At 56.8% G+C, this 139,746-nt stretch overlaps 1 protein-coding gene and 3 long non-coding RNA genes across 9 annotated transcripts; 2 read left to right on the forward strand and 2 right to left on the reverse strand.

Annotated features, from left to right (window-relative positions):
• Nucleotides 1–17,849: 17,849 nt before the first annotated feature.
• IRX4 (iroquois homeobox 4) lies at nucleotides 17,850–26,937 on the reverse strand. Of its 2 annotated transcripts, none has more exons than XM_074355872.1 (6): nucleotides 26,681–26,937; nucleotides 22,448–22,592; nucleotides 21,698–21,949; nucleotides 20,868–20,980; nucleotides 19,697–20,025; nucleotides 17,850–19,246 (listed from the first exon to the last, which is right to left on the reverse strand). In XM_074355872.1, exons 2-6 carry the CDS (start codon nucleotides 22,490–22,492, stop codon nucleotides 18,423–18,425), a joined length of 1,563 nt encoding a protein of 520 aa, XP_074211973.1. In that variant the 5' UTR covers nucleotides 22,493–22,592; nucleotides 26,681–26,937; the 3' UTR covers nucleotides 17,850–18,422. The 2 variants fall into 2 exon arrangements, with proteins under 2 accessions (XP_074211973.1, XP_074211981.1); XM_074355880.1 differs by lacking the exon at nucleotides 26,681–26,937 and adding an exon at nucleotides 26,484–26,601.
• Nucleotides 23,568–24,418, forward strand: LOC141575746 (uncharacterized). Its single transcript, XR_012503522.1, has 2 exons — nucleotides 23,568–23,865; nucleotides 24,224–24,418. It is a non-coding gene; the product is annotated as an uncharacterized LOC141575746 (long non-coding RNA).
• Nucleotides 26,938–45,114: 18,177 nt separating the features above from the next.
• Nucleotides 45,115–74,434, forward strand: LOC123612925 (uncharacterized). Its single transcript, XR_012502593.1, has 3 exons — nucleotides 45,115–45,170; nucleotides 60,531–60,655; nucleotides 73,827–74,434. It is a non-coding gene; the product is annotated as an uncharacterized LOC123612925 (long non-coding RNA).
• Nucleotides 74,435–79,235: 4,801 nt separating this feature from the next.
• On the reverse strand, nucleotides 79,236–107,267 carry LOC141575747 (uncharacterized). 5 transcript variants are annotated; one of them, XR_012503526.1, is made up of 5 exons: nucleotides 106,982–107,267; nucleotides 104,601–104,823; nucleotides 103,414–103,661; nucleotides 94,647–102,911; nucleotides 79,236–86,352 (listed from the first exon to the last, which is right to left on the reverse strand). It is a non-coding gene; the product is annotated as an uncharacterized LOC141575747 (long non-coding RNA). The 5 variants fall into 5 exon arrangements; XR_012503527.1 differs by having other exon boundaries at nucleotides 94,647–99,449; nucleotides 99,575–102,911; nucleotides 103,414–104,823; XR_012503525.1 differs by having other exon boundaries at nucleotides 94,647–98,971; nucleotides 99,339–102,911; nucleotides 103,414–104,823.
• Between the last annotated feature and the right edge of the window lie 32,479 nt (nucleotides 107,268–139,746).

Consider the following 139,746-nt stretch of genomic DNA (forward strand, 5'->3'; position numbering starts at 1 on the left):
GGGACATGCCCTCCTGGTGGTGGACGACAGAGACCAGGGCTGTGGCAGGATGTGGCAGAGCCCATCTGGGAGGTGGGGGCTCATGTCCCTGCTGCTGATGTGGTGGGTCATGGGGAGCGGGCTTCTTCCAGGAGGTGGATGGTGTGGTGGGTGGCTCTCCTGTCACGTCATCACAGGGCTCCCTGAGGGCAAGTGTGGGCCTCCACGAGTCGCTCAGAGGGCAGGGCCAGCAGTGCGGCTCTCACGCCAGCCATGGGGCAGCGTAGGACAGGTGGCCACGTGAAGGCAGCATTTTGTGGGGGGTGAGGACCACTTACATCACGTTCTCTTCATAAGCAAGGAGATTTATGTGGCCTAGACATGGTGCTTGTCGCCAGGACTGACACTGAATCTTTGTTTACAGGCACCTGCACGTGAATATCAAGGCAAGGTTAAATGGATTGATTTATAGAAGCAACTGGTGTATGTTCAACTGAGCCAAACATTTTAAGTTGAATTATTGGCTGAAATTGGATTTCAGAACTCAGCCAGTGGAGCCATGGGACCAAAGGTGGTTCCCGCAGCCGTTTAGTGGGAAGGCCGGTGGTCACCCCTGGGACCTTCCTGCCTGCAGAGAGAGGGCAGTGAGGAACGGAGGCTGGATGTGCTCCTGCAGCGGCTGGTGGGCGGGCAGCGTCTCAGGCGGGTCTGAACCTGGGCCACCCGGCCTCCTGCTGGCCTGGACCCAGAGCTGACCTGTCCATGGTGGTCTGCCCAGAGGCAGGCGCTGCTCGGACCCTGCCCACCTGGGTCTGCCCCAAACTTGTTGGATGCATTTTGATTACACCGAGGAGGGGAATGATCAGGAATCTCTTTTTCGAAGAACAATTGGAGGAAAGTGAAGCTTTGTGGTGGCAAGGGTGACCTGGTCACCCTCCAGGGTGCAGAGAACATTTCCCAGATGGATGGGCAGCCTCAGTGCGACCTGGACACACTTGCCACAGCTCCACGTAATCTCCTCCCAGAAATGCTTAGCAGTCTGCCTTTTTCCTATGGAAGTGGAGGCCCGGGGCTCAGGAACGGGCCATGGAGAGGACTGACGTCCTGCCGAGGGATGTGGGGCCTGCAGTGCTGATCTGCCCAGCGGGCGGGGCCTCTGAGAGCCTGGGGTCCCGCGAGACTGCGGAGACCGGGTTTGGCCTGAGGGGGACAAGCAGCCACATGCAGACTTCTTCTCAGAAACTGCCCTCGGAGTGTCCGACGGGATGCAATTGATCATTGCCCTGTGGACAGATGGACAGACCGTTCCTGCGCTGCCTGTAAAGCTGTGGGTCTGACTTCTCTGCCCCTGGAGCAGTTTTCCTTGTTATTTACTTAGAGTTGCGTCTGCGGGAGGCTCGTGGGTTCACCTGGTCAGAACGTCGTCCCTGGTCACTGCTTCTCCTATTTCCACGGTTTCTCTGCCTGTTTCCCCAACCTCTGCTCATCTGTCCTGTGAGCTGGTCCAGGGCGTGCCCGGGAGGTGAAGGAGTCCGGGGCTGGTTGGCGCTGGGAGGATGTGGACATTCTCTGCCCCCAGGAGATGCACTCAAGAGGGGCCAAGGGGGATGGAGGGACAGGCAGCCCCCCTGCCCTCCCTGGGACGTGCTGGCAACCACCCTGATGAGCTGCTCCAGTGAAAGGGGCCCTCTCCGCAGAGCCTGTGGGTCGGGTCACCCTCCTTCGGGGAAACCGAGGCTGGCTGCCCCTGCCTTGCATACTTACTCCCCACCCCACAAAGCTCTTCAGAGGGGACCCTCAGGGCGGCTATGTCAGGTCGGTCTGTGAGGTCACGTTTGTGGCGCGCCCACTGTCAGGTGAGGCCATGTGCCACCAGCCCTTCTGCACGGAGCCCGTAAACGCCTGCGGGGCCCGCCGCCCCGACTCACAGCCCTCGTGGCCAGACGGCAGCAGCTGTTCCTGCAGAGGAAGCGACGGCCACGTCAGCCTGCAGATCACGTGCAGTCGTGCCCGGCCTGCGTCAGCCTCAGCTCTGCTGGTGCGCAGGCTGCGAGGCGTGCAGTGCGGGCGTGAAGCTTATTTACGCAGTAAAATTGACCATAACCAAGAGAGGAAAAATAAAGGGAAAATAATATGTTTCACACTGTAATTACATAACGAAGTTTGCGCTAGAAATATTGCTTGGCCCATGAACTTCCTCTGGGCCCACCAGGAATGCTGGACGGCAAAGCCAGCTTCTCAGGTCTCGGCTGGAGTCTTGGGAGAACACAGTTCTGAGGCGGGGCGCCCACGGACAGCTGGGGTGGTTCTTGGACTGGAACCACCTGGAAGGACTGGCCTGCACCAAGAGGAAGGGAGGGGGTCAGGTCAGGGTGCCAAGGAGAGATGAGAAGCTGGGCGTCGAGGAAGATGAATTCACTTTCTTCTCACGTAAACATGAATCCTGTGAAACAGCTCTTGGAAAGGAAGGCTGCTTACTCAGAAAGTGAAAAAAAAAGACAGATGATTCTCTGTGCCTCCGTGTTTACTCTGACGGTGCAGCGTTCAGCTGGAATTCTGACAACAATCCACAAAATGAATGCTAAACCCCGGAGGTCTGGCTCACACGTGACCCTCCTGCGCAGAGGGGCTCAGAGGTGTTACCACGTGCAGCACCCTTTAAAGGGGCCCCGCGCGGCCCCGGTGGGGCCTCTGCGGACCCCAGACACAGGAAGGTGGTGGGACCACAGCAGCTGGGGGCACCTCGGCTCTTCCCATGGCCCCGGGGGTGTTGTCCTGCAGGAGGTCGCCCACCCAGTCCTCGTGGGCTCACAGCACAGCCCAGGGACTCCCCGCACTGCCGCCCGGTGACCTTGTCCTCGGGGCTGAGGCTGCCACTGTGTCTGTGCTGGGGGCTGAGCAGTGCCTGGGGCCCCGGGACGGGCAGGGCTGAGGCCCCTGGCCCCCCTGGAGGGAGGAGTCCAGATCCCTCAGGGGGCAGCCGAGGGAACTTCAAACCCCGGCTGCAGTCGGGCCCAGAGGTCTCTGAGGGCTGGCCTCTCGCGGCAGCCCGGCCCTGATCTACCGACTCTGTTCTGACCCACTGGGAGGGTAGTCGGGTCTCACGCTTTCTGTGAAGTCACTGCACCTGCTGAGAATGCGGTGCTCTGGATGTCCTGTCCGACCCCGCCCTCCGGGAGGTGTCACCACGCACCGTGGCCCCTGTAGGTCTCCACTCTGCAGGTCAGTTTCCGCTGAGCTCATGGCCAGTAACATGTGACAGCTGCCCTGTGGCCTGGGGCCAGGGACCCCGCCCTGGACAGGGTCTGAGTGCCGCCGGCCGGCCCCTGACCCAACGCCAGCGTCCGTCTTACTGCCTGTTCTGGGTGCAGCCCCGAGACAGCTGGCTGTTCGACTCTGTATGGATGAGAGTGTAGCAGGGGGCTGTCGGCCACTGGAGTCTTACCACGGGGACCAGAATGAGCAATGTGGCCCGGAGGGGATGGGACGGGACAGGCGAGAGGGCTGGGTGGAGGCAGGGACCTGGGAGACGGTACTGGCGGTGGTGAGCCCTGGACCTGGTCGCTGGGAAACTCTGCAGGGTCGGTGGTCAGCCCCTTTGAAGCCCACGCCTGGCTTGGTCCCAACGATTTGGGAGCTGGTTTTACCCCACGGTCTACACGGGACGCGGGGTCTGCCAGGCGGAGCCTGCTCCCTGCTCTCCTCGCCGAGTACCCGGGCCTCACGGTCCCACGTAGACGCGGGCCTGGCACGGCCTGGACCCTGAAGACATGCAGAAGGGCCTGCGAAGTGGGCTCACTGGGACCCCGGGGAGCGGGTGGGAAGAGGCCAGGACTGACCGCACCCTCAAGGACACGCTCTGGTGTCTGCCGAGTTCTGACCTCGAGTTCCTAGAAAGCGTCCATCGCCACTGCCTTCCTGGAGCCAGTTTTCTTGACAAGGTTTGTCAGCGTCAAGGAGAACTAATTGCGAAGATGTGTGTAAAGAAACAATTGGAAACCCTGGTCAAGGCTCTGCGCCGAGTGAGGCCCTCACGCGTGACTTCCGTTTTCCTCGGCCTCCTTCGCGCTTCCCCAGTTTTCAGCAGAAGTGTCTGTAGTAACAATTGGGAATAATCTGAAAGGAGAGACGGAGTTGCCGTCACCCCAGGACGCGTTTACGGTGGGACATCTGTCACCGGTGGAGCCGCGCAGAAACCGGGAGGGACCTGGGCGGCAGGGGCGGGTGGGGGTGGGACTTACATGCTCGCCCTTTCAGGCACAGAGAGTAGTGACGAGGTCAGGCGGGCAAGGTCAAAGGACAGTGACGTTTGCAGGATGACCCGGAGCCATCCGTCGAGCTGTCAGTGCGGGTGGGGGTGCGACGAGTGAGGAAGAGGGGGTGGCCGGACTGACGGGAGCCCACTGACCCCATCACCTCCCCAACCGCCCGGGCATCTCCAGGGCGGGCGGCTGGAGGCAGGGGTGACCCAGACGGCCTGGGAGGAGTCTGGCCTGTGGGGGGGACCTGCCTGGGGACCCGCCTGGGAGGAAGCGGCCCCCTCTTCCCCTATGGGGCTTCTGGATCGCCAAAGAGGCGCTGTCTGTCTGCCTGCACTTCCCTCCTCCTCTTCTCCGTTTAGCCGTCCTCCCATTTACATGAATGTCAATGTGGAGAGTGAAATGCACCCGGTGGTGCTGCTTCCTGCTAAACCCTCAAGTTCAGACCGATTACCTGCGTCAGGAAAGGGCCGAGCATCGGGAAGCAGTGGGTCTGACTGTGGGCGTCACCAATGCTGAGAGCGTCAAACGCCGAGGAGTGTGGTGGCTTTTTCCTGGTCACCTGCGGAGAAACCTGTCCCCATGGAGGGTCCCCATGGAGGGTCCCACATCTGGGAGACCCGTCCCAGTACCTGTGCATGGGGGCTGTCGGCCTGGTCACTTCATGGAAAGAGAAGGAGATAGTAGGTTGTTGGGTAAGGTTTTGGGGTGACATCCAGATGTGGGGAGCAGTGTGCAGTGGGAGGTGTCCACCGGGTCACCCAGCCTCCTATGCAGTCCTCGTGCCCAAAACTTCCTGGCCTGCCCGCACCCGCACACCTGCCCATACCCGCAGACCTGCCCTGCCTCTGGCCCCCGCACCACGGCTGCCTGGTGGCAGGCTGCAGCTCTGCGCACCTGCACTTGTGGCCCAGTGGCCTCGCCCACAGGCAGCTTGTGTGGCACAGTCACCGAGGTCCCGTGCTCTCCCTCAGGGACGGGGAGCAGGCTCCGTCAGGGTCCCCAGAGGGCTGTGATTTTTGGCGAGGACGACACGGACCTGCTCACGGGCCACAGGGTGCGGCCTGCGTCCTCCCCCACCCCGTGCTTTCGGGAGGCGGCACGCAGCACCCCTCTCTGCCCCAGGCATGGGGGTTTCTCTGCACCTGCTGGGCTGACGCCCAAGGCAGAGAGCGGCCTGCTCTGTGGCTGAGGGCCCTGGCTCTGCTGGCCACCGGGACGTGAGCTTTGTGGGTCAGAGGGTCAGTTGAGGCTCCCCAGGAGACCCCTGTGGTTAAGACCAAAGGGAGCACTTGGTGGGGACCCTGGTGGGCTGAGCCCGACCCCGCCGGGTTCCCCGAAGCAAACTCTCTCTGTGCAGAGCGCCCGGCCTCCTTGCAAGGTGGGGTGCTGGTGAGCCCCGCGCTGCAGCCAGTTCCCTTCCACCGGGCTGCCTCATCCTCTGCACACTTGACTTTCTGGGTCCTGGCCCCCCCGCCCCCGGCGGGGCCACTGGCTTCGGCCACGTGCCTCTCCAGCGGGCCCAGGGCTGCTCCACACACAGCTGCAAGTGGAGTGGCCGGAAGCAGCCGAGATGTGCCTCCCGGGCCTGGACGCAGGGGGCCTGAGCTCATCAGGGGGCCGCTTCACCCTGAGGCCTCTCTCCGGGCGTGCAGACGCCGCCTCGCCCTGTGTCCCCACACGGCCGGCCCTCTGTGCCTGTCTGTGTCCAGAGCTCCTCTTCTCAGGACTCCAGTCGCATGGGATCAGCCCACCCTGGGGCCTCATTTTAGGACGACTCCCTCTGTAAAGACACAGCTCCAAAGAGGCCACTCTGTCCCTTGGCACAGCCTCCTCTGCCCTCTGGGGCCCAGCCCCGCCCGGGCCCGGTTAGCAGGGCCGCCCCCGCGGGCGGGATTGCAAGCGAGCCAGCGACGTGCAGCAGCCCCTGTGAACCTGGGAGCTTCACCAGGTGCCGGCCTCCCTGGGGACATCTGGTGGGCCTTACCACTGGGCATAGAGAGAAGTGCACTCCCAGATCTCAGGGACATTTTGGTAACAAGGGACGTGTGGATTTTTTTCCACTAAAGGATGTGCTGATTTTCCTCCCGAGTTCACGGTGACCTCATCCTCCTCCCCGCCCCCGCGTTCTCCGTGAGCCACAGGGGAAGTGGGCGGGGGTTCGGTGGGGATCACCACCCCGCGTCTCGCAACATCTTAGCCGTCTGGTCCTGGCAGGCCCTCCCACCGCAGAATGACCTTGGACGACCTCGGTTACATCTTGGTGGGAAATGTTGGGTCTCAGTCACCCCTTGGCCTTTCCTGCGTTCTCACCCTCGCTGCCGAGTCTGGGCAGCACCTGCACCCTGGCCCCCGGGGAGCCCCTGCAGGGTGGACTCGGGGGCAGAGCCCACCAGAGGCAGCCTGGCTGCAGCCCGCACGCTACGTGCCTGCCTCCCTGAGCCCCTGCCCTGGCCGTGTGTCCTGGGTTTCCAGGAATTAGGGTCTGGAATCACCAAGAGGCCTGGGTCTGTCCTCGCACAGGGCACAGTCGCCATGGTAATGGCCCCGAATGGTCCCTTTCGGGACGGCTGGGGAGGAGACTTGCAGCAGAAACTCCTGTCGGCGCAGCAGTGTCTGCTCCGGGGGACCAGCCTCCCCTCCGTGGAAGGGTCCCAGGCCCCCGAGCTGGCTCCAGCGGGTGCTGGTCAAGGCGCCACGATTCAAGTCCACCCTCAGCTTCCCAGGCCTGCAGGCTGCTTTGCATTGTTTTAATCTATTTTTTGTTTTTTGCTTTTGTCCCTTTTATGATACAAATCAAGTAAGACTTGTGTATTTGAGTCGTAGGAACATTGAGTCAAGAGTCAGTGGTGTCGGCAGAGGTCTCTGTGGCCAGGCCATGTTTGGGCCGCCCTGCCACCCACTGGGGTCCCACACCCACCCCATCTCTGGGGCCAAGACCTGCCCTTGCCCGGCCACCCTGGGACCCACATCATGCTGATGGCCACGCCTCTCGTGGTCGCCGGCAGCCTGCAGGGACTGGCTGTGGCAGAGTCGGGGAGAACAGTGTCCTCTCTTCGTTGTGGTTCCTCCCAGCCACGTGGAGGGACGTTCTCTGGACTCTGGAGGGAACGGCACACACAGTAAATGCACCCCTGCACCACCGGTCTCTCCCCAGGCGTTCGGGCCCTTTCCTGCCGGTGTTCTGATCTCATTCAACGCAGGCAACCTCCAGTCCATTTCCTTCGGCCAACTGAGAACTTGGAGTTGCTCTCAGCCGCTCAAACAGATGCCACGAGGCCAGGACACAGCATCCAGCAACCACGCCGTCCATGCGCGTGAAGCCGCACTGCGTGCCTCCCCGCCGGGCACGGGCCCCAGGCGGCCGTCGGTAACTGTAGTCTCGCGCTCTCTGGGTTCAGGTCCGTCCTCCTGGCCGCAGCCTGCACCTGACCCTGGGGACCCTGAAGATTTGAGGCTGGTTCTCGGTTTCACACTGATGAGAGGTTCTTTCAGGCAAGCAGGGTGCAGACGGGAGGGTAGGGAGAGACGCCCGGAGCCGCTGGAGGACGCAGCCTCCTCTTGCTGGACTCTGCCTCCCGGCTGCTCCCCGGGCCCTGCCTTGTCCGTCAGGGGCCCTGCAGGGCTGTTAGTCCAGCCGCATTGTGAGTCGCCTGGCCTGTGGCAGGCCTGGCTCGTGACTCTGGTTTCCAGGAATTATGACCTTTCAGCTACTGACAATAAGGACTTCTTTCGGGCCCACACAGAGGCTCTCCGGAGGGCCCCCAGGAGCTCCAGGGCAGGATTCAGCGCCCGGGGCTGTGAGCGTCCAGTCCCTGTGCTCTGCAAGCCACCCTGGGAGCGCAGCGGCCCCGGGTCACCAGAGCCTCTGGGAAGCCGGCACCAGGCTCCAGATGACCACTGGTGATGGCCAGGAATGATCCTGTCCCCCTGAGCGAGAGCCTTCCCATGGCAACCGAGCCTTTAAGCCTCTCGGTCTCATCAGACTGGGGAACTCACTCTTGTCCTGGAGCTTGTCCGCTGGACGAGCCACTGGGCCAATGATCCTGTGGACCGGGGGCTCCATGAAGGGTCCGTGGAGGAGGGGAGGGGGCTTCTGTCGCCCGGATCCCAGAGGCTGGCACACCCTGAGGTCCGTCGTCACTCGTCAGGGTGTCAGCCTGCTGGGCCCCTCGACGGTCTGGAAGTCGGGGCTCCCCACCTCAGGAGCACCCCAATCTGGACCCTGCCGGGCTGGTGGGTGCACAGGTGATGCCCCGTCCAGCCAGGGCCAGGGTGGGCGGCGCGGCTCCTCCAGTCCGAGGCCGACCTCTTTCCGTCCTGCTTCCGGAGACTTGAGCCCCCAGACCCTCCGATCCTGCATAGCCCTGCGCGGCGTTTGGATGAAGCGCTGATTTGACAGCGACGTGTCCTAAAGCTCCGACACCCTGGGCCAGGCCAGATGGAGCCCGGCTGTCCCACTGGATGAGGGGACGGCTGCTCGGCCGTGCACACAGGCTGGTGGCCCTGAGCGGCAGTGACTTGTGGGGCTGGACGGGTTGCTGAGGTCCGATGGCCATCACTGCCTCCTTGACACCCTGTCTAGTTGAACATGCAGATCCCAGGGAGGCAGCATCTGGTGCTGCGAACGGCTGGTGGCCCTTTACAGCGAGCACATCAATGATGTCCCGTGCAGAGCGCACTTGGTGAGGGGCGGCCCTGCGAAGCTGGGAGGCTCGTGGGCAGTCCTGCTCATTGGCGCTGCCCGGGCCCAGGGGCCACAGTGATGGCAGGTCCGCAGGAACCGCCGTGGGTTCCTCTCCACGTCCGTGACACGGTCACTTCTTGTTTTCTAGAGGGAGAGAGGTCAGACAAACGTGCAAAGTAAAGGCAAAGCTGTGGTGAAGGAGTCCAGCCTTGGCTTTGACACAACCGTCTAGAAAACACCTGCGCCGTTTGCCCTTCTCTGTAGCAGCCCCTGCACTTAAAGGGCGCGTGCTTCTGCGTGCAAGCATCTGTTTACTTCTTTGCACTTCACCCCTCATGAAAGAATGGCATCTCACAACCCTGCAACTGCACTGTCCCCCGAGGTCCACCCTCAGGGTCCCAGAACCGGGCGCAGGCCGGGTCCCGGTGGAAGCGTCGGGCGTGGGTTGTCAGCTTGCAGAGGATGGAAGCCGGCGGGGGAGGATGCAGGGCCCCCATCTCTGTGATCCGCTTCTGGCTCAGCAAAATCTATTTTATAGACAAGGACAGCATTTTAAAGTGGACTTCACGGTGGGTGCAGGTCTGGGGACAAGAGAAGCTGCCTGTCTTCATCCTGTTTCCCAATGTCACAGATTTATCTGTTTCCCCAAGTAGGTCTGCTTATGTCACAGACACTCAAGATGAGGACGTTGCGCTAATTGAGGGAAGGAAATGTTACATGTCAAGGACAATGACTTATTTCGTACTTGAAACGGGAGGAATGAAATGAATGGCGTCTGATTTCCAGCAGCACATGAAGGAAAACAAAATAACACATGGCTTGTGTGGTCGGAGGCGGGGGCTCTGCAGACCCCAGGGTGACAAGTCAGACAGCTCCTGACACACACACATACACACACACATACACACACAGAGCTCCTCTCACACACACACACAATTCCTTACACACACATGCAGACACACATATACACACAGACACACACACAATTCTTACACACACATGCACACACAGCTCCTCACGCACACATACACACACGTACACACACATATACACACACATACAAAATACCACACACACACACACACACACGGCCCCTCCCAGTGCCCCTGAAGCCGCCCCACAGTGGCTGGATGACAGAAACAGGTGAAAAGCTGCAAATCCTCTGATAACCCTGGGCCGGCAGTGGTGGGCGAGGAGCGGTTCAGGAACCAGATAAGAAGGGAGTGCCCGTCCCGCCAGGCCCACGAGGAATGTGGAGCGGAGGGCTGGCTGGCGGTCACCCGAGGCTCTGGGCCCTCAGGGGACACAGCCGGCCTGCAGAGGTGTGGCTCCAACGGCCCACTGGGCAGGCGCATGGTTGTGGTCCTGTCCCCGCGGGCTAGACTGCTCCTCCGCAGGCGAAAATTCTAGGCTAGATTATTCCTGAAAAACGAAGCAAACCGGAGCGAGAGTACTCGTCTCACCGTCTCCTCGCCTTTCACGCTGAGCGGGACGGAGCGACGTCTGCAGCCAGCCTCACTCGGCCTCCACGTCCCCTCCCATCCTCAGCCACCTCCAGCCGCCCCCACCCCAAGAAGGTGGCCAGCTCTGTGGACAGAGGAGAAACGCCCTGAGGCCAAAGGGGAGGAGGAACCCCTAGATCACCGCCACTTCCCACCCCGGCTGCTTTCCTGGGTCCTGTGGGCCGGCCTGCCCTGCACAGAGCCCAGGGGGGCACACAGCGCTCCTGCCCTCCCCCAGGACCCCGCACGGGTAGAGCCCTGGCCTTCCTCAGGGCCCAGTGCCCCTCGCCGACCAGCCGCAGGCACCCTCCTCAAGGCCCGGCATCGTCCCTGGAGCAATCCCCAGGTGCTGCCTGCCCCCACCCCCGCCCCGTGGTACGTCTAACAGCGCACACAACCAATTTTCACTACACAAGTGCCACGTGGGGAGGCCAGGTGTGGCCCCCACATTTTGGAGTTCCCCCGGTCCTGGGTGGTCCATTCCCCTTGCAGGGCCCCATGTTTACAAGGACGAGGCCGCCAGAGGAAGACGCAGGAGCTTCATCTTATCCTACTGGACAGACAGGAGACCCACAGACCCACAGAAGCGGGGGTGACCCCACTGCCCCCTGCAGGGGCTCTGGCCACCTCGAGAGGGGCCTTTGACCTGAGTGTGCATTCTGCCGACCGCCCTGTCCCAAAGGGTCTGTCCCCGGCGCCTGGGCACCATCGCGGATGTCAGGCCCACCTACTCGCCTGAGGTAACTTCCGTCTGCTGCAAAGCTGGGGCTGGTGTTCAGGCTGATGATCTTGAACTTGGGCTGAAGTCCCTTGAAGCAGGTCTCCATCATCAAATTCATGAATTAGGCCCCATTTGCAGCTGGACTGTGAATGGGCATCACCTGTGCAACGGGACAGGCCCTGCTCCCTGCTGGTGAGGCCACCGCGGCGCCTCGGGGTGTCGAGGGTGGGGAGGATGGCAGGAGGCCCCGTGTCTGGCCTCGTGGCGGCAGCGTGTTCTTGAATTCCAGGTGGCGGTCTGAGGGGTGTACTAGAACTCTGGGGTGCTGGCAGGGTGGGGGCCGGGCGGGGCTGGGAGGGCGCTGGTCCCACCACCCCAGTGCACCACCGTCCAGGGCACCACAGGGCTGTGTGGCCAGAGCCCCTGCCCGACTGGAAGAACGTGCTTGGCCCTCGGCCCACAGCTCCTGGGGGACAGGCGGGGGCCACCTCACCTGCTGTCTCCCTGCCACTCGGCGAGGCCACACTGCCTCCTCTTCCCTCCTCCCCCAGCTCAACCACCATCAAGGGGGACGCCCCTCTCCTCCAGATGCCTGCACCCCAGGGGCCAGTGACAGCCCTGGACTCCACAGGCCTCCCCTCTGCCCTCCCCCACACAAAGCCCTCTGCAGGTGCCGGCGTGCCCACCCAGCTCCCCCCTCGGGGATCTCTGAGCCCCCGGGGCCCCGCGTGCCCTCCCGTCTTCACCTCTGCCCCCTCTGTCCTGCTGTGAGGGAGACGCTGCCCTCTGCCCCCGAGCGCCCACACACAGGGCTGGGCCAACTGGCACCAGCAGGAGCTCTCCGCAGCCGCGCGTGTGCATGTGTGTGCGTGCAAAGAAGTGAGCAGGTGTGTGCCTGGGGGGACTCGTGCCTGGACATGCTTGTGAGGTAGGAGGTCGCCTCCTCCGGAGTTGCCCCCTCCCTCCAGCCATTCACACCGCCAAGCCTTCCCCAGAGCTGCTGCTTTTTCCAGGGACAGCTCCGCAGCTGCAGGGGCCGGGACCGTCTCCTCCGGCCCCCTCCACTCACTCTGCACCTCTCCCTGCCTGCCACCTGCCGCGGGGATGGCGCTGAGCCACGGGCACATTACACCTGCCAGAGGCCGACTCCCCTGAGCCTCAAGCAAACTCCCCTCGCATGGGCCATCCTAAGTGGGGCGCCAAGTCTGTGGGGCCGTCAGGAAGGCACCTTGGTGAGGTCAGGGTGCCCATCAGGTGCCTGGGTTGATCCCGGCACGGATGTGACGTGCACAGGAACGCTGCAACCCCTCCACCGACTCAGCGTCGGAGCTTGGTCCGCAGGCAGCATCCAAGTGTGCCCCGTGTCCCACTCCCAGAAGTGCTCTGAATTTGACCAGCTTGTCTAGGAGCCTTCTTGACGCAGGACTCATGTGCCATGTCCAGTTAGGTCCCTAGAGATGTGAAGTCGTCGCATGGAAACCACCTTTCCTCTTGTCCTTTGGTTTCTTTCTGCGGCCTTCATTCTGGTGGGTTACGGGCTATCTTCCCCGACCCCTGAGCACCCCGAGCCAGGGAACCTCACAGATTGAAGTGAGCAGCCCACGTGCCTGCGCCAGCCCTGCCTGAGCAGCGCGGGACCTCCGCCCCAGGGGAGCGGCAAACGGCTTGATGCTACTCCTGTTCACTGGTCCCCCAGGATTTCTCCAGTCAGGCCCTTGGTGACCCTGCCCCTGCTCCCACCCCAGCACATGTCCCTGGTTAAAACGAGCACTGTCCCCTCCAGTACCCTGGCCTCTGGACCAGGCCCTGCCTCCGCCTTGGATACGCTCTCCCCTCGCACTCTGTCTGTCAAGCTCTCACCTCTCTCTGAGACCCAGCTGAGCACCCTCCCTGCTCACCGCAGCCTGTGAGCATCACTGCAGAGGGAACCAGCAAAGCAGGGAGGCGGACAAGACAGGTGTGTGCCAACCGGCAGGTAGGGCCCTCCCTGCTCTCCCCCAGCCCCGGGCTGTGTCGTCTCATCTGCCCTGCACCCTGAGCTGTCTGCAGGGTCCCGGGTGGGCAGCGCTCAGCACCTCTCGTGCCTCGCAGGGCCCCCTTCGAGCCCTGCACCACTGGGAAGTGGGGCTTCCCACAAAGATTGTGCACAGGACTCCATCAGCTCACCCTTCGCTGATCTGACGAGATGAACCTGACTACGATGCATGTAAAATAATGCAAAGATTGGAGAAACCAAGGCGGAAAATGCTAGGCTGATACCCGTCCTCCTGGCCCGCACCTGCCCTTCTGACGGCCACACCTCTGCCTCTTTGTCACTGTCTCCACGAGGCTACAGAGTCGCTGTGCCACGTGTGCAGTCCTGCTGGGTCTGGTCTCCATCTCCACATGAACAACGACGGAAGTCGGGCGTCATCCAGCTCCTTCTCTGGGAGGGCCCCGGAATGACCACGTCTCTGTAATGGACACAGAATCGCGACGCGCCAGGTTCAGGCAAAGATCAGAAACACCCTCTGTCTGACATCTGACGCTCCGGGGACCCAGCGTCACCAAGGCTCTCATCGTACCCGGTGGAGCTCCCGTGGCCCGAAGTCCGTCCTCACCCTCGGTGTGGACGTTGTTGGGGGAACAGCAGGCTGGCCGGGGCGGCCGGGGGAGCCTCCTCTGACCCCGGGATGGTGAGACAGGCCTCTCACTTCTTAAAGCCCAGAGTGGACTTGGCTGACTCCTGAGAGCCTTCAAGGAGCTCATCCTCCTCTGCAGAAAAGTGGAGAACGTTCTGGGCCTGTCTGGTCCTGAGACTCCGCCTTCACCCCAGGAGCCAGAGGCCTTTGGCAAAAGGCATTTTTTTCCACAAGCATTTTTTGGAAAGTTGATGTTGGACGGCAGCCCCTCCCCTCACCAGACTTCTTCCTCCCTCCTGCTGGCCTCCCCCCACCTCCCTTCCTTCCTGCCGGCCTCTCTCCCTGCAGGTCTCTTTGTCTTGGCTCCCTTCCAAGAGGGCCTGAGGCCGGGGTCAGGTGGAAAGGTCACGATGCTTCCTTCCCTGGGCCGCTTTCACCTGGTGCGTCCCTGGGGAGGGGCTTTCCAGCTTCTTCAACTCAGTGGCACCAGTGGAACAAATGCTCTGGCCAGCATCGCCGTGAGGGACACGGCCGACCCCAGACAGGGCTTTCGCAGCACAGCACTCGGGAGGGCGCGTCTCCCAGATGGACTGCAGCGCGCTGGCACCGGTGCAGGGAGCGAGCCGGGACCCCTCCGCAGCCGCACCAGCTCCAAAGACGCTGTGGTTTGAGGGCTGCTCACAGCTTCTCACACCCCCATATTAATGGTGGCCCCCGCCCCTACCCTGGCCCAGGCTGTTGCTTTGCTTGGAGGCCCGTCCACTGTGGGTGCCTGCAACCTGGGCCTCGCACCCACTAGAGAGGCTGCCAACGACGTGGCCAGCTCGACGTAGGCGGGGGAGGGTAGGGGATGGGCAGCCTCAGTTTCCCTTAATCTGCTGTCAGCTGATTTAGGAGCGCCTGCCTCCGCATGGGCAAGCGGAAGAATCCTTCTGCGGGAAGGGATGGAGCCCTGGAAGGTCTTGCTGCTTCTCTTTCTTCTGTTCGCTTTAGGAGAGCTCGGGAGCCACAGAGAGGGGGCAGGAATGGAGCTGCAGGATGCAGAGCGACAGAGAGACCCAGCAGGAGGAGAGAGACTGCGGGCGGAGGGAAGAGGGAGAGAGCGGCGGCCAGGTGTCCGCAGCCCCGGGAAGAGCCGGGGCATGAATCCGTGCACAATCTCCAGAGATGGCCACTTTAAATCTTAATTGGTTGCCTTTTAAATATCATTTAAGGGCTGGCTTCCCTGCCTCTCTCTCTAGTTAAGAAAGTGTCGTGTCAAACTCCATTACCTTGCTGGACGTCGCTCCCTTCGGTTAAAAAGAAAAAAAAAAGGGAAAAAGGGGAAAAAAAAGAAAGAGAAAGAAGAAAGAAAAAAAATGGAGCCATCAGCGGCAGTTGGAGGGTCGATAAAGCTTTTAGATTCGGAGACGGTTTCCGGGAGCCCATTTCCCGCGGCTAAGAGCTGTTAATGGTGCTTAAGGAATTATCTGAGCCGGCCGGCGGGAGAGCCGTATATTTCCCGCGCCTGTTCCCTGTCGGGTCTGGATACGCCGCTGTCAGACTCGCTTAATGAAAAGTAACGCGCCGCTGATTACAGTTTTATTTGGGCCCTATGTAAAGAGCGCCGTTAATTTAGCATCCCCTCCTTGGTGTGTTTGAATTTGCCACGCCTGAACGGCTGAGAGCCTCGGTCCCCAGCGCTCCTCTCTGACAGCCTCCCCGGGAGGGAAGTGGGGCCCCGCTGCACGGACAGCGACCTTTCCCCGCAGCCGCCACTCCTAAAATTCACGCTGTGGTCCCCTCATCCCTGCCGCGTGAGGATCGGCCGGAGGGTGGGTGAGAGTTTCTCCAGGACCCTTTCAGAGGGTGTAAAAGGAGCTGGGTCCAAGTGACAGCCCCACCTTTGGAGGCGTCCTTTGGGGCGATTCGCCCCTGTGGTTTGGCTGAATCCTCCCTCCCCACTTGACATCTTCATTTTACATCATTTTTCAGTTTAATCAAATAAACCCTTTCAGTTGGCCAGTTCCACCAAGATCCAGAGGCTCCGGCAAAGTGGGATTCTGACAGCCCGGTCTGCAGGGACAGGCGGGGCCACCATGCCGCAGCGATGGCTGGAGCCTGAGGTCCCCAGGGCAACACGCTCTGGCAGCGGGAGCCTCTGGGCTGGGGGCCGGCTCCGGGAAGGGCCTGCTCTGGAAGGATCTGGAGTCAGATCCAACCGGGTCCGCAGCGCGAGCCTGGCCACCCTCGGCCCACAGCCTGGGGCCCCGCAGAGGCCCAAGCCTGGAGTTTTCATCTCCACAGCCTCTCCTGTGCTTCGTCAAGCCCCCTGCGTCAGAGAAGCCTTGCTTTTGCTGAAAATGCCTGGCTTTGTCTGGGGCTGGGTGGGGGCGCGCTTGGCGGCTGCCCTCAGCGCATTAAAATTCCTGGCGCCCCAGCCTCGCAGCAGCGTCTCCCCAGAGACTCCACTTCCGCTATTACTGTCAAGTCCCCTTGACTCTTTATTTTTGCCCTTTTATCTATTACAACTAATTCGCGTTCTTTTGCCCTTTTCAGTCTAAGACGCGGGCTTTCTGCAAAGCCTCCCCCTACCAGCAGGCTCTCGGAGCGCGCAGCCTTTAGAAATTGAGGGGTTTACTGTCAAAATGAAAATTTCACTTCAAATTATCTTGCCTGATGCTCGCTCGCCAGGCCGGGGGCTCCCGCCGCAGCCTTTTGACAGACACATCGGCGTCGAGCTCCCGAATCTCGATAATATCATCCAAGAGAGCGAAAGTCAATACGGTGACAGCGCCGGGCGGATACAATCCAATTACTGCGCGGCCGGCGGGGCGCAGGGTCCGCGGCTGCGCCTGGCGCTCCAGGCCTGGGGTTCCAGGCCCCATCACTCAGAGCCGGGTCCGCCGGGGTCCGCCGGCAGGGCCCCACCGCTGGGGGTGTCGCATGCCGTTTCGCTCTCTAGGGCCGTAAACTCTCCCAACGCCAGGCCCGTCAGGCCCACTTCCCAGCGCTCCCGGCCTGCCCTGGTCTCTTCCAGGGGCCCGGGACCCCACAGGCCCCGCCCGGTGCCACCCAGCCCCTCACAGAAGAAAGCTTAAGCCTGGGCTGTCCCCTGACGGCTGCCCACCAGCGCACCCGCAGCTGGCGCCTCTGCGGCTGTTGGTCTGCCTGCCTACTGGCCAAAGGCCACCACTTCCGAGTTCCTGGACCTCCAGGCCGCTGCGGCCCTGCAGGCTCCCGGGATTTCTATGAAGCCCAGCAGGGCCTTAAGCAGAGGGCTTGCAGGCGAGGGGCGAGCCCTGAGTCCAGTGCAAGCTCACCAGCCCCCTGGGGACCAGGCACCCGGCGGGGGATGGGGCGGGGGGCAGCAAGGGAGGAGTGGGGCGGAGCAGGGGGGGAGGGAGGCGCAGCGTCCCCCATGGGGAGGAAGCCAGTGATTTCCTTCCAGACCCTAGCTGCTGGCCACCAGCGAACTGGGCTCTGCTGGGGAGGGTGTGGGGGAACCGGGTTTCTGAGAGAAGCCAGGGGTCTGCAGGGACCAGGGCTCACATCCTCCTGCCCCGCCCCCGGCCATTCCTTCCAGCCCCGCCTCCCTTCCCGCTGAGGGCTTCCTTCTCCAGGAGCCGCAGGCGCAGGCTTTCGGAAAGGTGGAGGCTCACAGCGAAGCAGCAGGTCCCTGGAGGGAGGGGGTGGTTAGGAGGCCAGGAGGGTGACAAACGAGCCTCACTCCCATGAAGCAGGGGCCGAGCAGCGTCTGCGGCAGGCTCCCTGCCCCGACAGGGCACAGTCCCGGGGGATTTAGACGTTTAAAAGTTATTCCAGTTTAACTGAAGAGACTTCTGCTTTCTCAAAGTCCTGGAGCCTGGCCATGGGGGGAGCTGAAAAGTTCAGGGTCTCCCTTCTGCTCCTGTCAGGGGCTCAGCAGAACCCTGAAAGTTCACCATGACTGTTCCCGTGAACACTGGCTTTGCCCTGTAGGCGACTCGAGTGAGGATCTGGGGTGACGGCCCCCCCACTCCTTCCCTTGGGGACCAGCACCTTTCCTCTTCCAAGTTCCCAAATCCCTGGGTTTCAAATGCATTCACTTTGCAATGCAAACACCATCACTCGGTTTTATTGGTTTTGTTATATTAGCCTCTGAAGCAGGCAATGACTAGTGTGAACATACATTAAAAAACAGTTTTATCGCGTGAAGAGTGTGCAGTGGTGCGAACTCGGTGGGAGTGCTGCTGGGGAAAATCACGTGTGCTGAGGACGAACTCGGGGGTCTGCAGGCTGAGGGACGGGAGCAAGGAACAGGGGCATGCCTCAAATCCAAAAGAGACAGCAAGACAAACAGGCCTCAGGACGAAACGCCTTCTGCGCATGAACTTTGGGACATAGACTTTATGCTCCAGGGTGTCTCCCCGCTGCTCTGAGGGCCGCCCTATCCTGCCAGGTCCCCGAGTTTGGAAGTGGCCCAGCCAACTGACTCCTGCCCAGATGCACAGACAGCTGGGGGCTTGTTTGTGACCCTGGGAAACTGAGTTCAGATCCTCCCTCTAGGGTGGTTGGTGGCCTGAGCTCTGCCGCGCCCTTGCCTTGCTTTGGAAACTCGGTAGAAAAGGGGTCGGCCACGTTGGAGCCTGCAGCCTGAGCGCCGGCTTCCTCCTCCCTCAGGGGCCCAGCCAGTCAGGCGCAAAAGGGCTTGCCGCCAGCCTTGGGCACAGCCAGCAACTCCTTGGCGGCACCGGCGGCAGAGGTGTCGTGGGGCGCGGCGGGCGGGAAGGAGCGGGCCATTGATGTCGTCAACACGTTCGCGCCTGTCCCCAGCGAGCGGCCCAGCGGCCCCGGGTCCAGGAGGGTGCCCTTGGCGGTGGCCCAGACCTGGTTCAAAGTGCTGTGCCTGAGGATGGGGTCGTGGAAGACCCCATCCACCCAGTTTCTGAGACTGGTTACCGGGGAGTCCTGGTGCCGGTCCAGGGCGCCGGAGGGGGCCGGGGCTGTGGGTGAGGAGGAGGTGGGCTCCAAGGAGGCGGCCGCAGGGCCAGGGGGGCCTTGGCGCTTGAGCATGCACGAGGGAAACTCAGTCTGGCCGAGAGCAGAGGCAGCGGCCGCAGTGGCCGTGTGTGCCAGGGACCAGATTCTCGGCTTGGCTTCGAGGCCCGCCGGCGCCCCAGCCGGAGCAAAGCCCAGCTTGGCCTCGCAGGCCTGCGGGCCGCCTCCCGCGCCTGGCTGCTGTTCCGGCCCAGCTGCTGAGCTCCGGACGCAGCTCCGCACCCTTTCCAGGTCCTGGTCCAGGATGAGCGCACCCCCGGCAGCCAGGGGCATCCGGAGGGCGCCTGAGGCCTCCTTCCCTGGGGCGCTGGGGCCATCAGGCGTGGTGGGGATGCGCTCCAGGCCTCCATCCAGGGGCTGGAAGGGTGGCTTCAGCTCGCACTCTGAGGGCTCCCCCTCCAGGGGGTCGAAGTCCTCCAAGTCACTGAGCTCCAGATCCTTCTCTTTGCTGATGGACTCTGCGGGGAGGGGAGAGAGTGTGTGACCAGTGAAGGGAGACAGATGATGGGGTAACCAGCACCCCACTCCCCCTTCCTCACTCTGAGCCCCTGGTGTGGGGCTTAACCCTGGAGCTAGGAAAGCACCCACGCCTTCCTACCCATCTCCCACCTCCTCAGAGGCTCCTGGTCCCCAAAACACCACCAGGGCAGAGCTGATTTCTGCCTCCTATCAGTGGGGCTGGGGTCTAATGTTTTAAATGTGATTTTGGATCTTGAAGCACTCTCCTGGCTCACCGCCACAGGCCCACACGTGCACATGGCCTTGCTCACCCGGGGCCAGTTCATTCCTTTGCAGCCTAGACCCCGAGGGTTTGCCCCGGCTCCACGCCTTCAGAGGTCCTAGAACTGCGAGTAGGCACAGGCAGGCGCCGCGGGGCCCCAACCCAGCGTCGCCAGCCTCCCACACACCTTCACTCTTGGTGCTCTTGACCAGCTGCTCCTGAGCTTCCTCCTCGCCCCCCTCGTCCTCGTCGCCCTCCGCGTAGGGCCGCTTCTCCTCCGAGCACTTGTTCCTTGGCGGCCACGTCATCTTGTTCTCCTTCTTGAGGCGCCGGCGCGCGTTGGCGAACCAGGTGGAGACCTGCGTGAGGGTCATCTTGGTGATGATGGCCAGCATGATCTTCTCGCCCTTGGTGGGGTAGGGGTTCTTGCGGTGCTCCTGCAGCCAGGCCTTGAGCGTGCTGGTGGTCTCGCGCGTGGCGTTCTTCCGCCGCGTGCCGCTGTCCATGGTCCCGTACCTGGAGACAGCTGGGCAATGGGGCGCCGGCAGCGGGCCCTGCACCGCCGGCGGCCAGGGCCAGGCCCACGCGGGCCCTCAGTGGGGGTGTGTCTATGGTGGAAAGACTTGGGTCTTACGCAGGAAGGCACCGCCTTCTGTGGCCCCAGGGCAAAGATAATGTTTATGTTTGATTGAACGCATATGGCGCCTGGGCTCCTTCTCCAGCCGAGAGGCCCCGGGTGGAGCTGAGCATGGCACAAGGCCCAGCCAGGTCTCTGTGACTCCACCTAGACATATGTTTCTCTGAGTTCCCTCACCCTGCCTTTCTCCTACCCTTTTGATCCTGAAACTCAGACAGCACTTCACAGAGAGGTGAACCCAACCATCAACACCTGTGGGGAGGAGTGGTCACTAACGCCCATGGGAAGAAAGTGCCCGGAGGGCCTGCGTTGACTTTCCGTGTTACATTTTTCTGACGAGGCATGTTATCTGCTGGTGGGCAAGGACTCCCCTCTCTGGCCCCGCATGGGGCAGTGAGCCAGGCCCAGACACATCACAGGGACTGCCCTTCCCAGGGTGCAAGGAAGCATCCCAGGAAGCCTGGGCAGCAGGACAAGCCTCCTCGGAACGCAATCTGCAGCAAGGTCTCTGGGAGTCGGGACAGACGGCATGGGGGCGGGGAAGGGGGCACCTACTGCATTGGGCCCTGCAGCAAGGCTGGCAAGGGGGTGGGTCTAGGCCTAACCCAGGGCCAGCCGGACTCCCACCCCAGGAGTGGGCTTCCTCCTGCTGCCCGACCTTTCAGAGGGGCTGTGGGAATGGCGGCCCATGGGGAGCAGGGAGGAGGGCCGGACTCCTCACCTGTCATACGGGTACTGGCCCAGCGCCGGCTCGTAGGGGTAGTAGGCGGCGGCGGCAGCAGGAGCGAGGCCCGAGTGAGCAGAGCCCGGAGTGTCCTTGGAGTCGAAGCTGTTCTGTAGGAGCCCATGAGCCTGGGGTCGCAGCTTCTGGGAGTCTACCCAGCTCCAGCCCCTCCCCTAAGCCTCCTGGCTCTTGTCTGCTTCCCACAGACCCAGGGGCAGCTCCCACCCCACCCCCACCTGCACCCCCTTTCCCAGGCTCTGCCTGGGGTCCAGGCAGCCAAGGAGCCCCAAGACGTGGAGGGAGGAGAGCAGAGTTGGGAGGTGTGGGGAACAGGAGACAGGAGAAAGAGAATGGAGGGAGGGAGGAGGGAGAGAAAAGGGTGAGCAACTAGGGACTGGAGGAGGGTGGAGGGAGGGGAGGGGGACTGGACAGGAGAAGGGAGGCGAGAAGTGGGGAGGAGCCGAGCTGGGGCAGGGAGGCTGGGGCAACTGGGAGGAGTGACGGGCAGGGCAGCTAGTGGGGAGCAGGCCAGGGCGAGCTCCCATGGAACCAGACATCTAACCAGAACTTAACAGTGAGCCGAAAACATTAACTACAACGGCCCACCTGCCAGGACACCCCAACCCCGGGGGCTGGTGGTGCTCTGAAGGACCAGGCCAGGTGGTGCAAGTTGAAAGAAGCCAAGGTGTGCTTCTCCCACCCCCAAAAGTCCGGGGTCCAGGTTCCTCAGCCCTTGCCTCCAGAGAACAGGGAAAGTGAGTTCGGCAAATCGAGGGGTGGGGGAGTGGTGAGGTGGCAGGAAGGTTTGAGACACGCCCCCCCCTTACCAGCGAGTAGAAGGCCGATGCCTCGGAGCCGTAGGTCACGTAGTTGCCATAGCCCTGCGCGCCCCCGTAGGGGCCCCCGTAGACGCCCAGCGCCGCGGCCGAGTTGAGCTCGTGGCGCGCGGTGGCCAGCAGCCGGCTCTCGTAGACCGGGCAGTAGACTGGCGCCTGGGCCGAGGCGGCTGGCCGGGAGTCTGCCAGCGTGCGGCCGCCCGATTCGCAGCACGTGCTCAGGGAGTTGGTGGGCATCAAGAACTGAGGGGAAGATGAGCCGCGAGGAAGGGCGAGGCCCCCGGGCACCGGCACCAGCCTGGGGGCCTGCACCTCCTCCGTCCGCCCCACGCGTCGTCCAGAAGTGCGCGCCCCATGTCCACACCGGGCTGCGCGTTCCTTCTTCTGGCGGCGAGACTGTGCACCTGGCCTCTTCCAGCTACGTGGGGCCCAGCCTGCCCTGGCTAGTAATGTTCATACCCTGCTGCTGGGGTTTCCAAAGGCGCAGGGCACGTGGCCTGGTGTGACGCGTCTCTCCCGGGTCCCCAGGCCCCCCGCCCCCCAGGGCGTAGGCTCAGGGCCCTGCTCGGGGTGGACGACAAACAAAGCGGGAAATGAGGGTCCTGCCCGTCGCAATTTCTCAGCGCCTCAGCTCTCCCCGGGACATGACACGAGGGGCGCGTGGCACAGGCCCTGTTTGCTGGAGAACGAGAGCGGGTCGCTGGATAGCCTGCCTCCAAGCGGCTCGCGGGGCCCCCTTACCTGGGGTGCTGAGGAGTAGGGGTACCCAAACTGCGGGTAGGACATGGCGGGCGCGGCCCGGGGCCGGCTGGCCCGGCCGGCGGGGTCCTACGCGCTGGGGTCGGCGTGCCGCGGCCACTGCTCCGGGGCTGCCGGCTTCTAGGCGCTGGGAGGACGAAGCAGAAGAGCGGGTTAATTCAGCCACACGCTCCGCAAACTTTTCTAACTGGGTAGGAAAGTGCGTCTCGGCGGCCGCGGCGATCCTTTTAGCGCCACAATCCGGAGCCTCGAGGGGGCTCTGGGACCGAACGGCCTCGCAGCGGCGACACAAATACATATTTTGCAAAAAAGGAAAAAAAATGAGTCGTTCGAATCCGTCAAGTCAGCGGTGCGCGGCTTTAAGCGGCGGAGGCTCTGACGTCAGCCCCACGCCGCGCAGCCAGGTCTGGCAGCAGACGCATGGGTCACTCGGCCGCGGCCGGGCCGGGCGGGGCGGGGACGGGACAGGCGGGCCGCGCCGCCGGGCGGAGGGCGCACGGCTGGAACAAATGAATTTCCTTCGAGGAGTCAATATCGCCCCGACGAACGGTGTTTCTCCTTAGTCACCGAGGACGGAAGGCACTTTTAATTAGAAATTAATTAATGAGCAGCTGCTCCTTCCCACCCCACTGTAATCATTAGTCTCAATTACAAATGAGACATATGAGGGACAGACGAGTGAGTCTTCACCGAAGATGTAATCAACAGTTAAAATTAGCCCGGCGCTGGCGCTGGCGCAGGCGGCCGGCCGTCCGGCCTCGGCTCTCCGCGCGCCCCTCCAGGTGGAAGGCAGGCGGCTCCGCGGGCCGGCGCGACGGCGGGGGGCGGCGCGGGCCGACCATTGTTTAACCGGGGCTCAGCAGAGCCTCCCGCCAGTTCGAACCCTGCACGGAAATGGAGTTCCAGACCCAGCGCGGCTGCCAGCGCGGCGACATCTGGAGGTCGTAATACCCTCCGTGTGTGGGTCGGGCTTCCCCAGAGCCCGCGCCCCGGGGCTCGGTGGGCAAGAGGCTTTGCCACTCTCATCCCCGTGTCCCCGGGGAGCCACTCCCCCGCCCAGTAAGTTCCTGCTCACCCCACCCCTTCCGCGGACCGCCCTCCCTCAGCCGCCTCCCCCTGCCCCTCGCGGCTAAACCCGGGACTGCCAGACAGCCCTGCGCGCTAGGACGAGCCGGTTTCCCGACTCGGCTCCGGGGCCCCTCCCGCTGCGCTCGCGCCTCCCGGCGACCTTCAGGGCTCGTTCCGGGGGAAGGGACGCTGGGCGCCGGGCCGAGACGCCCTTCCCTGCTTAGAGTGCAGGCAGCGGTCCGGGGGCAGTCGAGTGCCCACCCCAGCGTTTCACCAGCCGGGCCGGCCCTGGGACCTTGCCCGAGTCCTACGCGGAGGCCAGCGCGCTGGCGGTAAGGGGACTCCCGGGCCCCTCCGAGCCCGCTCCCGCCTCGCGCCGCCGCCCTCCGGGGGTCCGGGCTCGTCCCAGCCGCTCTCGCCCGGCCTGGCCTCCCGCGGTCGCCGGGAGGGAGCCGCGCACGGCGCGCTGCGCAGACTTGCTGGGAAAGATTCCTGGGTTCAGACCTGTGAATCGCCCCAGGGTCACCCTCTAATTAATGGTGGCGTCCTCGCCCTCTCCCCAGCTGCAAACCTGCCTCCCAGAAACGAAATCTGCCCGCTCTGACAGCTCGGTTGAAGGTGATTGATGACTATCTGGAGACCACAGTACACATCATATAATATCTGCTGCGTAATTGCTTTAATTTACAGATGAAAATACGAGTTCTCCGATCGCGTTGGACCGCAGCCGGCCACGTCCGAGCTGCTTGCAACGGAGAATCATCGGAAGTAATGAATAGCCGCTCCATGCAAATTATTCAGACAGTTTAGCGTCTGTAGCCGGGAGAGATATATAAAGAACACGAGTCAAATGACATTAATAATTGTTTTTGAATTCTGTATTGATTTCGTGGTGGCCGTGTTTATTTCTTTCTCACCTGAATTGCTAATATCACCTTCCTGTAAATAATAAGAAACTAGCCACTGGGGCTTCTGGGCAGAAATGAATCTCTCAAGTCTCTCGCCCTCCTCCTCCTCCCCTCCCCCATCCCCCCTCCTCCCTTCTCCTTCCAGTTTTCTGGCTTCTGCTGAGGCTTTTGCCGAACATCCTGCTACTTTCCATTATTTATTGTTTACAAACAACTCACTCTCTCCTGGTAATGAGGGCAGGGGTGCGGGTGGAGGGAGGTGCACAAGCCCAGGGTGGCCGGGGACTCTGGGAGCAGCGGTCTCTACGGGAGGGTGGCACTGAGCATCCTTTCCTCACCCCCTTCCCCTGGCCATGGTCCCGGCCTCAGAGATTGAGCGCTCAGCTGGCGGAGAGGAAGCTACCACCCAGGTCCCAGCAGCCAGTGCCTCGGGGCTCCGGGGCTAAGCCCAGACCTGCGTTTCGGTCCCCAGAGACCCTGACCATAGCTCTGGGGACCAGAACATGCGACCATTCATTTTCTGAGCAGAACTGTTCACCCTTGGAGGGCGGTAGGCACAGCTGGTCCCTGGGGGCTTCTGGGGGAGGGGTTTCCGGAGCTTTCTTTGACCGTCACTGCTATGTTCTGTTTTCCTTTCCAGCCTGAGTGCGTGAATATATGCTCTGGTCCCCACCCACCCGCCTGCCAGGTTCTCTCAGGCCAGCCTCTTTCACTGATCCTGAAATCCCACACCCGCTGCACTTTGCCAGACTGCTGCACAGCGATCTAGCCACCCTGTTTGGGGAAGCTGGCTACATTAAGGGCTGCTCACCCAGCCCCCACTATCCAATCCCGGAGGCAGGGTTAGCCCCATCTGTCTCCAGCCGGGTACACACCCCCACATCCCACTGACAACTTGTGCCTTGGCTGAGACAGGTCTGCCAGAGCCTGGGTACTTTGGGGGTCATCTTTGTCCTGAAAGGCCCAGCCTCAAGCTGAGGCACCCTGGTTTCCCTCCAGAAGGAGACAGACAGAGTGTCAGAATCTCAGGCATCATCAGCTAAATGCACTTGTGTAGACTCGGCTTACTGAGCCCACGACCCTCGAGGGAACCCTGGTTCTAAATACACCCGCGGACAGGACCCACCAGGAACCACGCAGTTCCCCATGGGCAGGGCAGCAGCTGGGCTTCCGTGAGGTGCCCCCACTGGTCTGCTGAGTTCGAGAGACACCCAGGACGAGGGGGCCTGAGGATGGTTGGCCCCAAAGGGTAGGGGCCTGTGGGTCCCTTTCTTGGCTGTGGGGTGATGTCGGCCGGCCATCGAAACCACGTAGGGCCTCTAGAGAGAGGCCATGTCCTGACCTTCCTCTGCTCCCGGTGGGGTTTCACACCTCAGACTAGCCGAGCCCCCAGAGTCTGGCCGTCCTCGGAGTCCACAGGCCACCCCACTCCCCCTCAATCCCGCACCCAGAGCCACCACGGAGGCGGGGGCCTCTCTCCAGCCCAGCGAAGTTGACCCCAGCCAGAGGGCGGGGGCAGGAGCGCGCAGCACCAGACTGGGGCCTTCTTTTCTGAGGCATAGGGCCGAGCCCCTGGGGAGCCCGTGCTGCCCGCTGCTCGCGGACGCCCGGGCGGGCGGGGTGCGGGGCTCAGAGGCGTTCTAGATGTCCGGGCGCCACACTCGCCAACCCCGAGGCTGGCAGGTTGCGCCTTCGCAGCCGCTTCTCTGGGGTCTCCCGCGAAGCCAGTGGGCGAGCTGCAGGCGCACGGGTTGAATCCTCCCGAAAGGCCCCGCATTCCGGCCGGCTCCCTCCGGCTCTCGCGCCTCGGCCCCACCGCTCGCCCGCTCGCTCGCAGGGCGCCGCCCGAGAGGGGCGTCGGAATGCAGGTCCCAGCCCCGCGTCGCCCCCCGCGCCCCGCGCCCGCCTGCGACCCCCGTTCCCGAAACTTGCCGCGAACGCGGCGGCGGCCTCCAGAGACCCCACCGGCGGGCAGCAAACTTTGTGCCCTGCAGCGCAGGACCCATCCTCGCAAAGTTTGCGCGGCCGAGCCCACTCCCTACCTGCGCCGGGGACGCGCCCGCCGCGCCGCTCGGGCGCCGGGGCCGCGGGGAGCAGCGCGCAGCCCGGGACGCACCGGGGAGTCGCCGCCGTCGCCGGCACCCGCGCCCCTCGGCGGCCGCGCGGAGCCTCCGCCTCCCCGGCGGGGGGAGGGGTCTCGGCACCCCGGGGCGGGGGCGGGTGCGGGGACCTCGCCTACCTGCGGTGGCGCCGGGCCGCTACCGGCCGCCAGCGAGGGCTCTGCGCGGCCACTCGGCGCGCGCGCTCGGGCAGGGAGCGGGCGACAACTAATGGAGACATTTCCAGGCGGAGCACCTGGCGAGCGGAGCGCGCCGGCGTCCCCAGGCGCCGCGGTCGTCAGCCGAGCCCGCACCGGCGTGACGTGGGCGAGCGAGCGCGCTGCTCCCACCCGGCCGCCCATTAACGCTTTCCCCCGCGGGCGCCGCGCACTCGCCAACTTTCCCCTCCGCCCGGCCCGCGCGGGGTGCACGGGACGGAGGCGCCCGGGGTGGGGGGTGAGGGGTGGGGGCAGGGACACCGAGGGCTGGTCGGGCGGGTACGCTCTGGTTTGAGAGGACACTCAAGCCAGAACAGGAGAGCCTGATTTGGCTCCTCATGGGCCCTCAGGGCCCTCCTGCGCCCAGGCCGTTGCGCCTGGGGGCCTCCTGAGCCTAAGGAGAGGAGCCAGGAGACAGTTCCCCGAGTCCCTCCCTCCCCCCACAAAGCCCCAAGTCCCCGCTTGGCCGGTTCTCCTCGGAATAGGCTGGGGTCCTGCTCCCAGGCTCCGCTTTCTTCCTTGCCCCTCCCCTGATGCTGTCCCTTCACCCCAAGGGAGAACACTTTTCCCGCTGGGTCCACACTGGTTCCCACCTGGCCGGCTCTCAGGGCAGTGGGCGCTGGGCAGTGTGGGAGCCTGGGTGTGGGCACAGGGGCTTGGGCAGGTGGAAGTGGGTGTATCAAGGTGACAGAAACTGCTTGGGGGCCAGCAAGCCTGTGACTTGCCCAGGACTGGGCCCTGACAGGGGAACTTTTTCAGTCCTTTCCAGGGCCCTCCTCAGCTGGGCCTCTGGCCTGGGAACACACTCCCATGGGGAACGCACTGTAGCTTCTGCAGCCTGAGGCTGGGCGGGAGGCAGTGCGCGGGCCTAGGTCCCGGCCTCCCTGACCCCTGACCCTCAGTCCGTCAGCCTGGAACCCTGTGCCCTGGGGTCCTCCCCCAGCCCCATCATTTTCACTTCAGAAAACCAAGAACTGGTTTCTCCTGTGATTTGTGGCAGTGACACTTGAGGTTTGTTGACTTGGATGATGTCTGAAAAAGTTATTTGCTGTTTCCCCACTTTTTTCCTTCCAAGCGCTCTGCGGCAGCTGGGCAGGCAGTGTGCATCTGCTTGCGTCGCCGGTGGCACTGCCAGGCTGGCAGGGCCTTTGTCTCCAGGCCTGGCCCATCTTCTCACTTCCCCCGGAGCAGGGCTTCCTGGGAGAGAAGAGAGCCAGAACCCCCCTTCCTGGCCCTGCTGCTGGGCCAGAGCTTCCAGGGGCTTCTAGGGGAAGGACCCAGATTTGGCCTCTGGGCCCTCTCGGTAACATGAAGGGGGGCTCATTTGGACCGCAGACCTGTCGGCATCCACCTAGACGGCACATCACTGTGGCCCACTCCCTGGGCTGTTGGAAGGGTGTTCTGGGAGGAGCATGGGGTGGAGGATTCATTTGGTTCCAGCCAGAAGGAAGTGGAGGGAAGGCTTCCTGCACCCTGGGGAGGAGAGGCCAGCAGCTGGCTTCTGTCTCATCTCCTGTCCATCTCCTCCTCCACGCTGTGCTGGATGCTCTGGGCAGTGCCCTGGGCCCAACAGGGACAGGCAGCCACCCCTCCCTGCAGAGCTTCCCTGGACTAAGATTCTTTTCATAACTGAGGATGTGCAAGGCAGGTTTGTGTTTACAACCTCGATTGGGTGATAAACTCATCTCACATTCACTGAGGCCTCTTCAACAACAACAACCTGCTGCCCAAGGGGGCGCAGGCGGCTGGCTGCCCGAGAGGACCCTGCCCTGTTGGATTTCCATAGCCCCAAACACCAGACACCTGGAGGAACACCACCCCCAGGAGTGTGCCCTTCCCTGGGAGGGGGGGCTCCCTTCACTTGAGTCCCCCAAGGCCCATCTTCAGCGCCTGATGATTTGGGTGCTATCAGGCTGGACCTTGCCCCGGGCCCCTGACCAAGTGACTGGCGGCATCAGTAGCCACGCCCTGCCTCTCATGCTTCGTGGACCTCTCGGGCAGGGAGCCGCCCCAGCCCTCGCGCCCTGTGCTGGGGCTCTGAGGAAATGATGGAATACCCTAGGTCTGGCCATGGGGCCTCAGAGTGAGCAGTTAATCCAGAAAGCAGGTCTGCAGCCTCGGCCCCTCGAAGGGCAGCGGTCCTCCCGGGCTGGCACGGGCTGCCCCAGTGTGCCATGCGGCCCACTCTGGTCAGTCCTGGCTCCCCAAGGAGCAGCTCTCAATCCCTCTTTGTCTTTCCTGTTGGCAGAGCCAGGAGTGCGATCTGAAACAGTCTCTGAGCCCCCAGGGCTTGGCTGGGCCTGCGTCCTCCCCCTCGCCTGAACATTGCTGCAACTTGCAGAGGCATCTGGGGGCTGAGAACAGAAGAGAAGGCTACACGGCAGCTGACGGGGTGGCTCTGGTGCTGCCCGTGGTGCCTGCCGTTGCCCAGGGCCTGGGGTCTGTGGCCCCTCCCCTGCGCCCCGGGGCCCAGGAAAGCTGAGGGGCTCTTGCCTGGGCCGGCCTCAGGGAGGTCACTGGGCCCTGGTGTCCCGGAGATGCTGCTGTCCTTGGAGGCACCCTGTCCTCAGTGATGCTCCTGGCCTGACCCAGCAGTGGAGCTGTGCTTTGGGGCCAGGTCCCCAGGCTGCAGTGCAAAATCTTTCATCTTTGCAAAGCCAGCGGTGGAGCTGGGAGCCTGTTCCGCACTGGCCCTGGGCTCCAGGAGAAGTCTTTCTCCCTTTCTTTACCCGCTTTGAGGCAATGCCAAACTCAGAATTACTTACAGCAGAATGTCGGAGTGGTTCTTTCTTAAAGCAGTCCAGTTAGAGATGGTGATGTGTGGTCTGGACACAGGTCAGAGGCGCTCACGGTCCCTGCAGAGTGACCGCGAGTGGACTGGTGCCAGTGGATCTCGTGCCTCCCCAGTCTGGCCCCTTTCCTCACGGGGTTGGAAGGAGGCTGAGGCAGCAAAGATTGGAGGTTTTTTAATTTCCCCCTCACTTCAGGAATATGATGTGTGTCTGTAATGTTGAAACGCACCAGCAGACTTGAGGAAGATTTCTGTTATTAAAAGTGAAAGGCTATTAATCCAAACTGTATCTGTAGCTTGTATGTTTAAACTTGAAATGTTTACCATGCACACCCTGGAATCACCAACACCCCAGCCCAGAAAGACACCCAAGGGAAATGAAGTGATTTTAAACCATAGAGAAAGGTAGCAGCTCACGTCACTGCCTGGAATTTGAATATCACTTTGAATTCCTTGACAGAGTATTCAGAGTCTTTAGCAGGGAGAAGAAAAACATAAACATTTATCCTCAGTGCGTAGCTGGTGCTCACGCAAGGGACCTCACCACACAGAAACCTCCTGCGGGGGAGGGGCCTCCCGCTGACAGCCTACGAAGCCTCACGGGGCAGGCGGGCATCCACCTGGAGTTTGCACAAAGGAAGCGTGTATTCCGTCGGTGGGAAGAGGGGGCGTGGCTGCTCCCCCAGGGCACTCATTTATGTGGGCTGTTCTCTTGCAACTGTTTGCCAAAAATTCACAAACAGAAGGTGACAAGGTACCAAATGGCGTTTGCACAGGTCATTTGAAAAGAAGACAGTGTGGCGGGGGTGTAGCGCACCGAGGCTGTGGGCCTGTGGTCGCCCAGATGCAAAGAGCACCCCTTATGCCCCCCACCTGCTCCCCTGGGCACTGCTCCCAGTCAAGCTGCCCTCTGACCTCTCCTCCACCCTCCCACCGGGGCTGGGGGCTCCGGAGGTCTGTGTGAAAATGCTCCCCGTGTCCCCAGACAGAGCACGTGCAGAAAGGAGCGTTTGCTGGGCATGCACGGAGCTGGCATTTTGTTGTCCTGGGAGTGTCCTGTGTCCCTTCTGGGGTGACTTGGGTGTGCGCTGCTGTCCCAAGCCGTCCTGAAGGTGGCATTTCCCCGTCCCCCGCATTGCATCCAGGGGACACTGCAGACCCCACGTTAAACGCCCCCTTGCCCGCGGCGCCCCAGCAGTGACCAGCGTAATGCACCGGCTTTTAATTTCTGTGGTGGCAAGTCACACGGGAATGTCCTCCAGGAGTTAGCTGATTTTTATATGAAAACACACCATTTCAGAGTATTTTTGAAATTCAATTAATTGAAGGCCCAGATAAAAGGAACACATTCTTAATGGCTATAAAATCACCCGGAGGGAGGTGAGGGAGCGGGGCCGACTTCAAAGCGCAACAGAAATCCTCACTGTTTCACTTTAAAAGTCTTCAGATCAATGACTCAGTTAAAGTTACTTAGACAGTGAGCAACCATTTCATTTTCTGTCTGAAAATGACAGAGTGTTCTTCTTGCCCGGGATACAGGCGCTCCAGGGGGACTGCTGGCCATGACACTGGGTCGGAAGCGGGTCAGCTTTGCTCAGGACCAACTCTGCCTGGGGCTCAGGGCAGCCCCAGTGTCTCGCTCTCTCCCTGGAGGGGTCCTGATCGGTGGCTGAGACCGCAGTCAGTTACTGCCTCAGTGCTGGAGGTGAGAAGTCCGGGACCAGGCTGTGGGCAGCTTTCTCCAGCCATGAGGGGATTCCGTGAGACTCTGGTGGCCACTGGCAGTCCCTGCTGTCCCGGTGGACACACCACCTGACCTCTGCCTCCGTCGTCACCAGGCAGTCTCCCTGTGGGTGTCTCGGTCTCTGTGTCCAAATGTCTCCTATTTATAAGGACATCAGCAGACCGGGTTGGGGCCCACCCTCATGACCTCATCTTAACTAATTACATGTGCAGTGACACTGTGTCCACATAAGAGCGTCAACATGTGAATTCTGGGGGACACAACTCAGCCCCTAACAGAGGGGCACCCTGATGTGCCACGCCGTGGCCCCAGGTTGTTTCCGGCCCTGCTGCCCATCACCACATTTGGGAGGGAGACCTGTGCTGGTCACCGTGCCAGCATCACGGGGGACTCAGCTTGGTAGGTGAGCCAGCCTTTTGGGGCCCAACAGCCCCCTCCCTGTTTCCTTTCTGTCCCTCCAGTCTGAGCCGGCAGCATCACTGCTGGAACGACTTTCTCCGGAACTTCGGGGCCTTCCGTGGATCTCACTGGGGCTCCATCCATCACACAAGATCTGTCCCCAGTAATTCCTTCTCTGACCTGGCCTCCTGCCGAGAAGCCCGAAAAACAGCGGACCCTCAGTGACTGAATTCTCTCACCTTTGATGGTTCTGAGGACTTAGCGCCAGGTTGTGGGGGCATGACTGGACCCCCGTCGTGACCTCGCTAGATTTTTCTGGTTCCCAGCCCACTCCATCTCGGTGGTCTCTGGCCAGGGAACGGTGTTGAGTGGGCGCCGTGCTGTGGGGGGGTCAGTGCTGCTTGCCAAATTTGGGGGCCGCGTGTGGCTGCTCACAGGGCTGGATTGCACTGCCTGGCCACCTCGGGGCAGATGTGGCCTTGTGACTGCCTTTGGCCAGCGAAACCAAGCAGAAGTGACCTGTGTCATGGCGTCACAGAGGCCGGTGAGCGAGGCCCCCTACGGCAACAGCACAGCCCCAGGCCGAGGCTCAGGCCGTCTGGCTCGGGAAGGAGCCCCCGCTGGCCGGCAGGACAGACCATGGGGGCGGGAACCCAGCGCCGTGTGAAGCCGCGGATTTGTTGGGATTGTTTGTCACAGCGGCACAACTCATCCCAGCTGCCCGCTGCAGGTACTCCTCAGCAATAAGATTAATAACGTTATGCTGTAATTGTATACTATTATGTGATTACACTGTAATCACAGGTATAATTATAAAATGGTGATTGTATATTATTATGTAATTATATATTATAATTTTCAATACAGAGAAAGCAACTAGGCAGAGAGATTACCTTAAAGGGAAGGTATAAAGCGAGGGCAAAATAAACAATGCCTTTAAAGGCCGGAAGTGAAAATGAAGCACCCTTTCATCACTTTCATAGACATGAAAAACAAGAGGTTTGCAAGAAAGTTCCTTAACTTAGAAGCAAATAGCTTCTGCTTGTGAACATTTCTAGCCTCTCTGTCCTGTCTCCAGGAGGAGGACCATCTGGAGGACTCCTCGCCCTGCGGGGAACCCCCCGGGGCTGCCTGAGCATGCGCACCGTGAGAGGGCTGCTCCACAGAGCCCTGGGGCCAGCACTTGGCGTGGCCCTGGCTCCTGTGCTGACTGCCAGGCACAAGAATTACGGGGCCGTGGGGGAGAGAGGGCTGTTTTGCCAGCCCTGAAGAGCTTATAGAAAAACCGTGATGAAACACAGCGTCTTAAACCAGCAGCCCAAATGCACAAAGAGCCAGCGAAGTTCCAGGGTGACCCTAAAAAAGCCCAAATATTTTTTCTTGTAGTTGAAGGGAGATAGGAATATTTATTCTTGCAACACTCATAGTAAATAATACTACTAAATATTACTTATTTTCCATATTTTATCTAATATTTAATAATTCAATAAATACTTTTAATATTAATATTAAATCATATTTGGTATTATCTTTTATGTCTTTCGTCTAGCAAATATTTTACCTTGACACAGTCAAATCCATCATTACCCTTTATTAATTTACCTCCTCGTTCACGTTTATAGTTGTGACCCCGACTATTCTTCCAGCTTTACAATTTCAGCACTTACATCTAGGCCTCGGTCCACCAGGAACGTGTGTTTTGTTACACGCTGTGACGCGGGTCAGTGTTTATTTCTGTGTGCCTGTAGCCACTTTCCCTACGATCACTCATTAAAACGATTTTTTTAGTGCGTAGACTTAAACTCATTTTTTTGTTCTGTTTGCAAGATAAGTAATTAGGTTTGTGTATTTATTTTGTTTACTTTTAACAGAGGCACTGGGGATTGAACCAGGACCTCATGTGTGCCGAGCACACACTCTACCACTGAGCTACGCCCTCCCCCTCAGACTCACCCTTTGTCCTTTGAACACAGCTCTTTCACAATGAAAGCCTGTCGGGAGGAAACGGTGGTGGCTGCCCTGCACGGCTGTCAGCAGCGTCATCAAGGGCCACGTTGTAACCCATCTTAATGGCGGGTGTGACGAGGTTCCTCGCAGGGTGGGGACGTGGTGACTGGTTGGGGGTCATGACGGCTGCTGGCAGAAGGCTTTCCGGAGACTTCCATCAGCCCAGGGGCGGCGCCGCCGAGGGCCCGCGAGCACCCGCGCTCTCCTCTCTCCTTCTAGGAACAGGCGTCCCCTGGACCTTGGAGCCGCCGCTGAGAAGTGACTGCTGCCGCCCCCCTCGCAGCCACGTGGGAGGGGGTGCCCGGGGCTTCCGCAAGACCAGTTTAAGAGGAAACCACTTACCCTTCTCTGCCTGCCTCCCGTCCCCACTGGCTGGGAAGTGTGAGAGCTGGCGTGGCTGCCCTGGGCCCAGAAGTCGAAGCCGCCCCTGCTGGGCCCCCGACGCGCGAGCCGGAGGTCTGCGTCTTATTGGAGCCGCGGGGTGTTTGCTCCGAGACAGCGTCCCAGCCCGCTCCCCTCGCATGGCGGGGCCGGACCGGCGGCACCAGCGAGGCGGGGGGGGGGGGACTCCACCACTGGCTGAGGGTGCAGACCCGGGGAAGAAGCACCAGGGAGGGGGCTCGGGTCTGGCTGTGTGGTGCGGGATGTCTGTGGCCACTTGTGAAACAGCTGGGGAGAAGCAGCTGGTTTGCGGCAGGACGTGGCGGAGGCCTGGGCTGCTGGGAGGGAGTTCGGCGCAGCTTCCGCGTGGCTGCCGCTACCTGTTACCCGCTGTGCACGCTGAGGCTCCGCCCGCTGGGTTTGTACTGAGAGGTGATGGGTGGGGGGCTCTGCAGAAAGCGGGAAAAAGTGATAAAAGAAATCTAATAAAGTAAATACCAGCTTTTTCTAAGCGGTTAGTTTTGTGTTTTTTTTTAACATCTGATAAAATGAGATGAAATGGTTATAATGGCAGGCCTTCCGGAAATTGGATTCCTAGTCTCCACCTACTTCCCTTGAGCCTGGTGGTCCCTGGGCCTGCAGACATGGGGCTGGTACCCACCCCACCCCCACAAACACCGAAGGATCAGTGCGTCGTCTCCTGGACACAGAAGGGCACACACACCCAGAGGCACACGCGCTGGGCTGGGTTGTGGGTTGGGGGCCTTGCCTGCCAGTGGGGGCTCCTCGGAGAACACACGCCTGCTTCTTCAGGGCCTCGGCTTGGCAGCCTGGCATCGTGAGACCTTGGAGTGAAGGTCTGCCCCGGCCGGGGGGCCACCTGCGTCCTCGTGAGCTGTCAGAAGCTCGCGGCTACCTGGATGTACCCAGAGTTGGCACAGTCTTCTGGGTCCGCCCTCCAGAGGGGTGGCCATCTGCTTCCGTCCCGTGTGAAATGGGCTTCCGTGTGCACAGGCATCCTCTTCAGAAGTTCCCTCAGAGCCTGTGTAGCCTGAGGCCTGGGGTGACCACTCCCTGCACCCTCAGGGAAGAGCCCAGCCTCAGGCCGGCTCTTCTGCCCGGTGTGACCTTCCAGCTGGCGCCATGTCCATGGCTTGCGGCTCCCTGTCTTGGCCAGAAAGCGTGGCTCAGGCGGCCCCCTTTCCAGACTGGGCTTTCTTGCTGTCTGGTGTCCTGTCTGTGGGACAGTCTGTTGCTGGGAGGTGTCATCACAGACATCACCTCCCAGGCAACCTGATGTCTCACGATGCCGTGTGTTCTCTGAATTTTGAAATACTGACCAAAGTCCTGGCCCCAGAGCAGCAGCTCCCGGCCTGGCTGGGGTCCTGCCCACACTCTTGGATGCTGGGTGGGAGAGGACACCTGCGCCGGGTCCACAGCCTGGGGGCCTTGGTGGCCCTTCCGCTGACCTCAGACCCCCAGACCCCTCCGACCCCTCGCCCTCCTCGTGGTGACACTGACTCGGTGCCCTGGTCATGTCTCTCTGAGGGGAGGGGAGGTGGAGTGGTTGTCATTGTGGTCGAACAGACGCAGCTGAAATGAGCACGAGGCGCCTGTGACCATCAGTGTCGCGCACCGTCTGGCAGAGGAAGCGTCCCACTTTGGATCCCTGGTCTTCATGGTCGAGGCGAGCACCCCACAGCGCTGGGAAAGGTTGACAGTTTTCGCTTCAATTCCTCAGAGTTTTTCAGGACTGGAGGTCAGACCGCGTGGCCTGAAGGGTCGCAAGCTCTGAGAAATTTTCTATGGACTAAAATTAAAAAAAGAACAACACAGAACTGGGAGTTTGCAACCTTACATTTTACCCAAATCTGGCTTTGCAGCAACCGTGACACAGAGGGGCACTCGGAGGAGGTAGAAATGCCCGCCTTCGTCCCGGCCGAACGTGCTGTGAGGGCGGCCGGGCGGCTAGTGCGGGAGGGAAGTTTTCACAGGAAACCCAGAGCCAGAGCGTTTGTGTCCAGCGGACCGTGGTTTTCCACGCCTCCTGCGGCCCCCGGTGAGGCTCAGCCCGGGCGCCCAGGTGGCGAGCAGCGGGCGCGCTGTGGCGACTGTGGGGCTCTGGCGCGCGCCCGACTGGGAGCGCGTGAGCACCTTCCCGGCCTCGCCGCCGCCGGGGCCTCGCTCTCCGGTTGTGCGTGCTTGCCTCTGACTTGCTTGCAGGCTGGATGTCGCCGTTTTGGGGCCTGCCTTCCACCACAGACGACAACTTTGTTAAAACCCCCAAATCACATTCCTCCGGGTCAGCTTGGCGCGCACAACACGCCAGACGCCGTCCGCGGCCGCTCCTGGGTGGCTGCCTGCGGGGTGAACGCCACTCTCCAGGCTGCGGGGGACCTGAGGAAACTCCGTGCTCCCCCGTGATTCCAGCTTCGTCTGGGCGCCCCCTCATCTTTAGCCTCTTGTCCACAACAGGCTTGCCCTGCGGGATCGATGGAGTCGGGCTGGGACAGGCAGGCGTGTGAAGCCACACTGGTGGTCTGGGACTGCATCCTGCTCCCAGGGGTGTAAAGCTGGAGCCACATGAATCCAGGCCCATTCCTGCTTCCACAGGGCCCGGGGACCCCATCCCTGAGTTGCAGCCCACCCAGGAGAGGGGCAGGCCACGCAGAGCGGATGTGGCTGCACATGGCTGTGCCACGGGCAGGGGAAACTTGTGGACGATGGTGTGCAGGGCTCTCCTCTTATCCCAGCCTTGGGGACAGTCTAGAAAATAGAAGTGTGGACCATGAAGATGCTAGCTTTCCCTGCTCCCAACTCCACATTTTAAAACCGTTTCTCATGGAAAATTCCAAACATTTACAAAGATAAAAAGAATCCTGGAATGGAGAGAAGCTGCTTCAGCAAGGACAGAACTCACGGGCTGTGGGACCACTGTCCACAACCTATTCCATGGCCTGAGGCCAGTCTGACCGCTGTCCCCAGCTGTTTGCTCTGGAGCACATGCAGGCACCATATCTATAAGTGTCTCAGTAAGTGTCCCTGAAAGACGGGGACGTGAAAAACTCTCCGGACAAACACCACACCTGGAAAGTCATCAAATCTTTGATAGCCTCAGATATGCCACCCGTGTCCCACTTCCCTGTTTTGTCCAGGTTGTTCCAGCCTCAGGATCTGAGGAAGGTCAGACACGGAGCACAGCTGACCTCTCACCTGTTTCTCCAGGTGCTCAGTTCCCATCCGACTTTTGCCTTTCTGCTGCCGCGCTGCTGATGAAGAAGAAGTGAGGTCTTGTCCTGGGGAGGTTCCCACGTTCCTCGTGGAATTAGTTACAGCCCTCCGTCCGTCGGCAGTTAGAGCTGGAAACCCGGTCGGGTTTAGGTTCAGCATGGGCAGGACTGCACCTCGGGTGGTATGCGTTTCCAGGAGCAGTGCCCCTCGGGGGGCATCTTTCCTCCTGTGACGGCGGTCACCACTGCTGGTGGCGGCGAGGACCTGGACACGGCGCTGTCTGAACTTCGGCAGCCTTCCCTCGCCCGTCAGCGGGGACCCTGCCCTGATCAGCCCTGGCTTACAGCACAGAGAGGGGGGCGGGCTGCGAGCTGATGTCTCAGGGCCCTCCAAAGGGGAGAAGGGAGGGGTTGTTGGAGCTGCAGCATCACCTGCTGGACTTGAACTTAGCTCCTGTGTTTGATCCACGGGGCTCGAGCTGCCCGTTTTGGTGGCTGGAGCCTCTTCTTGGTGCTGTGATCTGGATGGCTCCCTGCTTTGCGACCCCATGATGGTTCTGGGCTCCCCACGTGTATTTCCTGTCCCAGTCCTGGGAGGAGCGACTTCTGCCACGACCCTGGCTACTTTCCAGACAAGTGCTCTTTGTGGGTCACAGCCTGGGCACGGCGTCACCACGTGTGAACGACGGAGGCTGGGGCTGTAGGCTGGTGCACGGGGCGCGGCCAGAAGCTGGGCTAGCCTGTCGGTCTCGCTGGGGGCGTGGGGCCCACTCGGGGCCCCACCTGCGGTTCTAGCTGTCACCATGATAAAGCGGGCACTCTAGTTTTCCGTCCACATTTCGGTTTCCACCTGTTTACCCTTGGAATAATGTTTTGAGCCACCAAAGGAAACACTGCTTTAGAAGACGGGATAACATTTCATGGCAGCTGCCGAGGAAACGTGTTTTTCTATCTCAGAATGAATTTTGTTGCCTCTGTCTGAGAGATGCTAGTTGATCTTTGTCCCCCCAACCCCTTTGCAACAGTGACGCGATTTTCATTGAAGTGACGCAACTCGTGGCTGTCACCTACGAGCCGTGTGAGGAGCATTGGAGTCCACAATGGCAGGTCAGTCAGACGGTTTGCGGGGGTGGGAGGCTGAAGCCGACCATGGAGGGGGCCCCGGGCTCCTGTGCCTCTTCAAGAGGTGCGAAGTGGAGGGACCTTAGATACACGGAGGTTAAACCCTTTTTCTGCTAGAACACAAAATCCCCAAACTGGAAACCTGCCAGGAGGGGATGCCATGTCCCTGGGACGTACCCCGGGGGATCAGGGCCAGTCAGAGCTGCTGCCGCCACCAAGCCCTTCCTGCCGGACCAGATGGTCGTCCCGTCTCTGTCCTCCAGGGGCCACGCTCCCCGGAGAACGGTCCCAGCGGCGGCGGTGACTGACCCGCACACTGACAGCAGCAAACCGCTGCGGGCCTGGATGTCGCAGGCCAGGCAGCTGTCAGACTACAGCCCTGTGGAGAGGGAGGGTGGGCACATCTCCTTGACTCAGCTTTTCTGGACGCTGGAGACCCCACTCGTGTAGCAGGACACACCCCGATGTCTGTCACTCATTTGCTGTTTCACCAGAAATCGCCATTTGATTGAGGAGGAAGGCTGGTTGGTGTGGCTGGTTGGCATGTCTGACACACGAGTGTGCAATAGAGCGGGGGGGGGGGGGGCGTGGCCTGGTCCGGCCTGGCGACCCGGACGCGAGGCTGAAGGGCCCTCTGCCGGCCTGCTCTTCCCTCCTTTGCTGGTTCCTCGCGTCCCTCTAGCCTGAGTTTCTGACAAAGCTTCCTGGCACAATAGCTTTCTCTTACAAACACAGTTGGTTTTACGGCTCTCAGAGATATTTTCCATAAACGCCTCATCAGAAAAGCATTCTGCAGTAGCGCCTGCCAGCAAGCTGGCGGAGAAGGAGTCAGACTCTCTCGCCCACTTTCCACGGTTTAATCCACCACCGCATTTCTGAGACTTCAGGAGGCCCGGCCAATAACAGGAATGCGAGCGCACGGCTGAAAAGACTCTCGTGACAGCACACCCTCAGCAGCAGTGCACCAGAGCCCAGCTCGGCCCGGGGCCGCCCGCCAGGAAGCCCCAGCCACTGCCCGCCCCCCGGGCCAGACTCACACAATCCCACAGGGCGCTGTTCACGCTCACTTAAGACGCAGCTTCCTTCCGGAAGAGAAGTAGGTGCTCAGAAAAAAGGTCTGAATGCAGGAGCGGATTGGGGCATTCACGGCCACTCTCCCCCAGGCAGTACACCTCCAGCAGCCACCCCAGCTGCCTGACCTCTTCCTTTGCGGGAAACCCCAGCTGGGGCAGCGCCCCCTTCCCCCACAGGCCCCTGGAAAGGGTGACCGGACCTCAGCTCCAAGGACCCATCCTGACTGGCTCTCACCCCCGCCCTGTGAGTGACCCAGCGTTGCACTAGCTATTTATCGCCCCGACAAATCGCCCCAAGACGTCGCATCTTTCAGTGTCTCAGGGTGTCTGCGGGCTGCAGGCCTGGATACAGCGCAGGGGGGCCTCAGGGTCTCATCTGAAGGCTCGACTGGGGAGAGACCCACGTTTTCTGCCAGGATGCAGCCCCTTGAGCAATTCTAGATGGGGGTCTCTGTGCCTGGCATCCCCACCCTCACCCGGTGGGCCTGGCCGGGCGGCTCTCAATCTGGGCATGTGAGGGGAGAGAGAGTGTGGGCAGAATGGGAGTCACAGGGGTGTGTCAGGTAATCTCAGATGTGACAGACCGTCCCCTCTGTCACCAAGTCCAGCCCACACTCAAGGGGAGGGCATGAAACCGGAGGCAAGGCCATCGGGAGCCTCTTCAGAAGCTGCCAGCCACCAGGATGAGCCTGAGACACAGGGCTGGCCCCTGAGAGGCAAGGGGGGTCAGCTCAGGGTTCCGGATAAGATTCCTTTGTGATGAAAAGAAAGAAAAAGAGAGGGCCTCCTTTTTGCTGGTCAAGGTGTATGTGGAAGTGACCTCTGGAATAAGCAGATATTACTGCTGGCCCAAGGATGAAGCCAACACAGGGGTGGGGAGGGGGTGCAGGCAGGCAGGTCAGTGGGTCTTGGGCTGCCTGGCCCGCCCGCCCGCAAGCCTTGAACCGGGGGCGGCAGGCCTACTGCGAGTGAGCTGGGCTGAGGCCAGGCTCCCTGATGCGCGCAGCCAGGAGACCCCTGACGTCTCTCTCCTGTGACCACGTTCGCACGATTTCTTTCTCAGTGCTCCACCAGTGGGCCGTCGCATCCCCTTAACCAACTAAACCTCCTGACCTCACGTGGAGAGGAGCTTCTGGTGGCCTTTGGGGGACCACAAAATCCAGTCAGTCAGGAATCGGTTAAACTAATTTCAATGACAACTAAACAGTAATACTTACGTTTAGTTCTGAGAGTCCACTTTGTTTCTGGGTTTAGTTGATTGCCTTCTGGTAACCAGCTCTGTAGGTTGGTGGGGAGAGCAGGGTAGGTGAAGTCGACAGAGAGCGGTTTGTGTAAGACGGTCAGCCCCCAGGAACCTTGACCGTGGCCTGAGACTGAGCAGCACCTGAGGACGAGGAAGGCATTTGGGAGCGAGCCAGATGTGGAAAAGGTGCCAGCATTTCTGTTAGTGGAAAACAGGCAGGGACCAGCTTGCTCCGCCTGGACTCCCGCAGGGAGCCACGGAGCTGGAGTGCAGACCCGGCGGGGACCCGGCCCCGGGCAGAGGACGCATCTCCACACAGCGCTTCCCCTGACAAGGTGCAGCCGGTGCAGGCGGACGTGGCCCCACCCAGAGCCCTGCTGGCTGCCCGCCCCAGTCCCAGCATCCTGGCCCCCTCTCCACGCTTCTCTTCTCCAAAACGGTACGTGAGCCTGAAAAGCAAAGGTGGACGTTGATCAGTGACCTCGGTCACCCAATCGAATGGAAACACTTTTCAGAAGCTGCGTTCCCGACTCGAACCCTGATGGCAGCTCTCACTGACGCTCACCGTGTCCCCTGCCCTCTGTGCTCCTGGCCCACCTCTGAGGCGCCTGGACAAGCAACCTGATGGCGGTGCCAGCCCCCTCCCGGCTCTGCCCAGGGCCCTCTCTGTGCCGGATGCCAGAGTGAGGGGCCTGTTGGCAGCAGCTGGTCACTTGCTCGTTGTGAACTTGGGACTGCTGACCCATGGAGCAGGAGCTGGGGGATGAATGCGCTTTCCCCTGTCCCGAGAGGGTGGCATGAGCCCACACGTGCTCTTCGGAGGCCCCGAGCTGGACGTGGGCTCAGCCACAGCTCCCCCTGGCCTCTCCTTATGCTGGTATTTGCATTTTGTAAAGAAGGTTGTTCTCACTGCTTTGTGATATAAAGAAGGGAGAGGAGCCACCTTCCTTCAGGATGATGTGGCTTGCACCTGACGGGACACGGAGGAGAACCCGACGCTCAGGTGGGTGAGTCCACCGTCCAGCAGCCTCAGTATCTATGGTCTTCCTGGAGATACAGCTTTAGAAAGACAAGCCACAAACAAGCGTCCTCATGAGGGAGCCTCTTAAGGCACAAAGGAAAGACCTTTTGTCCCCGAGGTGCCTCAACGCAGCTGACACCCGAGGACACTCTGGCCAGGTGTGTGATGCTGCCAGGGTCCCAGGGTCAGCGATGCAGCCCCAGCCTGTCAGGAGCACCGGGGGCTCTTAGCAGGTCATGTCAACGTGGGGGCAAGGGACACAACAAAGCCAGGGACGAGGGGCCAGGGTGCCACTGGGCAGAGCTGTGCTTACCACGTGTGAGTGATGCAACCAGTGCTGGCCGGTATCCAGTCCTCCTCTCCTGCCGGAGTTCCACTCCCACCACCCTGAGGTGGGCAGGGCCAGCAGCCTGGTTTCGGGTGTGCTCTGTGGCACTGCTGGGTGGGGGTCCCAGTGGTTCCTCAGACTTGGAGGTCACGGGGGCTGCAGGTTGAGGTGGGGGAAACTTGAGTGTGAGTCAGTTGAATCTCTGAGTAGCACCATGGAGGACAGCTGTCCCCGTGACTGTGAATATTGACCTCAACCCCTCTGGACTTTGCTTGAATGACGAGTTCCAAACTGGTTGACATAAATCCCTAGATTGGGGGATTGATCACTGCAGCAGTCACTCTGCTTTTCATCACAACTGCACCGTAGATGATGCCCTGCCTTGGAACATCAGCATCACACGGAGACACAGGACGACATGGGGACAGTGTGTAAATGTGTGTGTCCCACAAACCATAGACTCAAATCGCATGTCAGTTTCTGTCAGTCTACAGATTACTGCATCATGTGTGTTATCTTCTTATTTATGTCTCCTTTATCAACTTCCCCCCAAGTTTATTCAAGTCTATTTATTCTGAAGTTAAAGTACTCAAAATTCAAATTACAGATTGTTAATGTACGAGTTCAAAAGCTAGAGTTCTGTGTGGTTTTGTTAATAAGACTCATGTATTTGAAACCATCCTATAAAAATCGCCAGTAATTTAACATCTGTTGGAACAAAACACAACAGAAGTGGAAATTGCAAATATTGGGTAAATGTAAATACTATTTCCTTTAATTTTCTTAAAAATCTATTGAATAAACAAACATAATTCTAAAATGTATTATGAGTTTCATAATGCATATGTAAATAAGATACATGATGACAATAACACACAGGTCTGGAAGTGAGGAAACAGTATTATACATGAAGTGATATAATATTAGTTCAAGGCAGAATGTGATGAGTTAGGGGCACATAGTGTAATTACTAGAGCAACCACTAATAAAATAAGACAATTAGAGCTACTAAACAGATAAGTATTTGATAAAACATGTATGAAAATACAACATGTCACAATCTGTTGATGCAGGTAAAACTGTGCCCAGAGGGAAATTCATAGCATTAGATGGATTCATATATATATGTATTTAAAGTTGAAAATCAATACTGTTTCCTTCTTAAGAAGTTGAAAAAGAAAATAAATCAAGAAAATAACAAAATAAGAAAAAAAAATCAATAAAATATGTTAGATAACCAATAGAGAAAATAAATAAAGCTGAAAGTTGTTTTTTGGGGGAAGTTAATAAAATTGATTTGTCCCCAGAGATTTATCAAGAAAAATAGTAGAAGATACAAATTACTGGTATCAGAATCCAAAAAGGGAATATTCCTACAGATCCTGCAGATGTTACAAAGAATAATAAATAGGTTTATGTCCAGCTTTCAGTGTATACACTTCACACTCTTCATGCTCAAACCAAATCACACTTTCTTCATTTTCTTTTCATGCTGGTCCTACCCCCAGACCTACTGCTTCATTCTCCTAGTCTGTTTCTCCTATATTCACACACAGATTCACTCACATGCATTTATGCACTCTAATATTTAGCAAATATCTAAATAGTGGTTAGAGTAAGGTGTTAGGCACTATGAACACATAAATGATGGTGAGACACAAAGATTCTGGTTTCCTACAAACATCTACTTCCTGCCAAGAAGGTGAAGTTGCATAGCTGCTGGCGCCATCCTTCAAAATGGACCCTAAAATGCTACAGAATGTGGAGGGTCACGTGCCTTCCAGTGTGGTAGACTCGGGGAGATTGGGGACCATTTCTTGAGTTGTTCTAGAAAAACACACATTGCTAAGAATTTGTCCAAAATGTGCACCACATCGGGGAGCTTGTAGCTTGCCATGGACCCCGCTGAGGAGCCTCTGGTTTGGGGCATCTGAGAGCTGTGTGGAGGCCGACTAATCTCGTATCTTGCGCGCACACAGTGCAACAGTTCGTCTGCCCTCGACTGTGGACACTGCCTCAGGCCCTGGAGCTGCAGGGGATGAGGAAGGGCGCTGGGGACACAGCCTTGGGCTGAGCCGTCGCTAGCATGCAGCGGACACGGGGCAGGCCTTGGGGATCCTCTGATGCTGGCAGGGTCAGGCCCACCCCCAGAGCGGCCGTGCCCATCTCGGCGTCCCTTGTAAGTGCAGGGAGGTGGCCAGTCATTGGAGGGTCCTCCTGCTGGAGGCAGCATGCTTCCCAGTGTCTCCCCCTTGGTGGGAAGATGTGGACACCCCGTCCCTGGGCTGCCTGCACTCGGCCTCTTGCTGGCAATCTCTGCTCTGTCCCAGGAAGGGCACGGATCTGCTGCTCGGCTGGAAGAACGCCACCTCCTGACCCATGGGGAGTGGGCCGGATGCTGGGCTGGGATGTGGGGCGGCAGGACAGCTCACCTGTCTGCAGTCCCTTTGTCCTTCGTCCCCCCGCGGGACCTGAAGCAGTCGGGGTGTAACCCCTGAGAATCCGGACGAGCAGCGGCACGGATTCCGGACGGAGACTGTCCTCCTCCCGGACGTGGGTCATGGGGGGAGGGGAGGCTGAGCCTCCTGAGCGGCGGCAAGTCGGGTACAGGCAGCACCGCCTTCCCCCGTTCCCGGGCCGGCCTCTGAGCGGAGCCCTGGGACAATCCCTGCGGCCCTGCTCTGCCTGGGCGGCCTTGCCCCGCAGCTCGGGTCCCTGGAAGGCATGTCTCCTCAGGCCAGGCCGGCAGGGCTGATGACCCAAGAGCTGGGCAAGGCACACAGGCCCTCTCTGGGCCATGCCCTGTGCGTGCCTGGGGGGCCCCCTGGGGTCCCCAGTGCCGTCTCCGGGCGGGAGGTCGTGAGGTAAGAGAGTGAAGCTGTGAGCTGGAGGAGGTGGTGGCCGAGGACGGTGGGGGGGGGTCTCATCCCAGCCCCCCCCGCCCCGCCCCCGCCCCCGCCCCGCCCCCGCCCCGCCCCCCGCGGACTGGCTCTCCTTCCTCCACCCTCCACGCCCACGTCCACGTCGGTGCACGCGCACAGGGCGCCATCTAGACGGGGTCCTCTGCTGAGACGTAAGTAAAACCACGCGTTCAAAGCCGTGGTCAGGGCCCAGCCCAGAGCAGCGCGCACGGACGCTGTGGGTGAGGGTCCAGCCTGCCGGCCCCCGACGCAAGCTCTGCGGCCTGTGCCGGGTGTGGGAGCCCCTCCGCGAGGAGCACCTCCCTGGTTCCAGGGCGCTCCTCGGCGCCTGGAGACGCCCGGGGTGGGGGTGGGGGGGCCGGGACCACCCTGGCCCAGCCCCGGGCGAGGGACCAGCGCTCGCGCCGCAGCGGAGCTGGGGCAGCGCGCCCACCGTCCCCGCCGACGTCTCCCGCGGAGGTCTCTGCTGTTTCTCATTTTTAAGAACCTCGCGTTTCGGTCGGCCGTTCGGGCAGGGCCTGGAGGCGCGTGATTGAACTGATAGTTTCCTTCAAGGAAAGGGATTGAGAGTAAACAGCAGATCCGTGGTTTCAAAGCGCATTTGCTTCAGTCCCCGGGCTTCAGTCACGCCGCAGATCGCTCGGGCCGGGCCCGCGCAGTTGGAAGGCGGGGCGGTGCCTGCGCTGGGCCACGGGGAGCCGGTGCGTCCCCGGGGCCGGCTGCGGAGGGCCTTCCGCGGGGGCGCGCGGGCTCGTCTCCCGCTGCGCTGCTTCCGCGATCTCGATCTCCCCGCAGTCACCTCAGAACGTGAAGATGATACACGCGCAGCATGAGCCGTTTGCATTAAGTACGCGCTTATTTCACTAAAAGGAAAAGCAGACAAATTAGGCTTTCTTCTCTTCAAGTCTCTTTCCCGAGGAAGATTATTTACAGTAGATTTTTTTTTCTATTCCTCTCCCTTCCATTCCTCCAAAGGCAATAAAAAGCAATTCTGAGAGCACGGCAGAAAATCAGTTTTTAATCAAGAAAAAACAATCTGTGGGAAACGTGCTGCTCTAGCTCAGAGAAACCTCCGCGGCTGGGTCCTCGCGCTGCCCGCCCGCGGCCGGGGCCTCTGCCCGTCCTGCCCGGGGCGGGTGGGGGCTGCGAGGCCGCGTCTGTCTGCCTGTCCGGCCACAGCGAGCCCTCCTTCACGCAGCATCACACCTGTGACAGGACTCGGGGACCAGTGCAGGACCCCTCTCGGCCCTGCTCTGTGGCCAGGCTGCTCCCTGTCCCCGTCTTTGTTTGTGTGTCCAGAGGCCAGCAGAGCTGACCGGAGGCTGGGCCGGGATCTTCCTGATCAGGCCCAAAGGGGCCTGCCTCCTGGCGGCTGCCCGGGTAGCAGGTTTGGACCCCCACGCCCCTGTGCTGGGAGGGAGGAAGCCCAGGCTGAGGGGCACCAAATTCGGGGGGTTTTGTTACAGAGCAGCAAATAAGGGAAATAGCACCCACATGGCACACCGTCCCGAAAGCCCTGGAAGGCAGATGGGCGGTTATGGCCCGTCCTCACCACAGAGGTGCAGCTGGCTGGTGTGCGTCTCCTGGGAGTGACCTCCGCACACGCCCGAGTTCCTTCTTCCCGATGCCCAGGCCCTCGGCGCTCAGAGTGACCGTGGTGCCCCTGGCCCTGTTCAGCCCAGAGGGAGAGGGCGGATGGGAGGGGTCCTGATGTGGGTCTGCGGCCGTCTGGCTGTGCCCTGCTCAGCCCTTGGAAATCCTAGCCCCCCTCCCCCAGCCTGTCCCAGGGGCTCTGCCCACACCGGAGTCCACCCCGCGCCCCTGCTGCTCACGACTGCCCTCAGACCACTGGACGCCCCAGAGCAGGTGGAGACCCCGGCCCGCAGTCCTCAATCCAAGTGTGTGCAGGGCCGGAGGGACCGTGTCTGCCCTGCACCAGCCAGGAACGCGAGACACCCCGGCTCTTACCACTGTGCATCTTAGACACCACAGACGCACCCCCTCCCCTCCCCAGCCCCCTCCTCTCTGGGGGTCTTCATTGTCTTCCGTTCTCCCCTGGTCCTCCTGAGCCCTTCCCCGACCACCCCAAGAACGTCCTGTCTTCTGGAGAAAACGCGTAGCCTGGGCTGCTCTGCTCGATGCCAGCTTTTATAAAACAATGTTTTTGTTTTTAATTGAAGTAGAGTTGATTTGCAGTACTGTGCTAGTTTCTGGTATGCAGCATGGTGACTCAGTTATATATATATATTCCTTTTCATATTCTTTTTCGTTGTGAGCTGTTACAGGTTTCGAGTACAGTTCCCTGTGCTCTACAGTAGGACTTTGTTGTCTATTTTATATACACTAGTTAGTATCTACAAATCTTGAAATCCCAGTTTATCCCTTCCCACCCCTTCCCCCATAACCATGAGTTTGTTTTCTGTGTCTGAGTCTCTCTCTATTTTGTAAATTAGCTCATTTGTGTCCTTTTTTTGGATTCCACATACAAGTGGTGATATACGGTATTTTTCTTTCTCTTTCTGGCTTATGTCACTTAGAATGACAAGCTCCAGGTCCATCCATGTTGCTGCAAATGGCGTTATTTTACTCTTTTTCATGGCTGAGTAGTATTCCCTTGCACACATACACCACGTCTTCTTTATCCAGTCAGCTGTCAAGGGACACTTAGGTTGCTTCCCAAAACAATGCTTTTGGTAAGTTATAAAGCTGATTGTGAGAAATTTGGAAAACAGAGGAAAGAGCACAGAAACAATAAAAGCTAACTCAGCATCACACCACCCAGAGAGGACTCGAGAGGAGGACCCTAGGTCTCTGACGCTTTAATTCCATTTCGGCGACTGGGATAAAACTCAGGGTAACACACATTTCTGCAGACACTCGTTTGCGTGGACGCCCCGTCTTCCTCGAGTCAGTCAGGTCAGCGAGCTTTCCTGTCATGGACTGGAGAGTAAACATTCTGGTCTTTGGGAGCCCCGGGGTCTCGGCCTTGGGGACTGTGCTCTGCGTGGCAGTGACAGCCGCCCGGCCACACCGAGCCCATGGGCGTGGGCGTGGCCGTGGTTATGGACTCCAGCCGCCACTCAGGTGTGTTCAATAGAAAGGCACCTTGTAAAGGGACTTTTCCTGTCCTTCCCCAGATTCTGTCTGTGTGTGCACATCAGGAAAGCAGCGGAACGCCACCTGCCCTCCTGCCACCTTGTCCCTCGGGACCTGTTCCCAGTTAGGGATACGTGACCTTTTCAAAGCTCTCTGCGCAGCCGGGCGCCGGGTCAGGCAGAGTTAATGCGCTGCCTGCCAGATCTTCATCTCTGGAAGGGGAATCAGTTTAAAACTGATTACTTTTCATGAGAAAAATAATGAGCCACGGAAACAAGCCCAGCGGGCATCTGTGTTGGGGGGAGGGCATCCCACGGCCACTCAGGGCAGCGGCTCAGGAGGGCGCACCAGGCACGGGGGCTGGGGGTGCAGAGGGGACCCAGCACTGTGCTGCGAGTCCACAGAGGGGTTCTCATGCTCCACAACCCTGGCTGTGGAGAGTCTGCCCCCCCTGGAGGGGCGTGACCCCTGGCAGGGGCTGCCCATCTCGCCCCTGTCTCTGGGGTGCAGACAGGGCAAACTTGGAGCTCCCAGGTGGGGAGCGAGGAGGCTGTGTTGAGCAGCACTGGGGGACTAGAGCCTGGTAGCAGGGGGTCCTGAACATACCCCAAGCAGGGGGACATGAGAAGGGAGTGCTGGTGTCCTGTGGCCATAACCAACACTGCAGACAAGAGGAACTTATCCTTTCCCAGCCCTGGAGCCAGGGGTCCGAGATCCAGGTGTGGTCAGATCGCCCTCCCTCCTTCCTGCCTCTTCCAGGGTCTGAGGTCCCAGACGCCCCTGGGCTCATGATGGCACCCCTCCAGTTTCTGCCTGTGTCTTCAATGTGGCTTCTCCTTGTGTCTCTGTTGCTGGATTCGGGGCCCACCCGGGTAATCCTGGATAAGCTCTTCCTCTCAAAGTCCTTAGGTTACATCTGCAAAGTCTCTTTCCCCAAACAAGGCCCTGTTCCCAGGTCTGGGGATGAAGGTGTGGGTCTGTCTTTTGGGGTCCTCCATGCAACCCACTGTTGCACCCACCTGCCCAGTGCAGGCCCAGGGAGCTGCCCCCTGAGCAGAGGAGCAAGTGGCCGGATGGAACAGAGGCTCTTTAGGTGTGATTCCGCCTCCCGAGAGCCCCCCGGGCAGTCCCCTCCAGCACCCGCGTCTCACCTGCCAGCGGGAAACCGCCACTCTTGTCCAGCCCAGTGACTGCTCTAGGGAGCAGGATCAGATTGGGTCCCTTGGCCTAAGAGCAGAATTAGGATGATGGGTGGGGACTGTGAAAGGTGTTTGCTGATCAGGATTCAGAGAAACTTTTTAATGAAGGTGACCTAAAATCGGGACAGGCTACGATAGAAGGTCATGAATTCTAACTTGTCACTTCTTGCCTGGCTCCCCTGGACACCATGTTTGTTGATGAAATAGATTCATACGTGGAGTGTTCAGAAGGAATGTTAGATGTCCACTGAGCAAAAACACGAAGAGAATGTCTGCGAAGTTCTATTTTACGAGGAGCTGAGCTGAGTGGCTAACAAAAGACACTGGTAGCTGAATAAAACAGAACATGATTTCTCCCGCATCCAAGGGGGCTGCAGGTGGGCAGTGCATGGCTGTTATGGGGGCTCCAACCTCCTCAGGTAGCGCAGCTCCTGCTGTCCTGCCTACCTCATTTGGCTTCCATCCTAAGTTTGCCTCATAGTCCTAAGGTGGCTGCTGATGCTTCAGCCATCATACCTGCATTGCAGGCAAGAGGCAGAAAAAGAGTGAGAAAGGCTAGGAGGGCCTTTCCTGAAAGCCCTACCCAACAATGACCTCCTTCATCTGATTGGCCACTTCCCTAGGTGAGGGTGCTGATTCCAGACTGTGAGGGAATTTCATTCATCTGCAGCAAAATGATACAAATAAGAAAAAAATTGAGTGAATATTTCTTCAAAGTAATTTAATTTTTATTCTTCCAACATTTTTGGCATTAAAATATACATTGGAAACGGTGGCGAAGGAGATTGTACTTATTTTGTTTGATGCCATGGCTTTTCTGAATAGTTTTATTATTTCAAACAATACAGTTTAAAAATCAAACAATATTACAAGGTTTATAAGAAAACACAGTTCTACCCCAGATCACACTCTCATCATCTCGTTTTGTTCCCCAGAAGCACCTCTCTCTTCTATCACCTATTGTTCAACTCTTTGTCTCTATACTTCTGAACAATATAGTTATCTTACTATTGATTTCTCGTTTTTAGACCATATCTATTGACTTCCTCCTGGTAGTTACAGCTTAACTCTCTTGTGCCCTAAACTGTATCTCTTTTCTAGCATGACTTTCCCTGTCTTCCCAGCGTGCTTTTCTCACTAGTTTTGATAAAATCATTTTTATTTCCTGCGGAGCCAAGTTCCACACTGTGATTGTTTTTCCTTTGTTATATAACTTTACATTTTTCCTGGAGTTAATGTGTGCCTGATCGTTTTCACTGCTTACTATTCTAGGAATCTAGTGCAGTGCTTCCCTAATGCTCTCACTGACCCGTTGAACATCTACTGATAATGTTTCAAATGTCCAAACACATCAAACAGTGTGACAGCTCCTCGGCCCCTGCTCTCACCCCCACTGCCTCCCTCGTTTCCTAGCTGCACAATTCCTCCTCTTCTAGGCATTTTACATAAATGGAATAATTCAACATATGCTCTTATGGATCTGATTTTTTTCAGCATAATGTTTTAAAATCTTTAGCGTTTTTTTAAGTTCATCCACGAGGAATATGAATCAGGGGTTTGCTCCTTCTTATTGGGGGTGGATCCCATCACGTAGGTGCAGTACATTTTGTCTATAAATTTGCTACTAGATGGGCATGTGGTTTGTTTCTAGCTTTTGTCTGTTACAACCAATGCTGCATCGCACTATGTATATATTAGGCTACTAATAATAGACATTCACACACCTGTTTTCATGTGTGTCCTAGTAGGGTTCAAGGAGTTTGCCGAAACCTTGAAATTTATAAAAAGGTGAACCCTTGCAGGAGGGCCTGTGGGGCCTCTCGACATGTCTCCTAACACTCTTATTATTTTATTTTGTGGAGAGGAGGTAATTAGGTGTATGCACGTATGTATGCATGCATGCATGTGTTTAGTGGAGGTACTGGGGATGGGGCCCAGGACCTCGTGCATGCTAAGCACGCGCTCTACCTCTGAGCTATCCCTTCCCCCCTCTTAGTATTTTCTAGTGTTTATTTTATGGGCGTTTGGTGGGTCGATGTCACTGAACTATGCTTTGCAGCCTGAGCTGAGATTCCAGTGTAGGAAGGATGTATGATGGCTTGGGAATGAAATAAGAATCAATTGGAAAATATGCTTAGATTTACACTTATAATTTGAAAGAAGCTTTTTTCTTATAAAAGAGAAGCCCAAAGTTGTATCCAAAGGAAGAGCTTTTTCCTAAGGAAGTCAAGACTAAAGTTCCCACCTAGAGGGACTCGCACACGTGGTCTTCCATTAGTGCACCTGGCTCCCTGGGTCGGGTGACGAGAGCCTTGTTCCTTCCGCTTGAACGGGGCCAGGGGCCGGGGACCCCTTGAGGGGCTCACCGCCGCTGCTTGGGGACCCCTCTTCCCTTTCTGGAAGCTGTTAGCAGACTCTCAGTAGACCCTGGGCAATTACTGTGGCCTCCAGTTTCCAGCCATTGCATTCCCAGATTTTCTCTCTGGAGCCAGTGGGAATTTAGCAAACGGCGTGGAGGTGGCTTGACCATCCAGGCATCAGAACGCCCATGGCCTTCCGCCTGGCAGCACAGGGTCTCCCAGTGCAGTGTCCACTGCTTGTCCCATGCTCCCCACCGCAGGTCCGGGTCCCAGGCCCGCCGCCTCCCTTCCTTCTGTCCCTCCTGTGCCCGGTCTGCAGAGACCAACCGATGTGTGAGCCCTTTCTCCGTCGCCCACGCAGAGAAGAGGCAGAAGTGAGCTTTGTCATGATGAACACAAGTGAGTTTAAAGGTGTCCTTCAACCTGGGAGTTTGGATGAGGACTCCTGGGGCACCGCCCCGGGGAGCCTGGCACTCCGGCCGTGTGCAGCAGAGGGACTCCGCCTGGGCCAGGCGCACGTTGAGCAGGAGGCTGCTCCTCTCTGCTTCCCCTGCTTCTGTCCCAGGTCTGAGGGGGCCTTATCCTCATTCTAAGACCCAAGAGAGCCACGCTGTTGTAAGGGCTCTGTGGCACTGAGCTTCACCCCAGCACCCCTGGTGCTTGTCGGACTGGGGGCCCACAGGGCGGGACACCGTCACCCCCCGCGCCCCCTGCCTGGGGCCCGCCCAGGGCCCGGCACGTGGCAGGTCAGTACGTCCTGACTGACTGATTGATTGGATACATTCATGCATCGCATTAGTCAGTGACTAAGAAGAGTAAGGAGGGCCGTGCGGCTTGATGTGAGTGTGACCATGTTTTGCTCCTTTTGTGAGAACGTAGCAATTTGCCCAGCGTTTCCTGTGAGATTTTGAACACGGAGAGAATGTCTGCGGCCTTGCTTTGCCATCTGACCGCCTCTTCCCTCACACCCCGGAGTGAATCCTCTGGGCGGGCGATGACCAAGATGGGCCCCGCCCCCCTCCGAGGGGCTGGAGAGAACTGGACCCTCGCGATGTTAGTGGCCAGGTGGCCCTGGTTACACCACGCACCAGGGGAGGAGTTTCTCTGTGAACTTTTGTGAAAATTCATGTCTGAATTTTCCACTATGGTTTTTACAGGATCTGAAGTTGGAACAGTCCTCCTTCCCTCCCTTCTTCCTTTCCAAGATTTCCTGACCAAGGTCCTCTCCGTGAAGCTGGGGTTTGCTGCTGTTTCCGGGTATCCCTTGGCTCTCTGTCCCGTCAGGGAGCCGGCGCTGTGGGCGCGGGCGAGGCAGGGCCTCAGGCCCTCAGCGGAGCAGAGGGACCCACCTGCACACTGACCGGGGCCTGGGATGTTCGGGGTAAAGGCGCTGATGCGGGTGCCTGGAGTTTCACTCCCAGGCTGCTCGAGAAGCAGGGGAGAGGCGCCCACAGGCCTGCCCCCGGGCCCGGGTCTCAGGCTGAGTCGGCCTCGTGCGGCGCGACCCCTTTGCCCCCGGGACTCGGCGCGCCGCTGGCGGCTGGGGACCACTGGGTGTTCGAGGAACCAGGCACGCTCCGCACAGACCAGGCTTGGAGAGGCCCTGCGTGTTTGGGGGCTTTATGGCGTAACTTACAGGTTTGGGAAAAAGCAAGCTGCCTCCTTTCAAGCTTTTTCACAAAAGAGGAACGGCCGCGTGTCAGGCGTGCAGGACCGGGCCTAAGCCGCTTGCTGCGACGGCGGCGGTGTGAGCCGGGCCGCCCGGCCGGAGGGTCCGGACCTCCTCCTGGGGCTGCGAAGCCTGTCGCGGAGTTTCACAGCAGCACCGCTTTCCCTCGGACGTCACTGCAGTCAACACAGACGGGGACTCACTTCCCGGAGTCTGCGTGCTCCTCCTGCTGAGCCGCGTGCCTCCCCCAGAGGGGCGCTTGTGCAGGGAAGGCCAAGTCTTTGTCCAGGCGTGTGGTTTCCTCACCAGCAGAACCGCAGCGCCCCTGAAGGAGACGGGGAAGGCGCAGGAGGTTTCCAGGTGCGCACCTGTGGAGGGTCGGCTGCTTTATTTGCACAGAAAACAAAGCGAGCGCCTTACATTTTGACTTACTACTAATAAGCGGTTTTGAAACGTGAGATTAAGAAAGACAAAATAATCAGCAAAATAATGATTTTGTTTAAATATAAAGTGTATCTTTTTTTTTTTTGTTATCATCTCGTGCATTCAGCGTGATGCCACTGTTAACCTTTGAAAGCGCGAACGTGACGTGATGTCATTCCCCGGGAGGCCGCCAGCCCTGCAGCTGCCGCGGCCGCAGCTCTCAGGACCGGCACCCTGAGCCCAGACAGACGCCTTACTCCCACGGGGCATCGCGGTTCTGCTCTTCTGTGGAGGCTGGTAAACAATTGAAGACTGAGCTTTGTGGCGTCAGGGCTCAAGCTGGGAGAGTACCCCAGGATCGAGGTCCTGGTTCAACCCATTCAACAAGCAGTGTCCCCAAACGGGATTTGCCGGCTCCCGCGGTCAGGAATGCCAGGGCTTCGAGCAGAAAGGAGAGAAATGTGTCTGAAATGATCCATCCCAAACGCTGCCCACACGGGACGGCTTCTCCCGTTGTGACCGTGCACAGCGTGTGATGTCCTCCACGGCAGGACCGGGGCGCCCTGTGCCACGTGGGCTGCCCGCGTGGCCGTGCCTTCGGACCTGGTGTCGGGGGTCTCACAGGGAGCCTCCCGTGCAGATTCCCGTGCCCTCCAGGCCTGGCTGGGAGCCGCAGGTTCCGCGACTGCGTGTACAGCGTCCACTGAGCCCTCAGCTGGGCTCAGCCTGGTGCCAGAAGGGAGTGGACCATGCCATCGGGCAGCGGGACCTTCTAGGCTGTCGCCCCGGCTCCTTCCAGGGAGCCCCGAGTGTTGCCCTCTTTTGGAAACGGACATGGCTTTGGGGGCAGCTTGTCCCGCGGCTCCCACTGGGTTCCGGGTTGGACGAGCATCGGGGGACTGCTCTGTCCAAGGAATGCCACTCGCCAAGGGGCTCCTCCTTGCCTGTCGTGTCTGGAACCTTGGTCCTGAGACCTGGAAGAGGGGGACAGAGGAGAGTAGAGCATCTAACTGGAGCTGCAGGCCAGGGGCGGCGCGGTGGGGAGGGGCCCCAGGGCTTTCCCGGAGGAATGCTGAAGAGCAGCGCCAGGAGAGGCTGCTGGACTCCTGGCAGCTTCGCGGGGTGGGCAGTGAGCTGGGTCAGGGCAGTGGCGGGTGGTCTGTGGGCCCATGGCGCATGCAGAGGGGCCTGTGGTGACCGCAGCCCAGCGACTGGGCCAGAGTGCGGGGAGGACCGGGCTGGGGGTGGTGCCTCGTCCACCTCCCACCCAGTCTCCTAGTCTCGGTAAAGCAACCCTGGGGGCTCCCATCAACACCCACTCCCCCTCGCCCCCGATCGACAGCAAGTCTGCCAGCTGGGCTCCGAAAGGGACCCACTGGCTCTCCAGCCCCGCCCCCACTGGTGCTACTAGGGCCCGGTCACCTCTTGCCTTGAGTCCCAACCTCACCACGTCCGATCTAGTCTGCCTCCTGGCCGACTGCGGTCACAGTGACCCCTGGAAACAAAACGCACGTCATATCAGTGACCTCGGAAAATGTAACTCAAGTCACGTCATGTCCTGTTAGGACCTCAGGTTAACCTCACCTCCTGTGCCCACGTGGCCTTCGTCTGTCTGCTGTGCGTTGGGCTGGCACCTGCCTCAGGCTGTCCCTGGTCCTCACAGGTCGTAGCCCTTCCTGATCAGACCTGACCCACCCCTCCAGCCGCGCCCTCGGGCTCCCCGTCCCTCGCCTGTCCCTGCTTATGCACCTCGTGTCCTGTGCGTGACGGTGGCTGTTTCTGGCCTGTGTTTGACTGTTTGGTTCCCTCCTGCCTGGCCTCCATCCCCCCGCTGGGATGGTGAAGGGGTTGTCTGGTCAGCCTGTCCCACGACTGTCCCGCGGTGCTGAGCACAGACACTGGAGGTTCAGGGTCGGCCTAGACTGCCCGAAGTAACCCCCCCCCCCCCGCCAGCCTGGGGGATTCCACCGTGGGCGTGGGACCTGTGGTCTCCACAGAAAACTGGGACTCCCAGCTTGTTGGCCAGGAGTCCAGCATCCGCCTTGACCCTTCCAGAGGCCTTGGAGGGGGAGAAAGGAGGGAGCAGGGGTGGGGACAGGAGGAGGGAGGAGCTGGGCTCCGAGGGCTGGGAGGAGGGGCGATGCTCACACAGCGTGGTTCCCATCCCAGCTTCAGACCGGCCTTCCCAGACGGAGGGACTGTGGCCACTACCCAGTGGGCTGGCTGCTTGGCCACGGAGCCTGGGAAGGGTGCTGAGCAGCCCGGGTGGGGGCTGGGCAGGGACCCCGCCTGCAGCCGGGTGTCAGCAGCCGAAATGGCAGAGTCTCTGTCTTGCGGGAAATCAATTGCAGGGGAGAGAAAACAGGAAAATTTCTTTTAAATGCCTCAAATCTCCTGGGCTGTGTTGTACAATGAAATGAATACATGAACCGCACAGAAAATATATCTTTCAGCTTCTCAGAATTGCTGTTTCCTAAGAACAAAGCTCTAATCAGCTGGGAGTCCAGGACTCCAGCGGCTCAGGTGAGCTGGAGCTGAAGGTGGCTTTAACTTTTCAAATCTTGCAGCTGAAAGTCAAAGAAATTGAAAATCTGCGCTGCTGCTTTCTAGACAATTTCATCGTCATGGGTTCCACGCTTCACAGTATCAGCCGCGCTGGAAGTTTTTTGCTTTGTTCCAGAATGTTTGTGCTGCTCCGTGAATAAACCTGCCTTCTGCATGGGGTGCGCTTCTGATTGAGGCAATGACCATTTAGTGACTAGAACGACCGGTCTCTGGAAAGGGGCAGGATTTACACGTAGTTCTCCGTTAGCGCGAAAAGCCTGGACGTAGTTTTGGGTTTCAGTGCCTCTCCTCTGCGCTTGGGAGTGATGTGGACAGTGCTGCGAGGATTGTGTGTCTTAGCGATGACGCCGAGCAGGGCAGGCACAGATCCATTCTGTGGGACACTGCTGATCTTGGGTGGCAGGTGTGACATGGAGAAGCAAACCCACAGGTGCTTTTCTGCTCTTCTGGTCAGTTCCCGAGGACACTGGGGGTGAGGAGTGGCACGTGGGGTGATCATCACACGAGACATCAAGCGCAGATGGGAAAGGTCACGACTCAGCCAAGAAAAGAATGAAATGACGACATTTGCAGCCACGTGGGTGGACCTCACGATTGTCATCTTAAGTAAAGAAGTCAGCTGAGAAAGACAAACATCATATGAGATCACTTATTTGTGGGATCGAAAACATGATACAAATGAAACAGACTCACAGAGAACAAACTATGGCTACCACAGGGAAGAGGAAGGAGGGATGAATTAGGAGCTTGGGACTAACAGACACACGCACACTGTGTGTAAATAGGTCCGCAACAAGGGCTGCTGTGCAGCAGCGGGACCTGCGCTCGATGTCCTGTGACAAACCATGATGGAAAGGAATATGAAAAAGTGTGCATGTGTGTGAGTGAATTGCTTTGCTGTGGACTGGAAACTAACACACCATTGGAAATCAACTGCACTTCAATTAAAAAGAAAAAAAAGAAAGTTCACATATCTATTTTCTCAGTTTTTGAAATAATACTTCCTGTGACCCTCTTTGCTGTAAGACTTTGCTGAAATGTAGAGGAGCTTTCAAAATTCATGGGAAACGGACGTTTCAGTCTTGGTTAATCACTGGATGGTCAAACTGCAGAAAACAGTGGGGCGAGTAAATAAAAACTTCAGGAGACGTTAAGTGTCTGCAGTTGAAGGGCATAAAGATCTGACAGGCGCACCTGCGTGTTTCATCATTTCTAGTGTAGCGCGTCCTGACCTGACGAGGCTCAGGAGTGACTGTTCATAGAAGATGTGCCGGAGCCGAGTCTGAAGCCGGCTCCCGGGCGTCCCGCCCCAGACACAGCCTCTGCGGCGAGAAGGGTGCCCGCGACAGGGCGAGTGATAGCGTGGGGAGGCTCTGGGGCGCCCAGAGTCACAACAAGCCAGGGCTGAGGCGGGCTGAGCCGCTCAGCCTTCTGCCCCCAGCAAGGCGGCTGCCCCCTGACCTTGGGCCAGTCACCCAAGTCTTGGTCGCCCCGGTAGACTGGCAGTGACCCTCATTCTCTGGAGCTTGAGGGGAGAAGCGTGAGCTCACGTCAGAGGTTCCTGGAGAAACAAAGACCGTGCGCTGCAGGGATGACATTTCAAACATGGTGTGACAGTGGCTTACGGCCACCATCTTGCTTTGCCCCAGATTTTGTGGCTGGCACCTGAGGAAGGGCTCCGCTGGGTGGCTTGTCCCTGGCCTGTGAGGTGCTGGCCGGGGCCCCTCCACTCACATGTCTGGTGCCTGATGGGCAGCTGTGTCCTTCCCCGGCCCCACACGGTCTCAGGGCCTCACCCTGGGGCCTCCAGAAGGGGAGCTGGACTGCTGGCAGGGTGACCCAGGATTTCCTCCCTTAGCTCTGAGGTCCGTGTCTGGAACCTGGCACCTTTTCTGCCATACCCTGTCGGGTGAAGCCGTCACAAGCCTCATCCCGATTTAAGGAGAGGGGACAGCGGTCCCACACCCCACAGGGGGAGTGTGAACACATTCACGCCATCCTGAGATGGCCGCGGTCTTCTCTCCGGCTGCAGGTTGCTTATATACGGCCCCTACGTGTGAGATGCTCTCATCTTCCCTCACAAGGTCCCCGGAGTTTAATTTCATTATAACGTCAGGTTCCGGCTCAGGGCCAGGATTGCCTCAATAAATCAGCCCATGGGGAAGGATCCCTGGGCGGGATCAAAGGTTCCTTCTGAGCTTAAAACCTCCCAGCTGAGACGGCAGATGCCCTTTCCTGCTCACACCCAGGGTGACATGGTGAGAGTACACAGGCTAAAGCAGACACACCTGCCAGCAAAGGGGCCGTGGAGAGTGGAGGCCATGCCGCAGCCGCCAGTCCTGACAACTCCGATATCCTGCCAGGCGCAGGTGCTGGTGACTCGACTGGGGCCTCCTGCCCTTGGCTCTGTCCTCTAAGACGTCCTTCTTTTCCTTAAGGAACAGCAAATACTTCTAGATCGGAAGATTGCTTCGTGCATGTAAAAATTGTGAAAGGTTGAAGTCCTGTATTTTTCCTGTTTCTGCCTCTTCTGGTCTTAACTGACACGTTTTCTTTAAAGCGCTGTGGACCTCCTGTGTATCAGATTATAAACGTCTTCTGTGTACAGCACGTCACTTTCTGAAACAGGACTGCAAGTCAGGACGCCGCGGGCCCGGCTTGGAAGGGCTTTGGCAGGTGTTCTGTCAGGTCGAAAGGGCCTTTGGGGCACATTCTTAAGATTCTAGAGGTCTTCACGTACGTGTCTTAAACCACGTCTAAGGTGTCAATAAAGGGACTTCCGCTACCCCTGGGAGCCGCGCACTGAGGCCGCTTTCCAGCGGTCCTCGTCCTCGGTTCAGCATTTCCCTGAGGTCCTTTCCAGGTCTGAGGGTCTTTTGCAGACTGGAGAAGAGCCAGTTGAGAGACAGTTTTATTTTTGGACTTAGCAGGTCCTGGCTTATGTTTCCTCTAATTCTGTCTGAAAATGAAATATTTCTTATTTATTTGTTTATTTTTGTAACCACAACTCTCCACAGGCACCTCCCGGGGTCCTGCGCGGAGTAAGCAGCCCGACCCTGTCGCAGTCTCGCGCCCGAGGAGGAGCCGAGGTTCTGGTGCTTGTTACTTATTATCTCAGATTCTCTTTGTATGTCCACATTTTGTACACTTCCAAGTTCATTTTCATAAAGGAATCGATAACCTCTTACTTTGCTGAGACGGCAGGATCCGCATTGATAGCTCCATTTTCACTTCCTTGTGCTGGTAACACGTGCTTTCCCTCTGTTTCTTGGTCGGTCCTGTTAGCGCTAACCCAGTTCTAACTGTCTTTTCTAAAAACCAAGCCGCGGGCATACTGATCCATATTGTGTACTTTACTTCATGGTTTGTTATTATCTGATTCCACGCACATGATGTTCTCTAAGGATGGCGGAATCGAGCTAGAAGCCCACGCCTGAAAGAAAGTATAAGAGTTACCCAATGTTCAGAAAATGAATGACGCTCTCCTCAGTGGCTCATGGTTCCAAGAAGAGATCATGGGGAGGCTGAAGAATAGTTTTAGCTAAATAATGATGAAAACAAAACATACCAAAGTCTGAGATGAAGCTAAAAACATGCTTAGAAGGAACCTGCACTTCTGACTGCAGGCGTCGGTGCTCCTAACTGCAGGAGCAAGAAGAAAGGCTGACAGGAGGCGTGCAGATCGGGAAGTTAGAGACAGAGGAAGAGCAGCAAGTTGCCCTGAAAAGAGGCAGGTGCGAGGTCTCTGTTGCTGCTCATCCAGTCCGATACGTATTTCTCAATCATTAGACTTTATTCTTCAGAGCAGTTGGAGGTTTACAGAAAAACTGAGCAGAGAGTACAGAACGTTCCCCTCGCCCACCCTAGTCTCTGCTCGGTGTGACACACTGACACTCGACGAGCCGGTGTCACCACCTTGTCCTCCGCTAAAGCGCATGTGGACCCAGGGCTCGCCCGCTGTGTCAGCCGCTTGGCTCCACGCAGAGCGGTCCCACGGCCCGGAAGCCCTGTGCTCCGCCCACCCTGCCCTCCCCCGACCCCGGGCGGCTGCTGGCCTTTCCTTTTACCGTCCCCCAGAATGTCACGCAGCTGGAATCGCACTGTGCGGAGCCTTTTCAGATTGGCTCCTCCCACTCACTGATGTGCGTCTGAAGTTCTTTGTTTCCTTCATGGCTGAAGGCTCATTTCTTTTCGGTGCAGGATGATGTTCCATTATCCGGATGTACACCTGCCGTCACCTACTGAAGGACCTCTTGGCTGCTTCCAGGTTCTGGCAACGGTCATTAAAACGGCTGCGAACATCCACGTGCAGGTTTTGTGTGGACGTAAGTTTCCGGCTCCTTTGGGTAAATGTCCCGCAGTGTGGCTGCTGGATCAGACAGTAAGAGCAGGTTTAGTTTTCTAAGAAGCCCCCAGGCTGTCCTCTGGAGGGGCCGCACCGCCCGCCTGGGTTCCCCTGCAGTGATGAGATTCCCCCACTCCACGGCCCGCCAGCGCCCCCGCCGCGGGCCGCCGGCGCCTTGGTCGTAGACGCCGTCACGGGTGCGAGGCGGCCAGCCTCTGCTTTTCAGTGGAAGTGTGGAGCCCACCGCCCGGGTGCTGCTAGTGGTGTCGGAGCTGAGTCGGCAGCGGGTGTTCTGTGCCGCCTCACTGTCTCGGGTTCCCCCTCCCCTCTCCTGCCTCGCTTTGAATCAAACCAGCATTTCCTTTTAGCTTTTCTTTCACTCTCTGTCTTGCTACTTCAGCATTATTTTGGCTTCGTGTGGAGGCTGCACAGGCTTGGAGAATCTCCCCACTGTCAAAGCCGAGGACCCCACGTTACTGTCGCCACCTCCCCGACAGGCCGTGAGCCCCGGGGCGGCTTGTCGTCCGGCGCCTGGGTCTCCGCCCTTTGGCCCCGCGGCCCCTCCTCGGCGTCTGCAGTGAGTGTCCCCGTGTATTTATGTGGCCGCGTCTCTGGGTCCAAGTGAGGCCACCCTCTTCGGCCTGGAGACGGCACCACGGGTTCCCCTGGAGCCGCGACACTTCCACGTGCTTTTTCTAGACACTTCTCCAAAGTCTCTTTATTTTACCTTCACTTTGAAAGAATTTTTTTTTTTTTCTGGGAGTAGAATTGTAGGTTGTCCTTCTTCCTTCTAAGCACATTGAAGACGCTATTTTGTTGTCTCACAGCTTCAGTGTTTTCCTCCCCAGTTTCTTTCCTTCCCGGGTTTTAGACACTCGAGTCCTTTGAGCTGAGATTTTCTCTGATGCTCTCAGCTTATTCCTCCAGCAGCCTTTCTGGTTGTTCTTGGCGTGGGCCCCGGCGCTCTGGGAGCCGGTGGGGGCGGCGGCCCCTCCAGCTCGTGAGCGGCGTGCATGAGGCCAGCGGGGCCGGCGAGGGGCTCTGGAACCGGCCCCACAGACACGTGACCCGGCCAGCTGTCCGCAGATGGACCAGGGTGAGCCTGGAGCCCAGGTCGGGGTGGAAGGCTGGGAGAGAGAGAAGCCTATTTCTTCTTCAAACCAGCCTCTTGCCATGCTTTTATCCTGTTCTCTTCTTCACCTTGGTGTAAAAAGAAGGAAGTTTATTTGAATCCTGGTCCTTCCGGCAGCCCTGAATGGCCCCAGGGCTGAGTGTTTCCATTCCCATGCTGTAGACAGGGAAACCGAGGCAGAAAAGTGCTGCGGCTTGTCCTGACCTTGTACCACGTGGGCCCCGGGCCTGGACTCTCATCTCTTGAATTCCGCACCAAGTCTGCTTCGAAGGAGCCCCAGCACCACCCAGTGCCACACCTCCTGGACCTGCCCTGGCTCCCTGAGCCTCGTCTCCAGTCCCATCCCATCTCTGGAGGATTAGGCTCCAGCAGAGGCCTGTGAACGGCCAGAAAGGTGCGCTGGCTCATTCTTATTTTGATCACGAGGGTGGTTCGCTTTCCTGGTCCTGACCCTCCGCTGTTTTCCCGCAGGGCCTACGCAGGCCGCCCACCGGGGGCGGGGCAACGGTGACATTTCTGTGTGATTTGGCCACAGCCCTTGCTATTGATCAAATATTCACCTGCTCTTCCTGCCAAGGAATTCTGTGGACGTGATTAAAGTTCATAACCAGGTGACCCTAAATGAAGGAGACTGTGCTGGATAATCCGGGCAGGCCTGATCAGATCGACGGAAAAGCCCCCCAAACAGGGCTGAGGCTCCCCTGAAGAAGGAGACGTGTTGTGGATGGACGGCAGCATGGGCTGATCCCCGGGTGTCCCAGGCCTTCCCGACGACCTGCCCTGAGGGCTTCAGACCTTCCTCGCCAGACGCCCAGTCTTGGAGCCGGGGCCTAGAAATCAATGTCACAAAAAGTGAGCACATCTCCTGCCAGCTGAGCCGGCCCGGCCTGTGGACGGAGCGCCTGTCCGGCCAGAAGCACGTGGAGGGGCGGCACTCACAGATGTGGGGTGCCTGGGTGGGACCGGTGAGGTGGAGAGGCCGGGCTGCGGCCGTGGGGACGGTGACGGCAGGGCTGCGGTGGGATTCGGCCCACAAGGCCTGGAACTCCCGTGAGTTTCCCAGGACCATCCCTCCCTCTGGTGTCGGACACACTTGCTGTCTCGGCCGTTGCTTCCAGGGGCGGCCCCTGCACTCCCACCACCTCAGGGGGCTGGGGTCCCGTCCACCCTCCAGACGCCCGGCAGGGATGGGCCAGTGGTGCCGTGGACCACCTTCCGCTCACCGCCCGCCCTGACGCTGCCTGCGCGTTCCCATTGGTGGTTTCCCAGCGGAAGTTTCAACTTTCCAGCCAACGACTTCATTTCATCTCAATCAGTTTCAGAGAAGCACAGGCAAGGCCTTCACGAAGGAGGTGAGGTTTGGACTGGTTTTCGGGGCAGCTTTCGGAGGGGCTGCGGCCTCCAGCCAATGGCAGGTGGCGGGGAGACCATCTGGGCGGAGGAAGGACCACGAGGGCGCGTGGCCCCGAGTCCCGGTGAGGAACCTCGGCTCCTGGACCGGGAGAGGCCCCGCCTGCTTCCTGGTGCTCAGACCCCCGCCCTGGGCCTCCATACCTTCCGCGTTCCGCCCCGGCATCCCCTTCCCAGGCCCTCTTGCCCTCCCAACCCCCCTGGCACATCCGGGACCCGCCAGTCGCGACTGAGTGCCGCCCATGGGAAACGTCTTAAGCAGCCCACGGGCTTCCCCAGCACCCGGTCCACAGCCCTGCATTGTCAGTGCAGACAAAGGAGAGATGGCGTCACAGGTCACCAGCCACTGAGCTACGTCGCAGGAAGAGCAAACAGCTCCTCCTGCTGTCACAGTGCAGCGCTTGAGGGGCCGGGACGCCTTCAGAGCCTCCGCTCTTTTCTCCCGGGTCCCCGGGAGAGCCGGCCTCTTGGCCCAGCGCCGCGGGCGTCTGCGCGGGCGGTCTGCCGAGAGCGGCGTCCCAGCTGCCAGGCTAACGCCGCCTCTCTTGGGTCGGGAGGAGCCGCCCGCCCGGAGCGGGGGAGGCCCGGCCTTTGCTCCCATTCAGCAGACCAGCCCTGCCGCCCGGGCTCTGTTCCTGGGGGTCTTCCCGAGGCCGCCCCGGAAGGAGGCCACATTCACGTGCCTGCCTCCCTGTGTGTCTGGCACCCGGGCCACCCGAGCCTGGGGCCGCCATCGCAGGGCCGGGTGCTCCTGCCTCTGTCTGTCTGTCCACTTACCACGCTCGGGGCCTCCCATCCCCAGTGCCTGCCCCTCCTGTTTGCAGCCCAAATCGACGCACCCTCATCTCCCCTCCCTTCTCAACACTGGACCGAGCGCTGGACACTCCAACAGAGGCCAGGAGGCTCCTTGGTGCAGTTCATTTTCCAAACGAGACGCAGAAACAGGGAACTGGAGCTGTCTTAATAGACCACTGCCTCCCCGAAGGGCTGGACGGTTCACCACTGTCAGCACCTGCGATTGGATGGGACTGGACAGTTCACCACTGTCAGCACCTGCGATTGGACGGGACTCCTTTAGACCCTGGGCAACGGGACTGTCAAGATGGTGGAGCAGAGGCCCTCGCACGAGCTCTCCTTTGCAGGGAGGGCTGTCCGCAGCCCGCAGCGGCGAGCGAAACCGTCCTCACCACGCAGAGGCCGCGGCTTCTCCCCGACCTCCCAGAACAGCATGTGCACAGCGACTGGCCTCCGGGCAGCAACAGGACTGTCAGAAACGTGGTGTTCAGATTACATTGTCTCATAACGGGTTTATTTTGCTGGGAAATTCGGGGTTTCCAAGAGCCCTTGCTTTGGGTCAGACTCTGCTGTGATGGGTTTTTTTTTTTGTTTGTTTTTTGTTTTTTTTTTTTTTGGTACAAGATTCAACTTGAATCACCTCCTCATTGTAATTTGCACCCCCAAACCTCTTTCTAATCAGGATCCTAGCGTTTCTCCTGTGTTCTCATTTATTTTAAGCTTAAACTGTCCTCAGTAAAACTTTTTGTCACTGCAACACTTCAAAATGCTCTCTGGATGGGGACTCCCATCCTTGCGAAATCTGCAGTTGGTTAGGCTTTGGGGAGCACTTCCCTGACCGGCCCCTCTCACCAGGGTCCATACGGATCATGGGTCAGTTTTCCTGGGTTCCGTGTCTCAAATGGAGTTCCTCAGACCTCCACCTGTGATTCCCTCAGTAAATCATGGGTCTTTCAATATAACGACCTCAGCATGCTATTAGAAGAAACAGCATGCTGTTAGATTTAATTATCCCATCACGGGTCATTTTCAGAATATCAATCACTACTATAAAACCGAGTCCAGAATATTATCATTTGTGGGGTGCCTGGAAGGCTGTGAGGACACGTAGCTCAGTGGAGGCGTTAGGTGTTACGGTTCTGAAGGTATTTCTTGATTTCTTACTCTCAGCTTCTGATTCTAAATGTCAGAATTAATTACAGGGCACATGACACTAACACAGATCCTTTACCGCTATTGCAGGAATGTTGCTGCAACGCCCCTGCGAGAGCTAGACTAGCTGTACGTTAACTTTCTACCAGGAAAAGTGTCCCCTTTCTAATTGGTGCAAAAGTGAATTGGGTGCAGTTCCCTGAGCCGGGCCCAAGGGCGTGTGCTCTGAGGGACAGGGTGTTAAGATGCCGGCTATCAGGTGAGTTTAGACAGAGGCAGGGGGTACGTCGTGGAGGAACCTGGGTACGTATTTGCTCAGCGGGTGAGCGGTAAGCCACGCAGCAGGACAGTCGGCCCTGGCAGAGTGCTCTGCTGTCTCTGAACAAGTTGTGCCACGTTGCCAGCTCCCTGCGTGCGCCCCCTCACTGAAATCCCCCCCTGCAGCCCCTCGCCCGGGTTGCCGACCACGGGGAGAGAGGGTGTGGGGAAAGCCAGCGGCAGCTCCCGAGGGGCCGGTCGCCTGGCAGCGGGCAGACGGGCAGACGTCTGCCTGGCTCCGTGTGCCGGCCTCCTCCCTGGTCCTCGGAACGCCCCCAGGCTGGGAGGGCGCCCTGAGCCCAGGTCTGCCCGGCTGAGCGCTCACCCACTGCAGCTTTGTCTGTGGGAATGACTTTGATCTATCTGCGGTGTCTCCTCTTCAGCTAGGGCCCGCTCTGTGTCTCCAGGCTGACTTCTAAGGCCCTGATCATGGGTGCAGGACGGTGCCCTTGGTGGGAGGGGACAGCTCAGTGGTAGAGTGTGTGCTCAGCAGGCGCGAGGTCCTGGGTTCAGTCCCAGGCCCTCCATTAAAATAAATAAGAATCTAATTACTATCCTCCCCCCAAAAAACCCCAAAACTAAAAAAAAAAAATGGTCTCCTTGAGGCCCTGAAACCACGCACGGTGGGGACGTTGCTGGCCGCCCCCACTAAGGGATGGCCGAGGGGCGTCCTGCGGTTCTGCAGGCCGGCTTGGTGTGGTGCAGAGACATGGACTAGAATATCAGTCTGTCACCTGCAAGCTGTGCCCACGTGTGGGGTGGCGTTGACACAACCCGCCTCGCAGGATGGGGTGCAGGCAAAGCGCAGTCTGCCTGGTCCGCCAGCGCCCAGGGCCGCCCCACCCGGTGAAATCAGCTGTCCATTTCCCGGGGTCCTAACTGTGCACAAAAGACACGCCTTCTGACAGGGACTGGGCAGACCTCCCTCCGCACCCGGACCCCGCGGGGCAGGTTCAGCGTCCTGTGCCGCTCGGTACCCACCACGGCGCCCAGTGGGAGACATTTGAGCAGAGCTGTTGGCGTGGTGGCCCTGTGCCTGGACATGGCCGTGAGTCCCTGAATGGTTTCACTGGTTTTGTGAAGTGTGCCTTTGAGAAACGTTTGAGGAGAACCTGACTTGAAGTTCTCACCACGGCGGCTCCTTGAGTTCTTCCCATTGTGGAGAGACACTCCCTGCTTCTCTGCTTTGGCGAGAAATCGATCCTCAAGCCCCAGGCCTGGGCGCCCACCTGTCTTCTGACGTCTCCCTCTGCACGTCTCCCGGGCACCGAAGGCCCCAGCCCGAATTCACTGACTTCCGTGTCAAAACGGCCCCTCGCGCGTGCCCTCTGCTGTCTGGGCCACCCCGGAGCTCACCGCAGCCCAGGCTGCCAGATCTCATGACAATAGTGATGGCTGGGCAACGGCCCTCACCACATCTGGAAGCCTCCTGGGAGGAGACTCGGAGGGAGGACGGCGCTTTGGGTCTGCTCCCACTCTCCCACGTCCTGCGGCCTCGGCTAGTCCTGCGCCAGTTCTGATTCACTATAAATGCGCTTCACAAACCATCCGCGGTGCCGCTGTCTAGGCTTCCGGCCAGGCCCTTCCCGGAAGTCGCTCCTGAACCACCTGCAGGCTTCCTGCCCCCGCAACTGTCCCTCCCACCACCCGAGGGGACACAGACCTGCCCCAGCACCCGGGCGATGGCCATGCAAAGCCCCCCGACGTGCCCCGGACAGCCCTCCCCACACCCTTGTGGCCCTGCCCCTCCCTCAGCATCAGACTCCTGCAGCGGCTGTGACGGCGAACACGGGCCAGAAACACGGCCTGGCTTGGCTTCCAGCCTTGCTCGCACCCGGCTCTGCACGTTCATGGGGTCCGTGCTCCTGAAGGGCCTGCCCGCCAAGGATTCTGAAATGCCCCTCACAGCCCCGCTAGTGCTCCCGTGGGTGCCGGCCTCGCCCGTCTTGGTCCCCATTTGCAGTCTGTGCAGTGACTGGACGAGGTCCCAGACCCCAGCTCAGGCCAGCTCTCCCCACTTTGATGTTAGAATGAGCCACCTTCCTGCCATTAGCGACACAGCACCGCTTTATTACTTGAAGCTGAAGGGGAGGAAATTAATTTTGCAGTCATAATTTCCTGGCACCCCGGGGTGACGGGGGCGCCGGGGGCGTGCTGAGCTACGTGTGCGCGGGGAGCCTTCACCGGGCCGGGCAGACGCTGCTGGCCGACTCTCCGTCTTGAGGGACTGGCCGCCGGGTTCAGACCATAGCCTGGCTGTGCCTTGCGGGAGGGAGCAGCCCGGAGCTTCCAGGGTAACACGAAGGGATCCTAGTCTCTGCTTCCATCGTGGCCCCTCTCGTCCTCGTGGTCCCGTTCCTCTTCCTCCCCTTCCACCCATGAGGACTAAGGTCCCTTGGAAATGTCTGGAGTTGCAGTCGGGCCCTGGGCTGAGTGTCTGCTCCATCCCCGATGGTATCCCAGCCCGGGGCCGGCTGTAGTTGAGGGACGTGGACCGAAAAGGAGCAGAGCAGCCTTGCGGGTGACGTCTGATTGATTTTACGGCCATGCAGCCTTGGAGACCTGAGGCACGTGTTGAGAGAAACGGAGCCTTGTGTGTGGATGTTTGCCATGAGTGGTGGTCCCTCAAGTCCGCGGGGTTCCACGGAAGCCCAGGAACAGCTGCTTTTCCTCGGATACAACTCATCCCTCTGTGGAAGGAAGCGAACGCGGGGCTGACACCTTCCTGAGCCAGTGGACACGCGTGCCGTCCGGGCTCGTTTCCAAGGTGGCGCACCGAGGAGTCCACCTGGGGGGCTGTGATGGAGCACGCGGGGTGCACAGGGAGAGCCCACAGCCCACCAGCCACTGAGTGTGGCGGCCTTCCCGAGTCTGTGACCAGCTGTGGGCCCTGTGTGCGGAGAGGCCCAGGATGAAACACTTCCTGTGAAGTGGGGGTTCGGGCACTTGTCCTGACTGCTGGGATCAATGTTCTTGTGAGGAAGAAGCAAAGCCCCTCCCCCAGTTCACACACGCGGGGTTTCAGGGGCCACTGTGTCAAGGCCACGAGGATCCCACCACCTGCTCAGCAGCAGTTTGTGGGCAGAGTGTGTGACCTGAGTCCACAGAGAACACCAGTGTCCCACTGCCTTCCTACTGGTTAAATTTGCAGCATGATTTTCCTTAATTAAACATGAGCACAGGAAGGTTAAACAGCTTACGAGAGGCTCTGAGAGCTCAGATGGGAGCAAGTTCCAGCCCCGTGGGGTGACTTTTGAAGGTGCCTGAGAAGGTCCTGCCAACCAGCCTCTCCCAACTGTGAAGTCTGCTACCCGCTGGGACTGACCAGGTTTCTGGCAGGAGGCGGTGACCTCTGGCAAGTTCCTTGCAGTGTCCATCTTAAGAAGAAGTTTGATTGTGAAATAACACAAAGACACCTGCAGCGGACATTAGGGAGGGTGACCCTGCAGAGATCCGGCTTAGACGGTCTTCCCGACACGTGAACAGAATTCCCGCGCGTGTGGACGCAGAGGCTGCTTTCCGAAGGTGGCCCCAGCCACTTCGGCGCAGCACTCGGAGCTTTGCTGAAGGTGCTCTAAGTCCTGGGGGTGCAGGCGGGAGACAGCCCTTCCAGAAGCCCCAAGAACCGGGCCTCGCCCACCTGCTCAGGTCAAGGACCAGGTACTGTTGCGGGTCCTCCTCGGGCCCTGGCACCCACGCCTGGCTGTCAGAACAGCATCTCAGCCCCACCATGTCTGGGCCTACCCCAACACCCCTCCCGCTCAGCCCCACCATGGGCTGGGCCCACCCTGCAGCCCTTCCCTTTCAGCCCCTCCCCTCCCCTCAGCCTCGCCCCTCCCCTCAGTCCCGCCTCTCCCCTCAGCCCCTCCCCTCCCCTCAGCCCCGCCCCTCCCCTCAGCCCCGCCCCTCAGCCCCGCCCCTCCTCTCAGCCCCGCCCCTCCCTTCAGCCCCTCCCCTCAGCCCCGCCCCCTCCCGCTCAGAGGCGCTGCCCGACCACTGCAGAAGGCAAGGCCGCCTCCGACAGCGCCCGGGCCCACGAGTCAGTTCTTAGCGCGGCCGCCAATGTTGCCTGCGGAAAATGTAGATCCTCTCGCCTTTACCCAGATAGGAGCCCCGGCACTCAAGCCCGAGGGCTTACTGGCGACCCCGGTCTTCCACGTCGGGCCCTGGCCAGTGAAGCGCGGTTCCCTCCGGCCAGGGCAGCCCCCTCGCTCTGCTGCGGGAGCTCTGGTCTTGCTTCTCTCCGATGCTTTAAAATAAACTCTTGTTAGGATGGGACACATGCCGCCACCTCAAAGGTTTGTCAGCTAGCCCTCCGGGCCTCCGCTGGGTGAAAAGCCCTTTCACAGGGTGGTCTGGGGCCGGGTTTCCTCCCGGTCCTCCGCTGTGCCCACCGCTCATCCCCCGGATGGGGGAGGAGAGGGGATGCCTCCCGTGGGCATGCGCGGGGCATCTTGTCCACCATCTTGTCCTCGCCGGGAGGGTCTCGGAGTGAAGGCACTGGCCTGTCCCACCTGACAGTGCGCCGGGGAGGGAGGCGAGTGGGGAGGGAGGCCGCGGGCTGAGGGCCGCCCTCAGCTCTGCCCCCCCCGCCCCCCCCCCCGCCAGCCTTCTCACTCGCTGCCCCTCGGCCCGCCGTCCCCACGTCCTGTCGCATCACTGAGGTCAGCTCTGTGGTCCGTCTCCACCAGACCTTCACCCCCTCCCTGAGAAGCACCCCGTCCCTGCGTTATCTTACCCCGAGGCACGCCCTGGGCAGCATGGATCACCATCTAAGGGGACCTTTGTCTGAGTGCCCACTCGCTTGTCCGCACGCCCCACGCGTCCTCAGCTTCATCGGCAGGGACTCGGGGTGGACACTGGCTGGGAAGAGAAGTGGGAGGTGCCGGCTTCGCAGGCCGGTCCTTCCCCACAAAGACGCACAGCCCTGGTCGATGGTGTCCTGGGAGGTTAACTCATCATCCCGCCAGGTTACTAATTGGCAGGCAACACAGGGAAACCAGTGCTACATTTTGGCAGTTTGCTCCAACATGCAGTGGAATAAGAATCATTTCTCTGCTGACCATCAGCGGCTTTGTATCGTCCCCAGTTGATGTAGACCCAGGCAGGGCGCTCAGCCAGCCACGGAAACGCGCTCCCAACAACTGCCTCCCTGTTGGGAAGTCTGGTTCCTTTCTTTTCTTTTTAAAAATAAGCACATTTAACTTTTTAGGAATTTTGCCTGGGAACCTTGGATATTTTGGTTCTTAACAAATAAATTTGTGTAATTGGGGAATGGGCTTGTGGATAGAGGTTATTTCAGCCAGAATTTTCCAAGTGGTGTGTTTCAGACTTGTTTTCCTTCAAGCTGAATTCTTAAGCGTGCAGATTTGTCCTAGGAGAACACAGGACATCTGGTCCAATATGAAGGCGCTATAGATGCGTCCTGTCTCACAGAAACGTAATTCAAGTCATATGGGTAATTTAAAATTGTTAAACAGTCACACTAAAAAAAAAGTAAAAAGAAACAGAAGAAATTGATTTTAACGTATCTTTTATTTAACCCAGTACATCCAAAATATTATTAATTTAACATTACCTAATATAAAAATGTTGTAAGGTATTTGACATTCCTTTTCGTACTGATTCTTTGAACAGTGTGTATTCCACACTCCCAGCCCGTCTCAGTCCAGACCGGGCACATTCGAGTGCTCTAAGGCCACGTGGGGCTGGTGGTAACGGCATCCGACACAGAGCTCTCGAGCGAGGGTGCAGAACTGCGGCCTGGGGCCAACCAGCCTGCCAGCCTGCTTGGCACAGCCCCGGAGCTGAGAATGGGTTTTACATTTTAAAATGGTTGGACAAAGAAGCTCTAAAAAGATGCGGCAAGGACCACAGGTCATGATGTTTGGGCTTATTGGTTACTTTTAAATGAGTTAGTCAATAAAGATTTAATTTTTTCTCAGATTTAATTTTAATAAAAAATATGGCTAGATGTAACTCACATGAACAAAAGCTCTGTGGGGGTTTGAGAACCAGGTTTGTTCTGATCCCAGTTCAGGTGACAGTGTGCTCAGAGAGGTCCCAGCAAGTCAGGCAGAACTGCCTGGCACCCCGTCACCTGGTACCGTGTCTCCTGCTACCGTGCCACCTGGTACCACGTCACCCCTTGTCCAAGACCCTTCTCACCCACAGCATCTGTTTTCAAGGGTTAAGTGAGACATTTACTTCCTATTCACTTGAAGTCACTGTTGTAAAGAATATTTTCTGTTTGGTCACATTTGACTGTTGTTCCAGCCTCTCTAACAGGCTTCAGTGTCACCTGAGAAAGAGTTGCAGGGAAAGTGTGCTGATGGTTCTAGCGAAGAGATGCCCCGCGAGTTTGAAAGGAGGCATTGTCTGTGTCTTTATTTGCGAGATCACTGGCTGTTATCACCTGTCTTCGGTGACAAAACTTGCAAGTGTGGTATTAATTTTCTCTTAAAGTCATCCTGGCTGGACATGAGGCCGTACGCCCAGCCTGGGGCAGGGGTGGACCAGGCGGCTCTTGGCAGAGTGTCAGGCGGGTTCCAGTCTGAAGAGGTTTCCTCCCAGTCAGCCTGGACTCACCTGAAAACTTCCCAGTCCTGGCGTCTGGTGAGGTCACTTCTGACTCTTGCAGAAGACCCCACGTGTGGACCCCACGGACTGAACCACGAAGGGACCTCTGCTGTTCCCAGGACATCCGTGGGCACCAGAGTGCATCTCTCAGCCACACTGGCCCCTGAGAACCCCTGGCTTCCATGACCCCATTTGGGGACCAGAGCCCTGGATGTCCCTTCAGCTTCCTGGCAACCCTGGAGGGACCCTCTACTGAGACTGTGGGGATGGGGGCTTCGGGGAGCCGTGCGCACCCTGGGGCCCCAGGCTTGTTTATGTGGGGGTGCACCTCATGCCCTTTCGTCTCCCGCTGGCCCGTGGGGCATTCGCTTCAGTGACGCCTTTGCAGCGTGGGTGCCAGCGGCTCAGCCAGCTGAGGAAACCTCAGGGAAGAAGAGGAGGTGGGATCTGCCGCGTGTGTCGTTTTTCCGTCAATTGCATCCTCCTCCAAGGATCAGATCCGCCCATTGGCCACTCCATCAGTGGAGCCGGCTGGGAGGTGGAGAAAAAGTTGGTGTCCCACCCAGACCCTTTCTCCCAGAGACGTGCCCTGTCCCCAGGGCAGGGAGTGCCCTGCTGGGCAGCTGTCTGCTTCCAACTGTAATTACAGGTTCTGCCTGGCGACGGGAACCTCCTCTATCAGGGGTCACACAGCCCACACCAGTGACTGGCTGCACAGACGCAGGACCCGGCCCCTGGCCCGGGGACTGGGGGCTGCTCTGCGGAGCTGTCGATGCTCCCGACTAGAGCCATTTTCAAGGGGAGCACAGCCTGCAGCGTCAGCAGCCCCTGGGAAGTTGCTGGAAGTGCAAATCCTTGGGCCCCACTCAGAGCCCTAGGGTGGAGCCCAGCAATCCGGGTCTAACCTGCCCGGTAGGACAGTCTGATGCAGGCTTCGGGTGGAGACCTGGGCTGGAGAGCCTCCCACAGGAGCAGGGTGGGTCTTCTCTGCAGCTGGGACCACCCCCTGGCTTAGTTTTTGCTCCTGCCCCTCCCTGCTTCCTCCAGACCCAGCCCCGGCCCCGAAGCATCCCCCCAGGACATCACCTGCACTAGCGTCCTGGCCCCAGGATCTGCTCTTAGGAACCAAGGAGGCTTTAGAGCAAACGCTGTTCTGTCATCATCTCCCACCTTCTACCTCACAAGCCCTGTCTCCTCTGTGCACTAGAGCCCAGGGACAACCTACGGAAATTCAGGGCTGAGTGGACCAAGGAAATCAATGCATCTAACATCTGACTTGTTTGTTTTGATGGGGGACCCAGTGCCCACGCTTGGCTGCCACTATGTCATGTCCTCATTTCTCTTTTAAAAATTCAGTGAAGTCAAAGGAAAACAAAGCACCCAGGCCATGGTCAATATGAATTCTGTACTTGAAATAAGACCATACTGGGGCATTCCAACCTCGGCTAGAGTTAGGCTGTCCCATATGGCGGCCACTGGCGCCTGGTGGCAGCGCAGCACCTGCCACGTGGCCGCCTGGAGTGGGGATGCGCCTGCGTGCGATCTGTGCACCAGGTACCAGAGACACGGTGCAGAGAAGAAGGAACGGTTTCTCATTAATAAGTCTAGTATCGATCACAGGCTGAAATAATAACATCTTGGATATGTTGGGTTACATAAAATACATTATTAAAATCGCGTTCACCTGTTTCTTTTTACTTCTTTAACGTGGCTGTGGAAAATTTAATAACACGCATGCTGCTCCCCCTCTGTTTCTCTTGGACAGAGCTGACCTGGAGCACACCGAGCACAGCCAGTCAGCAGTGAGCGCTTGCCAGGCGCGGTTCTGCGGGCCAACGAGGCGGAGCGAGCGGGGATTTGAAAACCAGCACAAACCAGACCCACATGGGCTTGGCCCCGCCGGGCTTGCGGCTCCTCAGCTGGGAGTGAAGGTTCTGGAACCGTGTCTCTTGGTTCATCTCGTCGAGTCTTGTTTTCGCGGTGCTGGATGCCTTCCAGGAGCGGTGATGCTGACAGCTGGCCCGGGTGATGTGTAAGCCCACAGGGGCCGCATCTGGACGGCGCAGCCTGGGAAGCGGCGGGTCCGTCCGGGGTGGCGGGAGACCTTCGCGGGAGGAAATCCCGTGGTTCCCGTGGGTAGGTCGTCGCAGCGCTCGGCAACCTCCGCTGGCAGGAGGCCCATCTTCACGTTTGCAGTTAAGCTGTTTCCTCCTGATCTTTCCAAAAACAGACAGAAAACAGCTGGTTGCCAAACTCAGGGTAAAGTCCTTTGGGTGAATCAAAGGAAAATTTTATTTTATCCCTTAAATTTCTGTTCCATGAGCTAGATGACCTTGGTTCCTTAAATAAAGACAATTTCGATTTTTTTCTATACAAAAGCAAAAGCAAGGCAATCTGGTAACTGCCCGTTTGATGGGGTATTTAGGCAAAGCATGGGACTTGGAGATTGGTGGGTATCTGAAACCACGGAGGCGTATGACGGTGCTATCTGCAAGTTGAAAGCCCAGGGGAACAACATTCTGGGAGAGTTCTTTATTTTTGTTGCTCATAAGATCCTTACATTCACCCCCAAATACTGTATGTGGCAACGTGACTAAAGTTGAAGGAAGCTGGCCCCGGCCTCAGAGCACCGCACGTGGGGACAGCACGTGGTTTCCCCTGGTCCAGCACGACACCGAGGTCAAGGGGCCCGGGAAGAGTGTGATGGTGCCTGGGTGGTGACCTGGGAAGGCGAGCTGGTGGCTGGGCTCTGGGGACCGTAAGCGCCCGGCGAGAGGTCAGAGAGACTTCCCTCTAGGCTTTCTGGCCAAGGAGCAAGGAAACGGTTATCGTGGTCGGAGAGGACCAAATATCGCAGAAAGCAAGTGTTTTTGTGGTCATACCTTTAACCCCTCCCTCCCTTCCTCCGTCCCTCCCTTCCTTCCTACCTTCCACTGCTCTGGTCTCCACTGTGATTATTTTCAGCATAGGTTAGAAGCTTTAGGTAGGGGCACTGAGGTTCACTTCCCTCAAAACAACGTCAGAAGCCCCACCTTTTGCCCCACTGAAATGACAAAATGCAAAGCCTGGAGTTACACTCTGCATCTAATGCTGACTGGCTGTCTTGAATTTCTCCCCCCATCCCCACAAGCCACGCGTCCTCAGGTGGGTTGGTGGCTCTGTGTTGAATTGATCTAACCTCTCCCCACTTCTGTGTTCACACAAGCTGGATCCTGAGTGAGATAACCAGTGACTCAATTCAACCAGACAGGCTGCTGGTTTTAAACCAGGCCAGGTGCTCACTGAAAGACGCAGGAGCTGACTCATGCATGTAGACATCATCAATATCTTCCTGGACTGTCCTGGTCTTGCCTCTTTGGCTCAGGAAAGCAGCCGCCTTGCAGACAGGCGTTGTCTGATCTCACCGCAGGGTCCCCAGGGTTGGGCTCTGCCAATTGTGGGTTGTGAGTGAGGGCCTCTCCGTGTCTCTGTCTGCCCCGTCCTTTCTTCTAAACGTGGACCCTTGTCTCTCGGTTTCTTTCTGGCACCTGCGAGCACCTGGGAGCAGTCATCGGAGGCAGCGTCCTCCGTGCCCAGGTGCCGGCTGACTCACCCAGGCCTCCCTGCGGTCCAATTCATTAACCGCGCTGCGCCTGGGCTGCGCCGAGAGCATGGGTGTATCTCAAGAATGGCTTGGCAGGAGCTGGGTGAGTTTACAGCCAGGAGGGGAGGGAGGAAGAGGCGGAGGAGGAAGGCACAGTTCCGTTGTGACTTGAACACCTGTCCACACGAGCCAAAGAAAGCCTCTCCACTCCAGTGTGCAGCTCCGAGCATGCGATCCTCTGAACCTGGGCTGTAATTAACTTCACGACGTCCCCAGGGAGTTCGGGAACGGGAGGGAGAGAGAACCCTGTTCCGTCCAGCCAGGCACCACGAGGCACCCAGGGAGGCACCCGAGGACGTCAGAACAGGAAGGTCTCCCTGAAAGAAGACCGGGGTTCTCTTGCGTTCCCTCTGCGTTGGCCAGGCATGCGGTCCCCGTGGCCCCGGGGGCTCCTCGCCCAGCCCCAGCTCTGCTTCTTCAAGTCTCAGGCTTGGCTCTCCTCCTGGCACAGCCTGCCAAAACCCCCTTTTTGTGAACTTTTAAGTCCATGAGGATTTTCCAGAAAACGTTAATCTAAAATACTTTGTGAGAATCCTCTAAAGGACAAAAAATAGCGTTAGCTCCCTTATAGCTTGTTTTATGGAAGCCTTTCTTCCCAGAAACATGTTTTTCTGTTCTAATAACATAGCCATGAAGGTGATACACTGAAGTGGGGAGGGTGCAGCCCAGTGGAAGAGCTCCTGCTTAGTGTGCTCGAGGTCCTGGGTTCGAGCCCCAGGCCCTCCACTTAAATATCAATAAACCTAAAATGAAACCTAATTACCTACCCCACAAACATTTTTTGAAATTAAAAATTTGAATTAAAAAATGATACACTGGTGAGGGAGGTGGATTTCCACGTCCGATGCCCTGCACCGTGCTGCGAATCTGACCCTGAGCCTGGCTGGTGCGTCGCTGGACGTCATCACGGGGCGAGCCGTGTGAGAGGGAGCAGCGGCAGACTTGACTCTCGAGCGATTTCACGGCCCGGGGAGCACGCGCATGAAGGCTGGAGGAGACGGATGAGACCTGACACATCCGAGCAGCAGCAGAAGAAGGAGGCGACTTAATGGGCTTCTCCAGGACTGCCCCGGGAGGATGGACCGTCCTCGCCCATTAAATATTAACCGGCTCCAGGACGTTCCTGTGGCCGTGCGCCCTGGGCCGGCAGAGCGCCTGGGAGAGGAGGCCCTGCTCGCCGACCGCTTACAGTCGGCGGCGATCTGGGGAGAGGAGCGGCGTCCAGCCAGCGCCTTCCACCTGCAGCACCCCAGCGCGGGGACCGTGGGTGTGTCCCGGCTTCTCCGGAAGCCCCATCCCAAAGGGCGCCGCACCCACGGTGGCAGGTCCGTGCAATGGGAGCCGCCCTCGGCGATTTGCCTCGTGGGCCTGATTCCTGCAGAGTTTCCTGGGAAGGCATGGTAGCGCGTGCAGCCGAGGATGGGGGAGTCGGGAGAGGAGGGGCGCTATGAGCCTGGACTGGAGAGCCCCGGAGAGGACCCCGCGGGGAGGCACTCTGGGGCGGGTCCCCCTGCAGAGCCGGTGTCTCCCTCAGCCTCCCCTCAGAGGGAGCGAGGGTGCTGCGGGACCGGGCAGGTGGTTCCCGAGGGCCTGCCCTGCATGTTGGCAATGGGACCAGCTCAGCTTTGCACTGGGTCACCATAAAGCACCCCCGGCACCTGCCCCTCGAGTTCCAGAAAAGGACATCACGACAGGGGACTCTGACACTCACCCGAGTGCCCGTCTGCCGGGCTCAGGGCTGAGCCACAGCTCGCAGAGCCCGGGGTTGTGTGTGGAGAGATGGCTGCTACGTTTGGTCTCTGCCCATCGAAGAACCGTCCTTCACCCCTGTCCCAGGGCGAACTTGAGGCCACACGTTGTGTGCAGCCAGGGACAAGCGCTGGGGCCCTGGTGTCCGTGCGGAGCAGAGCCCCGACCCCGCCGGCACTGCCTTGCGGTTTGGGAGGACGTCACGTTTTGTGGGGCTGTGTGTCTGCGGGTCAGAGCGGCGAGCCTGCCTCGCGCACACCGAGCGCCTGCGAGGAACGTGGGACTCGAAGCCCCTCCCTGGCGGAGACTGAGGGGCGCGCGGGGCGCGCTGACTGGGACGCGGGGCGAAGGCCGCAGGGAGAGTCTTCACAGAAGCAGCGTGCTTGCTGGGCTGGCCTCCCTTTTTAGGGTTTGGGACCTCGGTTCACCTCCTGAAGGCCGGTGTTTACTCCAGGCAGACGGGGCTCTGGCCACACGTGTCTGAGGGTCCGGTGCTCTGACAGCAGGGGGCTTCGGGAGCGTGTGGCCATGGGAACGCTTGCAGGGACCCAAGGGAGAGGAAGCGGGGATATGTGCCTGTCGGGCAATGAATAGATGCCTCCTGTCCTTTGAAAAAGAGATTAGCTCAGTCGGAGTCTAGAAGGAACCAAAGTGCTGCTAAGACAAATCTCTGGGTCCAAATGCAGCTGCCGAAACTAAAGGAAACTAAATCTGAATCATATTCACAGAGCCCAGCCCGGCTTCCGAGGGAGGCCCCGCCCCCACGTCCTGGGCGAGTCTGGGCCGCGTTGATGTCAGGAGGCGGGGATCTGGCCTCGCTCTGCGTGCTGGGAGGGTGGCTTCCCCACCTCCTCCTTGTCCTCCCCACAGGTGGCTGTGCGGTGAGGAGTCATTTTGAATTAGGACTCAGCGAAGGGCAGCTCTTCGAGTTGGGCTTGGAGGACGCGGCGGAGTGGGGGCTCCCTGGGTGCGTGTCCCGAGTCCCCGGCCTCGTCAGTGTCATCTTGTGTGCAGGGTGCAGGTGCTGCCCTCCCCCCCGGCTGGCGGGCCCATGAGACCAAGCCCCACACGCCTGCCGTGAAGTCTCCCGTCTTCCCTGCTTGGCTCTCGGGGGGGTTTCTAGCGGTGCCTGACGTCTGTTTGCTGGTGCCCTTGGGTCCCCAGTCTCCCGAGTGGTCCGGCTTTGGCTCCCGGGAGCCCTTCTTCCCCTGCACCGCCCAGCCCCCAGACGCCCAGGGGAACGGGGCTCGGCCTGCGCCGTCGCTGCCCCCTCGCTGGTCTCCTGGTCCCGCAGGTCAGCACCTTATTCTTGGGGCTGAGCCCTCCCTGCAGAGCTGCAGAGCGAGCAAGTGGAGGCCAGCAGGCGCGGGCGGCGGCCGGGCCGGCGCGGATGAGCCTGGAGCTCCTCGTCGCTGTGCCGCCCGCCCCGCGTCATGTCTCCTGGTGCCCCCCTCCTCCGCCTCAAGAGCGCCCAGGTCCCTGTGAGTGGGCAGGCGATCCCGTCCACCGCTTCTGAGTCCCAAGTGCCTACGACGCTGCTCAGCGCCAGATGAAGGCCCATCGGTGTGCGTGAGTTGTCTGCTCAGCATTTAAGGAAGACCTGGCAACACTCAAGTCTGTCCTGCTTTGCAAGCCCGTCTTTTTCAGTCACCAGGGAAGGCTCTGGGCCCGAGACGACCCATTTCTTCTTGGGGCTCCTTCCCTACGAGGCGTTTCCAGTGGACTTCCACGTGCCAAGGCCCTGCGGCAGCTGCACAGCTCAGGGGATTCTCTGGAGGCCAAACGATAAATGTCAAGACACCGAGGTTTACTTTCCTTTGCATACTCTTTTATTGAAGTACAGTCGGTTTACAGAGCTGTGTCAGCACCGTGCTTCAGTCATACGGATGCATACGTCTATTCATGTTTATATTCTTTTTCACGCCAGGTTACCACAAGGTATTGAATATAGTTCCCTGTGCTGTACAGTAGGACCTTGTTGTTTATCTACTTTATATATAGTGCTGTGTGTCTGCAAATCTCGAACTCCCAATTTATCCCTTCCCCACCCTTCCTCCCTGGTAGCCAAGAGTCTGTTTTCTATATGACACTGAGGTTTGCATCTAAGCTGAGCACAGCCTTTCCCCCACAGTTAACATACTGACAATTAAAACAAGTTCTGCTTTTAAAGAGTTTAGACAATTGTCTGATGGAGACTAAGATTAGGATAACGTTTTCTCCGTCACTGCCGCTGGGAGTTTGATTTGATAACGCGCTTCGGCTGCTTGCAGTGGGGACAGTAGGGTTTCCATCAGATGGAAGGTGGGGAGAGAGGGAGGGGAGGGTACTAACTCGCTCCTCCTCCTCCGGGAGCTTCCTTTGCACTGGCGTCCAAGTGTGGGCATGCCTGCCCGAGGGGCCGAGAGATGGTGAGTCTGCAGTGGGCCGGGAGGGTTGTCTTGGGGTGTGGGCAGGTCTGCGTCCCTCCTCTCACCCACAGGGAGGCCAGCCTTGTGAGGCTCCGCAGGGTCCCCAGAGAAAGTCCCCAAGGAGGCAGAGTGCTGTGGGGATGGGGACGCCCAAGTGTGCCTCCTGTGAGCCGGTGCCCTGGAGAGACCGAGGCATAGAGGAGACATTCCTGCACGGGCAGCCTGTCCCCCAAAGTGTCAGCACGGAGCCCCCGGGGACACCGTCCCCTGGATCTGCGTCGCCCAGGTGAGGCGCTGCTCCAGGTTGGGCAGGTCTCCATCACAGGAGGTGAGCCCTCCGGCCGGGGCAAGGCATGGGGGGGACCCCCCGGGGGAAAGTGTTCACATCCTGCCGATGTCCTCACCACTGAGCAGGGTTTCCAACCCCGCAGTCCTCGGGCCCCTCGCGGCCAGGTGCACCTGCCCGACGCCCGATCGGGCCTCATGGCAACAGAGAGGCTGCCCCCGCCCCCCGGGCGGCCTGCGAGTCCGGCTGGTGTCTCTGCAGCATCTCCGCTCATGGGGCACTCTGACCCCGCTGTCCCCGGTCGCAGTGGCTGTCCCGCGCCAGCCACGCGGTCGGCTGCCGCCTCTCCAGGCACAGAGCAAGGCCTGGCTGCTTGTTCAGCAGGCCGAGGCCCAGGCTTGTTCCGCCTAACACGGTCCCGGACAGTGAGCCCCGAGCAGAAAAGCCAGAGCAGGTAGAACAGAAAACGAATTCAGTTCCAAAAAGCCCACCGGTGCTGTGCTGCGTGGTGTGCGGCTGGCGGCAACACTGATCAGGTCTCCGACACGCCGGTGTTTCAGTCACTATTAGTTTTTGCGTTACTTTTTATTGCTTTCACATATTGCACTGGAATGTTGTTTATCTCAGTTACGAGTCTCTTTGACGGACCTGACATTTTCTGGCCGAGGCTGGTGCCCGTCATCCTCACCCCGGCTGCAGTCCCGGCGGCTGGGACTGTGAGGTGCCTGCGAGAAATGTGGCCAGGAAATGCCTGGAGAAAACCAGAAAACGTGGCCGAGGCCCGTAAACATAATTGGAAGAAGTCTGGGGTGACGCCACCTTCGAGCTTTGCCTCCTTCCTGACACGCGAGCTCGGCACCTCCTGTGCGCAGACTAACCCGCGGACACGCTTTCATGCGCTTGCTACCTCCAGCTCAGGCTCTGGCTGTGTTCTGTCGTGATTCCGTCTTGGCTCATTGGGATTCTCTTACTGACGTACGTGTACAAATAAAGATATTGAATCAATAACCAAAAAAAAAAAACCCTAATGAATGTAAGTCCAGACGGGTGCCTTCATGGTTGAATTCCATCGAACATTAAAGAAGAATTAACACCAGTCATTCTCAGACTTTTCTAAAAATACAAGAGGCTGGAGAACTCCCTAGCATGTCTGTGAGGGCATGCCACCCCGGACACCCAGCCGGACAGAAGCGCCAGACAGAAGAGAAGCTGTTGGCTGCACCCCTCATGAACGCAGAGGGAAATCCTCCACAGGCACCACCCAACGGCGCATTGAGAGGATCAAACACCACGACCGAATGGGATTCATCCCAAGAACGTGAGGGCGTTTCAACACCCCCAAACCAAACAATGTCATACGTCATATTAACAGGATGAAGGGAGCGGAAAGGATAACCTCAATTAATGCAGAAAAAGCATTTCTAAAGGCCAGTACCTTCCATGACATAAAGACTCAATGACTGGGGGCAGAAGAAAACCCTCTGCGTGAGCTCAAGGGCACCTGCGGAGGACCCACAGCTGACCCCTCCGAGGCCAGGGACGGGGAGGGAGCCTGTTCCCAGCACCTCGCCTCAGGCTGGACTGGAGGTCCTCTCCAGGGCAGCCAGGCGAGAAGAAGAAGTGAATGGCGCCCATGCTGAAGAGGGAAAAGCAAAGCTATTTCTACCTGCAGATTACATAACGTTACAGATGAGGCCCCGACATAACCCATCCAGAAGTATTTAGAGCTAGTAACTGAGGGGGCAAAACCGAAGGACAGAATCAACACACGACAGCTGTATTTCCACTCCCTGACGGCGGGCGACCTGCAGACGGAAGTTAACGAGAGCATCAAAAAGCGCACAGGACCCAGGGAGACACTCAGCTGAGCAGGTGCAGGACCCGAACGCCCACAACCACAAAACACTGCTGAACGAAACTGAAAACAACCTGAGTAAATGGAAGGCAGCCCAGGCTCACGGGCTGGGAGAGCTGGCGCTGTGCAGACGGCTACACCCCGAGGCAGTGGAGCCGGTCCCCGTCAAGCTCCAGGGGCCTCTGTGTGGGCAGGGGTGGAGACACTGCCCCTAAAGTTCATTTGGAATTTCAAGGAGTGCTGGATAACCAAAACATTCTTGACAAAGAAGAACAAAGGGAAATAAACGATACACCGACTGGCAAGGAAGAGAGAAAGCCGTCGTCCTTGTTCACAGATTGCATGGTGGTGTATGTAGAAAATACGAAAAAATTGAAAAAAACCCTCCTGGAATAGGTGACCACAGCAAGTTTGAAGGACACAAGGCTAATAATATACAATTATGATATAATTATATATTAAAAGTCAATTCTTTCCTTTTTTTTCATTTTTTTTATTGAGTTATAGTCATTTTACAATGTCGTGTCAACAGTTGCTTTCTTATGTATCAGTGATGAACAAGTGGGATTTGAAATTAAAACCACATTATTTATATTAGCATCTCTCCAAATGAAATATTTAGATATAAATCTAACAAAATATGTGCAAGGTGCATACGTTAAGTGTAAGTATTTTCCTCAAGGACTTTTGGTTTAGTAAAGCTTGCAGCATAGACAGCGAACAACCAGGTCTTTTAAAATAAGTGTTTCATTTGAAGTCCAGCACTAAGTAGAGAACATTTGTTCCATGTAAGTGTACTGAAGAAAGTGGAATTTTGCTTGTGGATATTTTTTTTCTAGTTCTGGATGATCAGACCTTATCCTCAGCCAAAATCCTGTCGCTCCTTGTTGTAATAAGATGCCATCTGATGCCTTCACTGGGAAGCTGCCTCGGCAGTTGAATGTAAGTTAGTTTGGAGGCATTAATTAAATCTGCTTTAAATACTTAATCTGATCACTGCTGAAATTAGAAAAAGAGGAATGCTTACTGCATATTGAATGTTTGCATATTGAATGTTAGATCAATTGCAAGCAAACTCTCGCAAAAAAAGTCCATGACTGTAATTCCACTTTCGTGAATGTACTTACGTGGAGCAAATGTTCTCTCCCTTAGTGACGGGGTGCTTCCTGCGGAGGCGGACGGCGCAACGTGCAGGTTCGCCAGGCGCGGACCCCCGGGCGCCCCTCGGCGGGACCCACCTGATGACCAGCCCTGGCGTCTCTTCTCTAGCCATGCTTACCCAAACCCTCACTTCCTGTCCCCTGTCTCGGCTTTCAGGTGCTGTCAGAGGGACTGTGAGCATAAGCCCAAGTCCCGGTGACAGTTTAGGAAGGGACCAGGTCGATGACCCAGAGGAGATGGCCCACCAAGCCCCCGAGGTGCCCTCTGATGTGTGGGGGTCCCGTGTTCATTACTAGCGCTGGGTGAGTGTGCGGACCAGAGTGCACGCTTCGGGGAGACCTGGAGTCGCCACTGCTGTCAAAGAAGGCAGAACGTCAGAACAGACTTTAGGGAAAACTGAAATCTTTGTTGTCTTTAAGCTGTTAGGTCCCTTAGCCATTTCAGATCCTTTCTGAGTTTCTTAAACATAATAACATATAATACATCTGTATAAAATTTGGTACAATTCTTGATGAGATTTTGTTTGATAGCTTAAAGAAAATATATATTCTGTATTCTAATAATTTAAAATTAACTAGAGCAATTGCAATTTAAAATTTGAGATATCATAAAGCATTAGACTTCACCTTTTTCAAGTATTTTACAATGCTATACAAAATTAATATGCTAGAAAGATGGCAGAAAAACAAAGGAAATCAGGTTTTCTGTAATTTATGTTCTTAGCTGAAACGGGTATGGAAACCTCTGACTTTGGAAGGTAAACAGAGGGGAGGGTGAGCCCACCTGTTGCCCTCAGCCAGGAGCATCATCGCAGAGGGGCTCTGGCAGAGCCTTCACCTGTTCTGGTGGGAACGTCAGTGGGCGGGTGCAGATTCTTCTGCCGACAGGGCCTGGTACCAGCGCAGTGCTGACGGAGGGGCTGACCTCGGACGCACCCGGTCACGCGCCGGAACCAACGGGCATGCCACCCAGAACCCAGAATTCCCTTCCTTTGTGAGAAGACGACACTGCTTACCGGCTGGACATCGCCTTTGGTTTACATGAAACTTTACAAAATGTTTCTCTTCCGTATAACTTCACCCCACACCACAGAGACAGCTTTGATCAATCAAACCCTGCCCATCCTTGGTGATTCTCAGAGCCTCAGGTCTCCGGCGCCAACTCCAGTTTCAGTCCACGTGGGAAACCTCCTGGGTTTGTCTTCTCTTCTCAGCCCTGAGGCTTTGCGCAAATAGGGCCACATGCTTCCTGAAGAGGCGCTGATTCTTCTGCGCTCAGCCCTCCGGGCCACGCTCGTGAAGCAGGGCCCCACGCGCCACCCCCCCCCCCCCCCCCCGGGCCGGCGGTGCCCACACTGTGCCCGTCAACCTCGTAATCGCCCTGCGGGCGGTAAAAGGGTTTCTGAGAAAAAGATCATTACTAGTGAGATTCTCATTCTGAAAGTCACTTTCAAAACTAACAAAAATAAACGTACGGACAGGGCCCCTCTCGTTACGTACCCAGCAATTTGCCTGTAAGCAGTGGTTTGCGCTGCTCGGTCAGGGTCCGGCAGATGAGGAAGCAGCTGAGGCAGAAGCCACCGGGGTGGAGGGCGGGTCTGCTTGCTGGCCGGAGGGCGTGGAATCCGGAACCCGCAGAGGGACGGCCCAGGCAGTAGGCGGAGTCTGAGCCGAGCACCTGCTCACTGGTGCAGAGGGGGTCCACGACCCCGCGCTGGGCTGGGTGGACCACCCTGACTGGAAATCTCAGCATGTGTTTGCCGTGTAGTCGCCAGGAACTGTGTCTGGTTACTTATCTCCTGCAGCGGATGTGTCTGTTAGGCACTCGGAGGCCCCGTGGTACTCAGCCGCAAGCTTCTCCCCGTGGAGAAACAGCCTTCTGGCAATGGTTAGGGACTGTCCCTTTGCTGGGAGTTAAATGGGAGGAAACCCCAGAGCAAGGAGGACTTCCTGCCCCTCACTTTTCTTAGGGAAACAAGAGGGCTTTCAAAGGCAGAACCCTGTCTTGTTCTTTAATCTGTGGTTTCTGATTTCTTTTCATGGAGATGGCATAATTGCATAATGTAAGCAAGAAGGAGTATTTACAAACCTTCCTCCACCCTATTGTTTGAGGGAAAAAAACCTGGAGGAAATTGAATTTCCATAGGTTCGCCCCGCAGGTAACCTGGGTCTTAATCGTTGCAAATTCAAGCCCTAAAACGTGTCGCAAGCAGAACTCAGGCTTTTCCGTGGGGACCGACAAGCAAGCTCCCGTCAGCCCCCGGTGTGGCTGCAGGCCAGCTAAGGTCTCGTCAGAAGGGAGGCTCTGCGCAGCGGAGCGGGTGGGGGTGTCGGATGAGTAGCTGCGCGGTGGCCCCCGTTGCCTTGTACAGATAAACAGGGAACAGAACAGAGGGAGCGGGTCTGGTGGCGGCCCCTTACACCAGAGAGGTGGCTGGAAACCACGCGTCGGGAGGCAGGCTCCCCGGACCCTGCTGCGGTGCCGCCGCCAAGTGCAGGGTGGCCGCGGGCGGTACGGGCCTCTCATGGCCTCCCGCCTGGTTAACTGCCGTACTTGACCCGAATAATCAGGCTGTTTTACATCAGGCAGTTGCTGCTGTATAGACGTGGTCGTCACCAAGATGAACCGCCGTCCTGTGACTCGCCTGATGAGAGTGACCGATGTCCAGGCATCAAGAACGGGATAGTGTTTTGCGTGGACCAGTCTCACCGAAGCTGCTGGTGCCAGCTGGTGTCACAGAAGTCTTTTCTTCTGAAGCTCCAGCGTGTGAGGGCTCAGCGGCTTGTGTGGCGTGTGCCTGGAGTTACATTTAGAACTCTGACATGCGATCACCTCGCGTCTTTTTTGCTGGTGACGCGGTGCAGTCAGATGTGCCGTTCTCGCGGGCAGCAGGAATCGGAGGAGTGAGGCTGATCTGTCCCCCAGGGCACAGCGGTCACTCCAGGTGGACTCTACCCATCAGTGCCGTGGGGGTCTGAGTTTCCTCAGGGGCTGCGAACCAGGACACACAGCAGCTCCGCAGCTGGCATCTTGGCTGTGTCCCTCCTCCTGTCCTTGGGTGACCCTCCAAGGACCGCAAGCCAACAGCACCTGCTCTCAGCTGCTCCTGCCCTGCTGGTGCTGGTCGCCTGCCGCCGCTGACGCCGCGGTGTCCGTCTTGAACCAAGTCCTTCGGTGCTTCTCTTGTAACTGTCAACAGAAAGATGTCCTTCCTTAAAAAGACATTTTTACAGAAAAATAAAACCGACCGATTTACATGATTAGAGTGAATGCTCGATCGGAATTCTTTAATAAAATAAAAGCTTTTTGAAACGTAGACATTACTTGAATCTATCCTAACACAACACTGCCATTGTGGGCTGTGTTACGTCCCCCCCGCCCTTGATAAAAGATGAGGGGCCCCATCTGTGGAGGGTCTGGGGCAACCACAGGGTGCATGCAACATGCAGACCACACACCCTTCATCCAGTCTTCCTCCCTGAAAAACAGCTTTGTGGGTTTGAGTCCTCAGCAGTCCCACAGGTGTTTAGATAATAACACATATGTAGGCTGCCATTGGCTCATTTTTATTACTTTACTTTCATGAAACATTTGCCTTTGTATGAAGATGAATTTGGAGAACTCCAGTTATAAAATTGCCCCTGGCGTCTATTTCCAGAGTGTGTTGCTCTTGGTTCTGGATTGTCAGGGCTCATTCTGGAGGCAGCGTTTGTCCCCCACCCTGTGTGCCGTGCATCCCCGCGTCTCCACAGTAGGATTGGATCTCAGGCCAAGACGCACAGCCTGGGATGCTCGGTTCTGTTGGGGTTGCTGTCTGTGTTTCAATTTAACAGTGTATGATTAAAAATAAAGAGTGCAAATGATGAGATAGGATGCTTTGCACAATGTTCACACGTGAAACATTTTAGTTCATTTCCCTAAGATCTTTAACACTGAAGCATGTTCTTTTAAAATTGTTGTTTTAGAACTAGACAGCATGTCAAGAAATAATCACTGCTACCTGTTGTCACACGTCTATTACCATTGCTCCTTGTTTGTTACTGAAAGGATCGTGAGGTGTTGAAAGAAGGTGTGAGAATCACCTCCGTGCTGAGCGTGCCAGGCACACGGCTGTTTGCAGGAAGAGCCTGTTTCTACCCCCAGCCCGCCCCAGACAACACTGGTTGAGTCGCCACAAAGCCCCTCTAGCCCACGAGCGGACCCGCACTGATGACCCCAGCCAAGGCGGGGTGACGGGCGTCACGGTCACCACCGCGCGCGAAGGAACTAAAGCCCTGAGGGAGGTCGCCAGCACGCTGGGCGTCGGGCGACGAGGGCTGGCGTTCTGGGAAGAGAAACAGGTGAGGTGCTCACAGTTACCCACGCTCACTGACCAGGGCTTCCAGGCCGCAGGGCAGGGACCGGCTGAACTGTTTCCCCCAAAATTTACGTGATGCAACCCGAACTCCCGGCACCTCCAAATATAACTGGATTTGGAGAGAAAGTCTTTAAAGGAGCATGAAGTTCAAGTGAGCTCACTGGGCTCATTTTAACTTCATCACAAAGGGCTGGCAGATCGCCTGTCCCGTCACCTGGCTGCAAAGCCTCACATGGTATCAGGTGGGCCCTGAGCCCGTAGGACTGGTGTCCTTATAAGAAGGGGAGATAAGGACACATACACACTCAGAAGAGAGACCACGTGGGGATGCAGGGAGAAGACGGCCGTCTATACATCAAGGGCAGAGGCCTCAGAGGACCCAGTGCTGCGGACACCTTGGTCTTGGACTTCCAGCCTCAGGAACTGGGAGGGAGCTCACTGCTGTGGTTCAAGCTCCTGGTCCAGGTCTGTGGTGCTTTGCTGTGGTGGCCGGAGCTGACCACAGGTCGGCGGGGGGAGCCCACAGAGATGCTGGCAGATGGCCTGAGGTGAGGGGACGGGAGACCCGGGAGGCCAGGGCAGCTGATTCACAGGGCAGAGGATGGACGAGGAGAGAGCCGCAGAGGGTGCCCCTGCTGGGCCGGCGGGGCACTGGGCAGTGCTCACGTGGGGAAACAGCCCAGGAGGACCCAGGGAGCAGCACTCAGAGGTTACAAAGGGCTGGCATCCTGCCTGGGCCATCACCACATTGCAGGGCATCAGGCAGAGTGACCGGGGGGCTTTGCTTCAGTGACGGCAGGTTCAGCCGCAGGCTGACAGCCGCTCTAGTGACGCCTGACAGGGCCTAGAAACACGGCCCCAGAGAACAGCTGTTTTCAAATAACTACGCCCAGAACGAAGGGCAAGAATGTGTTTGCAGACCTAAAAAGTGTCCAGCACCCAAAGGATAGAGTTTATCCAACCACAATGGGCAGCTTTGGAGAGACGCAGGAATTGAGAGGAGCGAACAGTGGTTGAAGAAATAATAACTGGAAAATATCCAAATACGATGAACCTTATAAATTCATAGATCCAAGAATTTTCTCCAACCTCGTGAGCAAAAAGCACAAGAAGTTACACCAGTGTGGGCCATCATCAGACTGCAGAAAGCCAACAACAAAGAGGAAATCGTAAAAGCAGCCAGAGACACAAAGACACACGGCAGGTGTGCCGTGGGATCAAGGTAAGGATGGAGGCGGACTTCTTGTCATCGCCAGTTCAGGGCAGAGGCAGGGAAGCAACATCTGTAAAAAACTGAAAGAAAAAAATGTCAGCCTCGAATTTCTTACCCAGTGAAAGTCTCTTTCAAAAATGAAGGCAGAATAAAGACTTGTAAAGACCTACAAAGCTGAAAGAAGTTACCACCAGCAGGCCCACACAACAGAAAATGTCAGAGCAGGTCCTTCGGGCAGAAGAAAAATGACCCAGATGGAAACCTGAATCCACACAAAGGAAAGAAGACCACAAATGGCCACCAGAATCATGAATATAAAGTGGTTTTTCTCATTTAAATTTCTTTGAAAGGTAATTGACTGTTTCTAGCTGTAGAAACATAAAAATAATGTGATTTCGGTTATGATATGTGTGGAAGCAAAGTGCACTGAGGCCAGGAGGGAGAAGTGCAGGTGCTGGCGTTTGTAGGAGGATGGTGACAGGTGAGATATGCGCACCATACACTCTGCACAACCCTCGGGCACCACAGCAAGGGGAATAGCCAGGGAGATGACAAAGGAGGTAAGACAGAATCATAAAGTGCACTGAATCCAAAAGGAAACACAGAAATAGACAGAGAATGAGGAGCAAATGTGACAAACTGGAAGCAAATGGCAAGATGGTAAACTTAATCCAACCATAGCAACAATCACATTAAATGTAAATGGTCAAGACACTGATCGAAAGGCAGAGATTGTTAGATTGGATAAAACTCAGTACCCAAGTATTTGCTAACTAAAATAAACTCACTTTAAAAACAAAGACACAAACAGATTAGAAGGGTGTAATTTATATATTTCATATTAACATTAATCAATAGATAGAAGGCGTATCCTTATTAATGCAAGCAAAAGTCTATTTCAGAGCAAAAGTTATTCCTGGGGATGAAAAGGGCCATTTCATAATGATAAAGTTGCCAATTAATCAAGAGGACATAATAATCCTCAGCATTCATAAGCCTAAAATCAGAGAGGCAAATACATGTAGGCGGAATTAAAAGGATAAATCCCAAACCCAGAATTGGAGTCAGCACCCTTCCCTCAGAATAGAAAGGCAGAGCATCAGGAAAGACCCAGGAAACACTGAGCAACACTGCCGACCCCCTGATGTGCTTCACAGCTGTGGACCAATTCACCCAACAACCATGGAATATGTGTGGTTTTCAAGTGCACATGGAACAGGCACCAGGATAGAGTCCATTAATGCGCCATGAACAAGTCCCAGTGCAAAGTACTAGCAAGTACATGTTCTGACGGCAGTGAAATTAATGAGAAATCAGCGACAGACGATGTCTGGGCTATCCCCAAATATTTGGAAATCAAACAGCACACTCCTAGCTAATCTATGGGTCAAACAAGAAACCAAAAGAAAAGTTAGAAAATAAACACAATTAGTAAAAACAAAACAACAGCATGTCACACTTCTCAAGATGCATGTAAGGCAGTGCCTGCAGGAGGTTGCATGGCGCTACATTCCTGTATCACAAAAGAAGGAAAGTCCCTGATCACTTACGTCAGATCTCGCCTTGGTGAACTAGAAAAGCAAGAGCAGGTGAAACTCTGAGAGAAGAAAGGAAATGATAAGCATCAGACAGAAGCCAGCAGATTGGAAAAAGAAGGAATCATTGGAAAAAGCCGTGAAGCCCAAAGCTGGCTTTTCGAGGGAATCAATAAAATTAATAAACCTCAAGCTGAGCTGCAGGAAGAAGGAGAGAAAACACAAATTAGATGTCAGAAGCGAGAGAGACGGCGTCACCGTTGGTCCTACAGATACTGAAAGTACAGTGAGGGGAGAGTTGGCATAAATCTGATGGCAATAAATTTTAAAAGTTAGATAAAATGGATGTATTCCTCGGAAGACAAAAACTACCAGAACTTATTTGAGGGAAAATAGGCCATCTGAGTAGGAGTATACATGTATGACAAATTGAAATGTGGTTTAAAATCTTTCCAGAAGGAAAATGCGGGCCTGCACGGCTCCTCTGCTGATGCAGCCAGACATTTAGAGGAGAAGCACCTGCAGCCAGCAGCACACTCGCCAGCGCAGCGCTTCTCCCGCAACGGCAAGACGAGGGGACCCCGTTCTCAGCACTGCTGTTCAGCGCTGCACTGCAGGTCCCAGACAGGGCGACCCTTACGCAGGAAAACCAGTGGAGCACATCAGGTCAGAAAGGAAGTAAGACTGACTTGGCGTTCAGACCACACACTTGTCTATGCAGACAATCCTTGGAGTCTAGAAAAACAGCCCCTGGAAGTCACATGTGAGTTTAGCGAAGCTGCAGAACACAAGATCAGCACACAAAACGTGCTCATCTTTGCACACAGACAACAGTTAGAAATAAAAGTGAAAAATGCCATTCCCAATGTCACAAAAATACCAAGTCCTTGGGGATAAATCCAACAAAAAGTGCAGGACCTATGCACTGAAAACAACAAGTTTTTGATGAGCAACTAAAATAGACCTAATTAAACAGAGAGACGGACCAGAGCTGCAGATTGGGAGACATTACGTGGGGTGTCAGTTGTCCCCAGATGTATATGTGGATTCAGGGCAACACCAGTCAAAATCCTAGCAGGCCCCCACTTTTGGTAGAAATCGACAACCTAGTTCTAAAATTCATGTACAGTGTGCAGTATGAAAAGGAATATGTACATGTGTATATAGGTGTGTAACTGAATTACTATGCTGTGCGCCAGAAACTAACACAGCATTGTAAACTGACTGCACTTCAATTAAAAAAGAAGAAAAGGAAAAAACAAAACCAAAAAAGGCTCTTGTCCACAAAGAAAAAAAAATCACGTACAGATCGCAAACTACTTAAGGTAGTTAAATAATTTTGAAATAGAAGAATGAATCTGGAAGATTTTCACTATCTGATTTCAGGACTTACTATATGGTTTTCAGGATTTACTCTTTGGACAAACAGGGCAATAGAATAGAAGAGAGAATTCAAAAATAGACGTGTGTATATGCTGACTGGCTTTTGATAAATGTGCACATCAGTGGAGAAAGGACAGTCTCTCTCTCCTTTCTGGAACAATTGGTGACCCATAAAAATTAACTTTGTCCTATGCCTTGCACCACATACAAAATTTAGTCAGAATGGGTCACAAACTTAAACTGAAAACTGCAAAGCTTCTAGAAGAAAACATACAGGAAATCTTTGGGACTTTAGGTTAGACAAATACTTCTTAGATGTAACGTCAAAAGCATGACCTATAAAAGGAAACGTTGGTGCCTTCTACTTCCTCAAAATCAGTATCTTCCCTTAGAAAGAAGATACCGGGAGAGAGGCACAAACTGGAAGAAAATACTTGCAGGTCACATGCATGACAAAGGACTTGTAGCCAGAATATGTAAAGAACTCTCAAAAGTCAACAACAGGAGACAAGGAACTGAATACAAAATAAGCAAAAGATTGGGAACCGAGTGGTCTGTCCCAGCTCCAGAAGGACCTGAGGCTGAAGAGGGGCCGCCCCAGCCCTTGTGCTTGAGGGGGACTCAGCCGTGGACAGAGCTGCCCACCCTGGCCACCGAGCACTGTGTGTGTGTCTCACCCTCTCCTGGATGACCTCTCTCACTGTTTCCCATTGGGTATTGTGGATTTCCTAGGGGACAATCCTATCTCTTTATATAATGAGTTTCCACTCTGCTTTTCCAATATTTTATCTCTTGTTGGCTCTCTGTCTGCTTCTCATTTTTTGGCGGGGCTGTTGGAAGAGCAGATAACTTACATCCTCCTGGGACCTGTAGCCACGAACGGGGCGGGGGGGGTGGGGGGAGTGAGAATGTTTATTAATGACCGCACAACCTTTTAAAAGCCCATTCTCCAGTGTGGTTTCTGGAACCCAGATAAACTTTTTGAGTCTGAAGCTGGAGGAAACTCACACAGCTCTTCAGAGCTGCAGGGTCTTGGAGAAACAAGCGATTTCCTAACATTAAGGAAATGTTCTGTGTGCTTTGAACGTGGGTTCTCATCATCGCAGTAGTGACGGGAAGCCGTGTTCTCGCTGCCGACCCCCACACGCAGGACCCGCAGGGGTGCTTGGACACTGCGTTGTATTAAACGTCCGTGGGGGACCGAGCCTGCCCAGTCTCACCAAACGGGTGCTGACTCCACTGTAAACTAACAGGAAGTGTTTAAGGCGGTGTGAGCTGAAAGTCAGTCACGCTGCTAAAACCCCGTGTCAGGCCGAAGTGTCCACTGTCTCCTAGAACAGCCTTGAATGGCCTTGGGAAGGCTGAGCCCTCCTTCTACTCGTTTCTTGCACATCTTCCCACGGGGCGCTGTCCTTGGTGGCCCCCAGGCCGTTCCCCCGCCCCGCCTGGCAGGTGCTGGACGCTGGGAGAGGAGCAGGTGGACGGTAGGAAGTGTGGTCTCCCACAATGGGAGCCGTCACCGCAGTCCCCAAGGAGGCAGGACAGTCCACTCTCCACTCCCCCAGTTCCCTTAGCTTGGCGTTCACATCTTTTGAGGCTTTGACCTGAAACCATTGTCCAGCTTCCTTGGACTGGCCCCACCTCGGCCACCCTGTGCTGAGGGGTCCATGGGAAGAGAGGGCCCGTTGGTGAACAGACAGCACTGCAGCCGTCGAGTGAGCAGTTTTTGCACACACGTGTGCACACACACTGTAAGTCGCGCTTCAGCCCGGGAGGGGAGCAGGTGAGCGGTCACCCCCAGGCACAGGTGGGGAAACTGGCCGGCTCGTTCAAGATGACTTAGCTGGGAGCAGGACCTTGTCCCTGGAGCCCAGGTGGCTGCAAGTCCTTCAAGGACAGGCTCCTCCTTGTCAGTCTGTCCCACAGTAACCCCACTGCACAAGCAGGTGAGGGGCGTGGAGGCACTCAGGGATGGGTGGCCCCTTGAAGCCTCCTGGTTCCTCTGCACACGTGCCCAGGACCCTTGCAAAAGCCCTGCTAGGCTTGGAGGGCCAGGCAGCATTCAAGGGTCCCCATCACTGGGCATGAGTTGCATTCTTTTTGAAAATAAATGACACCCAATTCACACGTGCAGGTGGCGTGTCCTGTGGGCAAGTTGTTCCAACCTCGTCGTGCTGGGTAGCACAGTCCTTTGGCCTTGGAGGGGGGAGGACTCGGAGGCAGCTGCTGTGAGCGTCCCACACGTTCTGGGTCACCCTTTGGCCTGACCATCTGTCTTCTGGAGAGGCCATCTGTGCGGGCCACCGCGTGCGGGAGACACACCGCAGGGCCGGTCTCCGCCGGGGGGGGGGGGGGACGGAGGGACACATGGACCAGAGCTGGAGCACGTTCGGGCTGGCTGACCTCGGAGGAAGTGGGGAAGCTTGTTTGATTTTCAGGGGAAAGGAATTCCACAGGGGAAGGAGTCGGGACTTCGGTAGTCGGCAATATCAGCTCTAAAAATGCAATTTCCGGATTAATAACAAAGGCTGTTCTCGCCCGCTCGCTCCTGCACGGCGCGCTCCGACCACAGAGCATATTGTGCCCCGCGGCCCCGGCGCAGGCACGGCTTCGCCGTCCTCCCCGCGTACCGGGCCCCCTGGAAATGAGAAACGCACCTCGGCCGGCCGGCCGCGGTTAAATATTAAAGCTTGTAACTGCAATATTTGTGCGACTGCGTATTGCATTACGGTGGAGAAGAACTCACAGGAAAGATTGTTCTTTTCTGAAACCTCCAATATCCAAGCCACTGTGACCTATTTTGTCCTGCTCAGAGGGTGTTGGCATCAAGGACCCGTTTAGACATAGAACAAAATGTCTCGACCACCCGCGTGCACACATACGCAACACGTACGTATGTCTGTCATGCACGTACGTCTGTTGACACACAGACGCATGTACACCTGGGTGTGTGTTTTTACACATGCTCCAAAGTGCCGATTAACGTGCTAAATACCATGTGTGATTTTAGACTGCTTCCCCATCGGGCTGCTTCAGGAAGGGGAGCAGGTGGGCCTCCATTTAAAACAGACTCATCCGTTCCCTGGTCAAGAAGTTCTTCTTTAGGAAGAACTCAAACGCCAAAGGGAAAGGCTAGAGTCAGCGAAGGTGCGCGACACGCCGTGTGCTGCTCCAGCTCACCCACCGGCCCTGGGGTGGAAAAGAAGGAAACGTTATATGTTAAGGGTTAAAAATTAGACACAGCAAGCAAACTGAGAGCGAAGGAAAGAGGGACCAGGACGTCAGGGGGACGGTAATATAGCCTGTAGTTTACACGGAAGGATTCTTGGAATCTCGAAACAAAGACTAACATTCAAACCGCTAAAATGGCTCTAGTACTGAGCGGACAAACGAGCCTCTAGTTCTAAAACAGGACAAAATACGTGAAGTGCTCATCGTGACCACTGTCTGTTAGCAGAACGAACAGGGTGGGCACACGGTCCGCACCTCCCCTGGCTCCCAGCCGGGTCTAGCTCATGGATTCATAAACACCACTTGTTTTGAAAATGACTATATTGTGAATTAAACCTAAGTCTCTTGACGGGAAACACTACAGACTCGGAGTTTCATGGTGACCTGAAGCAAACCCCCCAAAACGCTGCAGCGCACAGGTCATCGTGCTCGGACCCTGCCTCCGCCGGCCTGACGCTCGGGGCGGGGCTGTGCCGTCTGGGCAGGGCCACTCGTCCGTGGAGGCCACAGCGGGTGTCTGTGAGGGCCCAGGGGAGAGAAGGTCCGGGTGACTTCCCGCGCCATGGCTGGGGCCTGCCCACCTCTCCCAGGGGAAGGGTGCGCCATTTCTGTCCAAGAATCATGCGGACCTAGATCCCAGCTCTGTCTTGCTGTCAGACTGTGTCCTGTAAGCTTCAACTGCAGGATGTCCAAATCCAGGGACAGTCCTGCAGTCGTGGTTCTGGTCACAGGTGATGGTCCTGAGAGGTCGCGGGCAGTGGATGATGGCTGAGAGTGAAGGTCAGAGGCCAGTGCCGAGGGCAATAATGTGGGTGACGATTGTCGGTGAAGGTCATGGTTGATGGTCATAGCACCTATGGCAAAGGTCATGAGGACGCCTTCGGGGAAAAGCGTGCTGTGCGGGGATGCGGCGCCGTCGTCTGGCTCATGGGTGGACCTTGGTTCCGTCCAGGAGCAGCTTGCTTGTACAGCATCTCAGACTGAATTGTGAGGGGGCACGTGTGAGGCGGGGGCCTGAAGGGGCCCGTGTGCAGCTGAGGCATGAGTGAGCCTGACCCCAAAGAAGAAAGATGGACAGTTCGAGCAACAGTGAGTCAAATCCAGAAAAACGTGTGGGTGTGGCTGTGAACGTTTGCTGCTGTTCTTCTGTGGTTTCTGTGCAGAAATTCAGGGGGACAGACTGGGAGGTGGGTCCTGGTAGGACATTCAGGGAAATACAGCCCGCGGTCACCACTGAGCCTGAAGCAGAGCGAGCGTCCACATCTAAATGGGGCGGGGTGACCCTCAGAAGCGATCAGAGGCAGTCTGGCTGGTGTCCCCCGTGGAGGGCGGCTTCTCCGGAGGGGACGCGAGGAGGCTGGGCCTGCCTCTGCTTTTCCCAGCGGGCAGGCAGCTCAATGGAGAAACTCATGCTGTTAAAACCAGCTCCCCAGGAAGGATGGAGATACAGCCAGTGTCCTTGACTGTGGGTCCGTCTGGATGTGTGAGTCCTGACCGCGTGTCCTTTGTAAACACCCCGTCTGGCGGCTACTTTCAGGTCTCCTTGAAGTCACCTGTCACACCGGCACACACAGAGGTGGCTCTGTCCCTGGTCCCCTCCCGTACAGACCTTACAGCTGGCCACCGGTTCTTCAGAGACAGTATTGTGAAGTCATGTATTCACATTTTAATAGTTTGAGGTATCTTGGCGATGGATTGAATCACAGGATAAAATAGAAGTGCATTTTCTGTTTTCTGAAACGTATTCGGTCTGTATTTTCCTATCCGAATTCTGGGACCCTGTAAAGTTTTAACATAAAGTGAGGACTTCTTGAATATGACCGTGTACAGGTGTTTCCCTCATACCCTGCAGCCTGTCCCTTCACAGCCTTCCACGGCAGCAACGCAGAGAAGGCGGTTTTGCTGAAAATCTCCAGACGAACTCACCCTCGTGCTGAGGTCATGATGGGAGACACCCGCCTCCAGCTGATGCTGCGGGAAGGGAGGTAGCGCCGAGAGGCAAGCAAGGCTCCGATGCGTGCGGCTCTGGTCCTGCATCCATGCGGTCGCGCCGGCAGGTGCACCAGCTATTTCACAGCTGGTGTGTTTGCTGCTGACTTGAAACCCAAGCAGATGGATGCGTGAAAGCAAGCAAAGAACTTCAAAAGGATTTTACAAAATGATGTGTGTGAATCTGGGGATGAAATCTGCTGGACTGAAACCCAGACGCATTCTACAAGCTTGTGGGCCAGAAAGTGAACTTCAGAAGAGCAGAAACAAACCAAACGTGTGAAGAGCAGAAAAGGCATTTCTTTAAAGCGCTACGCCTAAGCCACACAGTGTTCACTCCGGGGGTCATTTCGCTCATGGAGATGGTGCTGCGAGGGGCCCCAGGCGCCAGCGCTGGTGCTGGCCCCGGCGGGTATTTCTGCCTCCGCACGTGCTCACATGCGGGCTGTGAGCCCGTCTCGCACGGGTGGGGAGCAGGGACCACGACGAGTGCTGGCTGTCTCTTGTGCTTGTTGTAATGAGGAAAAAGGAGCAGATTTGGTCTAATGACTGACAACTGGGGCTGACACCAAGCAGGTCCCTGTGCGGCCTCCTGGGGCCAGACCCCACATCTGAGCCCTTGTCTGTAGGAAGCTTTAGTCTCTGAGGCCTTCCCTGGGTTCCAAGGAGCAAATTTAATCAGAGAAGTGAGAAAATACAGAGAGAAAGGAAAACAGTCAAACAAGGCAAAATAACCATAGTTCAGCCACTAAGCAAAGTCGAGGGCCTTCAGCTCCTCCTCAAGGGCTGTGGGTAATGCTCTGAGCCTCGTCCTTCGAGCTGTTCTGCAGAGGCCAAAACCTCTACCTGGTGGAAGAAGATAACACGTGCTGCCCCCCAGCTCTGCACCTGCCTCTGTGGGCATCCCCACCATCCCGGGGACAGCGGAGGACACTGCTCGCCCATGCTGGACGCAGGCAGTGGTGCGGCAAGTTCAAGGCGTTCAAGACGAGTGCACTTGCCAGGGGCCCTCACTGCGGCCGAACGACTGGCCCTCACCCCCTCGGAAGCTGACTCATGTCACGGCGGCGTCTGCTGGGTACAGTGCCTTGACCGCTATCGCGCTTTCTCCCCGCAGCCTTTGTGGGGAGAACACTGCAGGATTCATCCGGAGTTGGGTTTGTGACTTGGGCTGCTGTCGGGGAAAGTGAAAGCCAGTAGCTTTCCATGGTGTAAGTATTCTGTGATTTCAAATCACCTTGGAAAGCCTCTTCCACTCTGTGGGGGAAGGACTACGCGCATGAGCTAGCGTGGAGACAGCGCCCTGCTTCTGTTGAACCATTTGCCTGTAGCTCTCTTGTGTACAGAGCATTTCAAGAAAACTAGGGGTAAGTCCTATTCTTAAGGTCAAAACTGCAACAGCAGATGTTGTTTTCCTCCTCCGGGGCCATCCTGAGACTAGTTAAAGATGCTCTGCCCCAGCGTGTTCCACACTGTCCCCAGTCCCTGCGCAGGTCCTCCGACTCCGAGCGGTGGGCAGTGGGACTGCTGCAGGGCTGGACGGGCAGCCTTGTCCAGCTTCCCGGGCCTTCTGCTAGTGCTTGCTCTGAACGGGATGCTGCCCGTGCTGGGGGTGCAGATGCCTTCATGTTCCCAGAACCGATGGTCTACACGGGGGATGACGGTGGCCAGGTCCTTGATGTGAAAACCCATCTGCCTAAGTAGGACAAAATAAGCCCTTTGTGGCTTTCTCTGCCACCATGGAACGCATCAAAGTCACAGCTTCCCCACGCTCACAGGCTGCTGTGTGTGAACCGTTGCACCGGCATCCATCACGCACTTTGATGGCCCGCCATGTGGGGCCTGCTTCAGCATCTCTGGAGAGAGGGGGTGGGGACCATGGATTCTGGGACAAGGTCCTGGTGACAGCCACATCATGTCTCCGATGGCCCATTTATGTGTTCACGTGGCTGGGCCACGGTGCCCAGATCTTGGGTCAAGCATTTTTCTGGATGTTTCTGTGAAGTTGGTTTTTGGGTGAGGTTAACATTTAAATTGGTGGACGGAGTGAGCAGGTTGCCCTCTCTGATGTGGGTGGGTCTCGTCCAATCAGCTGAAGAGCTGGATAGAAGTGAGAAGGGGTTTGTTGGCTGACCTCCCCTGAGCAGGAGGGACCTGTCAGCAGAGGGCTGTGGACTCAACTTGCAGCTCTTCCACGAGCCTCCAGCCTGCTGGCCTCTCCAGCAGGCTTCGGGGCCTCTGAGTCTCCATAATTGTGCGAGCCATTCTTTAAAATAAATCTCTTCCTCTCTCTATACACACGTATGTTCACATCCTGTTGGTTTGTCTGGAGAACCTTCACTAATACCCAACCTTATTCATAAACATCATAATCTCTCTTGAAAAGAGTTGGGTAATTGGCCCCGGACCACACAGCCAGTGAAGGACCTGGACCCTGTCACATCTGTCTGTCTGGCTTTAAACTCACCACCTGGCAGCAGAGGTGGAACGGAGCAGACCGTGTTCTGAGCACCGTGCCCGGCAATCCCCTGTGTGATCCTCATGAGGCTCCTTGGAGGGGCTGCCCTCATCACTCCAGCTTACAGATGAGGAGACAGAGGCACAGAAAGGTTACATAACCTGCCTAAGGTCACACAGCTAGTTAGCAGCAGAGCTCAGATTTGAATCCAAGCCATCTACCCCCAGAGCCCCGCCTGCTCCTACCTCTACACGCCGGCATCCTCTGCAGTCTCCCTCTCTCCATGGGGAGACACGCAGTAAAATCAGTGGATTTTGTAATATTGTAGGGGGCACTGCCTGCCTGTGTGGTTGTGGCGGTCCTGTGTCCTCTCAGAAGTGCCTGGTCCTCTGTGGGCTGTTCCTACGTGTTACAGAGGGAACTCAGACACGAGCCCCACGAGGGCGGCTGCTGAACAAGCCCTCACACACGTGTCTTCACGGGGACAGACAGGTGGGCGTCTCTGCCGCTGTGGGGGCTGGCTCTCTCCTGAGCGGTGACCAGGTAGGCAGGTGGCTGGGGGCCTGTTTCTCCTGGCAGGTGATTCTAAGCGAACTTTCTCCAATTTGAGCAATTATAAAATAATCTACCACAATTTCTGATTTGTAAAAGCACTCGAGTTTACCCACCTCCCAAGAGGGAGAGTTTCGCTCAGACCCAAGTAACTGAATCCAGCTCCTGGCACCAGATTGGAGTCGTGTGTGACAAGGAAAATGCACCAGACATGGCACGCTGGGTGCCCGGAACCCAGCCCTGGGTGCACGGGCCTTGCCCGCTGGAGCTTGGCTTCAAGAGAGGGAAGGACCAAAACTGCAAAAAACGACACGCCGAAGAGTGAAGGGGCGGCCTCGCTCCCTGTGTGGCAGAGGCTTGGGGGCGGGCAGCTGCGTCTTGGGGTGAAGGCGCGGGGTGGGTGCAGGTGCCTCGTGGGCCCCGCCGGCCCTGGTGGACCGCAGCAGCCATCCCACCTCCTCGGCACCCACAACCCCGCCCTTCGTCTCTGCACTCGAAAAGCAAATGGCATTTATAATCTTACTAAATCTAAAACAAAGCATATGCATTCCAGAAAATTTTCAAAATAGGGAGAAGTCTGGCATTACAGCTGTGTTTAATTGCAGCCTCCCTGCCCCCCGCCCCCCTCTGTGCGGGTGACATCGCGGACTGTCTTGGCCGCTGTTCCTGTCTACGGAGGTAGCAGAGGGCGTGGTGGCACCGCCGTGGGGCAGGGTCTCTGTCACACTCTGCGGGTTCACAGACTGGGCTGGGCTGGGCTGGGCACACCACTGCGATCTGGTTTTCAAGACACACGAGGTACAGTTTCCCCGGGGTGTTGCCGGCGTCATAAGCACGACGCAACGTACATTATGCTGTGAGCCATTGTCACTAGTTACCAGCTTCCTCCAGTGATGAAATTGCAGTATTTAAAATGTTTCTACTGTTTGTGATACTTTTACGTGACGCTTGTCTTAGATTAATCTTGACCCACCTCATCAGGGTTTCACATCGGACTTCCCGGCACGTGAGTCTGGGTGTGTACGCAGGTGTCCAAGGACACCGGTTGCTCAGAGGACGCAAAATCCCTCTTTTCCCTGCCTCCCTCCCAGCCCGAGACCTCCCTTCCCTCCTTTTACGTGTTCACGTTTGATTCCTGAATCGCTGCGCGGGCTGTCTCCCTGATAAACAGGCTCAAGCCCCACCTAGAAGGGGGTCAGGACCCTCCGTGCCCCTCCGGCAGCGCCGCCCCGTCCTGTGCAGCCGGCCCCCGCTGCGCTCCACGCCTGGTCCTCCGTGGACCTGCTTGTTCACGCCTCTCGTGCTGTGTTCTGCCGGCTCGTTTGCAGTCGGTCTTCCCCACGCCCTTAGGCCTTTCTCTGCAGTTGGGACTGTATTTTCCCTTTTACTGAAGTATTTATAAAATTTGTTATTGTTGAAGTATTTGTAATGTGGGGTTAGTTCCAGGTGCACAGCACAGTGGCTTGGTGTTTTTGGCGATTACACTCCATTGTAGGTTATCACAGGACAGTGGGTATAATTCCCTGTGTGGCACAGTGTGTTCTTTTTTAAGCTTTTTTTTTTTCTTTTGTAGGAGGGGATATTTGATTATCTTTTTAACGGCGGTGCTGGGGACTGAACCCAGGACCTCGTGCATGCTCGGCACACGCTCTCGCTCTGTGCTGTGCCTCCCCTCCCCCCCGAGTCCATTCTTGTCGCTTATCGATTCCGTGTACACCGTGTGTGTATGTTAATCCCACTCCCCTAATTTAACTTGTGCCCCTCCCCCCTTTGGTAACCACTGGTTCGTTTTCTGTCTGTGAGTCTGTTTCTGTTTTACCCACATCCAAGCACAGAGGTTCTCGAAAAACTTCCTCACATGAGGGACTGACACCAAGTGCAGCCCCAGCTAAGACTGTCCCTCACCCACGTCGCCCGCGACTTCCGCCCCCTCAGGAGCACCGCTGGGCCCAGTGACTGCCGCGGACAGCAACCATATGTTTAAAAATTACTCCTTACCTGCTTTAAAGGTAAACACTTACTTGGAATTCCAGCGTATGCCCTCGGGAGCCTGGGACACGGCCTGCGGGCCGCCGGGTCTGTGTCCTGCGGCTTCAGAGAGCGGCTCGGCCGTTCTGTCTCCCGCGTGCAGACCCTCCACCTCTCTGGACGCAGAAACGCTCTGCTCTGCTTTGAGGCACAATCCCCAGCACCTTTGCCTGCAGCTCGCGCCCGGCGTCCGGGAGCTGAGCGTGCCGCCCCGCCGGGCTCCCGTCTCCGTGACCCTCCGTCTGCTCGCCTCGGCGCCGGCCCCGCCTGTCAGCCAGGCTGACCCGGGGGTGCTCGTCCCTAACGCCCCTCTGTGCCCCCCGCCCCCTCTGCGCTGTGGGCCGCTCCACAGAACAGGCCCCTTTAGAGGCCTCCTTGAGAGAATTTAGATTCTTTTTCCAATTTTCTTTTAAGTCCTAGCTGCTTGAAGCAGGTGAGCGGCAAGAACTTACTCAGCGTCTGCCCTTTAGCCCTGGTCTCGCGTCATCCAAATGCGCTGGTTTTGCCAGCGTCAGTGAAGACAACGAACTGTCATCCGAGCAACTGGAAGTATTTGTATAAGGACAGTGACCCCTTCACACAGGCGGCTGAGCTGTAGTTTAGACATTTTAAGTAACATGCTTGCATTTTTTTGAATTAGAGTTCCCTCTGGATATATGCCCAGGAGTGGGATTGCTGGATCACATGGTAAGTCTATTTTTAGTTTTTTGAGGAATCTCCATTCTGTTTTCCATAATGGCTGCACCAAACTGCGTTCCCACCAGCACTGTTTTCACAGCAGCACTGTTTTCAGCAGCCAAGACATAAAAGCAACATAAATGTCCATCGACAGATGACTGGATAAAGTTGTGGTGTATTTATACAATGGAGCACTACTCAGCCATAAAAAATATAAAATAAAGCCATTTGCAGCAACATGGATGGACCTGGAAATTGTCATTCTAAGTGAAGTGAGCCAGAGAGAGGGAGAAAACATGCCATATGGTATCACTCGTGTGGAATCTGAGAAAGAAAGAAACAAAGGAAGGAAGACAGTAATGAACTCACCCACAAAACAGAAACAGACGCGCAGACGTAGTGAACAACCATGGTTACCAGGGGAAAGGTGGTGGGAAGGGATGATTTGGGAGCTTGAGATTTGCAAATGTTAACCATTATGTATAAAAATAGATTAAAAAACAAATTTCTTCTGTATAACACAGGGAACTATATTCAACATCTTGTAATAACCTTAATGAAAAAGAATATGAAAACAAATCTATGTATGTATATACATGAATGACTGAGACAGGATGCTGGACACCAGAGACTGACACGTTGTAGACTGACTAGACTTCAATTAAAAAAAAAAAAGATGCGAAGGTGATGAGAAAAATGTGCAGGTGCACCCAGTCCTGCCTGGCGTTAGCGCCAGCGGTGTGGATGTGCCTCTGCGTAATAACTTCCTGCCCAGAATCCCGTCCCAGCACCCTGCAAGCTACCCTCCTGCCTTCGAGAATCTCACCTCTTGGCTCCAGGACGCCTGGACCACCTGCCATCACGTTTGTCCTCGAGAACCCGGTGGGTGGATGGAAGGGATGGGAGCCCGGCCTGGGTCACTGGGTTCTCATTCAGTGAAGCGAGGCAACCACGTTTTAATTTCGCTTACTTACAGCCTTTCTGGGTGACTTGGTGAGACAATAAAAATCCATACAAAAGCAGCCACTTCTCTGCTACCTGGAGAAAGTGTGTTGGTCCTGGGACGGAAGGAGACTGACAGGCAGAGAAAAGAGGGGACGACTGAGCTGGAGGAGGGAGGCGGCAGGCCAGCGGGTGCAGCCAGAAAGTGGGGGCGAGTGCCAGACCCCCACCCGCCATGGGCTGTCGGAGAGCAAGCCTGACCCGAGCTTCCAGGCCCAAGGGGCTGGGCTGGGGCTCTGTCTCTAGTAACTCAGAGGGCTGTGCAGGCCCTCAGCTTGCTGCTGGCCCCGGGGGAGGGCCCTGGAACCCGGCCAGCTGTGTCCCCGCATCAGACGTGCCAGGACGAGAGGCCGCACCGTCCTGCGTCCTGCGGCTTTGGCTGCGGCCGGCGGCGGGGCGGGCTCTGCTGCTCCTGCTGGGCGGCTGCTCTCCCGGGTACCCTCCCCAGGGCCGGCGGGGCCGCGGGGCTGCCCAGTGCACCGCGCAGTTCACGCCTCGCGCCTCCATGCACCCGAAGGCCCCCTGCTCTCCCACCTCTAGTAGACCTTTCCTTTTTTGGAAAGAAAGCAGACCTGCCTGGTCCGCCACTTCCCACAGGCTGCTGGCTCCCGGCTCGCACACTGACTCGTGGGCCAGCACCCTTATCTCATGCCTTCAGCACCCTCAGCCCCCACCTGCAAGTCCTCAGGCCCACCTGGACCCCTCGAGGGCGGGGGAGCCACACTTAAAGGCAGAGGTGCCGAAATTGGCCAAGGAACAGAAACATTCCTAGCTGATGAGAAGCAACTTGTGTGCATTTCTAAAGCAAACCGAAAACGTACCCCTGAAGCGCTTCCAGACCTGTGAGTGCAAAGAAAAAGCAGCCAGCCCCGCGGCCCCCGTTTACAGGGGAGCCTGCAGCGCCTCTGTCCCTGTCTGGGCCGCCACCCACTTACGGGGAGGGACCGAAACACCCTGGGACTTGCAGACTCCACAGAAAACTTCCCTGGACTGAGAAACCTGGGCTCTTACTTCTAATAAGGCGACGGAAGTTTAGCATCTCACAGGCCGTAACTCACGGCGGCGGTGGTGTTAACACTTCACGCAGCTATCTGCTCTTTCCAGCCGTTTGTGGGGGAGGCCGCCGAGCACAGCGATCTCGGGATGTGCGGCGGCAGAGGGGTCTTACCGTATACAACGATCTCGTTTCCTAAAGCGGGAAGACTTACGCAGGGCGGCGTTTACTCTGTGAATGCTGAAAAACAAAACGGTGAAGTGGCTATTTTAAGGCCACTGTGCAGAGAAACTGTTTAAATACCTGTGAAAATAAAAATAGATCACGCCGGCGATCTCCATAAGGCCGCCTGCAAGCGCACAGAAGCACAGCGGGGCTGGCCTGGCGGCTGCAGCTGCACGGTCTTGACTTTCTTTTTCTCCCACGTAATTATGCTGCAACATGAACATACATACACTACTTTTGGTTGCGATCACCCACCTCAGAGGAAGCAAATACAACACCTTTCGAAGTTTAATTTTCTACTTTCAAAACACGATCTTTACCAAAGATAGCCAGCACCACTGACTCCTGAAACTTCAGGAAAGGTGTTAACAGAAGAGACGTCAACCTTGTCGTTGCAAAGGATGTATATTTCAAACACAGCATCTTGGAATTAGCTCAACCCTGAAGCAATTCCAATACCTTTTCATAAAAAATAAGTGTTTCAGGAAACAGCTCTAAGTTAAACCTTGCGTTTCTGCATGTCCCTCTCGGGGCGCCCCGGAGCGGACGCCCACAGACCCGCCACCGTGGCCGCAGGAGACCAGCGATACAGCCGCCCCGCGGGCTGGGTCTGTGCTGAGAGCTCCTGATGCTGGAGTCCAGACTGGATGAAAGATGAAGGACGCTGGAGGGAGAGTGAGCGAGAGCGGGGGTACCAGCCTGGGGGCCTGAGGCCAAGTGCGAGAATCGTGTGCAAAGGGGTCTTAAAGAGGGAGGGGCTTCTGATTTTGTTTTTCAGTCCCTTTTGACTCGCAGGTTGGTTTTGTTCATTTTCTGTTGGGAATTTAAATTCTAGGAAAACTGTGGGGTTCTCTGTCCAGACCTGCGTCAGGTCGGCCGCGGCTTGTGGCGTGTCTGCCTCTGCGCCCAGGCGGGAGGAGAGCCCGGCCCACTGGGCGGCATGGCTCCTCCCAGACACCAGGCCGAGGACGGCTTTTTATAGCCAGGCTGCCTCCTCCGGGCCTTATCAGGGTGACGAAAATAACCTCTGAAAGCCCAGGGCCGGACCAGGGGGCTGTGGTGGTGGTGGTGTTAACATGTCCCTGGAAAACGAACAGTCTCTTAATGAAAGGTGCAGCAAGGCTCCCCTGACGGCCGCGGCGCCCGCAGCGCCTGGCCAGCCACGTTCGCAGAGGGGACGCTCCGGAGCTGGGCCATGGGCTTCCTGGTCCTTCTCCCCCTCCTTCCTTCCTGGCACCGGTCAGCATGCAGGTCAGTCTTTAATTGCTAGAAGCAAGTTGGCCATGATCTCAGCTCTCACTGAACCCACGCTGCATCATAAAGTGTAATGCATTTCAGTGTGAAAATGGCAGTTCAGCTCTTAATAGTCCTTTCCTGGCGTTCAAAACCATTTCTTCTCTTTTAAATGTGTCCGTTCTCAATGAACAGAACATTGAGGGGGATTAAATTTGGTGAACTTGAGGTTTTATTGTTTTGCTTTGTTTTTGTTTTCTTTGAGCATTGGTTAATTCAACTTCCGAATACTGAGAAGATTGTTACGGATGTAACCCAATGTATAAAATTATGCTAAGCTGACTGGCAAATACAAAAAAGGCTTCGTGGTTTTTCCTGAAGGCCATTTGACTATGTGAAAAATATTCAAGTATTTAACACGACGGGCGGAGGTCAGTAAGGTGCCTGGTTAGGGAGTCTTCCTCCCTCATCCGAATAATAAACATTTCACAATGTCTGAGTTGTGGCTTTTCTCCAGGTCACACCTTAACTCACTCTGGGGTGTCAGTTGCTCTGGGGGTGGGGGTGGTCTGGGAATCCTGGGCAGGGGTGCACGGCTCCCTGGAGGGTGGCCCTGTGGCCCCCGCTTTAGCGCTGGGCACCGCGGCTCTGGCATTTTTTGGTATTTATACAACATTTAAATATATGCAAAACACTGTCAACAAATGGTTAAAGGGGTCATCTCAGGATGGTGGGACTGTTTTAGCTCTCTCTTCCACTTCCATGCATTGTTCAAGTTATTCCAAAGAGTGTGTGCAAATTATATAAACCAGAACAGCAGTGAAGCTGTTTTCACAGTAAGACCAAAAAAACCCAAAAAACTCCCCCCAAAAAAACCCCCAAACCCTAAACCGAAACAAACACACAAACGAGAACTTTCCAAGCGTCGTCATGAACCGACCTGATGATTTCCTCAGAACGAAGCCGAGGCCCGCCCTGCCCGAGGGCTCGCGGGCTGTTAACCTCGCGGGGGGACCCAGGAGGTGGCTCCCCTTCCTCTGTTCCCCGGCTCCTTGCTCCTGCCGGGAGCAGGGCCTCGGGCTCTGAGACGTGTGATGCGCCTCCACGCCCCCTTCTGGCCTGGGTCCCTCGGCAGGCTTGGCTGCTGTCTGCCCCTTCAGCCGTGCTGTCCCCCCGCAGGTCAGGACACCGGGCTGAGAGGGTTCAAGCCCCTGCCCAGCGTCGCCCCAGGAGATGGAGGGAAGCTGGAGTGACAGCTGTGAGCCTTCTCGGTCTCGGCTCTGGGGGCACCCGGCAGGGTGGGAGGGCTTCTCCGGGGAGGCAGGGGAGCGGCTGCAGGTCTCTGAGCTGGTGCCACGCGGCTCACCCCTCCAGCGAGCTGGGCCCCACTGCGGTCTGGTGTGGCCAGCACCAGGCCAGCACGTGCCTTGTTCTGTGAGGACGGGCCCACAGAGATCCTCCAGGGCTATGGAAGCGGGGCTGCATCCCAGGGGAGGGGCCACATGGGGCCCCAGAGGGCCGCCCGCCCAGCAGGAGCTCCCTGCAGGTGGTCTGCGAGGATGGAGCCCTGATGCCCCCACGAACCGGAAGCAGCTGCCCAGACAGGACCCGGAGATCAGACAAGGGGTGAAAAGCCAATTACTGGGCTTGAAACTCTTTGCGGGGAAAATCAGGTTGAACAATAAAAACAGAGGAAAAGATACACCGAAAAATCCCACCCGTCCACAGAAAGAAAGGAAAAGGACACGGAAACAAGGAGAGGAAACGAAGATTTGCCTCTGCTGAGCTGCTTGTGTTTCTGATTATTTTATTACTGTGACGCAATCTTGAAAGGAATTGTTTCTTTATTTTTGGTGGGTTCAAGGCAAGCACGTAGAAGCCCCTGTCTCCCACGTGGAGCTGGTGGCCTGCTCCCGCGCTGTCTCCCTTACTTGGTCCAGCAGAGGTTTTTGTGAACTCCTTAGAGTTTCCCGCACATGGCGTTTTGCCACGTGGGCACAAAGGCAGCTGCTTCTTTTTCCTTCCCCAGAGGGACGGCTTCTTTCCTTTTTCTTGCCTGATTGCACTGGCTAGACTCTCCGGTACAACACTGAACAGAAATCATGAGAAGGGACACCCTTGTTTTGTTTCTGGTTTTAGGGAGAAAAGCTTTCAGTCTCTTACTATTCAATTTAAGTTAGTGAGTGTTGAGATTTTTGTAGCTGTCCTTTATTAGGAAGTTTCTGTCTGTTTCTAGTATTGAGTATTTTTAGTTATAAACGGTTGCTGGATTTTCTGAAATCCGCTTCCTGCAGCTGTTCAGATGATCACATATTCCCCCACTTTGTGCTAGCAATGGACTTGATTGAGTTCGTTCATCTTGGTTATAAAACCACTCTGTGTTCCTGGGTCAATTCTCCTTGCTCGTGGTGAGCGACACTTCCTTTTACGCCGCTGACTACGGTCCGCTGACACTTTGTTGAGAACCTCGTCTGTGTTCATGAGAGATGTTGGTCTGAATCTAAGGTGGGTGTTTTATGCAGGACATAACTTTGGATCTTGTTTTTCTTGTTCTTATTTTGTTTTGAATCAGTAAAACAATCTCTGGCTTACGATTGGAATGTTTAACCCATTTACATTTATTGGATTTATTAATATAGTTGGACTTATTTCTGCCATCCTGCTGTTTGTTTTCTTCATATCCATGTCCTTTTTGGTCCCCTGTTCTTTCTTAATTACTTCTTTGTGTATTAAAAAGCCGTTTTCTAATGCTCCATCTTCACTCCTTTTTAATGCTATTTTCCTAGAGAAACACTGCTCTGGGGACTGCAGTATAGGTCTTTACTCGTCACAGAGCACTTCATGCTAATACTAACTTAATTTTGGCAAAATATAGACACTTTTTACCCCAAGTGAAGTAGCTTCATCCCCTTCCTCCGTTGTGCTATTATCGTCCGATACTTCATTTCTGCACAGTCTATAATCCCAACAGTGTGGCTTTCTAATTATTGTCTCTAGTTATTATATTTCAAATAACCTCAGGGAACATTAGAAAATTATATTTGTACTGTCCTTAGATCTGCTTACATGAGTGCTTTAATGGTCTGCTTTATTCCTTCATGTGCATTCAAGTTTCCCTCTGGTGTCGTTTCCTTACAGTCTGAACAATTTCCTTTAGAATTTCTTCTAAGACAGGTTTGCTGGCAGCAAATTCTCTCAGTGTTTCTTTACCTGGGAAAATTTTTTTTTCCTTTTGACTCTTTGAAGAATATTTTTGCTGACCGTGGAATGTGTGGCTATCTTCCCCTCTCGGCGCCTCCCGTGTGCTGCCCCCGTGGCTTCCTGTGTGCCGCCCTCCTCGTGGGAAGCCAGGTGCCCGTCTCATCGCAGCTGTCTTGCACTTGCCGCGTTGTTCCCTCCTGCACCTGTTAGGCTTCTCTCTTTTCTCCTCGTTTCCAGCAGCATTACTGTGCTGTGTCCCAGGGCGGCGCTCTTCGTGCTCGTCTTACTTACAGTCTGTTGAACATCATGGGGGCACAGGGTCTTCACCAGACTGGGCAAGTTTTCTGCTATTGTCTCTTCAGGCATTTTTCTGCCATTTTCCACCCTTTCTGAGGGTCCCATTTAGTATATACTAGTCTATTTGGCAAAATCCCACAGGCTCCTGTTACTTTTCCTCGTTCTTCTTCTGTTTTGCTCTTCAGATTGAGTGTTTTTTCTTGACCTGCTTTCAAGTCCTGACCTGCCAGTCCGAACACTGTTGAGTGGATCTTGTCCCTTGGTTACTGGGCTTTTCGACTCCAGAGCCTTCATTGGATTCTTTTAAATGGTCCCTGTCTCTTTACCGACATTCTCTAGCTGATGAGTCACTCCCACTATGTTTTCATTTAATTCTTGAAATACTATCTCCTCAGTTCTTGACCACATTCCTTACGGCTGTTTTAAGGTCCTCGTCTGTGAGTTTCAACACCTGGTCCTCTCGGCGCGGGTTCCTGTGGACACTTCTCCCCCCATGTGTGAATCACATGTTCCAGTTTCGTCGCGTCTCCAAACGTCTGTCACGACTTGCTGTTTTAGGTGACGCATCGTAGCACCTCGGGGTCACGACCCCCCTCCCTGGAGGTGGTTGCTGCTGCTGGTTCTGTCTGTTGGCTGGTGGCCTGTCTGGACTAATTCTGCAGATTCTGTTCCCCCTGAAGTGGGTGGCCACTGACATCCCTGCTCAGTTTTTTTTTAAACCCTTATTTTTATATTTCAGCCTGGTTTTGCAGGGAACACAGCTTAGCAGTCAGACGGGGCCTGGTCAGACCCAGAGGCTGTGCTGAAACACCTATTAGAGCTAGAAGAGCCCCCGTTGCTTGCTAACGGACCCGTCTGTGGGCTGGGAAAGGGTGAGGAACTGCGTTTATAGAACTTGCCGCACTGTCCGCCTTCTGGAGTTTTTGTTGTGTTTTGTTTTCCCACAGAAGTTACTTTCTATTGAACACCAGACACCACTCCAAATTCAGGCAGCCTCTCTGGCAGCCACGGGGCTCGTGTCCACTGTCCCCCCTGCACGGGAGAAAGTGGACCGCCTCGCTGTGGAGTGGTGGGTGTGGGGTTGGGGACGTCCCGGTAAACACTCGGGACGTCCCGGTAAACACTCGGCACCTCAATGCTCTCACCTGGGCTTCTTTTCCTTGAATACGTGCCTCTCTATTTTCGGTGGCCTTTTGTTTGATCCTAAGTGTCCTAGAGTAACGTTTCTGACGACGCGGTCCAGTTTTGTCACTGCTTTTTGGAGAGATTTGTCTAGCGTCTCACCCCACCATCCAGGTTAAAATTCAAGATTAAAAATATGTGCTCATGTTTCTTGGGTGACGTTGCCACCGCAGCAGGGAGCTGGCGGAAATGCCGGTGCGTTATTGTTTGTCCTGAGTCATCTCAGGACTTTCCGATGTATTTCTCTAGGGAGTCCAATTTTATACAAGACTTTTTCTGGAAATGTGATGTGTTTCAAAGAACAAGACATAGAACGGGCACAGTTCAGAGATCCTCAGGCGCCGTGCTATTTCATGGAGAGCGCGGTCTTATTAGGAGTGTTGCCCTGGAAACAAGACGTCAAGACGTGTGCTAAGGATCCTGTGGCACTATCTCAAAGCAGGGTGACCTCCATGTCGCCAGGACTGTCTCTGCCTAGAAGCTCTGCTACGTGGCCTGCGGCCGCGGCGTGCGCCCTCGGGCGCTGCACTCCCGCCGTTCGTCCCCCGTGGGCTGGGTGCAGAATTCACGGTTGCTTTCAAAGCTACCGACGGAGACGCTCTCCAGACCTACAGATGCGGGGTCGAGGGACTCGGGTCGAGGGACTCGGATCAATTGCTCACCTCATCAGGCACATCGGAAGCCTTTAGTTTGCTCGGGAAGGCCATCCCACCTCAGATTCTTCTGCAGTCAGGCCTTGGCCCTTCGCCACTGACACACACGGAGCCCTAAGAAAAAGCCATTTTAAAACAGAAGATTCTGTAGAAGTATGGCTCATCTTATTGACTTTATGTCTGAATTCAAAAGCTGTGGAAAATCCACCTCTTTGTATAGTTATTTTTTTTAATATTTGGAGATAGAAAAACAAGCGTTCATGTTTTCATTTTCAACGTAATCCTTTTACTGTATCTTATGTTCTTATTTTGGAAGTAGCTCCTTGAAATAAAAAGTTCTGAAATTGTAAATGAACAAAGAAGCTTAAAGTCGTCCCTAAAGTCACCACCTGGAGGTAATGCCTGTTAGCAGGTCGATGCGCTTCCTTGGGGCTTTATGACGCTGTTCGCTTTGCTGTCGTTCAGTTTCAGCTTACGCTGGGCTCACAGCGTTGCTTTCCCTTTAAGAGTCTATTACGACCTTTTGCTGTTTGCAATGTTTTACTACAGTTTGCTCAGTTTCAGCAACACCTTTGTCCACAGTAATTTTCAGGCTCTCTAAACATTTTTTAGATCAGATACTTAAAATAGGGAATTTCTAGGTGAAAAACAGCAAACTAATCAAAGCCCTGCTAAGTGCTTCCCAGCGGCCTTCCGGGGACGCTGGCTGGTCTGCGCCCCTCACACGCCTGTCGGCTTGTGGCTGCATAGTTGGCCCTTTGGAAATAAACTTTATTTTTTAGAATAGTTTAGATTTACAGGAAAACTGTGAAAATAGTTCAGGGAGCCCCCACAGTCCTGCACCCATCTCTCCTGCTATTAACATTTTCTACTGGAAAGCCGCGGCTGTTCCATTTCGTGAACCCATTTTGCCACATCGTTATTAACTGAAGCTCGCATCTTATTCGGGTTTCCTTAGTTTAAACCTAATGTTCCCTTTGCTGTTCTGGGACGCCATCCAGCACCTCAGTGCGTCCAGGGCCTCAGTGCGTCCAGCGCCTCAGTGCATCCGGTCAGCACGTCTTGGCTCTGTGACATTTCATGAAGGATGGAGTAAAATCTTACCAAGGAGTGAAAAGCTCAAGGGAACTTTTGGTGGAAACCTCATAAATACGTCTTTAAGAAGTCACCGCCACGGTAAATAAGGTGTCTGGTGGAAGGTCTGTGCTCAGGCCCATCTCCGGCACATCTTGTGTGGCTGAACGGCCACCCCGCTGGCCTCTGCATCTGTGACCTGGTGGCCAGGCCTGTGGTGACTGGGATGCCCCGGTCTCATCTCACAGCCCCGAAGGGAGGTGACAGTGTGCAGTGGGCCCCGCGATGACCTGAAGCCCCAGTGCCAGGATGGAAGCCCCGTCCTGCGGGTGGCTGCTGGCCAGCCCTCGGGAGCCAGCCCACCCGGCGAGGCTCACTCCCCTGTCCTCGAAGAGGGTGGACACCGCGTTCTTTAAGCTCAAGTCCTGCGCTTCCACGTCCGGTCTTCCACCTCCCCCTCGACCCGCACTCCTAGGCACTGGCCTTATCTGCTGACTTATTTTACAGAACTTTCCAGACGAGATCATGGCTGGGCGCGAGCATGATGATTTGAAGTTGCACTTTGAGCTGCTTCCCCACGCCCTGCCCGCGCTGTGAGGGTCACACCTACCTCCCTTGTCTTTGCGGTCTGATGCCCTTCACAACCAAAAGCAAAATGATGACACCACCGATTTCTAGAAATGGCTCTTCACAGATGTGCTCTGGGCTGTGCTTTGTCTTTGATGTCCATCGAGGTCACGGCAAAGTGATTTGTTCTAACACACCACCAGGCGCTGATACTAAGTGAACCAGTGAAGGTCTAACAGGGTTCTTACTGTTTGCGCAAAAAAAAGGATTATACTGTCCCGTTAGCACACATCTTGGATTTTTATCTGTCATGACGAGTTTCTAAGAATGTTATTTAGAAAATGTGTAACAACATAAACTGATTCCTTAAGGATTCTAGAATCAGAGATTGAAATGTTAACAAAAAAAAAAAGAAGAAATAGGAAATTTTTGTCTTATTTCCAAGACACAGCTTGTTTCCAAGAAGTCCTTTCCGTCTGAATCTCAGCAGACATTTCTGGCACGTGTCTTACCTCGGAGAAGACAAGAGAAAATGGAGCTGCACTTCTTACGGAGGCTGCGGGAGAGTTTCAGCCCCTCAGAAACGGCAGGAGGAATTCAGGCCCTTGCAGAGCAGACGGGAGGTGTGACGTCCCCTTGCTCCCACTGTCGCTGTTTAACGGGCGTCTCTCCCGCAGTGGTTGGTCACACGTGCCGTCTGCTCACAGACACGTCGTTTCCTGGGACGCCTTTCTTCCGTCTCTTGTGTCATGAGCCCCACAACCCTCTGCACGGGAGTCATCCCTTTACTGGACCCCCCACCGCCGTTCGCTCACAAACTGACCTCTTGGTCCCAGGTTCTGGCGCAGTGCCTGGCACAGAGCGGGGCCTGTTGCTCTTTTGAGATTGTGAATCACAACGGTAGACGTTTCTGTGAACTGTCGTGGACCAGACACACGAGGCAAGCATGGCCTTTCCCTTCACAGAAGCCCCAGCTCTGCAGGTAAGGAGGCTGAGGCCCCATCACTGGTCAGGGCAGGACTGGACGTGAGTCCTCCACTGGGAGCGACGCTCGTGCTTGCCCCCCCCCCCCACTGCAGGACCACCTGATCCAGACCTCTGGGTCACGAGGCCAAACGTCCCTCGGAGGCCCCTTTCCCTCAGGTGACGTCATTTGCATCCAGCTCAGGGTGACCCTCCAGCTTGCTGCCCTCCGTCCTGGGGTCCTCTGCCAGCCGAGCCATTTTGGACTGGCACCCTGTAATTCCTTCGCCTCCCTGTCCAGGAACCTTGTCCCACTCCCCACGTGCACCCACTCCTGTGTCCTGGACCCGCTCAGCATCCACAGGCCCTCCCCTCCCCAGGTGACACATCTGCGTGTTCACTCCTTGGTTTCCATTGTCGACTGAAACACAATACACAATCTGAAAGTTGAGGGTTACGTTTTATTTGGTGGACTTTGTGAGGACTCGCGCCCGGGAGGCCTCTCAGATGCTCTAGGAGACTGTTCTGGAGAAGCAAGGGAGAAACTGGGACCTGCAGGAGTTTTTGCAGCAAAGACCAGGTAGCTGGAACATCAGAAGGTGACTGTGGATTAAAGAACAGCAGATACTTCAAGGCAAGGAATTCAGCGCTTTTCCGTATATGGGAAGATGCAGGCGTCTGGGCTCACTGAAGCCACCCCTGTGACGTGCACCTGGGCCGCCCGGGGCCAGGGTCCTGTGCCTCCCCACCCGAGTCCCCTCGGGGCACCGCCCGGGGCGGCTGCAGAGGCCGGGCTGCCTGCTTGTCGGCATCCCGAGCTCCCCCTGCTCACCGTCGGGGGGGTGGGGGGCAGTGGCAGCGGCTGCTGACTTGAGGGACACGGCGGTCTTTGTTTCCCGACACGGCTGCTGTATTTCTCATTCACACCATTTAACCACACAAAGACGACCCTGCAGTCTTGGTGGACCCGCCCACCCCCAACCCTCTTCCCTCTTTGCTTCTTCCTTCTCCGACTCAGCGTCCACGTTCGTCCAAGGGGAGAGCCACCCTCCTGGTCAAACGTCACACTCCCAGGCATGCCACTTTTCCCGGTGGCATCCGACGAACCGTGGACGCTGGACACTGGTGAACCCAGCTGCCCCTTCCTGCAGGCCTGCACTTGTGAAGGGCTTTCCACGGCAGGTGGCGGGAGTCCCTCACGCGCTCAGGACCGCTGGCCTCCAGGGGGCGATGCAGGTCCCCCCCCCCCCGCCCCCGCAATGCTGGTTCCACCCCCCCTGCTCTCCGGCCCCCTCCCACAGCGCTCCAGCACCGCCCGCCTTCCGGGCCACCGGAAATGTCACCCCCAACACAAACAGTAGTGCCACCTCCGCCCTGTTCCTGTCCTGTCCCCACGCCGCGCCCCTCTCCCCGGGACCCTCCCCGCGGTGGGACTGCTCCCCTCACACGGCCTGACACCCTGCGGGGCCAGGTCTGTGCCCTGCGGGGCTGGCGGGGGCCCCTGGGGCCACCAGGCGTGCTCACCTGCTTTCCCTTCCCGTTTCCCTTCCTCTCAGAGAAAGCCCCTCACAGACATGCTTGCACTGCATCCTCCCCCTCCTCTCCATGCTTCCTTCTCCAGGGACCCATGCGTTTCCCTCTCCGCGTGTAAACTTCGTCCTTAACGTCTCAATGTCCTTGGCTGGTGGCAGCCCTTTTAACTCCCTGCTCTTCCCGTTACACCTTCTGCTCTGCATATTAGACACGGTAACGTCAGAGTCCTCTTTGGGTGGTTTTGTCATTTCCATCCCCCCGGGAGCGAATCCCCCTGGCTGGTTGCGCCCGAGCGCGCTGGCATGTGGCTTCCCGGCCTCCCTCTCCACGGCTCGTCGTGGGGTGGCTGGCTTCTCCCTGTCCCCCAAGGCCCCCAGCTCAAAACCCATGTTTCCGGTGCACTTCCTCCTGGTCCGAAGGCCCCTGACCTAAGCAGCCCCCCCGCCAACGCCCAACACACCTGTAAGGGCCGTGAGCGAGGGGAGGGCGGCTGCGCTGGATATCCTTATTCGGCAAGGGGTTGGGGGGGGCGACAGGCAGCCTCCGGCGCAGAGCGCTCCCAGGCCCTGCGGGCGCAGCCCCTCCGCAGCGGGTCCGGGCCTGCCCCCCGGGCAGGAGGCTGCAGGCCTGGGCTCCCACTTCTGCCTCCCCCACAGGACGTGGGCCGGCCTTGTGCCTGGCAGCGTTCCGGGCCTGTTCACTCTGGGGGACCCCGAAGTCCTCTCTGCGCTGTGACTCTCTGCCATCGTCAGTCAAGGATATTCACTCCCTCAAAACCTCCGTGGGGTTTTATGTTTCAGCTCGTAATCCCTTCCATGAGGCAGAAGACACAGTCGCAGACCTACTTAATTCATTCAACATTGGATCCCCGGAGGCTGCAGAGACGGTGCTCCAGGGGTCTTGGAAACACTGGCGTCTGGCTTAAAGGGCCTGTGAGACAAGCCCCCGAGCTTTTCTGTTTGGCAGAGGCCTCCAGGTTTAACCTCCTTGAGTCTTCCTGATACCGTATTGAAGCGTTTACAGCCCGCCTTGACTTCTGTGAGGCCGGGTTTGACCGGCAGGGCCCTTGGTGTGGTCTCTGCCTGGAGGCCACCGCCCGGGGGAGAACCTCTGCCGGCCGTGAAGACCACGCCGGGCCCTTCAGTAGGCGCGGCCAGTCCAGCCAAAGACTAGACAGACGGTCGTCAGTCCCCCCCCCCCCATTGTTTCACGGGCAGCAGAACGAAGGCTGGTGGCTCTTCAAGTTTGGCCCAGAAGTTTCCTCATTGAGACCGTCAGGACTGTGGGCACGTTTTCCACGACCTGTGTTACCGCAGGCCACGGTGCTGCCAAGTTTCTGCCGCCATCTGACAAGCTTTCCTTCCCTCGGGCTTGCAGCAACATTCTCGTCGCTTCCATTAAGGCCCTTCCAACAGCCTCACGCAGGCTGTTCAAACTTCTGCCTGGCGTCTGGCCTCAGAACCCGTGTCACATGTTTTGGGTTTAGTTTTGGCAGCCTCCAGCCTCCTGGTACCAGGTCTCTTTTGCTAAGGAACGAATCTCTCCAACATTTACGGGTGTAAAACCACCAACTCTTACTCTGGCCCCAGAGTCTGTGGGTCAGAAAATCTGGACGGGCTTGGCTCCGAGCTTCCCGAGTGGGGCCGTGCACGTGGCTGTGGTCAGACACGTGAAAGCTCAGCCGGGCCGGACATCCCAGCGGCCTCACTCGGGCTGGAAGATACTTCCAGCTGTTGAGAGCTGGGCTCGTAGGCAGACTGCAGTGTGTGCAGGGATGGTGGCTCCTGGTGGCCTGGGCTGCTCGCAGCGAGGTGGCCGAGTTCCCAGAAGGAGCACCGAGCAGAAGCGTCTGGGAGTGCGCGAGTCTGCGGACCGAGGCCGGGGCTGCGGCCTGTCCTCAGCCGGCCCCGGAGTCACGCGCTCTTACGTCTGCACGCGCTTTTAGCTAACAGACCCATGGCCAACCCCGAACTCTGGAAAGAACTCGGTCCATCTCTAAGTCACCCGTCAAGCTCAGCTTGCCTCTCCTCAGGGGCTTTCTCTGACCTCCCCGGGCAGGGCAGCTCTGCCGTGACAGGGCCGGCGCCCCGCATGCCTCCCCAGAGCCGCCCGCGAGCGCGGGTCTGCCTTTGCGTTTACCTGCGATTGCGTGACGGCACGTTTCCCCACCGGCCTCTGACGCCTTAAAGGACACAACCTTACTTTGTCCTTAGCTTCTGTGCCTCAGCTTCTCGCAGAGTGCCTGGCAGACGTCAAGCGCTCGGTAGGCACTCTTGAAGAACGGATGGATGTGCTTGGAAATACTCAGGGAAAAGTCCTGGAGTGTTCCTTGTGACAGCCTCCTGCCGCCCGCCCCCTGCCCCGCTGTCTCTGGCTCATCTCTGTGATCCTGACGTGTGTCACCTCCCTCTGGGTCCACGTCTTGCTCACCTTTATTCTTCTAGCGCCTGGTCCTGCTCCAGAGACTTCCAGCCAGCCTGCCCAAGTAAGTATGTGGAAAGGCGACTGTGCGATCGCACAGCTCCGAGCACTGTTGAAGCAGGAGAGCGTTCTCTAAATAACGGTGCCCTTTCCTCACATGTGTTTGGGGAAGGAAGCGGCCCTGTTTGCCTTTGGGTAAGTTAAAATCTCCACCTGGCTTTCCCGGAGTCTGAGCGTTGCTATCCACCGCGTGACAAAGAACCCTAAGCCGTGGGGTGATGGACAGTCTTCTCTGTATGTTCATCCGGCTCCTCACCCGTCCAGATGGACACCTATTCACAGATGCCCGCAGAGCCCGAAATGGACCCGCTCCTCTGTCTCTGCCTCCGCCTCTGCCTCGTCTGTGTCCGTGTCTGCGTCCGTGTAGCTCTACGATGGGTGGAGCGCGGCACTGAGGGTCCCAATGTCTTAAAGAAGCTCAGGTTCGACTCTCACATTTCATCTCAATAATCTCCTAAAATACTTCATTGTAATTCTCTTATCGCAATGACTTTTTCCCTTGGGATGTGAATGTTACCTTTGTAAACTTACTTTTGCTAAAATCTCTAGCTGTCTTTAGAATTTCTCTTTATCTTAAATATCAAAAATCCCAGGCTGTATGTTGAAATTTTCTTCTGTTTCCGCACACTGTTCTAGGAAGCTGCCTTTCAGCTACTGCCGAGCCGTTTCATAGGAGACTCCTGTCAAGTCTTTCCTCCCCAGATTCCGATCAGTTGCTTTGTTCAGATGGATGGAAAATGCCTCATCCCCTTGGTTTGCGGGAGAAAACGCGGCAGAAGGTGCTGCGACATTAATTACTGCTGACACTTAGAACCCGGTATTACTGTTAGGATTACAGTAAGTCCCCGAACTCGGATTTCATGTGAACGTCCTGCTAATTAAAAAAAGTAATGTTCCCCTTTCTCTCCTCCCCTATCTCATTGCAGCCTATCCTTCTCATACTTTGATTTTATATACATATTACAATATAAATACACATGTGATATAGAATATGTATATATTCTGCTCTTAACAGCCATATGTATATATACACACCCATATATAAGGTTTAAAACACAGCAGAGTTTCTCCTGCTTTTCTGCACTCCTCACGTTTATACAGTCAAGGTCTCTCAGCTAGATTTTTGTGAGTTATAAATAAGTTGTGTTTTCATAATAAAGAAAAGAGCTAAATTTATTTAGCTCATGTATAAAGCTGTATAAACAAAACACATACCAGTAAACATAGAGTCCTAGAGAACTCTCACTGACCGTGGTGAGAGATGCGACCCTTTGTGACACAAACCCTGCTTTGTTTCCTGCCCGCAAAGGAAGGACACGGGGCGCACAGAGGGGGACGGGAAAGTGAGGAGGACAAACCATGAGATGATGATTTTCCTTCAAGCGAAAAGCGTGCTTTGGTATTTTGTATTTATACATTGAAAACACATATTTTCTGTTTCTTTTACTAGGGTACCAACTGCTGTAATGGGAGCCTTTTTCATGCTTTTGTGTGCTTGCCTTTTGATGCACATACGTATTTGATATGTGTGTGTGTGTGTGTGTGTGTAAAGAAATGAATGCTAGAAAACCCCAGATCACACAGATCATGTATCACACGGATAACGACTTGGAGGCAGAGACTACCCACCTTGTTCGATGTTACTGTGTGACCCCACTTTCCTTTCTCTGATCAGAGCGTTTGCCCTAACTTAAGAACAGAGCCATGCCTCCCTGTCATCTTTCTAGGTGTTTAGGAGGCCAGGCTGCGACATACAGTTAAGACCAAATTCTGCGTACCTTCAAGCAGGTATCTTGTCTGAGACAAGCCAAGTGTATGTAGGAAAGGTTACACCTGGCCAAGGTAGTTACAAATTAGTTATAAAAATTATTGCTCATCAATCTGAGCCCTATGTAGGCCTTTCGATCTGTTCGTCTCGTGTGGTTTACACGTACATCTTGTAGCTCACAGGTTTTAAAAGGTGCATTCTTTAAAAAGAAGGTAAAAATAAATGTACACAGAAAACATACATATATAATTGTTATTTATAGTAATCATTTCTGTGCCATGAAATCAATGCATGCTAGCCGAAATTCAAGCTTGAGGAGAAACGGGTAATCAATCCCCTGGTGCTCCAAAATAGTAGATTTCAAAAAAAGTACTGCCAGGTAGAAACACGTATTTACTCAGGCGCTTCCTTTGACCAGCCCTTTCCCGCGGCTTGGGCGTGGGCGGCGCGGGCGCGGTCACCCGGCCTGTCCCTTCCCGGGCGGGGCCCTGCGGGCGGGCGGGCGGGTCGGAGGACCGCCCGAGGACCTGGTGGAAGCCCCCAGTCCGGGCCGCCGAGCGGCGCTCCCCGCTGCAGTGCGGGCGCGGGGCCAACAGGTGGCACAAACGCCCTTGGCTGGCGCCGCGCAGCTGCGGCTCCCGCCCCCGCCCGTCCCCGCGCCGCACGGGCCCGCGGAAGGGCTGCGGGCGCGCTCCCCTGGCGCGGCGCGGCGCGGCTCCGGGCTCCGGGGCCCCGGGTTGGGGGTCCGTGCGGGGGTCCCCGCGGGCAGGGGCAGAGCCCAGGCCGGTCTCCGGTGGCGCGCCCTCTGCTGGCCGCCCGCGGTCTCGCCGGCCAGATAGGGCGCGGCGCTGCCCGCGTGTGCAGGGCGGGGGTGGGCGGGACAGGTGCTGTCTGGGCGGGTGCGGGTGGAGCAGATGCAAGGCTGGGCGGGGCTGGCTGGGCAAGGATGGGTCAGAGCAGCTGGGGGTTGGAGTGGGCCGGACAGGTGTGGGGAGTGGGATTTGGCAGGCCAAGGGCTTGGTTGGCTAGCCAGGGGTTGGGTGGAAGTAAAGAAAGAGCTGGGCACGTGCTGGGGCTGGACTGGGGCTGGGGCCCCACCGCTGACGGAGGCTGTGGAATCAGAAGCTTCTCCTTATCCTTGCTGTCAGGTTTGAGGCCTCGGTTAAAAGCTCCCCAGTCTCTCCCCGCAGTGTAGGGAGCCTTGAGAACCTAACATTTCAGCAAAGCCGCCCACCCGCCCCTCCCCTCCCCTCCCCCTCCCCTCCCCCCCAGGCTCCTGTCTGAGCCAGCGCGTGCGGTGGGAGGGAAGGCAGGCCTGTCAGTCCCAGGTTCCAACTCACTGGAGAGGAGCCTTGCGTGAACCTGCTTTTAATGTGTCAAATCAGAAAGTCACTTCCCGGCAATAAGGTGTGAAGGGGTTACAGCCTCCCGCGGGGCCGCCAGTAGACTCTGCGGCGCGAGTGACAGTCTGCTCCCCCCACGCCAGGCAGCCGCGCGGTGGCCCGGGCGCCACCTACACAGCCTCCGCTGTGAGTTCCACCCCGCTTTCCTCAGTGTGGACAAGGCCTCGTATTTGGAGGCCACCTCACCAGACACCGTGTCCCTTCCTCGGTCTGTGCCTGTCAGCCTTCCCAAATGCCCTGGAGTCACGTCCCCATGTCCCCTGCTCCCATGCCCCAGAGGTCACGGTGCCTCGTCCTGCGGGATCCTGACGGAGCAGGACCTGGGTTCCGGCCTGGTTCTCTTTATGGCTCTTACTGTCGGAAACATCGTGGACCGGCCCCACGATGGAGCCCTGGCCTTGTCCGTCTGCTCGTGGGCCGTGAGCCTTGCTGTGTCCGGCGGGGACGGGCAGAGAGAGGAGGCAGCCTTCACAGAGGGTCTGTTCTGGCTCCAGCCACGTGCTCATAGGTACGATCCAATCCTTCCTCCCTGGGAAAATGGTTGTGCTCTGGCCCCCATTTTACAGAGGAGGAAGCTGAGTCCCTCAGTGATTAACCAGCTGGCCTAGGGCTGAGGGAGTGCCAGCCTGGGTGTGTTTGCACCTGCCCTGGCACCTCGGCCGGCTGGATGTCCTCTCCAAAGGCAGGAAGGACCTCATAGACACGAAAGGAAGGGGTCGGCTTTCATTGGCAGCACATCCGAGGGCTTAGGCCTCAAGCCACTCAGTCCTGTAGCCGGAAATGATGGACTTTCATGGAGATGAACCCTGCAGCCACTCCTGGCTTCCCTCTGCCACCCACCCCATTGTCCCAAGCCTGATCAGGGCCAGGGGTCCAGGAGAACGCCAGTGACAGAAGCAGAGGTCACATAACCTCTGACCCCACGGCGGGGGTGGAGGTGGTCGTTTGAGGATGAAACCTCTGGCCTGAGCATCTACGATTCTTGATTTCACCTGCACCAAAATTGTAAGTATTTTAATCCAAAATGGCTGGGGGGGGGGTTGCACGGAACGTAAGGCGGGCAAAGGATAGAGAGCTTGAAAATTCATCATTGCACCTGTTTCCGGCTTTTTAAGGATGGGAACTGAGTGTGGTTCTTTGTGGGACTGTCGGAAGCTCGAGGCCAAATGTCACCATGGCGGTGAGAGTGTCTGCTGAGTGCTGACCGCACCTGGTTTTGTCTGAGGGGGTGAATATATGAGGTTGACATTTTAAGAAGTCAGAACTTTAGTCTCATTTCAAAGCTGGTAGAACAACCTAAAACTGTGTTGCCTTCTGGTGACAGTCCATCCAGACTGAAGTCTGACTTTGAAGTCACATTGACCTTTAAACGTCTCTGGAAAATGCAAGGTGTGATGCTTGGGGGAGGCACAGAGTCAAATCTTTCCGTCTTTAATTGAGTCCATTTAAAAATGCTACGTGAGGACTAGAACATTAATTGCCAATTATTTCCATAAACTTGGTAAGAAAAACATGAAAACCAAACAGAGGCGATAGGAACAGTCAACTCAATGAAAGGAACCAGGAACACCCCCCACACTGGAAAATGTCCAGCCTCACGGTGACCAGCGAAGACCAGCAGGTTAACAAAACCACAGCCACACACCCCAAGCTGCGCGGGCGGCCAGTGCTGGCGGCTGTGCGGTGAGAGCAGCCCTTTGGGAGCGGGTGGTGGGCGGACGTGCAGATCCGGCCAGCTTTAATGGGAAGCGTTCTGGGTGCTCTGTCAACAGAGCTTGGTTTAATTGCTTTGACCTGGTAATTCCCCTTCTCGAAAAAGAAAAAGCCCCAGGGAAACAGAAAGCCATGAGCTGTTTACGTAACTCTCGTCACAGGATAACTTATAACAGGGGACAGACCGGAAACAACCCCCGTTTGTGAGAGCAGGACGGTGTTCAAATACAGTGCACCAGACGACGGAACACTGCCAGGCGCTGAGAAAGTATTTTCGTGGCTGCTCAGAGACACGGAGGCGCTTGATCCCTGCAATGTCATGAGAAAAGCAAGACAGAAGACGTTATAAACAGGACACTTAAACTGTACAAAAACCCTGTGTTTGTGTCTATGCATGTGTGTGCACACACACACATAAACTTACAAAAAACATATATATGTGTTTATCTGTTTTATACTTCCGTATCTTTATTACACTTATGTACCTTTAGATACCTTTGTTTTGTGGGAGTTGGAAAGGGAACAAGACAATATGGTGGATAAGGTGGGAGTGATGGTGAGGAGGCTTAACGAGTCATTTAAGAAGACTGATTATTTCATATGTCCCAAGTTTGTTAAAGACACGTTCTGCTTTTCTAATCACATAAAGCAATACAGGTGCTCGAGCCCAGAGCTCGGCCCCCGCCGGCACCTGCCCTGCCAGCTCTGCTCTGACTGCGCGCCGTAACCCTGCAGTGGGCTGGGGAGCGCCCACCAGCAACCCCCACACCAGGCCCCGGCTCATGGCCCACCCGCACCCGACCCCCGGGGCTCCTGCTCCTGTGGTGACTCCCGCGGACGCACTCGGCCAGGACCTGGAGGTCCCCTCCAGCTGACCCGGCTCAGATGAGCCTCTGGACCTGAGCCGGGTGGATCCTGGAGCCGCAGCCCAGGTGGGTTTGGGCAAGTCCACTGTCAGGACGGGCAGGATGTGCGGAGATGCTGACTGGTGGGGGGCGCCTTCAGAGGGATAAGACAGTCGCGTTTGTGGCTGACCTGACCATTTACAGCATGTCGGGGCCATGTGCCCGCTGGGGGCTCCGCCACACGAGTATGTGGGTGTGGACGGAGTGATGGGACTCCGTGCCCGAAACAGGGCCAGCAGAGTTGCACAGACAGGGGACCGCTGTGCAGCTCACGTCCATGGAGAGGGGAGACGGGTGGGCGGGGCTTCCTCCACTGTCCCCCTCACGTCCCATCTGTGCCATTTCCTGGGCTTCGCACCTGGGAGTTGGGGTAACAGCCTCCTCTCGGGCTGCTGGAAAGCGGCTGGAGGAAGCTGCACCAGGCCGAGCCAGTGAGCAGCCCCCGGCCCCCCGGCCCCCCGCCCCACCTCTGTCCTAGCTTCTCTGGTGGCCTGTACGCTCCAGGAAGGGAGTGTCCCTGTCCCTCTGACTGTGCGCCGCCCACACCGGAGCATTCCTGATGCAACAGCAGGTGCTCCATGAGCGCTTGTGGGCAGCCCCAGGAGGGAGGGGCCTCCAGCATCTTGCTTGCTCTCGAATTCCTTGAGCCTAGGATCCCAGGCGCAGGTGGGTATGCCCTCTTCCAGCAGAGGAATGAGAGGATCAACACCGAGTCCCCCTGGAAACAACTGCTGCTTTTCCCTGGAATTCTGCGGGAAACAAAAGTGATCCAGGAGAAGAGAGCCAAGCATGGAGCTCGGAGGAGGAAGGGAGACACAATTCAAGTGAAATCTGTCTGTGTTAACGTTTAGCCAAGCTTTCCACCCGAGGGACTGCGCCCTGTAAGACGTCCCCCGTCAGTTCTGGTCCCTCCATGGGTCAGGCTGCTCCCCCCGTGGAGGGACGAGCTCAGCCCCGCGGCCACCTGAGGCTGGTGCGCCATCCGACGCCTGGGCGTGCGGCGGGGGACGCGGTGCTAACGCAGGCCCCGCGGTAGAGTCAGATGGAGACGACCAAGGAGGGGAATCACAGTGACAAACGCCTTAATGGTTCATTTTCCTTTTACACAGACGTGGGCACTTCTGACGTGGAGCCTGGGTCTCTGAGTGGAAGTCCGCTGGCTGGAGACGAGCAGACTTTTTCCCATCTTCCATCTACTCCATAAAAAGGGCACTGACTTCTGTTTACAGCTGGGCTTCCTTCAAGGGCGTCAAGAACATCAAAACACTCGCAGCACAGCCTGAGGGGAGACCCCTGCTGGGGTCCTAGGGCTTGTCCCCATCTTTTATGGTTACTGTATCCAATGGCAATTTCATAGTGAATGTTTTAAGTCACTTTTCTTGTGAGCAAGTTTCTTCCCCATGCATCAAGTTTTTAAACTTGATTTTCATAAAGAATAGCTCTCTTTTCACATTCATGAGATTGTAGAATATTTAATTAATTTACATATTTAATGGTAGAAAAATGATCGGCATAAGCAAATTTTTGAAAACTGAAACATACCTTTTGGAAAGCGTACAAGCTGAGTGGCAGTGGCAGATGGTCAGCTGCCTGACGGAGCAGCCTTTCCCCGCGCAGCCCTGGGCGGGGGTGTTTTTACAGGGACTAGGGGGTGTGGGCCTGGGTTTGAGGAGCGAGCTAAGGGTTATGGGCTGACTGTGTCCCCCTTCTCCAAATCTTTGTGTTGAGGCCCTAGCCCCCGGGACCTCGGAGTGACCTTATTTGAAAGTGGGATCTTGCAGAAGTGGTCAGGTTGACAGGAGGCCATTAGGACGGACCCTCATCCAGCACGAGTGCTGTCCTCTCAAGAAGGGGAAACGTGGGCACGGAGACAGGTGTGCACAGGAGGGGGGCGTGAGGTCCATGGCGCTGGGGACCGGGGAGGCGCGGCTCTGAGGCAAAGGGTGCCCAGAGCCGCCAGCAAACGCCAGGGGCTGAGGGCCGCGGGGAGCAGCCTCCCCCGCAGCCTCGGAGGGCCCGCCCCGTGGACACTGGGTCTCGGGCCGGCAGCCTCCGGGCGCTGAGGGAGTTTCTGTTATTTTCAGCCATCGAGTCTCACTGGGTCCTCGTTGGTCCTCGGGGCTCAGGTCTTGGGCCTCTCTCTGTCCCCTCTCTCTGTCGCGCGTGGGTCTCATTCAGCCTCGTGTCTTAAGTGACACCCCTAGACCAGCCATCCAGACGGCGGTGCCTGCCGTTCAGAGCTCTCTCCCCGAGTCCAGACCCCCATAGCCAGCCGCCTGCTTGCCGCCTGGCTTGGAGGCCTAACGAGCATCTCACTGAACGTGCCCAGCACTGAGGCCTTGATTTCTCCCCCAAACCTGCGCTTCCACAAGGTTGAGGAAGGCGCTGGGGGAGAATCAGAGCCAGAACGGGACTATGTGGAGTGGGTGCCTCCCCGAAGCCCCCCTCATGCTGGCACTCGAGTTTCCTGCTGCGATGACTGGTCCACACCCAACCCTCCCTCACATCAAGTCTGCTGGCTGGGAAGCCTGCTCGTGCACCAGCCTCCAGGAAGTGGGACAGCCTTGCTCTGGGGGAGAGACACGACTGGGGAAACAAAAGGAAACGCTGTCAGTGGCTCTGATACTCCCGGAGAAAATTCAAGATCATTCATCTTCTAACTAAGAACACATTTTAAATAACCAGGAAGCGGCGCTGCTGAGGCAGACACACTGGGCGTCCTCCCACACCCTCCCCCACCAAGGACCTTCCCTGAGCAGGTTCACCCTTCCTCCCATGACTCCGGCAGGTCTTTGCTAAAAGGCTTTCTCTGGCCGACGGTGCCAACCTGCAGGCTGGAAGTTCCAGGCAGCCGGCACTCCCGGGAGCACCCCTCTCCGGGTACCTGACAGGGCTTCCTGGCTCATCACCACACCTGGAATAACCTGGAGGATGTGCGACCATGCGCTCCCAGCGTCCTCCCTGGCTCACCGCGGTTACCTGCCCGTTCAGTCACATCATAGTGGTTTCTGTTTTCTTCTCTTCCTCAGTTTCCTGACTCACTACCAGGGCTTCCAGGGAGCATGCCCCCCCCCCCCAATAAACCTGCTTGCAGTGAATATCTTACCTCAGGCGAGCCCAGTCTTAGATACAAACCAAGCAATTGTTAGCTGTGAGAATGGTATAAATAGAGCATAAGTGTGTGCTGCTTCACTGTCCACGGCTCCCGTGCAGACCTGTGTCGGGATGCTGTATGAGGATATTCTCCAACAAAGTCACGAGGGAGTCAGGAAGATGTGGGTCTGGGAGAACAATGGATACAACTCAGGACAGTGAGAAATTTAAGTCCCAGGACAACAGGTGTAGAGAGCAGTGCGTCCAGGAGCACAGACATCTCCAGGAGGGAAGTCTCTGGGGAGGAAAAAATGAGGATGGAGGGATTTTTCACTGATTTGATAGTGCCCTTAAAATATTAGATCTTAAGGACCAGGTAAAAGCAAGTTAGCAAAAAAAGCAAAGCAATTAGAAACTCCAGGGAAATCAAAAAGCTATTAGAGGAAGGACATAGAACTGTAGCACATGATTCCACTTTGCAGTGAGTAACATACGCAGTTCAAAACATAAATATGCTTCATTGACTTTTCAAACTTTAGAGTCAATCAGACAGAAATTAGAGAATGCTTAATTATGACTATGGAACAGGCTGCAAATACTAGTGAACATGACAATAGAAAAGTAACACGTGAGGAGAACTCGGGAGGTGCAACGGAGGGACGCTGAGTAAGTGGAACCATCAGGAATGTTACAGCCTCATCTCATGATGCAGGGAAATAATATTTACTCCACAGTTAGTGGAACGAGAAGTAGAATTCCAACCTCATGATCTAAAGTGACAAAGTGACCAACCCTGGAGCTGAGAATCGTCAGATGTGGAGACAGAGAGGCAACGTAGTGAGCCAGAGTCCCACGGCCCACGTCGCACGGTGGGAAGTCAACAGACAGAACCAAAGCTTGATATTTGAACACAGCACTGTAAGCACATCACCACGAGGTGCGGAGGCAAAAACAACCAGAAGTGCGCAGCCGGCGGTGCCTGGAGTGGCCTCTCCCAGGGAGTGTGCGGCCCGACCCTGGGGCAGGGGCTCTGCTGCTGTTTCACTATTTGATTTAAAAGTCAACATTCAAATATGTTGCTTTTGTAACAATTTAAAAATGCCATTTAAACTTTTGGTAACTTAATAACCTACAAGGTGTCTTTTTCTTGTTTCCACTGTGCAGTTCATTTTAAAGCTAAATGTACATTGTATTTAATTGCCTGTCAGCTGGGTTCCTGCCACTGAACTTTGCTTGTGATGGATAATTGAGAACTGGCTCTGTAAAGGGGCAGAGAGCTTAAAATAGCTGTGGAACAGCGAGTGACACACCTCATGACTGGGTAGCTAATCCGTAATATACAATCTTTTCACGGCGACATCTCCCCTGGGACGTCTGCGTTTCGGTGACATGGAGGTCTCTAAGCGGGAAGCCAGTGGCTGATGGCATGGTTGGTGACACGGCCTGCCCCTCTGCTGGCACTGGGCACTCCGTGCTGGAACCCCTGCTGTGCAGACCCTGCCTCATCTGCTCACGACTACGTAATCAAACCTGATCGGAATTACCCTCATTATAAGCTCGTCTCCTGATCACTTCCAACCTGCGTGGCCCCAGGGGCCTGTGTGAGGAGGTCATTCTCTGGCTACTAGCAAATGAGGTGCATTCTCCAAACTGCAGACATAGACAAATACGAGGTCCTGGTGCAAATCAACCCAAAAGCGGGGGCTGGAGAAGCTGAGAGATGCCACGTGCTTCTATTTGGTGGCATGGAACTTAACGACGTGGGCTAACACCTAGATAATTCTGTAATTTGAGTTAGTGCAGTCTCTGAGGTAATTAACTGGGTGGAAACAACCATTTTTCATCACTAATAGGTAAGCGCTTGGAAAGCCATGGCATTAGTGCTGGGGAATCACTCTGCCTTCCTTCAGTCCCGCTGCCCCGTTTCCAAACTGAGACGAGCAGGGCCCACGGAGAGAAAATAAATCCGGCTTCCGATGCCACCCCTGGGACGGCAAAGCAAGTCGTTCGCATTACACCCCTGTAGCGGCCTGGAACTTTGTTTAGAAATTGTGTCGTCAGGCCGTCAGGCCAGGCGTGTGGAAGAGGTTTATGCATTTAAGCCGTTCTCCTTCGAGTGCTTTGTAAATGCTGTGTGTGAAGGGTTCCTCCCTGCAGCGTGGTGTTTCATGTAAAAATGGTGAAAAGCACCTTAGGTGCATTATAAAGCCAGAGAACACGGTTTTGGAGACGCCGTGCAGCCAAGTGGTGACAGGCATTTGGAAGCTGGGTGGGTCTGCTCGCTGCACTTGGTGGCAGGCGGGGTCCTGTCCCTGCAGGTGTGGGTGTGAGCCTCACCCACAGCCTTGCTGGGGGGCCCGAGTCAGGGGACGTGAGAGACTGTCCTCTGGTCTCAGGCACGTGAAGGGAGGCGAAAACGTGGTGGCTGAATATACGAGAATCCTGTGCTTGTTCAAACAGAGGGCAAAGCGTGGTGTCCTGTCGCCCCCAGGGGCTGCCGGGTCCCCGTGCCCAGATCAGTGTCCCGGAGCCCGAGAGGGCAGGAGCTCTGAGTCAGAGACCTGGCGTTATGTCCGCCACGTGTCCTGCTGAAGCCCCTCCGGTCGGGACAGGACGAGGGACGGGCGCGTGGAGGCGTGGAGCCTGTAGCCCGTCAGGGAGGCTGGGTCCACCCTGTTCCAGGCGGGTCACCAAGGAGGAGGTGGACAGGGCTCGTCAGCCACCCGCCCAGGGCTCCTGCGGGCCTGGGTCCTGGCCCCGCGCTCGACCCGCACACAACACAGCCGCCCCCAGAGGAGCGCGCAGAGCGAGTCTGAGCGCGTGTTACGTCCTGTGCGGACGGCGGGCATGCGGGCCAGGAGATAAAGGACTCCCTTTCTGGCGCCCTCTGAGTGGTGCCGCGCACATCCCATGCCTCCCAGCGTGTTCACTGTTCAGAGAATTTACTACTTTTATCGTGGAAGGAATACATGCTCATTAGAGAAAGTCAGGAAAACACAAAATGTATTGGAACCAACATGCTCTTAAGAAATGTCTGACCGTAGCGCCCTTTGGACGCGTAAGGTTTTAGCACCCAGGTTACGGGGGCCTCGTGAGTCGGTCGGAGAGACTTCCTTCTTCCTGGTTTCTGCCAAGCATGGAAGCCCTGCGTTCCCAAAAAGCTTGTGAAAATTCAGCAGGAAAAACCCACAATAATTTGTTTCTTTTTCTAAGTTATAAAAGCATTCACAGATTTCCGTTTTCTCTGAGTTCAGCTTTTGCCCTTCCCGTTCATGTCCACGTGCGAGGTTCTCACTTTGCTTTTCAGTTAACCTTAATGGGAGTCTTTATCTTCTCTTTGAAAAGCGAGTCAGGATTCTGTCCTTCAGATGTCAGAGCTGGGCTTTATTCTAACCCCTGTGATCGGTTTCTCTAGCTTGCTTTCTCCGGCCTGCGGTCGACGGGTGTCATGCCATAAGCTCATCAGGGGTCTCTGAAAACTAGCAGATGACTCTCTTCTGCAAACGTTTGGCTGTTGTTCCAAGTGATGGAGGAGCTGCCGTCGCCTTTAGAAAGCAGTTTCCTCCCAGCTGCTGACTTACAATTTATTTATCGTGTTTCACCATCAGCCGTTTCTCTCCACTTGGTCTGCGGCTGGCTGAGGGGTGTGTTTACCTCTGTTACCTCTCGATGTCAGTTTACATTTCTCCTTGTGTTTCCAACAGTCTCCCACTGCGGCGTCTAGCCAACAAACGCCGTGACAGTTTCTTCGTTGTGTGTTGTGCGTCTCGTCAGGTTAAAGGGCCCTCAGTGGCGGTTGGATGCCTTTTGTCCCGTGTTTGGCCCTGGAGGTGGTTCTGTGGATACGTAGGTGGAGGTGGGCGGTGAACAACTGGTCCAGTCCCCACGCCCTCCCTGCTACGGAATTGTTCCTTCTCCACCAGGGCAGCCTCTCCTCAGGCTCTGGGCTAGTGAGGACACTTCGACGTGGGCTTGGCCCCCCGTGAGCGCTGGACCCTGGGTGTTAAATTCCAGGGAGTGGACGGGGCGTCACCCGCAGCCTGAGCAGCGCCCCCAGCTGAACAACAGACCCTCAGCGAGAGACACAGGCTTGTTATTTAAACTGTGGAAATCTGAAGGTTGTTCAGGCTGCATTTTGTCAACAAGAGTCTAAGACACAGTGCTGGCACATTATTTCAGAGACCTTTGCAACAGATTGCCTCAACGTGGGGGCAACTTCCTCTTGTTGGGGGGTAAATTCTCATGGATTCAGGGCCTGCAGGAAGGACCCCAGGGGCCTTTGGATAGCGTGTTTCAGGTTTTAAGAAAATTTCATTCACTATATTGTAAACAAAACTGGTGCTTAAGGAAATGCTTAACTGATAAAAGGAAACCCGCATGGCGATTCCTCTAACTTTATGAGATGCTCGCGGATGCATTGGTGATAGTTGCAAATCAGATGTAAATCCAGAGGCACATTTAGGGTTTTCAGTTTGTGACTTCCCTGTGTGTCTATTCGCATAGTAAATATGACTTTAAACCAAGTCCCCGAAACAGTGTGTTCACTGCACAAAAGCCGCCCTGAGGTGACGACTCTCCGAGGGGTGAACACCCTGGTCCCACTCACGTGACGACGTCCCCCTCCAACTCCCCACGCCACCTGGACGGGGCGGCTGAGGGACCAGCGTGGGGCTTTGAGTCCCGCTTTATATCTGCATGTGTCTTACAGGCATCTCTAAGCACATTTCCATGCATTCTTCTTATTCTTTCAAGGGTTAACAAATTATTGCACAGAAACACTTTGTTTCTTTTCCTCCGTGCAGATAACTTTTACTTCTAATTTTTGCCATCGCTCCACTTTCCACTTGTCAAATAACACTCTGCATTTTAATCCCATCTTTAAAAAGAAAAGTGGGATTTAATCCCACTGGGTACATGAGTGACCCCTGCATTTTATCACCCAAATTGGGACATTTTAAAAGTGAGGGATTAAAACCTCTTTGCAGCTTGTGTCTAGCAGAACAAAGCCAGAGAGGGGGCAGAGGAGATGGTGGGGGCTTGGCAGACCCTGGGGGCCAGCCTGGGGGCAGCACCCCGTGTGCACGTGTGGCCAGTGCCGGGAGAGTGGTGGCCGGGAGAGTGGTGACCGGGGAGGGGGTGTCAGCCGGGTCAGGGCGTCCTCAGAGACAGGGCCCGGCTGACTGAGGGGTGGGGGCCGCGGGGAGGGCTGGCGTGGCTGGCTTGTCTGCTGGGCGGTCGCAGCCCCTCACGGTTTCCGGAGCCCAGCAAGCCCGCGGCGCTCAGGCCTGGGCGTCAGGAAAGAGTGGTGGTGGGCTGGGCGCGGCCACCCCGGCTTCTGCTCTGCCTGTGGACTGTGATGGCAGGCAGGGAAGTCAGCAAGGGGTCGGGTGGGTCCGAGGGCCCTTTCTGATGTGAAGTCAATCCGTCCTCGCGTGGGGGGAGCTGGTTCTGCTTCTCCGAAGGGAGAGCGACCAACGGCCGGTCACCATGTCCCTGCCGGCCCCCCGGCCCCAGCCAGGCAGGAAGTGAGGCCAGGGCCTGCCTCGGAGATGAGTGTGTGCAACTCTGCGTCTGTGCGGCATGGGGAGAAGACGCTTGAGACACAGCCGGTCCCCTGCCCCGCTGGCTTGTGAGCCTCCCGCCCACCCGCGGGCGCCGGGGTGTGCGGGCCCGGCGGTGAGATGCACGGACCCGGTGGGCTGTCTGCGGCCCTGCGCCCCCGCACCCCGCCCGTGCTGGGCCCGGCAGGGCCCGCACCCGCCGCCGCGTGCCAGCGAGGACAAAAGCTCAGAGCAGGTTTCACCGGAAAATGGCTCTGAGTGGATTACGTTCAATCCCGGCACTTATCTCCGTTACTTCCATTTGACCTAGTTTTCATTACCTGTTCACTGGCCGGTGAACTATTAATTCAGGTAGATTTGGTTAAGTTTCTTTTGCAAGGGTGGTCCTGAAGCATTTCACAATTGTCTGGAGCCTTCATTTTATAAGCAAAGGGAAGTTCTAGAAGACGGTGAGGGGCGTCCCCTGGGAGGGAAAGGCTCGCCCTCCCGCCGTGGCCCCCAAACCACCCGACGCCCCAGGAACAGGCCGTCCTGCGGCACCAGCCGGGGGGCTCGAGTCTCACTCAGCCCTGACTCCGTCTGCCTGGGGCGGCATCCAGCCCCACGGGAAGGGCTCAGGCCCACGGGATCGTCAGTGGCAAGCAGTCTGTCCCGGGGTTGCCCGCGACATCTGTCCAGTTCAGCGACAAGTAGGGGGTCTCACAACCCCTCCTCACTGGCGGGGCTCATACAGCTCAGAGCCCACTGACCCGGGCCCCTCACAACACACCCTTCTGCTCTTTGGAGAGTAACAACACCACGTGGACCTTATACAGTGAAACTCAAGAGAAAAAAGTCAAAACTAAATGAAGAAGCAGCTGGAGTCCTCACACGACGTTCCTGGCAGTGTTAAATGTACAGCCTCTTGGAAGAAGCTTGGCAGGTCCTGATGAAACACGCGGTTACCTGTGACTTCGGTGCTGCACTGCCAGGTATTCTCCCAAAAGAAATAAAAGTCCATTTTGACAAAAAGACTTGCACAAAAATGTTCACAGGACTTTATTCATAACAGCCTCCAACTGGAAACAGTCCCAATGTTCATAAAGAGAAAAGCGAATGAACAGACTGTGACGTTTGTGCAAGGGAATAACAGAGCAGAAGAGAAGGAACAAGCTACTTAACCTCGTGATCATGTGGGTGAAGCGGACGGACGTCGGGCTCAGCAAAAGAGTCAGAGACAAAAAGCCAGACTTCACGAATCTGCTGCACGAAGCCCTGCCACACGGATTCAGGAAACACTAATCTGTGGTGACAACAATCAGAAAAGTTTGCTTTGTGGTGGCTGTGGGGCGTGCGGGGGGCTTTGGAGGCAATGGGCCTGTGCAGTGTTGTTATGGTCCGCATGGCGCGTGCACCTGTCAAAGCCCATCGCATTGTACACCTGAGAACTGTGCACCTCACCGTATGTAAATTGTGGCTAAAAACAAAGAAAACCTGCACGTATTGAACGCTGCTTATGGCCTTGCTTTTATCACCGTGATGGGCTAACATACCTGAAACCACTTTCCGTGTTTTCCATGCCTCACTCAGCAAAGGAGAATGTATTTTGGGAAAATGGGAGTCGGTGTCTATAGGAGAAGGGAGTTCTATGTCTAGAATGCCCCCTGTGGTTTTGGATCGCAATTAGAGGCATTATCAGTGAACTCATAATTTTTTCTTACGGATGGAGAAATGGAGATGTTTGTACACTTACCCGTGTCTGTACCTGAATCCATGTCTCTCCTAGGTCTGTCTGCCGAGAGAGTCTAAAAGTGATGGCACATCAGGAGCAGTGAACACACCTGCCTCCCGGATCTTGGCGTCTAATCACCTTTGTCCCGCAGAGGAGCCGTGGTGCCCGGAGGACAGGCTGGCTCGGGCTGACGCAGGGAAAGCCCAGGGCTGCTTGTTATTCAGCAAGTAAGAAACTCCCCCCAGATCACCAGGACCCCTCCAGTCATGTATTAGTTTAGGACAAGTCATCTCAAAACTTCGCTGCCTGAAAGAATGAGTCGTCATCGCCCGCGGTGCTGCGGGCTACCCGCCAGGCTGGATGGTTCTCCCTTGGGTCTTGGATGGGACGGTGGTCAGTGGCCAGCTGGGGCTTTGCCCAGGTTTGCTGCAAAGTCAGACAAATGTGACCTTCTCGTTTTACTTCCCAGCGCCAGCCAGGCAATGGCCACACAGTGGCTCAGAATGACAGGGCTTTACTTTTCCTTCCGTGAGGCGAGTGTCGGCTGCTAGGGGCGGCGCTGCCGCGAGCGGGTCCCCTTCCCGTGCTGGTGGGCGCCCGGTCAGTGGAAGCGGCCGCAGTCACAGAGCTCGCGACCACGCTCGGGTGGGGGGCAGGCCCGTGAGCTTGCCCAGCCCTTTGCCAAGGGTAAGGGGGCCTTCCTCTCCCACAGCCTGACTACAGCTGGTGCCGTGGAAAAGTCTAGCTGCAAGCAGTGTTGGGAACCAGGGTTCTGGCCTTGAAAGTTTTCTCTTTAATGGGAGGTGGGGCAGAGAGACAGGAGGATTGGAACTGACACTGGGCGAAGCAGCCAGTGCCGCCTGCCTCACCTGACAGCAGAAAAAGTCACTGCTGTTCACTAAGTGTTAGAATATTTTACATAGAAAGGTTAATCCCAAATAAAGTAGGATGTGCATCTGGGAGCAGGACGCAAAGGAGGCGAATAAAAGCACAACACGCAGCTGCTTCCACGCTGTCTCGGGCTTCAGTGGGGCTCACGCAGACCCAGCTTCGGGCAGGACGGGACGCCGGGTGTCACAGGCCCGCGCGTGGCTCTGGGAACCTTGGGGACAGTCGTTCCAAAAGTCTAAGTGAGACTCTGAGTGCCCTGCCGTGAGATGACCTAGTGGCGTGTGTTTCTCTGCCCGATTTCCCTCTGATTAGCCAGAAGGTTCGGTTCATCCTCTTTTCCTTAATGTTCCGCTTTGCTCTTCTGTCCCCCTTTTCCTTCCCTTTGCATTCACAGAGATGAGAAAACCAAACCGGACGAGGGCAGCGGCCGCCTGTGCGCGAGGGCGGGGGCGGGCGTGTCTGCAAGCTTCCCTCCCCCTGGGTCCGGGCTGCCCTGCTCTCGCTCTCGTCCCTGTGGGCTTAAAGGTCTCCTTCATGCTTCGGCCTGCCCTCCTCTGAGAGGTGGGTCCCCCGCAGCCAATAAGGGGCCGTGAGCCTCCTTTCCGAGGCGAGCCCTCCGCCAGCAGGCCTCCTCCCTGCATCAGTGCGCGGCTTGGATGGCACAGCGGCCGTGACGCCCCCACCCCCGGCTGGGCGCCCCCGGCAGAGCCGACGCGTCTCCTGCAGCCGCTGTCTGTGTTTCGCACACCCGCCTGCTGTGCACGGCCACACGACTGACCCCCAGTGCGTCTGTGTGGGCACGAGCAGCTGGTGTTTGTTCGAGGGGCCTGCGGTCACAGGCGTCTGGGCCACGCGACCTGGCAAGTATTTGCTAAATTAAAGAGAGTGCACAAGTGGGCCTGCAAGTATTTCTTTAATTAACTCCATGCAGGGTTTCCTGAGCAACTCTGCCCATTTACAAGCAGGGTCGCCGGACACTAAAAGGTAGCATCACTCACCCGAGGTTTTTTGTTGAAAAAATGAGTGTTGGAGGCATGGGCTCTGTGACCTTGGGCGGACTACGGAGGAAAGAGTGAGTGGGCAAAGCCTGAATAGACGTCGTTTCAGAGGCGACATGCCGACGGCCAGCAGGCACGGGGAAGGGTGCCCGGCACCTCTGATCACCAGGGAAACACAAGTCACGGCCGCATGAGGCACCACCCCACGCCTGTCCGGATGGCTGCTACCGAAGAGATCGCCAATAACACGTGTTGGCGAGGATGTGGGGAAAAGGGTGTCCTTGCTCACTTTTGGTGGGGGGGTAAATTGGTGCAGCCACTATCCAAAACAGTGTGGGCGTTCCTAAAAGAATTAAATTATTTATCCAGACGCAATGGCATCGGTATCTCCAGAGACATCGACACCCCCGTCGCTGCGGTGTTACTCACAGCAGCCGAGACGCGGCAGAGGAGCCGCCCCACGCCCCTTCTGCTGGCCGGGCGGGGCCGGGCTGCCCTGAGCCTTGGTCCGGGCCCAGGTTTTGCGGGCGGGTTTTCTCACCGCACGTGTCTGAAGCCAAGAAGCTGAGCCCAGTGATGCTAGGAGTGTGGGCCTGAGAAGGGGAGATTTCGCCAGCTCACCTTCGCGTGTCTTTCCTGGTTTGACACTGAAACACTCCAGGCAATCACTTCCATGAAGGACGCAGAGTCCAGCTGTGGGCGCCTGCTGCCAACACCACGTTCAGGGCCGCACAACCTCATCCTCGCCGTCCCCCAGCGGGCACGCGTGTGAGCCCGGGATCTCCCTCTGCGCGTCCCCCTGCTCCCATGACACCCTGACGGGCAAGCTGACAGCATGAGCAACCGACCCCGGGAAGGCAGCAGACGCCAAACTTTAACTTAATAGTCTCTCAAGAAGGATCAGTTTTCTATTTTTCCCCAAGATTCTCACTTGGACATAGGATTTCTAATTGGCCTTTTCTCCTCTTTTTAAAAGAAAACGGCGAACATTTATCAAGAGAGACCGTGCTGGGCCTTAAAACAAGTCCCAGGAAGAGAGAAAAGATTAAATCGTAAGAAAACGCGCTCCGACCGCGGTGGGCAGTCAGAGGTCCTCACAGCTCAGTGCGGTGACAAAACAGAGCTCAGCAAACGGGCCAAGGTCAGCAAACGCACTTCGCAGCGGGAGCCGTCTGAATGGCCGGTACCCTCCCGTCCCTCGGAAATGTAAGTTAAAACCTTGCCCTGGTGGCACCGCACGCCAGTGGAACCCGGAAAACGGAGACACCGGGACGCTGAGGGTGACCGGGAGCGGCCTCCGTTCTCAGCTTGCTGCCGGGGCTGGGAGGCGGCCCAGCTGCTCTGGGAGCTGCAGTGGCGCCTTCCTGGGCAGACACGGCCTTACCAGGCCCGTTAGGATTGCACTCCAGGGACTCATCCAAAAGCAATGAAGACACGTCCTCACAAAGACTTGCGCGTGAATCTCCCCAGACGCTTTTGTTGTAATAATCAAAACCTGGGGACAACGCAAGTGTTCTTCAAGAAAGAAATAAACAAATCACGACTGAGACCCACGGTGAAATACGACGCAGCAGCGGCGAGAAGAAACGCACTGCTAACATAGGCAGCAGGATGGAGTGGCCTCGGAATCACCAAGCTGAGTGAAAAACGCTGGCCAGAGGCTACATACGAAATTCTAGAAAATGCAGTGTGATACATATGTCATTCATCGCTCCCTGGGGCTCGGGGTGGGGAGAAGACGGAGGGAGACCGGGCTCCAGGGCTCTTGGACCGGTGGGAACATCGTGCCACTTCACTGCGGAAGTGGACCCGCCACTGCACGTGAACCGTGAACTTCAAATCGGTAAACTTGTAGTATCTTAGTTATGCCTCCAATCACTGTAACTGCAATAAGGTTTCACTTCTAATTTTGACTGAATCCGTCGGGACAAGGACGAAAGCCTCAGGCAGCTGGTGGTCCTCAGCCCGCGGCACGTGGCGTTGGCCCCCTTCCACCACACGGGGCCGAGGGGCGGTCGGGGTCGTCAGTGGACCTTCTCTGCGGCTCGTCTGGGCTGACTGATACTTTTTGGGCAGTTCTTGCAATAACTAAGAATTTTAAAATTCAGGAAGCAAAAAGGAGTTTTCAAGACATTTCTTTGTGTTTTCCTCCTGTGACAACATCAAGTCATCGAAAGCCGCCAGCCCGCTGCTTCTCGCGTCTTGACCCCACGGCCCCGAGCGGGAGACCCTGACTGGGGAGGAGCTTCGCCCTGCGCCACTAGAAACACGGAACTTCCCAAGTCCGCGGCTTTTCTCCAAGCGTGGAGAGAAGGGGTGGGGCCTGTTGGTTATTCGCCGCCTCTGTTTCCTTGGTTGCCTTCCAAGGGGGACGACATGGCCCTGACCCTGAACTCAGCCCCAAGAGTCTTTCGCGTTTTAGGATGAAGGGTCAGGCTTTCTGTGGGCAGGCGGTGCCCCGGGCTCCCGCTCCCCACCAGCCCTGTCCCTGATGGCAGGGAATTGCCGCCTGGAGGGGCCCAGCCCCGCCTGGTGTGAAGACACGGAGACGCGGGGGCTCAGCAGACGCTCAGGTCCCTGGGGAATCCCCCGCCCGCCGCCCGCTGGGGCCTCCAAACGCAGTTAGTGGACCTTCTGGATGAAAACCAGTCAGAGGACGTCTTGCACCTTGATGTTCACAGGCCACGTTCCCGGGGGTCCTGCCTCAGAGCCCCGAGCCGGGTCCGGGCCGACTGCCGGGGCCACTGGGGGTTCGGGACGTGAGGACTTGTCCTCGGGAGCAGGACTCGGGGGGGGGAGTGTCCCAGACGCGGCTCATGGTCAACCCCCCACAGAGAAGCTGGGTCAGCGCACACAGGCTCTCTGGTGGCTCCTTCCAGCTGCAGGCGAGTTTACAACTATGTCAGCCAAAAAGGGCACGGACACTGTCCTTTCCTGCCCAGAGCCCCGCGCCCAGTGTCTCCCGCACGGCGGCCCTGCCCTCGGCCACCGTCCCAGCCCTAGAGGACAAAGGAACACTTACGTCAGGGAGGCACCTAAGGAGAGAATCTGAGCAGCCCGTTGGGGAAGTTCCCTCCGGACAGAGGGATCCCCCTTGAGACCTCCTCTCATTAACTTTTCTGCGCTCTAACAATTTCACTTGAAAAGCTCTCTCAGAAGAGTGATCCTGTGACCCTCCACTTTGGTAACTGACCATCCTTCATGTACAAAGACCCTTAGGCACCCTGCACACACCTGGCATGGCTCGCACCGGTGGGCAGCCTGTGGGCAGGAGCCTGGACGCCTCACGAAACCGCGCGTGGCCCCTGGGCTCCTTGACCCTCTGACGCCGGTCCTGCCCTTGCAGGAACGCCAGCAGGGAGCCGGGCAGGTGAACTTCTATCCTCCCAGACCCCAAGGCTGATAGTGAATGACGGACCCCCAGCCCCGCTCGCCAGTGTCCAGGAAATGCTGCTCCCCTGGGTGTCAGCAGGGAGACCTGTCGTCTCATCAAGACTCTCCACTTCGCGTCCAGCTGTAGCCTCTGACCGTGTCGTCCAGCAGAGTTTAGGGCGTCCCAAAGGCCCCCTCCTGTCGGTCCTTGCCGGTGATGGTGATGGATGGCCTTGGTGTGGTGGCCCCGAGGGCACCTTGTTAGGACCCATCCGCCGGAGCGGCTGCGCCACGCAGAGACGGGGGCCATCCCGGGGTCACCAGGCTCAGCGCCCCCAT

This window comes from Camelus bactrianus, chromosome 3 (assembly GCF_048773025.1).
Source record: "Camelus bactrianus isolate YW-2024 breed Bactrian camel chromosome 3, ASM4877302v1, whole genome shotgun sequence".
Lineage (NCBI taxonomy): Eukaryota > Metazoa > Chordata > Mammalia > Artiodactyla > Camelidae > Camelus > Camelus bactrianus.

Bases quoted from the DNA above. Each gene is read 5' to 3' on its own strand.
- IRX4 (XM_074355872.1), bottom strand. From the start codon at position 22,492: ATGTCCTACCCGCAGTTTGGGTACCCCTACTCCTCAGCACCCCAG. The intron at 20,981-21,697 runs GTAAGGGGGGGG...GGGCTCCTACAG, and splicing joins CATCGGCCTTCTACTCGCTG to AACAGCTTCGACTCCAAGGA. The intron at 19,247-19,696 runs GTGTGTGGGAGG...CCCTCCCCGCAG, and splicing joins CAAGAGCACCAAGAGTGAAG to AGTCCATCAGCAAAGAGAAG.